The sequence below is a fragment of the Ixodes scapularis genome, unplaced genomic scaffold (assembly GCF_016920785.2).
Source record: "Ixodes scapularis isolate PalLabHiFi unplaced genomic scaffold, ASM1692078v2 PGA_scaffold12__126_contigs__length_90152505, whole genome shotgun sequence".
In the NCBI taxonomy this organism is placed as follows: domain Eukaryota; kingdom Metazoa; phylum Arthropoda; class Arachnida; order Ixodida; family Ixodidae; genus Ixodes; species Ixodes scapularis.
Window position 1 is genome coordinate 75,091,203 of NW_024609838.1, and position 144,179 is coordinate 75,235,381.

The 144,179-nt window shown below is 47.7% G+C and overlaps 1 protein-coding gene and 1 long non-coding RNA gene across 2 annotated transcripts; one reads left to right on the plus strand and one right to left on the minus strand.

Moving 5' to 3' along the window:
- The first annotated feature begins 28,541 nt into the window (after nucleotides 1-28,541).
- LOC115324996 lies at nucleotides 28,542-34,454 on the plus strand. The gene is made up of 3 exons (XR_003919409.2): nucleotides 28,542-28,831; nucleotides 34,027-34,076; nucleotides 34,159-34,454. It is a non-coding gene; the product is annotated as an uncharacterized LOC115324996 (long non-coding RNA).
- A 1,470-nt stretch (nucleotides 34,455-35,924) lies between these two features.
- On the minus strand, nucleotides 35,925-103,047 carry LOC115324995. Its single transcript, XM_029985691.3, has 7 exons — nucleotides 102,722-103,047; nucleotides 58,232-58,371; nucleotides 54,169-54,512; nucleotides 48,442-48,582; nucleotides 47,470-47,616; nucleotides 46,014-46,116; nucleotides 35,925-36,136 (listed from the first exon to the last, which is right to left on the minus strand). Exons 2-7 carry the CDS (start codon nucleotides 58,354-58,356, stop codon nucleotides 36,001-36,003), a joined length of 996 nt encoding a protein of 331 aa, XP_029841551.2. The 5' UTR covers nucleotides 58,357-58,371; nucleotides 102,722-103,047; the 3' UTR covers nucleotides 35,925-36,000.
- Nucleotides 103,048-144,179: the final 41,132 nt, after the last annotated feature.

Genomic DNA, 144,179 nt, shown 5'->3' on the forward strand with positions numbered 1-144,179 from the left:
GTGCCGTACGACGTGAGAAATTTGGTCTCCCGATCATGTCTGCCACTGTGTCGGCACGGCTGACATATTCTACACTGCCGCTTTGCGCTCTGCGTTTGTTTTCGTACCACTAACGCCTACATGTGTCAGCGCCGATGGGACAAACCCACACTCGCAGGTATGCAGTGCCGATTTTGTTGGAGGAATGCCTTCCAAAGAAGTTTCGTCCCCATCGTACGTGTCGATGATATTTCCGGACAAGTATGGCACGCAATCTGTACTTCACGAAGAAAGATTCAAAAGGTATAAAAAGTGGCAAATATAAATCTAAAGAAAACAACAATGAAACTCGGAATCACTGGAGAATCGACGTTTGAGTATGGAAGTTTATGTGGTGTGCTTTCTTTCTTGACCAGCCTCCTTTTGGATGTGGAAACGCTGACACCCCGAGTTCTGTAGACAACATTTTTTTTCTCGGCTTCTTTTTTCTCCACTGGTCCCTTCCTACCTGTCAAGTGTGCACCTCCCACGATGAGTGGTATTATCTGACAGCCTTTGACGGTCAAAGCCAGTTCCCATTTAAATTACGCCGCCCAAACTAAATTTCCACCTGGTTTCGCTATGCCAACTCTTTTTGTTATAATAAGTGTTGTGCCAAGTGACGGTCATGTCAAAGTACCTGTGCGCCGAAAATCAGCACCTCGCACAACAGGTTATTACACAACAGCTGACCGCAAAAGCCTTTGGCGGCCAAACCGTGTGTTGGCCGACAACTTTGTTTTCTCGGCTTTGGGACCACCTTTCGTAAAGTTGTTTCAATTGGAAGTAGAGTCCACTAGTCCCTTCCTACCTCTAAAGTCTCCACCTCCCCCGACCAGTGGTATTCTCTTGACAGCCTTTTCATGATCAAAACCGGTTTTCATTGAGTTACGCCGCCCAAACCAAATTTTCACCTGGTTTCCCTACGCCACCTGTTTTTTTTTTTTGTATAATAAGTGCTGTGTCATGTTACTGTCAAGTCCAAGCACCTGTGTGCCCAAATCTGCACTTTGCACAGCCCGCGATAACACAACATTTTGGGTCCAATATTGGATACCCCGTATACAGCTTTATTTCTTTATTCGTTAGAAACATAACTTTCACACCTGCTGAGCTTAAAGAAACTTGGCTCTCTTCGTGCACAAACTTAGTGAACCTCTCACTCGCCTCCAAATATCATCGTTCCAGCAGTCCTAAATTTACAGCGACGAGCGAAATAAATTTCCCACTCAGAGCAATTAAGGTGGCGGCCGTCTTGTTTTTCGGAAAATTACTCCAACTCCTTTTTCGGCCGCCACTAGAGAAATTACCCCTAATTACGACTCGAACTCAATATGTAGGAAGTGGAGAACAGCTAAATGCCCTTCTGCCCCAGCACTCATGCAACGTCACCCTCAACTTATCGGCTCAAAAAGCAAAAGTCTCGTCCGTGCGCGCTTCCGCCGCCACAGCTTGGCATGCGAAAAGGCGCCGCAGGCTGCTGGACGCGCCTCACAGTCGAACGCCAGCTCCTCCGCTAGCGGCGCTGCGCGCGTTTTTCAAAGCGCCCCCTATAGTTCCCGCACGGAGTGTATAGGTCATTAACGTGCACCCCGCAGTAGGGATACACAACCGCAGGCCGGTACGATGCTCATCCAGATCGAAACGGGCAAAGGTGGGGATTGAACCCAGGTTCCCTGATTGATTTGTACAAAACGTAAACATCGCAGGAGCTTCCTCGCTAAAAGTTTGTGATCATGCGGCTACCTAGGGCAAAAACAAATTTTCCAAGGCCCAAAATGCGACGCATAAATTTCGCATCGATTTCTCAGACACTCCAACGTTCAAATAAAGCTAAGAGAATGCGAAAATTGCATGCTAAATGTCTTATCGATCCTCAAACACATCCGGAAACCCGAGCACCGCTAAGGCGATATTACTGATGCTGTCGCACAGGTGCTAATATCCAGAGCGATCTTGCACAGAAAGGGTATAAAGCATCGTTCTTTCAGGTCTTCACGTTATACCTACGTCAGAAAGCACGAAGAAGCCCTAAATCGTCGGCAAGCTGCGGCACATCACGACTCCGCGCACCGAACAAACTCGCATCCACCAGCTCTGGGCGCTGCCATCTTACCGATGACATCACGGCTCTTAAGAGGTCACGTGACGAATCGTCACTCGGTTGCTACGGAAACCGAGCCAGCTCAGCTCGTTGCTATGGTACCGTGTGTGACCAATCGCGGTGAGAGGCGGCCCAGGGAAAAGCGTGGCGCTACTCTGGCAGCTACGCTGCCATATCGAGTGGCTCTAGCCCAGGTTAGTCCGAGAGTTTATCCGCTGGGTACCAGGGTTCGTCGCCTTGATACTCTAGATCCCTACAGAGGGCTGCGGGTCCAAGTTATGGTGGAGTCGGCTTGCATCTGCGGTTCACGGCTGAGGACTGCAGCTTTCTCGGGGCACCGTTGAATCCGTCTGCATCTGCGAGTCACGGCCGAGGTATGCAGCGCTCTCGGGGCACTGTCGAATCCGTCTCCTGCTCGAGCCCCATCTCCTCTAACTTCTTCTTTTCTTTCTCTTCACTTTTTACCGCCTAACCCTGGCACCCCTTTTCTTCTCTCTTTCACCGGGTAACGTGAGAGTGTATGTATATTTATATATGTATTGCTTCGTTTCTTTTATGAAAGAGATTTTCTTCAGGGAGGGGATTAAATGTCATCGAGTTTTGAAGTAAAGTGCGTCGCGTTACGGATGTTCGCTCATTCCCCTAGCCCTCGGGGAGCCGCGGAGCATCCACGACCGGCATAGAAAACATCCGTCTTCCCGTCACAGTGAACACCCCTCCTTTCAGGGAAAGGTTTTGGTCAGCAGCATTGATGGCCGTAATCCTTACTGCCCTTTCTTCGATAATCTCGTGAGGTCACAAACACGTCCATTAAAAGAAACACTCCTCCGGCTCCACTAAACGCGACTCCGTCATACGAATGTCCGCTGCGATTTTCATCACCGCCTCCTCATTCTCCCAACCTTTCCTCCTTGCTGATCTGTGACGTACTCGATTTTCTCCGCAAATAAAGGTCTGTCGTGCAAATGCACCGTGAAGGACGGCCCAAGCAAAGGCCGGATACAGTGTTGCCAGATGGTCTCACCAAAAACCGCCAAATGGCTGGAAGGTATAGCCCAAATATAGCCAAAACCACAACAAATGCATAGCCAAAATAGACAACACGAGAAACAAGAATGTTTAAGCTTTTTATTGAAAGTATTTCACACCCATACAAAACACGGTAAATGTTCTGTCTCAACCCTCAGATGCGTCACATTTTGTGTATATCATGTCGCTTCTCAGAATGGATGCTTAGGCTACTTGGGTATTCATCACGTAGAAAATAGCGCAAAAATAAACTCACTCACACAGAAAATACACGCACACCAGAAAAGAGAGCGCGACGAGAGTGACCTTCTTTCCGGTGTGCGTGTACATTCAGTGTGAGTGAGTTTAACTTTGCGCTATTTACTACAAGATACATTTAGAGCCACTCTATATGGCAGCGTAGCTGCCAGAGTAGCGACACGACGCAAAATTATCTAGATACACGACGTCAGAAGCGCCTATAGTGATCTCCATTTTGGGCCTGGGAGGTTTCTATGGTAACCGTACTGCTAGCGACGCCGGGCGGCAACCTTTATCTAGTTGATATCTCCATTCGTTAATTGAAAAGTGGTAAAAGACCTAAAAGGCGCTTTGCATGGCGGTACGGCACCGGCCTCTGAAGAAGCGGTGTCTGTTTCTTCTGTGAAATTAGACGATTTGCAGCGTGCACGGACAAGGCGAGTGGATGGCGGCGGCTTCGTGGGACGAACGTACCGTCCTTGCTACGAAGCGCACATGAAGGCACTATAGTCCTTGCACTTTCGGACTTCGCTCCTATGGAACAAAATCCGATTTCGCCGCTCACGACAGGACGATTGCCTTGGGACATGACTGCTGCTCGACTGCCCCATAGTAAGAGAATGTATGCTTAGCACCATACTTCTTCAAAACCCAACCATTCATTCAAGATGAGATTATCTCACGAACTGGCGGGGACCGACGTCGACGACAGTATCACCCTCGTTTCGGGGCGATGAACAGTCGACGGGGTTAATCCAAGAAGGACAGCACGGTGGTCTACAGAGGATTGTTAACGCCATCAAAAGAGACGGACGTCGGATATGAGGTGTTCTTGCCGACAAGCCAAGTGGTCGTTCGGAAGTTTACCGGCATGCAAAATGTCAATATTTTTATCTGGTGTAGCACGCATACCCGTGTTAAGGGCCACCCACACTAGCGAGAAAACGCGCCCGGCGCGCCGATAAATCGGTTAAGCGGCAAGATAAAGGGCGTGTCTCTGCACGCGCTCGTGGCGCTGACTGTGCTTCGGCGACATTTTGTTACTTGCCGCGATCGGCGTGCCACGCGCGTTTTCTCGCTAGTGTGGGCGGCCCTTTAAAGGGGCCATGAAATGATTCTTTAACTTCTTCTTCCTTAGCTTTAATCCTCAACTCAAAAGAGAACAGTGGAATCACGCGGTCGTGACATGCTAGGGCACCGGCGGGATGACTCCAAGCTTCCACTATGCTTTTTAAGCACACCATAGAACTTGTCATTCGCAAGTGCACTCATGTGCACACAGTTTTCGTGTCAAAGGCATGAGCTGCGGTAGGCTGGCGTCATTTTGGCTTTTGTAGGCATTGTAAAGAGGATATTTGGAACCATACACAGATGATGATAGCATCATGGCACACGGATATTAATGAGTACAAAACGGGCCCAGCTACAGAAAATAAATATTACACTCGTGGAAAATAATTGTCTGTAACTTGTTAATTACAAAGACGAACACACCTCTGAGCATATAAAATTAATCGTGTGTGTTGATGCATTCTTATAGAGCAGGTCATTTCATATACGTCATTTGAGCAAACGCCTGCTTGTCACTTGAAAAAAAAAAAAAAAAAAAAACAGTGCGATCAAATGTAAGCTATTGCAACGAAAGGACGTTTGTCAAAGTCTTCAGAACTGTCAATTCATAAAATCTTCGATTAGTACAAAAGGTTAAAGGTCGCAGGCGCTTCCTCGCTTAAAGGTGCTGTGATTATTCGGTGACCCAGGGCTGAAACAACTTCCCCTAGGCCCTACACACGACGTAAACCTTTCGTTACGATTCACAGAAATTCCAACATTCAAAGGAAGCTAGAAAATGTGAAATTGTTATCCTGAAAGCTATATCGTAATATCGTTGATTAGTACAAGACGTAAAGATCGCAGGAGCTTCCTCGCTAAACGTTTGTGATTACGCGGTTACCTGGGGCTGAAGCAACTTCCCCAAGGTCCAACATGCGACGCATACAATTCGCATTGATCCTCAGACATTCCAACGTTCAAACAAGGCTAGGAGTATGTGAAAATTGCATGCAAAATGTCTTATCGATCCTCGAACACATCCAGGAATACGAGCACCACTACGACGATATGACTGATGCTGTCGCACAGGTGCTAATATCCAGAGCGATCTTGCACAGAAAAGGTATAAAGTCACATTCTTTCAGATCTTCACGTTATACCTGCGTCAGAGAGCACGAAGAAGTCCGAAATCGTCGGCAAGCTGCGGCACATTACGACTACCGCGCACCGAACAAACTCGTATCCACCAGCTCTGGGCGCTGCCATCTTACCGGTGACATCACGGCTCTTTGCGAGGTCACGTGACGAGTAGTCACCCGGTTGCTAAGGAAACCGAGCCAGCTCAGCTCGTTGCTATGGTACCGCGTGTGACCAATCACGGTGAGAGGCGGCACAGGGAAAAGCGTGGCGCTACTCTGGCAGCTACGCTGCCATATCGAGTGGCTCTAGATACATTATGCCACTTGTCAATTTTTCGAAAAAAAAAGGAGCTTTGGAACGATGAAAATACGTACAACAGAGAGCTTCCTTCGAAGGTTTTCAAAAGTAAGTACAAAACACACAAAGACAGCTTTATTGTGAAGCCCGGGAGATATCGTCGCACAGTAAAATAACAGAATAGAAAAGCAGAAAAGTCGGAATACTGGGCGTTTCAAATCAGAACCTTGAATATCTAAGGTCCTTACCAATACGCCACCCGCCTCTTTTTCTTTGTGTAGATTATTGAGTGTCCCTCATTCCGATTCAGTCTATTTCTAGTTGTGTTGTCCTTTGTTTGAGTGTGCGATGACTGGAAGTTAGTGAATCGTTCAACGCTGAAGCCGCGGACTTCTAAATTTTACGAACTTAGGTGCCGAAGAATTTTGGCAATGAGCACCAAAGCAGCTTCTGAAGAGTTCAGTTTACGTCCTGGTAGAACGCGTGCAACCGGACCTGTGGTAACAGTGCAATCTATTTGTGTGGTTTCTTTTACAGGTTCCCCCGCAGGGGCACCTGTAAAAGCAGGCGTTTGGTGAGTGGCGTCACTGCGGACCCTGAGCCGTGCAGGTTCGCCCGCCCACGTCTGGCTGTGCGTGGCTTTCCCGTGTGCGGGGAAAAAAGCATCGTGGTGGTTGAGCCGAGCCCGGGGTAGGTTAGGACCCTTCGGGGCCCCCCGGGTGAGGCAATTCCCCACTTTGGCCCCCACTTCCCGTAGACGGGTGTCCTGGCTTGGTCCGACCAGGATGATTCAGTCAGTCATCACTTTTACTATCACCTCCCTTCTTTCACCCCTTGCCTTCAGCTTCTTTTAAATCTCCTCATTTCTCTTCTTTCCTTTTTCAACTCCTTTGGCGGCAAGGGCGGTACAGATTCATCTGGCATCACCCTGCGCTCGAGGAGGAGGAGGAAAGAAGGGAGAGGGGGTTTGGAAAGAAGGAAAGAAGAAAGGAAAAGAGAATTAGAGAGGAGGGGTTGTGGACGAAACTGGGGGAGGACCAACACCTCTTAGAAGACAATGCCGTAGTGCTCTTCCCGTGCCGTCGCAAAGGAAGGCCATCGACCGCTGATTTCTTAGAATTTGGAATTTGGGTTGTTTTGGTATTTTATTTCCTAACATGGGGGGGGGGGGGGGATTATGTTTTTTCTTTTTTGTTCGAGACTGGGTCAATCCTGGGTAAAAAGTTGTTTTCCAAACTTATTTAAAAGGGGCTATCCTATTCGCCTTAGAAATCGACTTGTAGCGCTGAGCCAAGGATATTAAAAATATTAACCTCTTTAATTATCTGTAACAATTCGCGACCAGCATTTAGTCGAGCATCCAGAAACAAAGTTTCGAAATCGGCTAGAACGGCCTAAGCACGTGAAAAGAAGATATCGCATTCCAAATCGTCTGCTTCTTCAAAACAAAGTGCCCACAAAAAATCGGCGGAGGACCTCCCCAACCCCAATTCCCTCTTTTATTTTTCACAACAAACTTTCAGAGGGCTTTTCTCTAGTTTCCTTCTCACCCCTCCTCCTCCTCTCTCTCTTTATAACCCTCCTCTCCTTCCTTCTTTTCTCCTCTCCGATCCTCCACTCTCTCTCCTTCTTTCCTTCTCCTCCTGTAGCGCAGTGCGACGCCAGATGAATTTTTACCGGCAAGGGTGGCGACAGACTCCTTGTCCAGAGCCACACTTGGTTATATATAGTACCTGGGCAGTACTAATAGCGTAACGACTCCAGCAAAGCCATTTTTTGTGGTGCGTTACTTATTCCTTCGTTGCGCTCCGCGGTAGGCGGCACACCACAGGTTCTGAACACTTTCCGCCGCTTATGGCGGCCCCTCCTCCTAAACCCAGCTCACGGCAGCCATCGAAAAAACCCTGCCTTGAGCACAACACCATAGAAAAAGATCCTCCTGTGAAAACATTCACCATGTTCTCTGTTGTTCATTCTTTAGATGAACAAAGACCCGTTGCAAACATATCTCATTTTGTTCTGTCAAAGTTCCTGGAACATCTTATCGGGTTCTCTTATAAGGCCAAGAAATTCTGGAGACCTCGTCCAGGTGGATACAAAACTCCATAGCAAAGCATTACGCAAGCTCACAAGCATCGTCGATGTGAAAGTGTCGGTGAGTCCTCACCGCTCGCTCAACACCATCCGAAGAGTCCTCTCCAAGGACGACCTTCTGGAAACGAATGAAGAACTCCTTGAATGACTTAATGGGACGATGAAGGCGATTTTAATTAATTTTAATGGTGCTTTTAGGCTTCTTGGGAACCTGGCACGCTGCCCAGTTTTTGTAGACATTTGTGACGCATATTTCTGTGCCTACAAAAGGATTGAAGAAACCGAGACTGCACTATCTTCATTCTCATTTCTGGGCCTCCAAAAACGGAGGTGACGTAGGGAGTGACGTCAAGTGTGAAATGTCGTTATCGGAAGCATTTAGGAGATCGAGACTAGTTACCGCGGTGGGTTATAGCACCGCGGTGTCGCGATCCTCTCGTCGGATCTGTCAACATGGGGGGCTAAGCTCGCCTCCGGCGGGAATCTCTCCGATGCCACGTCACGAGGGAGGGGAGGAGCTTCTTTTGACTCCGCCCCGGCGAGTTTCCCACTCCCCCTTTTACATTTCCGACCCCCTCGGCGGCGGCGAGTTCCCCAGCGTAGCTCCGATTTTTCCCTACGCTCCGCAGTGAAGGGTTTTTATTTTATTTAAATCGGGGGATCGGTGGCCGGCTGGGCTAGCGCACACCAGCTCGGAGCACGTCGAGCGAAAGGTCCGTTGCAGAACCCAGGATGCTGGGTTCAGTCGCCACCCCGGCCCGTTTCGATGTTGATGAGCATCGTACCGGCGTGCAGTCGTGTAACACTACTGCGGGATGGACGTTAAAGGCGAGATGCAACAATTTTTGTACTTTGCGCAAATACCGGTTAAAACGGATCCCTAACGTTAATGACCTATGAAACACGCGTTCGTTTTTGACCCCACGCAATAGAAGTCCCAGAAAAAAATTAAAGAAAAACTGGCAGCGTTCACCCCCTCAACTCGCAGCCAGAACAAGCGGCCACGTGATCTGGAGCCGATTATATGCCGCCAGTGTTGATCATAGCCACGCGCTGGGGTTGGCAAAGCGCAGGACACGCGCTGAGTTCCTGACATCGTTATGGCTCGGCTGTGGTCGTCGTTGCAGCGATTGGACACGGGTCACTACCCGAATGCTTCTCGAGCTAGCAATTGTCACGAGCCCAAGTCGAGTGCCCACGCAATGCTCGGGTCCAATCTATGAACCGCATTCAAATATCGTCACTTGGGTGTACTGCGATCCCCGAGTTACGTCATTAAATTTTGCAAAGGAGAGATTGAATGAAAATGATCGCTTTTGTCCTTGAAATTACACCGCTACAAAGGAGTTTCTTGGCCAGTGGCGTTGCGTGTGAGTATCCTTGAGTCCCAGGTGTGCCAGTAAGCTCGTGTAGAGAGAAAAACATTCTAATTGAATATCGTTGCACAGCTCCTTTAAAGACCCCAGGCTAGCGGTTGTACGGCACTGCATGGCTACATTTCTCATCTACAGCTGGGAGAATCTTCCCCGTTGAGGCAGACCAAGTTTTAGGCACTATCAACATTCATACAGCCCAATTTTTTTTTAATTTAAATCGTAAATGACAAATAAGAATAAGTAACAGCAGGGATGCTAATTATACAAACATTGCTTGGATGTGGGCTAGTTGACTAGACATTGTGATGGTTTGCTGCGCCACGTAGATGCAAGAAAAACGCTCTTGATAAAGATATGCACTAAGGCACAGCATAGACGAAAAACAACATACAGGAATGGCGCAGACTAACAGCTGTGTAATTTCTTTCTCATCTTTCTCCCCCCACACCGCCACACAGCCACAATATTTTTTTTTCTTTCAGAATAGGGTGCGCGTGGAGCGAAAGCTCGCGCTGCAGAACCCAGGATCGTGGATTCACCCCCACCCCTGCCCTTTTCGATGTTGATGAGCATCGTACCGGCATGCGGTCGTGTATCACTACTACGTGGTGCACGTTAAAGACCCCAGGCTAGCAGTTACTGCACTGGCTAAATTGCTTATCTACAGTAGGTGACAATGTCGCAATGTTCTGGCATGTTCTCCTGTTGTATAAACAACTAACGGCCAATTTGTTTGTCAAAATACGGTGTGCAAGAAGAAAGACGAGAAAGAAATTACACAGTTGTTACTCTGCGCCATTCATGTATATTTCTTTTCTTCTATCATCTGTTTTAGTTTGAATTTTATCAAGTGCGTTTATCTTGCATCTACTCGCACAGCAACCCATCAAAATAATTGTAAAAGCCTGTAGGTAATGGTAAATTGCCTTCCTGGTTGCAGATTGCCGTAAAAACACATTTGTTTCTAGGATTCACTTTGTAGAATGTGGATGTAGGATTCACGACGGGGACGACGGTCCATTCACGGCTCCATCACCTCAAGCCCGGTTCGCCACGCAGTTCATCGCACAGCCACCTTACCGCGTCTTTCGAGAGGCGATAGTGTTCTTGAAAATGAACGTCGTCTATGTCAAACACATTGGCGTGGTTTAAATACCTATGCCGACGGCAAAACACGAACGAAAACGCTGCCATTTTGGACGCTTCCCCCTGATCTCGCGCCCAACTCGCCCAAACTCGCCTAGGTCGGAGCCGGCGAGCTTTTCCCATCCGCGGCGGCTTCTGCCACGTCACAATGACGTCACCGCATCTCGCCGCGAGTTCCGAATATGCAACTCTCCGACCGCCTCAAATCCTCCGTTTAACGTCACGATCTAGGGAGTGTCCGCGCGTGTCGTCATGCACGGCGCCAACCAATCGCGGCGTTCGGCGAGTTTGGCGGAGAACTCGCCTCGATCTCGCCGCGCCTAATGACTTTAGCCGCGCCGAGCTTAGCCCCCCAGCTCTCCGTGAATTGGCGTGAAACCTTAGCACCGTCTGAACTCTTTGCCGTGGATTAGTGCGCCTGCCCCCCTCCTCCTGACCGAACTACATTGGTCCAGTTAAGAGGGACCGGTCCCCTCTTAATATGAAGGGACACGCGTGAATCTTTTTGTCTGTCTTTCCTGTTCAGAGGGACTAACGAAACGGTTTCCTTGGTCTCTCTTAATATGTTGTTGTCCCTCTAGATGTTGCTATTTTATTTTTCAATTTCCCTCTTAAAAAGGGCTGTCCCCCTGAAAGCATTGTTGTCCCCTCTAAAATCAGAGGGACAGCGTTTTTTATGAGGGACCGGTTTTAGAGTGCAGGCACTGCTGTGTCTTGTAAAGGTGTTCGTGAACAGCTTTACGAATGTTCACCGACGACTCCACATGTGCAAGTGTCAACCAACGATCATCTTATATTCACCTTTGTTTGTGTCTTTTTGCATCACCAATATCGCTAAAGTCGTGCTGTTTATCCTGGAAGTGGTTGTGAACGAAGACGCGACCGGTCACTCGCGTCTCCCTGTGTTTCGCGGAAAGAGGACATACCCTATTCCATTTCAGATTTGAATGTTTTAGAGAACTGTTTATGCGACTACGGTACAATAGATCGACTTGCTGATAGTGTCACGGGTGGTGACCAAAAACAATAAATAAACAAGAAGAAGTAAACGTTTAATGTGGCGAACTTGTGCCAAAAATAAAAGGGTACAAAACGTAATAACAGAGCGTCGCGGGCGTCGAAGTCGGCGGGACAGCAGAGTCGAACGCTGGGGCGAGACTGAATGCAGATCGCCACGCCTTATGTACACGTGTGGACTTCTGGAATAATCGGCGTAGAAGGTTCGGCATGTAGAACATTCCGACCTCGAACAAGTAACATGGTTCTCGAATTTACCAGAACATTACTTTACAGAGTCAACAAAAATGTGCCTCCGCGGCCAGGAATCGACCCCTTGCTTTCAGTGCGGAAAGCAAGCGCGATAACCGTTAGGCCACGCGCGCGCTGCCTACTTGGCAAGCTGCGCGCGCGGCATTACTCCCCCACTTTAAAAAAGTGCATCGTCCCGATGCAACCCAAAAACAAAACAAAGCAAATAAAAAGTAGGGTAAACTAAAGAGTCATTTGGAACACATAAGGTCCACAGTCCTATCGAGCGTAGTACGGCATCAGTCGCACGACGTGGACGACTTCCGGTCGTGGAGGGCGGCGTAAGGAAGTCCGTGTTCCGTCGGGCATCACCTCGTAGTTCAGATCCCCGAGTCGTTGTTGTTGTTGTTGTTGTTTGCGGGTTTTATGGCGCAAGAGCAACGATGGCCATACTGCGCCAAACTAGGTAAATTAAATTCAACTAGAAACGGTGTACCAAAAAGGTATTTCCACTATAGTTTGTGTAAAATTGCTATATGTTCTAGAAAAGCTAAGAAACGGTCAATTGATATTAGAGGTTGCTCCCCTAGGAAAAGGGTAGGATGGAAAGGGATACTGTACGTGAAAAGCTCAGGAAAGAAGAACTTGTGTTGTTGTAGAAGACCAGGGCAAAGAAACATATGTAGAACGGACAAAGTGTCTCCACAGTGGTCGCACTCCGGTGGTTCCTCACCAACAAGTAGGTATCGATGGGTGAGGAAGGTGTGCCCGATCCTCAACCGGCACAGAAGAACCTCACGGAAACGACTCCGATTATAGGAGCTTTCCCAGGCACCGATGCTTGGCTTGATGATATGAAGTTTGTTGTTATCAGCCAAATCCCACTCAGACTGCCACAGTTTTAGAAGTGCAAGCCGTATGGACCTTGTTAGGTCTTGGTATGGAATGCATGCGTGTGATGGTAAGAGGTTACGCGAGGAGGCGGCCAGTCTATCTGCAGCCTCGTTGCCTGCAATGCCCACATGGCTCGGGATCCAACAAAACCTAATATCCTTCCCATCTCCGAGGCCCAGTTGAATTTTAGAACGTACCAGTTGAGTTAGCTTGTTGTTGGTTGGATTGAGTGAACATGCTGCAGTAACAACGCTCCGGGAGTCTACAAAAAGAACTGCTTTCATCACTTTGCTCCGGATAATATAGTCAAGTGCTGAGAGCACGCCATATAGCTCGGCAGTAAAAATGCTAGCGATATTATTTAGCCGTGTCACATGTGTAAACGAGTTTGAATGAACAGATGAGCCTACATACGTTGAGGACTTGGCTCCATCAGTGTAAAAATGGTGATAAGTCTTGTACTTTTCTTGCAGTGCAAGAAATTCTTGTTGAAAAGCAAGTGGCGAGACATTATGTTTATTAAATTTTGTGAAGTACCAATCACAAGCTATAGGCTTGATATCCCGTGGGGCAGTGTGACTTGCACTTTCTATGAGGTAGACATTTTCACGAGGCAGGCCAAGGGATAGACGCAGGTTCTCAAAACGAAGACTCAAGGGTCGAACAACAGTTGGCTTATGGTCAAAGGTGCGACAAAATCTGGACTCTCGGATATAAGTGTGAGCTGGATGACTAGAATCCGACAAAACTTTGTAAACATAGACTAGACTAAGGAGTTGCCGCCTTTTCTCGAGTGACATTTCATTAGAGTCAACATACAAGCTTGGGATAGGGGATGTTCGAAAAGCACCACTTGCTTGACGCAACCCAAGATGGTGCACTGGATCAAGCATCTTCAATGCAGACGGTCGAGCAGATGTGTACGCAACAGCACCATAATCAAGACGTGATCTTACGAGAGAGGAATAGAGACGAAGAAGACACCTTTTATCAGAGCCCCAAGACTTGTGAGAGAAAACTTTTAGGATATTCATAGCCTGCATACACTTTTGCTTCAGCCACTTGAGGTGAGATACAAAGCTAAGTTTACGGTCGAAAATCAGTCCCAGGAACTTATGCTCTGGTCTTACTACAATGCTATTTCCATTTAAACTGAGAATCGGATCTAACCAAAGCCCACGCCGCAGAGAAAAGGGGACACAGATTGTTTTTTCTGAAGAGAACTTAAAACCATTTTCGTTTGCCCATTTAGTCATTTTATTTATGGTTAGCTGCAACTGTCTTTCGCAGCTAGACATATTACAAGATGCCACAGAAATTTGAATATCATCCACATATAGGGAGTACGACACGGAAGAAGGTATGACCTGACAGAGAGAATTAATTTTTACAGCAAAAAGAGTAACACTCAGGACTCCACCCTGAGGAACCCCGTTCTCCTGAACAAACAAGTCGGAAAGTGTTGTCCCTAGCCGTACACGAAAAGAGCGATCACATAAAAAGTTTTAATGCAGTAAAGCAATCTGCCGCGTACTGCATACATAAAAAGGTCACGCAGGATGCCATGTCGCCAAGTGGTATCATAAACTTTCTCCAAGTCGAAAAATACCGATACGCAATGCTGCCTGTTCACAAATGCCTCCCGTACAAAAGTCTCCAGCCGAACCAAGTAGTCGGTCGTGGAGCGTCCAGGTCGGCAGCCGCACTGATTTGCAACCAAAATATCATTTTGTTCAAGGAAGTAAACAAGACGCTTGTTGATTAACCTTTCATATGTTTTTCCCAGGCAGCTCGTCAATGCTATCGGCCTGTAACTTGACGGGAGGGAAGGGTCTTTTCCAGGCTTCAATAACGGGATCACTTCTGCCTGTTTCCATTCAGTAGGGAAGTATGAATCTTTCCATAAACCATTAAAATAAATTAGGAGAGCTGAGAGTGATTCCTTTGATAAATGTCGAATCATGTCGTAATGTATGCGATCAGGACCTGGGGAAGAGTGCTTCCGGACATTCAGAGCCATTTGGAGTTCCACCATTGTGAACGGTTGATTATAGGGTGCGGAGGTTCCTCCTGCCAAGCTGATTTTTGTTCTCTCTACATCAGACTTAAACTTCAAAAACGCCGAAGAGTAGTGCGAGGAGTTTGAAACGGCTGCGAAATGTGCACCTAACAGATTGGCCTGGTCGTGCAATGAGGATGCAGATGGAAAGAGAGGAACTGTGAAACAGCGGTATCTGCCTTCGACCTTGTGAAGTCGGTCCCACACTTCCTTTGCTGGGACATAGCTACTAATAGAGGACAAATATCCTCTCCAAGACTTCCGCTTGGCCTGCTTCCTTGTTAGAGACGTATCCTCGACTGTTCCTTTTTCTTCTACTTTGAAACTTCCTCTTTTCCTGCCTCAGTCTCAGGCTAACATCAGAATGGTTAATTTCCACCAGCTCGCCTGCGCACTCACTACAATATCATTGTCCAACGAGCTTGAGCCCTATTTCGCTGTGACTCTATTAAGTTCACAAATGTTGGATACCTGCGAAATATGCTCCAAGCCTTATCCTGTTTCTTCTTGGTGGTGGAACAATCGTCATTCCACCATGGTTTACATTTTTTGGCTATTTTACAGGAAGTCTGAGGGATGGAATGAAAAGCGGCATTGATTATCTGTTCTGTAACGTATGTCGTTGCTTCTTCATGTGTTAAGGACTGGAACATGTGAGGTTTCAGGTCCGAGTTTAGGCTAAAAAGACTCCAATCAGCTTTTTCCAGTTTCCAACAAGGGGTACGTTTCATAAGGCTTGGTACAGAAACCAAACTCTCCAGGACGACTGGAAAGTGGTCACTTCCGAAGGGATTATTTAAAACTTTCCACGTAAATGAAGAAAACAATGAGGGGGATGAGAAAGAAAGATCGATAGATGTAAATGAATTGTGAGCTGCACTAAAAAAGGTTGGATCTCTCTTATTCATAAGGCACAGCCCAGAAGTTAATAAAAACCGCTCAAGAACCCCACCACGTGATTCTTGACGGGCGCTACCCCACAAGGGGTGATGAGCGTTAAAATCGCCTAAAAGTAAAAAAGGGTGAGGAAGCTGTGTAACAAGTCTTTGGAGATCATGAAGATGCAGCGGAATGTTTGGTGGAATATAAATAGAGACAACAGTGATAAGGCGGTCTAAAAGAAGGCGCACAGCCACAGCCTCAAGTGGCGTATTGAGAGGAACCTGAGAGCAGGCAACCCCATTCTGGACAACCACCGCCACTCCACCGGATGAATTAGATGCGAGGCGATCTTTTCTAAAAACTTGATAGCGACGCAATACTGACTTATGATGATCGCTTAGATGAGTCTCTTGTAAGGAGAGTGCAATAGGACGTAGCTCATCCATAAAAAAATTAACATCATCAATATTACGTAAAAGACCGCGGCAGTTCCACTGCATAAAGTGAAAGTTGGTCATTCCTCTAAAAAGAAGTTAAAAAGTTGCTAATTTAAAAAGTAAAACAAGGTAAGAGTATGTAAAAAGCAGTAAATCTGCCGCATATGGCAACAAAAAACAACATCACTTTGGAGGGATCACAGGTTTTTTTGTTTTTGTGTTTATTTTTAGAAGTCTGCCACTCCATGTCGTCTTGCTCAGACGCATGAGTGGAGACTTCTGTATCCTCATCCATGGCCTCTGCTTCTTGAGGTGAGGCCTTTGCTGCAGGTTTGGGCAGGCTCGGAGAATGGGGCGTCATGCCCCGTCCACGACCAGGCCCGGCCAAATGGGCGGAGGAGGTGCTAGGCGGGGAATCGCCCAAGTGCACCCGTTCCTGCCGCTTAGGTGCTGCTGCAGGAGCAGCACGAGAGCCGTGCCGCTCCTTCGATGATGATCTTTCCAGGGAGTGTGGGCGGGAGCGTCCACCCTTCTCCCTGGAAGGAGATCGCGGAGGAGGGACGGTTGCCGTAGCCGCCGGCCCATCCTGAGCTTGGGAAGCAACCTGCATACCCTCTACGTGAGAGGGCTGAGGCTGTTTTCCCGCGGGAGCGCGAGTGTTTGCGCTCTGGCTGGGAGGATCCGTAGACTGCCCAGCCGAGATAGCATGCCCCGGAAGCTGAATTTTCAGCTGGGGCGTAGGGGACTGCCATGGCTTCCCATAGTCCAGAAAGGACGTTTGGGTCGCCACTGCTACCATCAGTGGTGCAGGTCCCCGCTGCACCACCTGCGAATAGCTGCCCTTGCGCAAGAATGCGAGGCGGCGGCGTGCCTCTGGGTACGAGAGATTTTCTTTGACTTTAAGAGTGAGTACTTCCTTTTCTTCTTTCCACGTTCTGCATGATCGAGAGTATGCGGGGTGGGGATCATTGCAGTTTGCACAGTGTGGGTCGTTGGTGCAGGACTCTGCGGGGTGGTCAGACTTGGCACATTTCGCACACGTGGCTTTTCCACGGCAGTGCTGGGAGCCATGACCAAACCTCTGGCATTTGAAACATCTTCGAGGATTAGGCACATACGGCCTAACCCTGCAGTGAAGATAGCCAGCCCTAACAGCATCCGGGAGTGTGGTGGAAGCAAAAGTTAGAACTATGTGTTTAGTTTTTCGCTCTTGACCGTCCCGACGCATGGAGATGCGCCTCGCAGCTCCAACTCCTTGTTCAGAGAGCCCTTCAAGTATCTCAGTGTCAGAGGCCTCAATCAGGTCATCTTCGGAGATAACGACCTGAATAGTATTAAGTGTACGATGGGGTGAAACAGTAACTTTATGATCAGACACAGAATCCAAAGCAAGGAGTGCTGTACTCTGCTGTCTGGATTCAATTTCTACGAGAAAGTCACCTGAGGGCATCTTTTTGGCTTTGAAGTTCTTTCCGACCACACTTTCTAGCACTTTCGCAACAAGAAAGGGGGACATCTTGGAGAGTGGTGTATCGTCTTCAGAGTGAATAACCAAAAATTTGGGGAATGTAGGGGGAGATGAGGTCGTTTCTTTCAGAGGGACTTCGGTGCGGACCCTTTTCAGGGCCCGATCAGAGGGAGGTTTAGCTTTGGAACCCATGAGAGATGGGAGGAGATTCAGTGCCCGGGTGCACCGCCCACCACGGAGCCCAACAAGGGGGTAGGTAATGTGCCATAGCAAGAAAGGCTTGGCAGACACAATTACTCTACCAGTGCTGCCCGGGCACTATAACCGAGTGTGGATGCAGGGACAGGACCTGTTTCCACTCAAGGTTAGCCCTTGCCGCCTAAGAAGGTGAAAAAGGAAGGAAGAGAGTAGAAGAAAAGAGAAAGAGGTGGAAGGAAAAGTGAAAGACGGAAGAAGAGGGTAGAAGAGGCGACTGACTGAATCATCCTGGTCGGGCCAAGCCAGGACACCCGTCTACGAGAAGCAGGGGTCGAAGCGGTGTATTGCCTCGCCCGGGGGGCCCCGAAGGGTCCAAACATACCCCGGGCTCAGCTCAACCACCAGGGTCCCCTTTTCCCCGGACACGGGTACGCCACGCACAGCCAGACGTGGGTGGGCGAACCCACATGGCTCGGGGTTCGTAGTGACGCCACTCACCAAGCACCTACCAAAGTAGGTGCCCCCTGCGTGCGGGTATGGTGGCCCACGTAGCTGGGGTCCGTGGTGACGCAACTCACCAAGCACCTAGCACCTAAGGTGCAGGCACCCCCCGCGGGGCTCGGGGTCCGTGGAGACGCCACTCTCCAAACACCTGCTTTCACAGGTGCCCCCTGCGGGGCAGATCCCCGAGTCGACGAAGCACTTCGTAGGGTCCAAAGTAGCGCTTCAGGAGTTTCTCGCTGAGACCACGGCGGCGGATCGGTGTCCACACCCACACCCTCGCTCCGGGCTGGAAGTCGACGTCCCGACGCCGACGGTTGTAGCGGCCAGTGTCGACACGTTGTTGAGCCTTAATCCGGAGTCTGGCGAGCTGACGGACTTCTGCCTTTTGGGCAACCACCTGGGCGTCGTCGCTTGCGTCGACTGCCGGTTCGTGGGGTAACATAGCGTCCAGCATTGTCGTTACCTTGCGCCCATGCACCAGTTGAAAGGGTGTCACTCCGGTGGTCTCTTGCACGGCCGTGTTATAGGCAAATGTGACGTACGGCAACACCTCGTCCCATGTCTTGTGCTCCACGTCGACGTACATGGAGATCATGTCGGCGATGGTCTTGTTGAGTCTCTCCGTTAGCCCGTTGGTCTGCGGGTGGTACGCCGTGGTGCGACGATGGCTGGTGTGGCTGAGACGAAGGACTTCTTGCGTCAGCTGGGCCATGAATGGTGATTCACGGTCTGAGATCAGTACTTCGGGAGCGCCGTGCCGGAGGACGATGGACTCGATGAAAAACTTCGCGACTTCAACAGCCGTGCCTGATGGAAGGGCTTTTGTCTCGGCGTACCGCGTGAGATAATCGGTTGCGACGATGATCCATCGGTTTCTTTGTGTCGACGGTGGGAAAGGTCCGAGTAAATCCATACCGATTTGCTGGAATGGGGCAGATGGCGGCGAAATAGGCTGAAGAAGTCCTGCCGGTCTCGTCGGTGGCTCCTTCCGTCGTTGACACTCGTGGCAAGATCGGGTGTAGTGGTGCACTGTCTTCGCAAGCTTGGGCTAGTAGTACTTTTCGCGTATCCTGGCAAGAGTCCTGCTGTAACCAAGGTGTCCCGCCGTCGGGTCATCGTGGCAGGCTTGAAAAATTTCTTTTTGAAGACTGGGAGGTACCACCAACAGCCACGCCGTGCTGTTGTTGCTGAAGTTCTCCTTGTAGAGCACACCTTGTCGGATGGAGAAGGTTGGCAGTGTTCGTACAAAACCGCGCGGAACGGCGCTTCCTTGTCCCTCCGGTGCTCGATGAGTGCTCGCAGCTCAGGGTCGTCTCGCTGGAGTCCTGCCATGTCGCTGACATCCAGAGCGCCGGGGAAACACTCATCGTCGTCATCTTTGGTGCAGGAAGGACCGGCCTCGACTGGGGCCCTCGACAGGCGGTCGGCACCATTGTGCTTCCGGCCGGACTTGTACACCACGGTCACGTCGAACTCCTGCAGTCGTAGGCTCCACCGAGCGAGGCGCCCGGAGGGGTCCTTCAGATTCGCCAGCCAGCAGAGCGAGTGGTGGTCTGTGACCACGCGAAAATGTCTTCCGTACAAATATGGGCGAAACTTTGTTATTGCCCAGACGACAGCGAGGCACTCCTTTTCAGTCGTTGAATATTTCGTCTCCGCGTTAGACAGCGTCCGACTTGCGTATGCGATCTGTACCGTCCGGCACTTGGACTAGTTACGCACCCAGTCCGGTGATACTGGCGTCGGTGTGGATCTCGGTTTCACCAAACTGGTCGAAATGGCCAAGAATCGGGGGCGTCTGGAGTCTTCGTTTGAGCTCATCAAATGACCTTTGGTGTTCTTCTGTCCACTCGAACTTTACGGCGTCCTTCGTGAGGTGTGTCAGCGGTGCGGATAGTTTGGCGAAGTCTCGAACAAAGCGCCTGTAATAGGCACAGAGTCCGAGAAATCTTCTTACTGCCTTTTTGTCAGACGGCGGCGCAAATGCAGCTACAGCGCGGGTCTTCTTGGGGTCAGGTAGAACACCTTTGTTGTTCACGACGTGGCCGAGGAACTTTAGTTCCCCATAGGCGAACCGACACTTTGTTGGCTTGAGTGACAGGCCGGCGGTCTTGATGGCTTGAAGCACGGCTTGAAGTCGTCTGAGGTGTTCGTCGAAATCTCGTGAGAATACTACGACATCGTCGAGGTAGACGAGGCAGCTCTGCCATTTCAGACCTGCCAGCACGGTGTCCATGACGCGCTGGAAGGTGGCTGGTGCTGTACAAAGTCCGAGCGGCATCACTTTGAATTCGTACAGTTCATCGGGAGTGACGAAGGCAGTTTTCTCCCGGTCACGTTCGTCGACTTCAATCTGCCAGTAACCACTCTTCAGGTCCATCGACAAAAAATATCGCGAGTGGCGCAGTCGGTCTAACGTATCGTCGATGCGGGGGAGAGGGTAGACGTCCTTCCTCGTCACAGCGTTCAGTCGACGATAGTCCCCACAGAACCGCAGGGTCCCATCCTTCTTCTTTACAAGGACGACTGGGGCCGCCCATGGACTTCTCGAGGGTTCAATGATGTCGTCGTCGAGCATCTCCTGGACTTGATCTTGAATCACTTTCCTTGCCTTTAAGGAGACTCGATACGGCGACTGGTGGACAGGGAGTGCGTCGTCCTCATTAATAATCCGATGTTTCGCCATTGGTGCTTGGCGAACTTTCGATGTCATGGCAAAACAGTCACTGTATTCGGCGAGGAGGTCAACCAGTTGCCGGCGCTTCGGAGCTGGGAGCTCGGGGTCGATGTCGAGCGGCGGCGGCGTCGTGCTCTTCTGCTGTGGCGACGAGGTTTCCTCGGAGATTGTGGTGACCACGGCTGGCGCCTGAAGCTCCTCGATGTGGCCCACGGTGGTACCCTTCGTTAGGTGCTGCGGCTCCTCTCGAAAGTTCATCACAAGAACAGTTGTACGTCTTTCTTGGAGATCCGTCACGCCTCTTGCGACACCAATTCCTTTTTCGAGGAGCAGTTGGACGCCGCCTTCCAGAAGAGCTTCACCGTGCATGGCTGCGTCGGTTATAACGGTGACGAAAACACTCGACCGCGGCGGTAGGTTCACATGGTCGGCGATAACTCGGATCGCGGTTGACGTCGTGTTGATCTCCACCGGCGGTACGACGGGCTTTCGAAGCGTCAACTGGTTTGCAGCGAGGTCGATGACGGCGCCATACTCGCAGAGAAAGTCCATTCCGAGGATAACGTCCCTCGAACAGTCTTGCAGAACGACGAACTTCACAGGGCACGTCTCACCGTGGATCTCGACGCGAGCAGTGCACCTCCCGACTGGTGTGATGAGGTGCCCTCCGGCGGTTCGTATTTGAGGTCCATCCCACGGCGTCGTGACTTTTCGAAGGCGGCGGGAGAGCCTCCCACTCAAGACTGAGTAGTCTGCTCCGGTGTCCACGAGTGCCGATGCGTCGTGGCCGTCGATGATGACGTTTAGGTTGTTGGACACCGTTTCAGGAGCGTCGTTTCGGTCTCCGGAAGCGTTCGAGTGGGGGCCCTCCGACGTTCGTGGAGGATCTTGGCGTCGGTCGTCTTCGGCAACTCCACCTCCAGGGGTTGCCGCGCCTAGTTTCCCCGTCGTGGAGCGAGGGGCCACAGGCTTTCACGTCGGGGTCGGTGCATCGGCGAAGCTGGACGTCGTGGTGAAGGCGACCGGAACTCTCGGCGGGACGCAGGCTCGGGGGACTGAGGTCGTTGCAGATATTCGTCGATCTCCCGAGGGCGTTCACCATACCGGAGGCGTAGGTCGTTTGGGTGGAATCTACGCAGCCCGAGTCGTCGGTATGGGCATCGGCGGTAAACATGGTCAGCTTCCCCGCAGTGGTAACCCAACGGGCGTCGGTCGGCCGTCCTCCAGACGTCTGTCTTCCTCGACGCACGTCGGTCTGGGCGAACGTGCGCCTGATCTTCCTGTCGTCGGGGATACTGCGGCGTTGGGGCGTCTCTTCGGGGTGGCGCCGTGTCTTGGCGGGGAGCTTTCAGCGGTCGTCGGGCTATGACAGCGTAGCTCAACGTCGGTCCCTCCGGTGCCACCGTGGTGACGGGAACTTCTGGTTGGAGCGCCCGTTGTACTTCCTTGCGCACAGTCTCGTCAATGGAGAGTGTCGCTGGACGACTTGCGGCTGGCAGCAACTGGCGGAGTTCCTCCCGGACGACCTCCCGGATAATTTCGCGGATGTCCGTACCAGGAGCGTTCTCGCCGCCAAGCAGCGCGGTTGCAGCGACACTTGGATGTCGCTGGTAGTGGGAAGCGCGCGCTTGGAGGGCGCGCTCGATGTTTGTCGCCTCGGTGACAAAGTCTTCGACGGCGCCCGGCGGGTTGCGCACGAGGCCTCCAAAGATGTCGTCTCTCACTCCGCGCATGAGGACCCGCAGCTTCTTGTCGTCTGTGGCTCGTGGGTCGGCACGGGCGCTCAGGCGAAGGGCACCTTCTACGAAGCTTGTGACGCTTTCGTCGGGGCCCTGCGTTCGAATTCGGAGGAGATCTTCTGCCTTCTCCCGTCGGTGTAGGGTGGCGAACGTCCGCTGCAACTCGGCCACACAGATGTCCCACGACGTAAGCGAAGCCTCGTGATTCTCGAACCAATGCCTCGCAGTACCCTCCAGCGAAAAGTAGAGGTTCTGGAGGCACTGCTCCGCAGTCCATCCGTTGTGGCGCGCCACACGCTTGTAGTGCTTGATCCTGTTTTCGACATCCTCGTGGATCTCGCCGTGGGAGTCGGGGTACGGGGAGCGGCGGGCAGGTAGACGACGGCAGGAGCGGCGGGGGTCGGCGACTGGTTGGCTATCGTCGGCTTCGTTGGCTGCTTGGTCCTGGGCGGCAGAAGACGGAATTCCGGGTGTAGGCCTTGGGTGCGACGACTGAACCGGATTTCGGTAGTGCATTCGTTGGTTCTTCGTGGGCTTGGCGTCGGACTTACACTGCGGGCCCTCGGAGGGGTATGCGGCAGGGGCATGCGTTACCCCGCACCTCCACCAAAATGTCACGGGTGGTGACCAAAAACAATAAATAAACAAGAAGAAATAAACGTTTAATGTGGCGAACTTGTGCCAAAAATAAAAGGGTACAAAACGTAATAACAGAGCGTCGTGGGCGTCGAAGTCGGCGGGACAGCAGAGTGGAACGCTGGGGCGAGACTGAATGCAGATCGCCACGCGGAGCCCCTTATGTACACGTGTGGGCTTCTGGAATAATCGGCGTAGAAGGCTCAGCGTGTAGAACATTCCGACCTCGAACAAGCAACATGGTTCTCGAATTTACCAGAAGATTACTTTACAGCGTCAACGAAAATGTGCCTCCGCGGCCAGGAATCCAACCCTGGCTTTCAGTGTGGAAAGCAAGCGCGATAACCGTTAGGCCACTTTTTTTTTTTTTTGCCGACTTGGCTTTTTTATTATTTATGTAAAACAAGGGTTATTTACATGGTTAAAATACACTTGGGCAAAGACAGCGCACGATGTGGCCATTTAAACAACACTGGTTCATGGTACCCAGTCACATTCATACAGTGGCTTCGAAGTTCCGCACTTATCTCCTCCGATTTCGAGGCGTTTCTGGCATTTTAAAGCGCGCTTCCAATTCAGCCCAGCCAGCCATTTCGGGGTTTCCCACCTCAGCAATGAGGCTACTCGCAATCATGAAGCCTTCTTCAATGTGATGCCATGCTGGTTTTCCTTCTTCGAGAACCGGGAGGTGATCTGTGCGGGACCTCCATATTGCGTGCAGTCCAAGCAGTGCCAATACCTCCAAACATTTGCTGTCAGGGCCTGTGCCAAACTCAAGGAGCTTCCCGCTGCGCCAATCCATGTACAATTCAACCTGTAATCTACAGCGTAGTTACGCCCAGAATAACTCTGCGTTCGGGCAAAAGAGAAAAACATGCTGTAGAGTTTCCGGCGTGGGATACAGCACACAGTTCAAATTCCACGGAACAAAGAAGCCTTTCTTTTCCTGCCACGTCTTCACTGGCAGGACTTCGGTGTGAAAAGAAATAAAGAAGTCGATTGCGGCTTTGCGAACGGGGTAGCTGCGGAGGCGCTTGAAAACCGTGGATTCTACATCAGTTCCAAGGAAGGAGCGATAGAGCGGCGGTGGAAAGACCGTGTCGACTGTATCCCAATACAGGGTTTTTCTTTTCACCTTGCTAAGTTACTGCCGAGAAAAACGTGCTTCAAAAAATGTGATGGCAGCAGCGATTTCTTTATAAAACCTCAGTATAGCCGCTGACGTAGCTCCTTCCTGGGTTACAACGAGCCATGGTGCTAACAGCCGGCCGCCAAGTTTAACTAATGACTGCACAATAACAGAGTTCCTCTGGTCGCGGAAAAATAAAAACCTCTGAACTTTGAGTTTAATTTCTAGGTTTGCAACACCAAACCCTCCTTTCGCTTGGTCAACAAAAATGTTAGTGCGCCTCATCTGCTCAAAGCTGGAATTCCAAATGAAGGTTGCGCAAAAGCGGTGCATTTTATGGATTTCGCTGGCGTGACATGGCACAAGTTGAGCTGCATACCATACAGCGGAGAAAAATACTGAGTTGCATACGAAGGCACGATTTAGAATGGAAAGGTTCCGACCACGCCAGTCTTGCACTTTTGCCCTCACACTGTTGAGGTGAATGCCCCCTTTACCACTACTAAGCGAATAGGGGTCCAAGCTGACACCAAGATAATTCGTAAGAGTAGAGCTACAATCAATATTAATAAATCGCTGTGGTTTCACGTCCCAGTTTCCGAGCCATGCGCCTGTAGACTTAGCGTGGTTCATTTGGGCACCGGATACTTGGCAGAAATCAGCAAAGTGCTGCGCCGCAAGAATAATTTCTAATCTGCTGGCGGCAACAACAGTGACATCATCGGCATCTGCTAGTATCTTTGTGGCATTCCTGGCAAGGGGGACGCCCTGAATCCTGGTGTCGCTTATAATTCTTTACAGACAGGCTCCAAATACAGCGAGAACAGTATAGCCGAGAGGGGGCAGCCTTGCCTGACCGAGCCCTGAACTGAGATTTTTTCTGTTACGCTCCCATTAACCAATAATCGTGTCGATATATCTTTGTAACATAGTTTAATATATTTCGCGATTCTTTTGCCAACACCACACGCTTCCAGCAGATTGAATAGAAAGGCATGTGATACCCGGTCGAAAGCTTTACTGAGGTCAATCGGCAGCACTGCTGCGGAGAGTCCTGTTGCGTCAGCTCTTTCGGAAAGAATCCGGAGCGTGTGAACGTTAGAGGTAATAGATCTCCCCTTGAACCCGTAGGTCTGATGGTCGCCCACTACGAACTTAAGGCCCATCTCCAATCGTTTTGCCAGTATCCTGGCCAGCAGCATATAATCCGTCGTTAGAAGGCTGATAGGCCTTAATCTATCTGTTGTTAAGGCGCTAGAGCCCGAGCTTTTTTTTTGGAATTAGCACAGTGAGTGCCTGTCGCATAGAGGGTGGTAGTAGGTCCCTTCAGAGATTGTCAGCAAAGACGTAACCTAATACGGGAACAAGAACGTCGGCGAACTTTTTATAGAACGCTGATCCTAAACCATCTACTCCAGGGGATTTCCGTGATGGTAGTTCTTTTATTGCTTTAGCAATCTCAGATTTAGTGATTGTTTTGTTTCTGCGTTTTTGAATACTTATAGGAATTTTGGGGAGCGCATTTACCCATTCATCTAGCGCCCTGTTGATCCCTTCGTCTTTGCTGGTGAATAGTTCTCGGAACTCTCTCACGAGTTCCTCTTCGATACTTTTCTGTTCTGTTAAACTTGGTCACCGGCCTGAAGGGAGTCTATTTTGTTGTGCTGAGCTCGCATTCTTTCCTTTGTTATAAAATTTTTACAGGGGTCTTCTTCTTTTTCTAACGCTCTGAGCCTGCTGCGAGCCATTGCTCCTCTGTATTCACTCTCCATGAGACCAAGCAATTGCGCCTTGCAGGCACGGATATCATCGGTGAAAACGCCCGGCGTTTTGTTTTCTTCGGCGATTAAAGTTTGCAAGGCTTGTAATAATGCATTCTTTGTTTCCCGCGCCTTTCTGGCCTTTGCTTTGCTGTGGTAATAACAGAGTAGCTTAATCTTTTCTTTAATTTCTTCCCATGTTAGAGCATCAACATCCCCCTTCTGTGCTACTTCCGATATAGTGTTTTTTATCTGAGAACAGAGGGCCTCGTCGTCGAGGAGACTCTCATTAAGCTTCCAAGAGCTATAGCAGAATGGTTTTCTTGTGGTTTTGTTCACCTTCCCTACCCGCAGCGCAACCATTGCGTGGTCAGAGAAGGCCACCGGAGACACCTGGTACGCGGTGACTGCCCTGATGAGTTCGCTCGACATATAAACGCGATCTAGCCGGGCGTGGCAGCAGCCTTGCCAATGAGTGTAACTAGGACGTGATCCCTGAGACGCTTCGATCGCATCCACGAGGTCAAATTCTCGCAGTAGTTTATCAAGTTCTGACCGGCTGGAGTCTGATTGCAAATTGCGTGAGCAATCCTGCGTGTTTAAAACACAGTTAAAATCTCCTGCGATAATCGTCTTTACAGGACTGTCAAGATACTTCCGGAGATTCGTAAAGAAAGCCTTGCGGTCGGCCGCGTCGCAGGGGGCGTGTATTGATATTATTTTAACCGGCTCCTGATACCTAATCACTTCTGCCAAGCAAACCCGGCCGTTCCTATCTGTTTCCCATTCATGGTAGATCACAAATCCTCTGTTTTTTCTTATCAAAATTCCGCTGCCGCCACTATGCCCGGCCGCCCTCGAGTGAAAGGAATGATAATATCTTTCGAAAAAAAGATTCATGTCATTCACATGTGTCTCGGAAGAAAGTTTGGTTTCCTGAAGACAAATTATATCGACGTTTTCTTTCAAAAGCAAATTTAGAAGCCACTGTTTTCTTGTTCTAGAAATTAAACTGACCAAATTAAACGTGGCGATCTTAAGTTGCTTCATTTTGAGGGGCGTAATGTGAGGAGATAAATTGCGGAAAAATGAATAAAAAAAAAGATCACCGCTTTGTATATGCTTCTTAGCGTCTCGGATTTTCGGCGGCGTCACTGTCTACGCTGGGCCTTGTCGCCGGCGGTCTTCAGGTGGGATACGAGGCATTGGGTTGAAGCGTCCTTTCTTGGTCAAACCACCGTTCCACTTTTGTTCTACGTTATGTGGCCTCTCCGGAGAAGGGCTGAGAGAGAACTGGTCGAGGGTTTGCAAGGCTGGGAAGTCGTCAGTCAGAGGTGCGTCGTCGGTGTCGATCTCAGTTTCTTCTTGACGCTCCTTGCTCAGCGGAGTGTCGGAGGTCTCTGCGGCTTGTTCAGTCAATTTGACAGGTGTTCCAACTGGTACACAGAGGATACCTGTCCCTTGAGCTTTGGGTTCTGGCTCAGCGTTGGACTCGGGGGGACCGGTAGCAGAACTTGACGTTCCGGAATTCTCCTGTTTTGTTCGTTGGTGGAGCGGGCGATGGTTGCTGAGATTCGCTCCGTGCCGAATCCTCTGCTTCCTCCTCGTCCATCTCGAGGTCTTGCACATCATCCGTTGAACGATCCCCGGTGACGGTGGCGTACGTACGCACGCAGTCTTCAGGTGCATGCCCAACCCTGCGGCACTGCTGACACCAGGGTGCCCTGCAATCCTTCCGGATGTGTCCTCTCGATTTGCACCGCAAACAGGGGTGCGCGTCCGGGAACCACGACCAGGACACCTCCGCCGTAGACTTTGAGCTGGTGAGGCAGGCTATCAATGGTGACGCCCTGCTTCAGGCTAAGTCGCACCATCCTCGTGGACGACTGTATGCCCTGAAAGCCTTCCGTCCTCCAGGTTTCGCGAGTGACCTCCTGAACCTTCCCGTACCGCTCAAAACCTCGGAAGAGAGCCTCGTCCGGAACGTGGAATGGCACCCAGTGCACTTTTAACCGGACTTCAGAGTTGTCCGGGTCAAGCACTAAGCACTTCTTCTCTTTCACAAAGAGTTCTCGTGCTTCCACTAACCTCTGTTTGGCTCTTGCGGTGTGAAGTGTCAGCATCCACAGGTGGTTCATTTGGTAGGCGCCAATCGCCGCTATCTCCTTCATCACGCCAAGGCGTTCCAGTTCGGCCCTGAAGTGGTCTACCCGGTAAGGGCGACCGGTCACGTCGCAATGAAGAAAGACGGTGTTCACAGCAAAAATTCCTGCTGGCAGGGGTGGGAGAACAACACGATAATCGTCCGTCGAAGAAAGAACAGATAAACCGCGGCCCGAGTTGGCCTTTATCACTGCTCCGTGGGAGCCAGCCATTCTGCGTCCAAGCGGTCCGAACGCCAGATGCAGAATGATAACCGTTAGGCCACGCGCGCGCTGCCTACTTGGCCAGCTGCGCGCGCGGCATAGTGCATGTTGTGACGCTGATCTAGACCAGGTGTTTCCAAAACCCGGCCCGCGGGCACGATCCGGCCCTCAGAAGTCTTCCGACCGTCCCGTGGCTGGCCGCGGTTCTTCCAGTGAAGCCCGGCCCGCGGCCCCCTTCCAGCAGAACCGCTGCTTCCGGTGCAAAATGAAGTGCATGTAAAGAAAACGCGCTCTAAATGCGAAAAAGCAGATACCAGAAGACGAGAGAAACTGCATGGTAAGGCGGTTTTTTTTTTTTTCATTTTACTTTAAGATTGTCATCGCCAGCGTCGCCACCGTTCGTAGCCCTCTTTTACAAGTCTCTGTAAATGTGGTAAAATATTTTTTTGCATTCTCATGCACATTCGGCTGTCTCTATCGTCACAACTATAGCATATCGTCAACAGTAGTTTTGTCAGTTTCATTGGTGTTATGAACAGGCCAATGTGCCATATTTCTCATGCGCCTTGATTTATGCCTGGTGAATTTTCTTGGTCACAATATTTGTGCAAGATCCTAATTAAATATATATTAAATTTTAAATTGAAGTATTGCAATGTAGATATTGCAATGTAGATCTTAGGGTATTGTTTTAATACTTACTCAAAGAAACATATTTGTGTTCAAATGGTTCAACAGGCTTGTTTCTTTAGTTTTTCCTATTCTAAAATATTTTATTTCCGGACCTCGAGACTGCGACAGATCTCTCATCCAGCCCCTTAGTCAAGAAGTTCGGAGACCCCTGATCTAGTCCATACCTCCGATCGTGCTATGACCAATATCGCTGTCGTCTGCTTGCAACGCCCCGCTAGCCGTACTTGGAGGCTCTCGGGAAAGGAGACTCAACAGCACTGAAGTATTACGGCAAGGCGACCCTTGTCTTCAAACAGCGGCCTATGTTAATGATCGGGAGTTGAAACTTCCGCGGCATGGTGCACCGGCCTTGTCGAGGTTCCCAAGGACGCGGGAGGCTATCAGCTGCACGTCGATTTAACCAAGCTGAACCAGGTCGTCCTCAAAAAGCAGCATTTGATGCCGACCGTCGGCCAGTATTCGGGCTGCTGGGAAGCGCTACCGTCTTCTCGAAACTGGGCGCAATATATATGTTTCACAAGGTACGCCTCTCCGAAAGCTGCCAGGAGCACATAACGTTCATTACACCCTTTGGGCGATCCTATTATCGCTGCCTGCCCTTGGGAATTACGTCGGTCCTAGAGGTGTCCCAGCATCCAATGTAACTGATCCTCCAGGGAATTGAAGGATTCCTCAATATCGTAGACGACATCCTGGCGTATGGAAGAGCCCGGTCTAAGCTCGAGAGCAGACCATGTTTCTCTCGAGAGACTGCAGCAAGCGGGCGTTAAGCTGAATGCCTCCAAGTGCCGCTTCGGGGTGTCGTCCGTCAAGTTTATTGGCGTGATGTTGAGCACCAATAGCATAGCATCACACCCGGACAAGGTCCCCGCCATCACGAGTATGCAATTTCCGACAGACGCTCCAGGCGTGCGGCGCCCCCTGGGAATGCTAAACCACATCGGGCATTTCTTTCTGAGCCTGTCCGCCACCGCTTCGCCTATCAGGCTCGTACTGAACAGGGACACGGTCTGAACCTGGGGGACTGGTCAAGCTTCAGCATTCGACTCGCTGAAGAAGATGGTGGCATCTAGCTCCTGTGTGGCTCGGTAGAACACAGAGTATCCTACAACCGTTTCTGCAGGCAGCAAATCGTACGGCCTGGGCGCCGTCTTACTGCAAGAGCAACATCTAGTGAGTGACGAGCAATCGCCTTTGTGTCACGGTCACTGATTATTGCCGAAGAGCGGTACAGAGAAATCATGAAGGATGCGTTAGGAGTTCCGTAGTCCATCCAGAGGTTCAAAAAGCTTCTCCACGATCTGAGCTTTGTTGTCCAAACTAACCACCAGCCACTGGTCAGGTTGCTGGGTTCCGCCGATCTTGACCTCACGCCTCGTCGCGTTCAGCGGTATAGCTAGCATCCGGCTGCTCGCCGCCGATATCGCGCTAGATCTACTTCGCCCTATGTCCGCCGCTGCCTGAAGCGACCAACGGGCGGCGCGAGATACGAGCCAGTCAAGACGTAGATTATAGTAGCCTACATAATGTAGAACAAGCTCTAATTTCCGACTGTATTCGAAGTTCCAACCACGTTAGAATTTATCTACAGGGTGCGGTGGCGTGGCTGTATGGGTCAGCACATTCGCACACCTCACAAAATTCGAATTCCAGACGTACGTGCGTGAAACTGCAAACACGAACGCCGTTTTGCAAAAACAAATATGTCTATTTTTTAGGGCTGAAATCAAAGCTGGTGAAATTTAAACGAAAATAGAGCTAAAATGGCAACTTTTCATTTCCCAAGTCCTACATCTGCCTGCTCTTCGTCTGCACACTGGTTTGCAAACTCGCTCCCAGGAGGTGTGGAGAACGCAAAAACACCCAGAACCCCATAGGAGAGGCTGGTGACGAGCAGGATAACCGCGATAAATAATTATTGTAATAACGCAATTAATGATTATGCAGTTTCAGTCCACATTTAAAAACGTACAAACTTTCCCGTATGATAAAAAAAAATTCTAAAGTCGACGAATGTTTGTTTTACTTAGTCGTCTGCTATCTGTTCGCGGATCTGTGCTGGGCGCAGAACGGATGCGTCGGGAGAAATTAAAGTTTTATAAAAGTAAGAAAATGCCCCCCCCCCCCCCCCTTGCAAAAAAAAAAAAGCCACATGTTTTTGGTTTTGTTTTTTAGATATACTGTGCACCGGTATATCTACTGTAATGCTCGAGGTGTAGTGCTCGAGGTCCAAATCAGATGCCGAAGTTTCAGCACTAACCCTTATCGTAATAAAAGCTACATGTTTTCTTTTTGTTTTGTTTTTTTGCTTCAAAGATATACTGTGCATAGGCGAACACTGATTCTACACCCAAATGTAGTGCTCAAGGTCCAAATCAGATGCCAAAGTTTCAGCACTAACCCTTATCGTAATAAAAGCTACATGTTTTCTTTTTGTTTTGTTTTTTGTTTTTTTGCTTCAAAGATATACTGTGCATAGGCGAACACTGATTCTACACCCAAATGTAGTGCTCAAGGTCCAAATCAGATGCCAAAGTTTCAGCACTAACCCTTATCGTAATAAAAGCTACATGTTTTCTTTCTGTTTTGTTTTTTTGCTTCAAAGATATACTGTGCATAGGCGAACACTGATTCTACACCCAAATGTAGTGCTCAAGGTCCAAATCAGATGCCGAAGTTTCAGCACTAACCCTTATCGTAATAAAAGCTACATGTTTTCTTTTTGTTTTGTTTTTTTGCTTCAAAGATATACTGTGCATAGGCGAACACTGATTCTACACCCAAATGTAGTGCTCAAGGTCCAAATCAGATGCCGAAGTTTCAGCACTAACCCTTATCGTAATAAAAGCTACATGTTTTCTTTTTGTTTTGTTTTTTTGCTTCAAAGATATACTGTGCATAGGCGAACACTGATTCTACACCCAAATGTAGTGCTCAAGGTCCAAATCAAATGCCAAAGTTTCAGCACTAACCATTACCTTAATAAAAGTTAGAAGTGATTTTTTAAAAGTTTCTACCGGGAAAATGGTGGCAGTGCGAGCACTCGAATACATGGAGCTTTATGGTGCCAGTTATCGGAGACGGGCGAAAATGGGCCCCATGTACCCCTTCAAAGATTCAGAAAAGAGTTTATAACTTTTGCATAAGATAAGGGCTAGTGCTTAAACTTCGGCATCTGATTCAGACATTTAGCGCTAAATTTTGGTTGAGAATCAGTGTTTGGCGATGCATAGTTTATTTTTGCGAAAAACTGTTTTGTGCTTTGTTTCGTTACTTTTTTAAAGGGCGGGGGGTGGGAGGGGGGGGGGGGGGTTTGAGCAAAAAGAATTGTGTCTTTCCGCCCCAGGCGAAAAACACCATGCATTGCAGAAAGCTTAAACAGCGTGAGAACCTGATAGTGGTCGGGAAAGAAAGCGGAAGTTTGAGAACATGACGTTACCTGGATCAAAAGACAATTGAGAAAAGCAAAAAGATTTTGTAAGCCGACGTCCACCTAAGCTTAACATCACCAAAACAAGTAACACTAAGGTCCTGTAGCATCTATTTAGGTAAAAAAAATCTTGTCAGCAAAAAAGAAAAGAATATTCTCTTTCTTGTTGACAGTGTTTCCCACTGATTTAAATCCCACAAGCGTACACAATGTAAGTCCTTGTTTTGACGATACTAGGCTTAAGTAGACATCGACTCAAAAATAAAATTCGTTTTTCAAAATCCTTATTTTCTTTAATTCAGGTAACGTTACGTTTTCGAGCTTTCGCGTCAATTTATCCCAAACGGTAGCGTCACATTCACACAGAGTTCGAGCATTCTGCGATGTATAGTTCCTTTACCCGGGCAGAAAATCACGGACCTCTTTTCTCGGAAACTTCCTTATTCTGCTCCCTAGTGGCAATGTTGGGAGCTACAGGCCTATACTTCTGTTTTATAAGCTGCATATTCACTAGATTCTGACAAAGTTGCGCCAAACTCTCCATATGGCCACTTTTATGGCTCATGATGTGAACCGTTTCTCCTTGACTTCTCCACTCCTGGTAAGCCGATTCGAAATCGGGGTGACAGGTTCTTCATAAAGACATTTCCTGCATACTGAGATTTTGTTATTCACACACCATAGAAAGAAGAGCATTTTTCTGCCTTGAAGGAGATTATCATTATATGACATCAGTCTATAAGCATGATTGATAAATTCCATGCATACGCAGTGTCAAAGGTGCTTATATTGGCGAGGAATGCTTTCACTACACTGGCGCTTTCCAGCGATCTTGGCGTGACTGGTTCAGTTCAACCCTTTTGAAACATCGAAGATTGGAAAAGACCGAAATGTCGAAAGCCATGGCAAAATGACCGATTAGTCAATCGCCTTGCGAGGTTTTGGTCGTCTGTATGTTAATCTATGCTTGTGACCTGCAATCAGTCAGGGAAGGCGATGACGACACCCTCCCGGCATCCAACACCGATGTTTTTGTGGCGCCCTCTTAGGGTTTCCATCCGTGACATCGCGACAAAAATTGGCCTCGCCGTGGTGTCACGAGTTCTGACGCTGGCTACTTATCATCAGATGCGACAAGTAAGATGGCGTGTTTCAAAGGCATATAAGAAGCTAGGGGCCATCGCGTTTTCAAACCAGCACTATAGAAGTTGACATTCTGACAATGCTCTTATGCCCGTGATTTGGACAATTGTGAAAAGCCTAAATGTACCGAAATATATTTTAGGCTGTATTTTTCGTATCACTTACTTTCAACGTTCGATGTATCTCGCTGCATTTTCAAGAAATCATAACCCTCTAAGCAAAAATAAAGCTAACGTTTTTCACTTTTTTTCTTTTTTTCTGAAAAGGATAGAAGAAGCTGGGAAGGAGAAGCGAATGCTTCGTTGTGCACACCAAGGTTCGTTTTGGGCGTCTTGTTTTGGGTCATACGAGAGAGCCTTCTCTGTTCACGTCATACGTGAGAGCCTTCTCTGTTCCAGGTCACGAATGTTTTCCAGGACTTCAATGTCGACTATCCTCGTAGATCCTAAAAGTTTAAGACGCTGCCGGCAACTGCAAACTAAAGTCTCTCGGTAAAATTCACGCTTTCAAGTACCGCCAACCATTGTTGTGGAAAAGCCCAAGACACGCGCCAGGAGCGGGTGCTGTGCCGCCATTCGCTTCCAAGAGCAGCCCATTTCAGTGCTGCGCCGCCATCTGCTTCCAAGGGCCGCTCGAGGCACGGGCCTCGTGCATTGGCGCATTTGAGGTTATTTGCAAGACAAACGCTAATACATCAAGGAACCTTAGTTCAAGCAAAAATAAAAAATACAGCCTAAACTTGGTCTTCCTCGACGGGCGACTCTTCTATCAGCTGTAGATGAGCATTTTAGCCAGAGCAGCACGACTGTTAGCCTGGAGTCTTTAACAAGCACCATGCAGTAGTGACACACGACCGCTCGCCGTATACGATGTTCATCCAGATCAAAACAGGCTGGGGCGTTGATTGAATTAGTCCGGATAGATAAGGCCAGCACCGGTTCATTCCTCCCTGACGCAGCAAGATCACTGTTGAAAAAGCATTCATAATGAACTCTCGAGGTTATTTATGAGGACACTAAACTGCTTTAGAGGTTCATGCAGTTTTGCCTAAAATTCAGAAAGGTAAAAAAAAAAAAAAGCTCGAGGTACACCTAAGCATTTCTTATGAGTTGTAAATGCGAAAGCATTAATGTTTGACGATGTGGATGCTAGAGGCAGCTCCATGTTTGTCAGCGGCGAGACAAGCAGAATCACCGCCGACGATGTCGATCATAGAGGCGACGGCATGTTGGTCGGCGGCGAGACGAGCCGTAGCCTCCGAGCGCGCGCCAACGTGTCCGTTTTAACCGGCGCGGTGCCCGTAGTGACATGGGGCTGCGGTGGTTAGTTTTATCGGCGCGCTGGCGGCACGGACACTTAGCGCTATCTGGCGGTGGTCGTTGAAACTGACGCTCGCAGCGGCCAATGGGAGCCTCGTCGCCGCGCGCCATCCGATGAGACCTTTGAGATCAGGGAAACTACGTGCCGTTTTCGCGCTTCAAACTGATGACGTCACCTCGCTTCATAACCCCCCCCCCCCCCGCAGTTAATGCTTTCGCATTAAAATGGAACCAAAAGAACTCCAGCGTTCAGTCTTATCAGTCCTTTCGCTAGGAGCCTGCTAAAGTCAAGTTACACTGCAACACGTGCTGGAGTTTGCAGCATTATAACTGTTAATGCGAAGGAATTAAATGACTCATGGAAAGATCCGGCGTCTAGCAGCGAAAAACGGCACCCAAATTCCCATAAGCTGAGTAGGCCGTGCCTCAAAAATGGAACACCAAGTAAAAAGAGAAAAAAAAAAAGCACAGCAACACAGATCTGCCTCGTCATGGAAGCCGGCGGGTGCGCTCAAGGTCAAAATGAAGGCGCTTCAGAAATAGAACACAAAGAAGAGCACAGCAACGCGTTGCTTCGTCAGGGAAGCCGTTCTGAAGCCGGTAGGGCTCGCCGCGCCTGCGCCGTGGGGGAGCCTGATGTCACCGCCAGAGCGCCAGAGCGACCAAAACGTGCAGGATCAGAATGTACAGCGCGCACCGCCTCTGGACGCAGCCTCGCAGCGTGAATGAAAGGCCACAGCAGTCCACTGATGACGGCGGAATGGTGAATGAAGACAAGACAAAAAGCTTTTATCACAACGATACACTCGCATCCCAACAAGATCTATTTATCTTTGTTTTCAACGTGTCCTTAAATAATATCATATATTTTTTTCTCTCAACTTTACATCGGCGGGACGGCATCTTGAGCGTGAGTCACAGCTAAGATGTGGAGGCACTTTGATGGTCCGGATGATCGGGAAGTCGCACTTGGATGTGGTCACCGCCGTCATTCCCGTCGTCTTCCGAGACTGCGGAGTCGTCGGTCACGCTCAACAGGTTGCCCCTCCTGTAATTCCTAGATACACAAAGGTTCCCAAATCATCCCTAGGTACAAATATAAACCTTCGTTAAATGGTAAGACGCGCAGTCATGCCTAAAACAGTTGACAGAAACTGATGCATCAATGAGAAATTTTGCTCGTTGTCGCTCGCACACCCTCGTACCTTTCTCGATTTCATATCTTCTCGCATCAATTCCTGTCCTTACAAAGCAAGGCAATTCTGTTCTTTAGAGATTAACGCCAGAGCCGTATATACAGACAGTATGGCAATTCGTTGGGAAGTATAGGACGCAAATGAGGAGGCGCCATTGGCCGAAAGCGTGCTGGGCGTGTTCCAGGGCGTCTTCACAAATTCGAATGTGGCTATAATCAGAAGCCGGAAATAATACGTTGGTGGTGGTTGCGAAAAACAAACTTAATAAGTGCGTCGGAGTAACTCTCGGGGACTGAAAATATGGTGCACGTGATGTTTCAATCGCAGTCATCCAAAATCATGTGGAAGACTGCGACTAGCGGAACGATCGACATAATCCGTACGCCAAGGGCCGAGGGCCGCGAATCTGCCACCTGAGCGGCCACACTCTGTCCGAGCAAAACAGAGCTCGAGCGGTAGTTCGTTTGTTGCGCCTTTCTGCGTGATCTATGATTAAAAGTGTTTCTCATTACCACCGCTGGGGATTTTTTTCCGCTTCTGGTTGGCCAAGAGAGCATGTCAAGCCCTCCTTTTTCGTCTGGTGCACGCCCTGGCTCTGCCCGTGCCTCCCATTGACCAAACTCTCTGTATACACGGCTCTCCGTAACGCTAGCGGAGTCACGCAACACTTTTTATACTCCGTTTCGCATCAGGTCCGACCGTATGCCAACTCTACAGTCCGAAAGAAACAATCAAGTAGTGCCAGAAGCGAGTCGTCTTCACGGCGCTCGACACCTTTGCACGTTCGCCGTCAGATCTAAAGGAATCACGCTCTGGATCACGGCGCCTTCAGTGTGCGCGGTGAGTTTAATTGTTCACAGCTAACTCCCAAAGACAATAAGCGCCATTCAGTTGCCCTTTTAGCGCGGCTTGATTTCTCTCCACTGGGGCGTAATACCTGCTGGTCTTGAAACGCAGTATAGACAGCAAAGCTTTAGTATACTCGATTTTCGACGTCACCTGCCAAAGGCGATTGTGTGGCGCAGATTGAACGTCAGTGCTGCGTCCGCGCTCAACAGGCAACACGTGATCAATCAGTGAAGACACAAATCGCAGCCAAACGCCGCACTGGTATTCAACCTTAGTTCTTGGCCCGGTAGGTGGCGTTGAAAAATCCAGCGTCTTTGTTATCTCGGAAGTGGTTTCCTCCGCTTTTCAGCCCTCCTCCCTTTCGCTATGTTGAATATACCTGAGACTGGGGTAGAAAAGAACATAAAAGTCGAAGAAACAAAGGGACAGGACGACGTCTCTGTTTCTTCGACTTTTATGTTCTTTTCTACCCCACTCTCAGGTATATTCAACATGGTTAACATCCACCAGCTCGCCTGCACCCTTACTATTTTATCCCTTTCGCTACTTTGACAGGTTGGGAGAAAGCACGAAGGGGATGTTTGTCTTTGCGGAACGCAGCGACTGCTCACGTCTGCCTGGAGCAATAGAACCCCATTCGAAAGTCACGTGTCTATTCTTTTAGAAGGTCTTAATCACTACACAATGGTGGAACAACTGGCATCACGGAAGATGCATGTCACTCTATAAGGCAGCAAACGTTGGAGCGCGGCCAACGCTAGGAGCCGACGAGTCATTCAAACAGCGTCAACGCGCAACGTCACTGCGCTCGTCGACTTCTTTCTGTGGGCGTGTGCTTGTCTCCTGATTCAACCAGATGCATAAAGTGTGCCGTGACGTTACGGTTTTAGTCCGCCATTCTTTAGTAACTCTAGAGCTGCCAAAGGAGGGCAGTCTTTCGAAAGGGGTCTATAGGGTTTTAGTATTACTTATAGGAACAAAAGCAAGCCCTGTACGTTAGCGTTACGTGCTCCACGCTGGGCATGCGCGTCGTCGCCGTGCGCCAATTCAAGGCCGCTTCTTCGGCTCCGCCCACGCGCAGTGTGAAACGACACTTAACGTCTAAGAAAAAGCTCATGCTTGTGTTCACTCGTATACGCAATACTAAATCCCGACAATCAATTATGTGTTGAACAACACACTGTCAAGGGCGGACTAAAGGGAGAGGGGGTTTAAAGGCAACATTTTATTGAGAAAACGACATACACGTACTGTTTTGTTTTGTTTTAGGAAGAAATATACAGTTCTCGGTGAGATGGAAATATTAGGTTAAGAAAATAGATCTCGGCAACGGTTTGTCCATGACGGCACAACCGTCTGTGAGGTCGCACCTCCCTTGAACCCCGTTCCTCAGACCTGACCCATTGGTCTGCCCCTGTACTGTCTTAACCAATATTATACCTAATCCACGGAGCGTCGATGCCCCGCGATCGATATGCGTGGAAGCCTATTTCAAATTCCCCGCTGATCTCCAGCGCTCGCTGCATCTTCTCATATGTGGATTGAAGACTATCGTTTTGGTTTCTGTGTTTCTCTTTCTCCTTCCTCGTGGCAGCGATTTTTGAGCCGAACGTAAAACCGACGGCGCGTCCTCGTTGTTGTTACGGGTCCGGCTACGGGACGTTTTCAACTTCACAAGCAACGGATTCCTCGCGAATCCTCCATTGCTTTTTCGCACTCGAATAGTAACGTCGGTTTGATGATGGAGCCAGTTAATCATGTGGCCACATTAAAGAACTGTTTAGCCCAATGGCACCTTAGTCACGGGGAATAACTTGATTTTTGGTGCCTCAAACCTCTTCAGCTAAAAGTCTAGCTTTTGCAGATATACTTTTGTCAAGATGAGGAACGTTTTGTATATTTCAGGTATTCTTTCTGCTATTTTCTTTCGAGATATATTCATATCTATCCGGTAGGAACCATATTTTTAGAAAATTAATTATGTTTTAGAAATTAAAGGGAAACTGAAGCGGTACTTTATTTGAGAAAGAACACTTCAATGGCCTTCATTTTATCTCCAGGATCAGGAATATTGAGATTATTTTTCAATTCAGAGCATGCAGACTTCAGAAATTAATTTTTAAAGTACCGCCGAAGCCCCTCCTACCCGGGGCGTGACGTCACACTAGGAGTTTTCAGAATCTCTGCTCTCGCGCATCTTCAGCGCCTGTCAAAGCTATGCACGCGCACTCTTGCTATTTTCAAAAAGGTCAGAAAGAGACGTCACGACTGTCGTCAGTGCGAGAAAATATACCTGCAAAGCTTGCAATTGCACACGCTGCCCACACGAGCGACACGCGCTTGGCGGCCCAAAGATCCTAGTATGACGTCACGACTGGTCGGAGGTTTTTCGCGTTTAGTTGCATCTTTAGAGGAAGCGAATGTGATATTCAGATTCACGGGATAAAAATAAGTCCAGAATTCACCTCTAACTCGTTTTTTTCAAGAAGTGTTTCAGCTTCCCTTTAACTCGACGTTCGAATTGAGATATCTGCTTTGACGTTTGCATCATTCAAAATACCCGTTTATTTAGCTTAATTTCTACTCATGAAATTATATTGTAAACCAAATAGCAGAGTTGTCCAATACGCAGCTCGTCCCAAAACTTCGTAGCGCTATGCGTAGCGCACGTTCGTCGACTTCTTTTGCAGCGGTTACAGTGATGTCAGAAAGACGCCGAGCTCTGAGTGGCTCTGATTGAAGGATGGTGGGTAGACGTCAAAGCAAGCTGCCTTCAGTTCTACCCACTATTCTTCAATCAGAGCCAATCGCACCTCGGCATTCTGACGTCACGACAACCACAGCAAACGAAGCAGAAGATCTTGCGCTCCGCATAGTAGAAACTCTTTGAGCGACCACGCGCGGTTCTAATGTCAACAAGGGGACAGCACCGCTGAGAGCCTGTCAACCAAAATGTGTTAGCGAAATTTCGAACCCACAGTGAACGAGCCACCGACAGATCGCGGTGACCTGCCGTCGCACAGTCTTCAGCCGTGTACAGTGAGTCAACTGATCAAACTTCCTTTCTGCAGCAAACTAAAAAAAAAAATATAACTCTTCATTCATTCTTCTTGCCTCAAAATTAATCCTCAATAACGCTAGAAATGTCAATATTCGGCGCAGCATGCAACGCCATCAATTAGAGGCACTGCAAACCCACCCGCTCAATTGCCTGGTGCTTTTTCGTTTGCAAAAATACCGAGAGAAGAAACACAAGAAAGACTGAAATTAATTGACCTATTTAGTTAAGAAAATTATTGTAATCCGTTGTATTTTCCTTTTTATTCACAGAAAAAATGCGGTAATTCAGAACACCAACAAATATCGCATCTTTTCTTTTTGCGTGTAGATGAGCTTTGCCGACATAATACTGTCACCTGCACTAAACAAACGCAGGGCCTGGCAGCCTTCAGTTGCTCAAAGCTTTTCTTCACCTGGATTTTTTTTAGATTTTTTTTTTGCTTTATTTTTGTTAATCTTGCTCGCCCACAACAAAGAAGGAAGTACATTGATATAAAGAAACGGACTCTCGGTGCAAGCAATAATAGGCAAATTTCCACTGTCAAAATGTTTACTTCTGACAAACAAAACAAAGACTGTCGAAATGCACTCGAGTTGGTATAGCGGATATGTGAGCGCCAGTTCTTTTTGTCCCGTCACTCCTTCGCTTTCGAAGACGCAGAGAGGACGACACCAAACAATGGCACGCATTCCAGAAGATAATCAACAATGCCCTCTTCGGTTATAGTGACTACGACCGTGCATATAATGTCACAACAGGAGTGGACGCTCCGTCTTCCGCTGAGATGAAGTTGAAAGCGGAAATCGACTGAATAAGATCACAGTAACTGGCATATTGCTCCATATATATTAGAATACTTCATTTTTATTTAAATTTCATTATTTATTTAATGTTGGGTTGTTTTTCGGCTATTCTTCTAATAGTTCCAGGTTGCCCACATCCCTGTCAAACTTTTCGTGCGTCAGCTTAGACCGTCCAAGGGAGTTTGTTTTGACAGGCGGCGCCATACGGTGCTCAGCTTCCGCAAGAATGGGAAGTTAGTTTCGTCATTTGTGCCGTTGAAGTCGTTGTACTTGAGATGCGTAATGCACAACGACACGAACAAACGAACGCCTTCTTCATTCTATAGTGTGCGTTTACAACATTAGAACTCGTTGGTGTCTTATCCTAACGTGTAAAACAACAAAGTACAAAAGCCTGAAATCCTTGCTACCTGTATGTTTGATGGTAGCCATGAGGTTACCCGCACGTGGTAACCATGAGGTTTGGTGATAAAATGCCGTATTTTGTACCCATTTTATCTACTTCCTGGGCAGCAATCACTTTATACACGACACGTAATATCGAGTTTCTGTAATCTATTTGTTTTGTGTAGCGCTCAGTCAAAACGGCGTTTGAGTGAGAGAGCTTACCATGACGTTCTGTCGTGCGGAAGAACTCAGTAATGTGGGTACATCCTTTCCTTTAATTTAAAGAAGATAAGATAACGTTCTGACTCAAATAGGACGTCCTTTTGGCCCTTGATATTGTTATTCGGTGAAGAGTTCGAGAGCGTTATTCGCACATTTGCCGATTTGCTATTCGCTATTTTACCGATGCTTACTGTGAATTGGTTAATCAATTCAAAGTGCATTGCGTAATTTAATATAGAAGCCGAAACATTGGGACACTAAAGTATGCATATGTATCAAAGTCATGCGTAAAATACGCAGTTCGAGTACCACAAAACATGTGAGCAACACTTCTGGAAACATATGTGTATTGTGGATAATTTGTAACGCGGTTTTTAAGCACACGGCGAACTCCCGATCTGCGGTCTTATGCTTCGTTAAGTCAAAAAGCTTCGCACCAACTTAATTTTCTCGTATCGTTGTCTTTAATTTTTTAGACATGATGCGATTCGCCAACTTGGAAGTCACCGAATTTTAAGTTGCTTCTGCTTCTGTTCAAAACAAATAAGTGTTTACATATTTTAAACCAATCATATCACGGTGTCGTAAACTCTCCAAATTGAGAAAAGACTCCCAAAACGGTTGGTTATAAAAATATATCATTCACGAATAGAAGTTATTGACCATTTCCGTCCAGATCTCGAAATGTATTTTAGTAACAATATTAAGAAACGTGAAATGAAATATGAAATGTGAAACGTGAAATGAAATATGAAACCATCAAATTGTGCTTGACTACTTTTTCGAAAGTGTTAATATGTTTATTGAGAATATAAATAAAATAACTAAAAGGAAAACAAGCTTCTAGCAAATATTCACCGACAATAAAATAATAAAGTGAATGAAGTTAACCTTACCTCAAACACATTTCCCGAGTTGCCCCCAAATAAAACATTTTGTATACATATGGAAATAATAAAGTCAGGGCAGACACGATCTGATCTAATGAACATTAATCACAGTAATTTGCACCCTGAGACAAAAGTCAACTCGAGACCGTGTTGCGTAAGTGCCTTCAGGGTATGCCCGGAGTATTATGTCCACTATACCCAAGCAACAGCGCAGTGTTACCCCAGACAAATCAGTCACTACGTTTTCAATACGTAAGGGGACGCACGCCGTCAAACAAGCCAGCGCTGCATTTGGAAGTTAGCGAAGAGAAATGGGGGCAGGAGAGGCAGACGACGCACCGGCGACTACCCATCGTTGCCGGTGGAGGCGCTGACTTTCGCCCAACTGCAGCGCCTCCTGAACATCTGCTAAGGTCCTATTGGCATATTATTTTATTTTTTTGCTTACCCTAGGACGTAACGTTAAAGTAACACCGAAAATGTAACGGATTACGTTTTGGACGTAACGCTCACCTACGCTTATGGAAGAGTAATTGTAGCAGTAAATGGTTACAATTTAGCAGTGGAAAATTGAAAATGTAATTCTTGACTTCTTTAGTAACGTGTACAACTTGTACACCTTACTTGTAATCGCGATTTTTTGGTAACTTCAAACTTTGGCCGGAGTTTTTGTGACAATAGCGTACTTACTACTGAGAAAGTCTCCTAAGCGTTTTCCCAGTAGAGAAAGGTAACAGAATATAGCAAAAGAACAGGCATTTTTCCCATGGTCCGGAAAGAGTTAAGAATATAGCACATAACTTGATTACAAATTGATGAAACATCACTCAATAAACAAAAACAGATATTAGCCCCAAGAGCGAACACAAGCGTCACTGCGGTCGCCGCGCCCTGATTGGGTGAGGTGTACCGTGACGTCAGGGGGAGGACTCCGCTCCGCGATCTCGCATCGGCTTGCTTCCAGCACCGGTTTCCTGGTTTGCCGTTGCGAGCCGCAAGCTCTTCGAGGAGCTGGACTTCGTTTACCCGGTGTACATGACGTTTAGTTAGGCCGATATTGACGTGCTTCAGTACATTTTATAAGCCTGCTTGACCCCTTTACCTTTGAAATTGGATTACAAATCCCGAAAGCTATTGTCGAAGGCAATTCCGCCGATCAACCTCCCCTTCCGTCCACACGACACAAGGCAATCTTGCGAGGGGTCGTAGAAGCGGTGGCGTAAGCGTTTCAGACGCTGGATTTTTGTTCCTTGCATGTTCATGACTTTGGACGATATTACATCCCGCTTTCAAGACATTTGAAATGGCATTTATATCATGGGCCTTTGGGGGTGTCGGCAAATTAGTTCGCGACGCCGACTCTATGCTGCCACTCTGCATGCGGTGGTTCGCAGATGTTTTAAAGGACCTGCGTCTGATGATCTTTGAAGTGCTCGTGGAACAGGGTTGTTCTACATAAATGTAGCTTCTTTCTGAATTAATTATATAGTTTATACACGTATGCAGGCATACTTCTTAGAAGATGCAGAATTACTGGAAATTAGTTTGCATGGTAGCAGCAAAAACGGCCGAATCGCCCCCAGTTGCCTGTATGATATATATTGAACTGCCCAAAATATGCACAGCAATAGTGCCGTAATTCGGAATTTTTATACTTTTTCCTGGCATTCTTTATTCCAGCCTTGGGTATTCGGAAAATACACCGTTTAGTCTGAATTGTCATTTCCAATTAAAAGAGACACTGCTGCAGGTCCCCAAAAGCCTTCCTCAGCCTCCAAACTCCCTGCAGCTGGACTCTCTGACAACAGAGGAAAACAGGAGTAAAAGCAAGCATTCGCACGTCTGTCTAGTGGTACATGCAGCACCAGTAGCAGAAAATGTAGGACCTGTGAAGAGCGACAGTCTACGTGACAAAAGCTTCTGGTATTTTAGTTTCAGGATATTTCGATTTAAGTCAAATCTCAATTTTAGGGCTTAAGGGACTAATAACGAGCTAGACACCTTCGCTTACATTTGTTGTACATTTCTTGAGGGATGATATAAACAAGAGTACAGATACAACCAGTGGAGCCCATTGAAATACCATCCGAATCCAGCAAAGGTGAAATGCGAGCAATGTATATAATGAATGTTGCTTGTTTTTTTTTTACTTTGCGCCTGCAGTTGGGCTGTCTTACTTGTGACTCTCTACCCATGGCCCAGACTGTATTTAGCATGTTGCTTGAGCAGCATGCAGCTTTTCTGCTTCGGCGATCTTGTTTAAAAACAGAAGTACAAAAAAAGAGTATACATAATTGGCCAATTTATTCAGACCATCAGCAGCATTTATTGTGCGAGATGTAAATCTATAGTGATGCTCCGGCAATTATGGCCATATTTCTTTATTTTCATATACCAGCTGTGATTCATGCGTTGCCTGCCCTTTCAACCATGCTTAAAATGTTGGAAGAAGTTTCGCCTGTAGCTACAGGCCATACCTCAATAAAGGCACTTATAATAATTTACACTTCCTAAGAAAAACACGCAAAAAAAACTAAATCGAAACTAGCGCGCCGACAGCTAGCGTCGTCACAGTCTCCACAAGGCGAGCGGGGCGAGTCGGGGAAAAATTCTCTCCTCGCCGTGACGTCACCCCGGTTCACCGTAAGGGGGCGCCACGCGAACTTCTCGGGGCTAATAGGCAGTAGGCAGGACGAGCGATGTTTACTGCCTAGCTCAGTCCTTGTTTATTTCGCGTTACTTCACCAATCTGTAAAAATTAAACTCGCCTGCATCGACACTGATTTATGCAGCTTGACTCTAAAGTCCGGAGGCCTGATTCACGAAGCGTAATTATTTCAAGTTTCTCGCCAGTTATGGTGGAATGTTACGACGTCTCCAGCATTGCATTACGCACTTTTTGCGATATAATCAACATGGCCGACAAAATTGCTCGCTTACGTCGTCCCGACGACGTAAGCGAGCAATGTTAGCAATAAGTGAGCAATCGCTCTCCGCGCGCGTACCGACTTCAAGCAGCAAGACAAAAGAAATAACTACTCGGTACTGAACGCCGCGGAGGTGCACGCTGGAACCCCGAATACCCGGAAAAAAGCTACGAGCGACCGCCAAGGGTTCGCTCGTAACGCTAGGCCTAGCAGGGCACCGGACGCAACGTTGCTCTGACGTGCCTGGCAAAGATCGTCTGCCCACGACCGCCTGACTTGCTGAATAGAATATGCCCGCGCGACCTTAATGTATAAATAATTTGAACCCTGACCTCTCTTTCGTAATAAGAAAGCAAGTCTCTTGCCCTCGTCGTCCCATTGTTTTCAGAGGTAGTGGTGGTGAACTAGCTTGGTGAAAAGGGACACACTTATCTGCTTTTCGTTGACGGCTCCCTTTCGGTTTTTTTTTTTTTTTTTTTGGTTTCCCCTGATTTTGGTAAAACTAAGTAAAACCTTAAAATGTGTTGTCTATCAGCATACACCGAGAACGCAAAACTGCAGTTAAAATAATTTTTTAACCAGCATTCCCATTTACGTACCTTTTCCTCAATATGAGCGCTGTAACCTTGGCAGCAACCAGTATTGCAGCGATGACGGCCGCCGAAGCGACAACCCAAATGAGCCAAGACACCAACCGGAACTCTGGCAAAATAAGAATATATCTGTTCAACTTTAAAATACAATACATCTTTTAAACGAGCGATAAACCTGTCATCTAAAGTCGAGATTGGGCTTTTTTTTTTTTTTTTTCAATGAACAGCGATTAACGTCCGAGCTCACGAGGCAGCATATCTAAACAGAAACGTATCCTTTACGAAGTAAGCACAGAATTTTGATATTTTTGGAAAGAATCGGATATCTCTTTCCATCTTTCCAAAATGCGACAACTGCGTTATCTTTCTCATATTTTCCAAATGGCCAAATAAGTGAGCGCTATAAGATAGGGACGCGAAAAATACGCCCTAACCACTCAATATCCACTGCAGAGAATTGTTAGAAAATACACGATTGTAGCTGTCCACCCAGTATTTCGTGACTACTATAGTTCAGACGTTTGAGGGCTTGCTATGAAATGCAATTCTTCGAAAAGAAGTATTAAACGTGAATTTTTGGCTGAAAACAAAAACAAAAATGCATTTTTGCTTGGAAAGGTATTGTGCGGTGCAAAGTTCAGACACTACGGATTGTTCGCGCCTGGTGCCAAATCCGCGCATAAAAAATGCCCCTGCACTGTATAGCCTAATAAATGACTGCTTAATTAACTCAGAAAGAAGCTTGTATTATACAGTAAATATTATCAATATATTATGTTATTAACAAAATCTGGCAGGTCCCGTCATGGTGAATACTCTTAAACAATTCCTTCTCTTGTGCGCATCACGTAAACTTTTGAGTTTTAAGCATGCAAGTCCGCGAACTGTGGTCCGTAAAATACGGTACACAAAAAGGCAATATGTTAGACAGCTTTATCATCAGAAGCTCGGAAGCTCATTGCGAGAGGGACGTTGCATCGGCACTCGTGACTCAGTCTGGATTATTAAGTATCACTACCGCGCGACGCACGTTAAAAACCCCGAGCTAGAAATACTTCTGCACTGGCCAAATTTCCTATACAGACTCCCACTGGGGCCGCACTTTCCGCTGTCAAAAAACACAACGCACACGCAAATTTACCTAAAAGTTATTTAACTTTGTTCCCTGTCTTTCTTTGTCTCCTATTGATTTTTTTTTTTTTTTTCGAAAGCGTTTTTTTGTTTTTGCTTCAAAAGGTTTTAGAATAGGGCCCCCGACGCCCCGAGTCCTTCCGAGCATCTTGGGGCGTCGCACTGCGCAAGGGCAGAAGTTCTGCGCACGCGTATTGCAGCGCCCCAAGCTGCTCAACACACTCAGAACGTCGGGTCCCCCTAACTCTCGTTTGTCAAATAAAGACTCATCGTGACGCATTTTCGCTTAGCGTAGTTTCCTACAAGAAACCACACCATAAACTGCACTCACTGTCTTGAGCACATGAACCGGCTCGCCATACAGTGCCCAGTGCGCACAAGCATTGACCAGGCTTGTTGCATTCGGCACGGGCCTTGGAACATGGTATGGAAGAGTTACATGGTTCGCCCTGGCCTTGTCCCCTCCGCAGAGTGTTTTCTGAAACGTTTAAAACAACAGAGGACAAACTGGTATAAGCCACATAATTTGCGTTGAAGTAGCCACAATGTGCGAGTTAATTACCATCTCGACAGCAAACATCTAGGGTTCCTAGAGTAAGAGCGTCTAACTGCTCAATCGCAATCGGGTGATCAAAGCACAATTAAAGTGTCTGTGCCACGAATTTTTGACATTTACGCGAACACCGCTTGGAATAAATCCCTTACATTTATGACACATAAAACACGCGTCAGTTTTTATTCAAACGCTATGGTAGTCGCAGAAGTAAAAAAAATATAGTAAGAAGTGTTTGCCCCTTCATCTAGCAGCCAGAACATGCAGCCACGTAATCTGAAATCGATTATATGCCGCCAGTCTATATCATTGCTACTTGCTGGGTTTGGCGAAGCAGGGAACAGATTCCGAGTTACAGACACTGTTAGGGTTCAGCTATGATCGTCATTGCAGCGTTCGAACACGAGCCACTACCCGAATGCTTGTCGAACTATTGATAATCACTGGCACAAATCGAGTGCCCGGGCAATGCTCGGGTCCAATCCTTGCTTGGAGAAGAGCTTGTTGGTTCATGTGATCAATGAAGAAAAAATAAACAATTAACACTGGGACAACACAAACATCTTTCTGAAAGATGTGGTTGTGTTGTCCCAGTGTTAATTGCTCATTCTTTCTCCAATCCTTGAGCCGCATTATAATATCGTCACTCCGAGGACTATGCCAACACTGACCACAACCAGCAAATTTTTGGTTTAATGTTTACATCAACACACGAACATACGTCATGTACGAGACAGTGAATTCACTCACCAGGTACGCACACTGCTGGGTCTCGTGGGCTGGTGGAGTAGCCAGGCCTGCACTGACACCTCAGGGTACTGACGTTGCACAGCTTCTGGGCTCCCAGGCAACTGCGCCCCTCAAGGCAAGTCTCTATGGTCACGTTCATGGCTGCATTTATTGCGAAATAAAATAAACCTGAGCATATGTATTTGCCTCCGCTGTCGGTCAATGCACGGGGGGTTAAAGCTAGACAAGCTGCAGTTTAGCAGCTTTATGCATCGGTGCTCGCCATCAATGACATAAAGTAAACTTACAAATATAATAAAATAATCAAAGATTACACAAGTCGAGCCCGTTAGGCCATGGCCCGCTTCACGTGGCGCGATCTCTGCCCGATCGAAGTGCAATTTTCGCCGTTCCGCTAATGGAACATAGCTCGTGCGGCTAAACAAATCAATGGACGGCGGTTCAAATGGATGCTGTGTTCACGGGTGTTTGGCCCCACAAGACTGAAAATCGCAGCACTTTTTGGTGGACAGTCGCCTCATGTGAAACGACCTTTATTTTTTAACAGCAATCCAACATTTATTCACGAGTGAAACAAAACATCACATAATACAAATCCCATTATGAGAAACGCATTCACAGGTCAGTGAAAGCGCCATTCGTATCCCAATGTGTTTTCACTATGTCGTGTTTCAGTGTGTGTGTTTTTTCCACTTACGTTAATGCGCTTTTTGTTTATTTGAAGAACCGATTACTCAGACACACCTATGACGGCAGACATTATGACCAGGAACCACTTTCTCTGGCATTTTCAAAGAAAGAATAGCACGTGCACAGCTTTATTCAGCACTCAAAACCACCTTGATGGCTCCGAGGCAGCGGTGGCGGATTCGAATCCCGGCCGAGGTGCCCGCAATCTGGTGGGGGCTTTTTGCGGAGAAAATGCCACGTAAGCTAAATTTTGTTTGCACGTCAAAAGATTCTCAAATGGTCCTAACTAATCATCAGTCCTCCGCTGGGGCGTGTCAGGTGCCCTTCGTTATTTTGGCACGTAAAACTACCAAATTTGTTGTTACTGTTGCGTTCGGCACCAATGGTGCGCGAAGGCCACACAAGTCTATTTTTAATGTCAAAAGTCGAAACCGCTACAAGCAAGTGAAAAAAAATGGAAAAAAAACAAACACGTTTCCGTGCTTTCTTGGGGGCACAGAACAGCTCACATTTTAATCAACTTATATTTTTCGCAATTACACCTATGCTTATAAAGTTGTCTTTCAAGTTTGTTATGTAAACTACTTCGATTGCATTTTGGAGTGCAATGGTAATTCGAACAAAAAATGCAAACGATGGCACAGGAACAGCCACAGTTCCCGTGCTTATGCTATACACCATCTCAACTATGTTACATCACGCCACGGTGGTGCGCATTGGGTGTACTTCCGGTCTCGGAGTGTGGGCAGAGATAGCTATGCGAAATGGCATTCCCGTGTTGTTTTGGAAGAAACCAGACTAAAACCTTCCGTCACATCAAAACACCGAGAACTGGGATATATCAAAAAAGCCGGGAAGGTGTGAGAATCAGTTTTTGTGTATTTTCTGCCTGCAATCGGTTCGTTTCAGAACGTGGATAAGTGCCGTGAAAGTGAAAAACCGGACACCGTCAAACCACGCTTGCTTCTGCGCGAAGCACTTTGGGTGCAATTCATGGATATTCGCGGTCGCCATATTTATTTGTTTGTTCCAACAAGAACGCCGAAAAACCGTCAAGTTGTCTGGATCACCCGCAGACAACGCTTCGTGAGGCGTCACGTTCAAACGACCGTCGGATCGTTTAAACAGTCGTCTGCCCGTTCAAATTCGTCTATTTCTGCAAATTATCGTCTGCTCGTTCAAACGACTGCGGCCCGTAGGCAGGTTAACCCGATAATTGCGATAAGTAGTAAGTGTAATCGTCAAAAGACATTTAACTTTGAGGGTTGTTTGGGGAAAGTAGGCTCGGTGTACACAGTAGATATAAGCAGATCTTGATTATTTTTGCCAATGGCCATAACCGGCTTGTTATGCCCGGCTCTCTCTGACCAATTCTCCATGGGATTTTCAGCCTCGACGTCGAGCATTGCAGCTACAGTTCATGCGTTTGCAGCCCAAGCGACGTCGCGACTGAAAATAGCGAGCAGAACATCAATTAATATCATGTGAATCAGGATTTAGCGTCCATTGTGCGGAGTTTAGGCGGAATCAATCACCGCACCTCACATTATTCACCAAAGTTTTGCGGTCTAAGATCCTCGTTAATTTCGCTCACACCACAAAAGTAGTAAGAGATTGCTAGGAAGACCTACAATCAACAATTACAACTCGAAAAAAAAACGCGGGTACGCACACTGAACCCGACATCACAATCCAAAGGTTTGTTGATACGCGACGCGGCGCTTCTTGCCCAGACTCCATCGCGCATGCGTGGCGACGGCGGCGTGCCGCTAGGAGCAATCCGGTTTGTTTATAAACATGAGTTGATATATATGGGCGAAAAAGTAAGTTTAAAGAGAGGGGAAACGGGAAATCTTATCCGGAACATCTTTTGTGTGTCCCATATGTCGTTTTCACCCCCTTAAACAAGAATCCAAACCCCGACCCGCGGGCCAATCCGGTCCGCGGAGGTCTTAGGATGGCCGCGGTATTTCCAGTGACGTTTGGAGCTCGGACCGCCGCTACCAACGCAAAAATACAAGCGCCGTAAAAAAGCTGGCGCCGCGACACGCACCAAAAGCGCAAGCGAATATAAAAGAAGGAACGAGAGAAAACTTGTGCTGTGCGAATATTCGAATTTTCGAATATTAGTTTCGAATATTACGCTATTCGATATTCGCTTCGGATTAGCTCTGGTATTCATATATTTAAAGCGGTTTACCACGGAGGGTTAGCCCTGTTGTGTGCGCTTCTTACCGAGCACTGGTGCACTGCGGAGAAGCAACACCTGCGGAGCTCTCTTCCGGCGGCGTTGCTGCTGCTCTGTCATGCACAGATGCTCCGTAAGAAGCACGGTACACGGAGCTAACCCTCCACGATCAACACTTCGAAAAGTACAAATATTGCTGCCGCGTTTAAAAGGAAAGCCCACTTTGAAAGCTGGATGTCGCACGCGCGCGCGTGGAGTGTATAAAAACACGAAAATATTGTCAACGTTGATATCTACACGACAGTAAAATTTTCAAAAATTAGGCTGCGGCTAATATGCTAGAGTATTGACGTTTTCCACAAAGACACCGCCATCTGGAATGTCGTCACTTCTAGGCAAAAACATTGTTTGGCCGTCGCCACGACAATAGAAAACATTGAGGATGTTAGCGTAACCGTCACGCATTTTCGTTTTCCTGCACCTCTCCTTTTTAACTATTTGCAGAATGAAAAGTTCCATACTCCTTCGTCGCCCATACCGGATATATCTTCCAGATTGCTGGGGACGAGAGTAAACGAAAAAGGTATACGTGTTAGCCAGTGATGACCTGACAACCTATGTTCACCATTCACGATTGTCTTTTTTTTATTTTCTCATGTCGGTCTAATAAAAAAATATTACGATACAGCCAGAAGATTTATAAATCCCCTCGATTAGGTATAGCTGGGCGTCTCCATAGGTTAATTGTATTTCAAATGCATATTTCACTTGCCTTTCCCGTGCAGGCAATGGACTTTCTGAGGTCGCAGTCCATAAATATGGGTGGATTAGAATTAGCTTAGATATGGACAAGTAAACGCTGGGAAACAAACTTTACGAGTTAAAATGGAATTTCGTTTAGACAAGGTGCAGTAGTAAAAAGACGAAAAATATTCGATATTCGATTCGTAAACATTCAGCTAAAACACTTTTCGCTTTCAATTTGCATTCGAACTCAAAACCCAGGATTCGCACATGCCTAGAAAACGCTTTCAAAGCGCAGGTTCTCTAGGGATATTATTTGTTGTACATTGTTTTCACCAGAATTACAATTCGAAGTTCCCTGTTTTATGTACGCGGTACAACAAAAATGTTCCTTCAAGTTCTCGGCAATATTCTGCACATTGATATTATCTACCACTTACATTAAGCTTCTGTTTTGTGGGAATATTCCAAAGTTCCCATGTGTTTAGATTTATGTCTCGTGGGTGCTTTGGGTAACAATTATTGTGGTAATGTCCTTAATAGTAAAGTATTGCACTTAAAAATAAAGTACATGTCCATTTTACATTTTATTTTGAATTTTTGCTATCGTTTAAATTTGTGCATTTCAATGCTTATTTAGGCTTATTTAGTAGTTCCTTGTTCATATTGGCTTCTCTAATTTCAGGCTCTTGAGGCTGCACCGGTCATCAGTCCGATCCCTTATCCAACACGTTTGGAGACCCTTGCCCTATAAGGTTAACTAGTAACTAAAACTGTAAAAAAAAAAAAAAGTGGCTTCTTTTTTTTACCCAGCCATGGCTTCGACAGCGCTGCCCGCAACTAGTGAGATAGCGTATAATCACGTGTATTCCTTCGTTGTGCTGATTAGCTTACTGGGACCATGGCGTGTGACAAGTTATGGCGAAACGGAGTACAGTAATTTGACCATCAAAATCACACCCAAGGAAACTTTCTCCGCGCTTCAGAACGACACAATCTCCAAAACCTAAGCATATCGTTGCAAAAAGGGGTGTCTCCACTTCTTGTTCAACCTGTGGGTCGACGTTGCCTTAAAACGTCTGGCAAAATTCGGCTGTTTACCAGTGTTGCCAGATTTTTCTACGCAAAACTTTCAAGTCACAGAACAAACAATTTATATGGCACTTTAATTTTAATAAAATGATTACCAATGTTTCCGCAGTACGAAAGTTAATTGTTTAGTCATATTTCTTACCCCTCGTACGCCAGGAGGAGTCAGCACGCTCTAAATTTCCCCGTATACGCGTAAGAGCAGAAACTCAGTCACACAACAGCGTCTCCTACGTCAAGGTGCGCTATTGGCAACGTCACCACATTACCTCAGTTGTGGAACTCTTGCTGAAGGGCCCCGTACCCCCCTCCACTCACTTCAGTCCATCTCATCGTTTGAAGCGCCATCTAGGTTTTCGTTTGATAACTATGTGTTCCATAACGTACGACGGAGCGCCATCTAGTCTCTGAGCTTCGAAACGTACGTGTTCCATAGTTACCATAACAACCGTCCGGCGCCTGAAACGACGGGAGGCGAGTAGTGGTGAGTCAGGGGGGCACTGCTCGTGCAAGCAGCGTCTATGAGCAGTTCCGTAATTTAGCTAATCAAATAACGTTGGCAATTAGGGTACTGTGGCAATGATGTCCGCAAGCCTTTTCTTTTAGGTGGTATTGGTTTAGCATCAAATTCCGCCATGCATCAAAAGGGGGTCAGAAGCGGCCACAAGTGGCGTTACAAAAACCGAAGTGTCACGCTGCTTGGTGTCGCGACCCTGGCGGTTGGTCGTAGAAGTTCCGGAAAATAACACGACAGAACACGAGTTTCGCTGTCGGCGCTGTGTCATGACTCCTGGCTGCTTAAACTTTCAAGAACTGCCAAAATTGAGAGTGAACAGCAGCAGAACAGGCGTCAGCCACACCCTCCTCCGCTGCTGCTGTGCCACCACCAACGACGCGGCAGGCAACAGCGTGACACTTCTGTGACGTCAGTAGGCGTAAATCGAGGGACCACTTCTGAGGACACGGTAAAGGAACCGGTTGGCGGCTTACGTACGACGGGCATTCAACGTGCTTACGTTTTACGATAAGACGGCTGCTCCGAGAAAGGCTTCCATGGTGATCGCTGAACTCGCAGCCGTACACCCCCGCGTCGTCGGGTGACACGCGATGGAGACGCAGCTGGCTCCGGGTGAGCGTTTTCAACACCCCACCGGGCGGCGACTTGAGGGGCTCGTGGCGGGTGACCACCGATAAATCGCCAGCGATTCCCGTTGCTTCATCTCCGTGTGGCCCTGGTGCCACTTGGAGCAGGGTACCGTTGTGAGTCCACGACACGTTCATGGCCTTGGAACTGACTGCCGAACAGATGAACGTGGCCGGCTGTCCCTGGTCCACGAAGTTGACTTCGGAGACCTGCTGTCTGCCGCGAGAAAGAAAGGCAGTGGTTGGAGGTACTTAAGGAAACCATAATTGCCCGTTGACACACTTGCGACATCTTAGGACCGTGTGCCTTGAAAGAACATAAAATGTCTTACGACGAGAGAACACATTCGTGCCACCTTTCGGGTAGCGGTGGTACACTTAACGGTCCCATTTTTTTCTCTTATTCTTTTTTTTTCTTTAAAAGCTTTTGTTAATGTTACAAATGACCATTTCTCATAGTCGGTACGTAGATTTCACCTCCCAAATGCCGCAAGACCTTTGCTCTAGTGAAATGCAATTTCAAGGTCACCGCATAGGTGGAGCTTGCGTACCAGTGTGTTCTGTCGTCACAAGAAAATTTAAGAAGGTTTAAGGCGTTCGGTTTTAAGAAGTCGGAAGTGTGTGAACAAGACTTCACACGGTTTTGTAATCTTGCATACAACCCCGCTGAAAAAAATAATGTGCACTGTTTTGTATGGCCCCTCGCAGGAGCACGCGGACAATGCAGGATACTCTTATCTCCTCAATGTCGCCTGGCGTCGTCAGGCAAAGGTGTTACCTGCGTGCATATAAAAAAAGGAAAACTGTCAGATCGGGCGGTCCATCCGGCGAAAAGTAAATCCGGTTGCTGCACCTTTTTTACTATACAACGTTCGTACTGGTATAGGCCTTTAGCGACCATGAGTAGAAGTCTGAAATAATAAATAAAAACGTGCTCTCCTGCCGCAATACACGCACTATTTGGTGGTAGTACTGCCGGCTGACTCCACTGCTATTGAAGTAGTAGGACACAAATACGCTAGTTGATCATTTACCGAAATAAAACAGAGCGTTGTAGGCTGATTTTGGAATAGCCATAAATATTCTAAGAACGCGAACCACTTCATAACGTCAGCCACGAGCAAGAGTTCGATGCTCGGTACAGCGCGCCGGTACAGCCCGAAACTTGAGAATGGCAACCTCTCGGTTTGTCGTTTGCTAGCGGAGTCGGGCACGTGCCCTCTCTCTCTCGTTTTACCCCGCCAAAACCGCTGAATTTCCCGGGTGCATGGAGAGGGCGCTGCGCTCGAACGAAATGGCGCCGCCCTGAGAGCATTAAATGGAATGGTCTATATGAGCGTCATCATAACGATCAGTCGGTTAATTATGTGAAATTTGTTAATTAGCTTTTTAATTAGTGAACATCAGCATAGGGTTCCATTTATAAACTTGCTGAGCGCAAATCTAAGCCACTAAAACAATCATTTTTAGAGACTTTCAAAGCGTGGGAAGCGCAGTAGTGCACTAAAGGCACCACTCGTGCTACATGCATGGTTGGGGCTATGAAATGAGAAGGAAAAATCGCGCGGCCGCCTATTCCACCGCTAGCCCTGTACGTGCTCCACGTGTGGTAACTTTAGCGCTCTACTGCGCTCCTCACGCGCTCGAAGTCTTTCCGAAAATTACCGATTTAGTAGTTTTCGGTGATGCTCAGCAAGTTCCTAATTGGAGCAATACGTCTATTTTCACTCATTAGAATGTTAATTAACAAGTGTTACCTAAATAGCCGACTCAGTGTTATGATTAGCCCCTATGCTATGTCTCTCTGGTCGTATAACTCGCCTCACAAACCGCATAGGTGTAGCTTTCAGGACTGTTTCTTTTTTTTTTTTTTTTTTCTAATTTGTATCACTTTTACAAGAAAGACTCTGTATATATTCAAAGCAGAAAAACGGTAAAAAAAAGTCTGACCGGTGGACACTGCTACCCCCAGATGGCACAACATAAAGCAAATGTATTATCTTCTTTGAAAGGAACACTCTCAATCAGGTTCAGCGGATCTGAGCGTATGTCTGACTAGCTGCATCAGCCAGATGGTTTCTTTACCGTTTCCCTCCCTGTGCATACAAAAAAAAAGATATATTTAGGCTTAACACTCTTGCCCGAAACCGACACATAAAAATTGAACAAGATATATCCGCCATCAAAGATACGTTTGTAAAGAGTTTCAATGCACTCCATTCGTTTGTTTGTTTATGCACCTTTTTTACACGCAAATAGCGCTCAGTAACACCCTGTAGGCACTGCACAACGACGAAAGAAATGACGCAGCGGAAGATGCAAATCATTAGACACGATGGCGAGCGTCAGAGCGTAGCCAACGCTAGGAGTCAACGAGCAACTCAAACAGCGTGGAAAGTATAGCGTCACCACATTTAACGCTGTCTGCGGATGTTGTTGCCTCTAAATCCAACCAGGGGTTAGAGAACGGAGGTTCAAATTCAGTGGCAGAGTGTCACTTTAGCATCATGACTGAATGAACGTCAAAGTGTTGTAGTTTTTAACTCTAACCATGAAGTCAATTACTGTCGCAGTGCGATTTGATTAGAACCACTATTCGCGCATCCACATATCCAACGAACTGCAGAAAGTGCGCCATGACGCTACGGTTTTAGTCCGCTTTTTTGTGCGTTCACCTGCGAAAACAGACCTTAAAATGGACAAGGGCACCCCAGCTAACTTAAGGAAACAAAGGATTCTTCGCTACGTGATAATTTTTTATTACAATAACATTGCAACCTTCATGTTCATCAAACGCCTATTGTCTCTAGCGTACCTTTGTTATTGTTTGATTTATATTTCTCTACTGTCGAGGCAACTACATTGGAAAGCAGGGCTAACCCGTAGAATCGCATTACGTCACCACCAGTCGCCTGGCATTGCTTTCACTTTACATAAAACTGAAAAAGTTACGCCTGCTTGTCTAAGGTAGAGGAAGAATATATGAGCAAGAACAAAAAAGCTTTTTATTCGTGGCGAGGTTTTCACCCTCTTTCATCAAAACTACTGATTGAAAGCAACAACTGGTACCTGCATTATGCCGATGCACGTGGAGGACTTATTCTTAGCACAATATTGCCAAAGTATAAAAATGGGCTTACGTCTTATCAATTTAATTGTAAACGTAGAAAGATGTTTGAACAGCAGTAGAGGCTTTATTACACGACGTTTCGGGAAGAGACTTCCCTTCTTCAACGTTTCGGGAAGAGACGACGTTTCGGGAATAGACTTTCCTTCACTTGAAGAATGGAAGTCTCTTCCCGAAACGTCGTGTAATAAAGCCTCTACTGCTGTTCAAACATCTTTCTACGTTTACGACTTTCTTGGTGAAGGCTTTGTTGATTAATACAGTCAATCAAATTGTGTTAAAATAAACATAAAACCATTGAATTGGACAAAAAATTAAAGGTGTAGAAATCGTTACACCCCATTTTCAAAAAGCAAGACACACGAAAAAGAAACTGCAACACAATATCGTGAAATATTTGCGATATCTGTAGGATACAATTTTCGTACAAACCTGAACAGGAGCTTTACAGCAAAGCAAACATGAAGAAATTCGAAGCAACAAAGCGGCAATGCGGGGCCTCTTGGTTTCCAACATTTTTTTCCCGCAGGAAGCCGTTAATTCCATTCCTAATTGACATTGAGTTGTGCGTCCCAGTGGTAACCAACAGCGCAGTTATGGCATACAAAGTTGAACTGGAGAGCACTTATTAATTCGAACCATTATCAGCAAACCTATACCTGCAAGCAGGGAATGTATACTGACGAGCTGGTTAGGAAACAATCTAAGCCCTTAGACATGGAGAAATAAAATAACGGACAAGTACATCTGAGCGTCTTCGTATCGACTTGCATTGCATCTGTAGTTCATACGAAGTTTGGTGAGCTTACCTGTCTTTGTTAAGTTCATCTCCGTAGCTACGACGTCCACCGGGATTGTCTGCTGACGCTGGCGTCAAAGAATATCCGGTCAACAGAAAACAGCAAATAACAATCAGCCTTGTCGCTGCGTCCATTTTGTGGCCCAGATGCTAAAAAAATGTAAAGACAAATAAGCGTCACCCTACAAAAGCCAATCACGCACGCTTCTATCACCGCCACTGTCAAGCTAAAAACGTTGTTTTCATTCCTACCGTACTCCATGAGGAGATTATGAGGTAGTACCAGATTCAATCATCTTAAAGAACAACAGTATGAATACATAAACTGAAGGTCGCATGGTTACGCAGTATGCACGGCAATCAAGTGTTTTAAGATGCCTCTTTGGCAAGCAGGAGCACGGAAATCAAAAGGCAAGATAAAGATCATGCAGGCAACGCGCGATGATCGGGTGCCCAGGCGCGCGCCGCCACTGCTCGGAGGAAAACGGAAGCACGGGGACGAATCGGGAGTGCAAACCAATGCACGGGGGGTGCAACCAGCAGATGAACTTGCACGCCGTACATCGAGCAGGAAACGGGTTAAGGCTGGTTCTCAAGCCCCATTTTCTTACGTTACGTAATGTTCCAAAAGCTTACGTCTGCTTAAGCTAAAAGTCACCGGGACATCCACGCTCCATGTTAAGCGCGGCTACCAGTCCAGGGAGAATGCCTAGCAGGCGACATTCGATACAAGGACAGGATATTTCGGTGACTTATGTGTAAAATAAGAAAACGCAAAGAAACGGCGCTGCGTGAACCGGCCATTAATCGCGTTTTTTTCTTTACGTTGTGTTGACTGCACAAAACACAAAGAACCATACCCAGGCATGTTGGTTTCCCAACCCCCCCCCCCCCACCCCCCCGCAAAGCGCATACTGCTACTACTACCCAGGCATCTGGTGGTAAAAGAAAGTACCCAATCTCAACATTCCCTTTCAGATGCCCCGCACAAAATGCCCCGCACGAAACGCCCTCTTTTTGCCCCGTCTTCACAAGTCCCAGTTTCAGATGCCCGTGACTCAACTCCTATCGACAGCCGCCGTGTACGGGTGGGTCAGGCGGCTTACCATTTCTTATAATGACCCGCCGCAGAGTGTCGTCGCGAAGAGGCTTGAACGGGTGGGCGGGGTAGGTTAGCACGCGCCCAATAAATGATACATGCGCAACGTAGTGACCGGCCCCTATTGCACCGCCCCCGCTGCACCGAATAACGCCGGACAAAGCACGCAACAGGAATGTGAGACGGCTAGTGAGGACGGGGCTTTTGGCACGCAGGAGATATGAAACGGAGTCATCGAGCGCGGGGATCTCGAGATGCGGGGCTAATGACACGGAACTTTTGCGACAGGGATTCTGCACGCGCGGCAATAGTGCTACATTGATCCAACACCTAACAACGCCGAAATCATCAATTGTCTTTACGTCATCTAAACAGGAAAACGCTATGCAGCGATTACGCAGGGCTGCTCTGTTTGAGACGTTCGGCTCAAAATCCTTTTCAATCAGTTAGGACAGCAGTCTCAGCCAAACGTAGATCCTGCACTCGTGTCCAAACCGTGCCACGCGTTTGCCACTTTAGGTGACGTAATAAATACAGTCATTCTGCCCAGTTCTCTAACAGGTGTTGGATGTTGCCCCGAGCCATCCGGGCACTCGCACTTCCACGCTCAGTTGTCCATTAACGAGGCAACGTAGCACAGACAGTCCGAAAAGCTCCGTGTTCCTGGCTCAATGTTAAAACACGCTCACTATGTTTAGTGTGACCTGTGGGGCCTGAAACGAGTCTCCGACTGGTGTGTTTTCCGAGATGTCAACAAATGACATCACGACGGCCGAAGTGTCATGCTATGCATGTCGCGATCCTGGTGTTTGGGAGTAGAAGTTCTGGAAAAACAATCACCAGGGAACTACGAATGACGAAAATAATCCCTGGGTAAGGGGAACAAAAGGGACAAAGGAGAAACCAGAGACGAACGAACGACAAGGACACAACATCTTTGCATTTAATTGCATTATAATCACACCAGGGAACTCGAGTGTCGCTTTCACCGCAGCGTCCACACTCCGGTTGCCTAAGCTTCCGTGGACTGTCAAGATGGAGAGCCACCTGCAGCAGAACAGGCGTCTGCCAGATAAACTACGGCTGCTGCTGTCCCACCGCTAGAACCGCGGGCGGCGACAGGGGGAGACTTTTGTGACATCATCAAGCGGAAATCGAGGGACCACTTTTTTGGACGCGGTAGACACACAAGTCAGAGACGCCTCTCAGGCACCGTAGTCGTGCAAAAAAAACAAAAAACTAGAAAAGCCGTTTACTCAAGAACTCGTGAAATTCAATCCTCGACACCAAAGAAACACTTCACGAAATTTCTTTCAAGTTCCACATGATTTTAGACATGAGACAAACGAACAGACTACATACGCAAACGTCTCAAATTCAGCTTTTCGTTCGTTCGTATCTGGTTTATAACCATGTCTAACGTTATCCAGCTAGCCTGTTTAATAACATTGCCTTCTCTCAAATATCTGGAATTTGTCGTCTTCTCTCTTTCCAAGCAATATTGACAAGGGCGGTATCGTAACATTTCTCACAAGCATCTAGTCTCAGAGGCCCTGTGCTCATGTCAATACATAAATGCTTATATTACGGTGCAAAACGAGACCTTGCTAAGCGAGACCTAAGCGACAAGGATATGGCGTACCTTTCGCTATCACTAAATGTTTCCTATCACAGTGTATTATGTTCCGTTCTATAGTCCATAGAGGCAAATTTAGATTGAAAACAAAAATTTTCTGTAAATATTACGCACCTGGTGCCTAGTACACCGGGAAAAGGTATCATGCGTAGCACACCTTCACAAATATCTGCTTTACTAACTCAAAGGAGGCCTAAACTTTCAATAGATATAATTTCTGGACAATATTCTGAAGAATACGCTGTAAATAAATTCTATTTATTAAGTAAATATCGTCCGCGCTTGTTTTTGCTCCCGTTCCCCTTCTCCCCCCCCCCCCTCCCCAGCTGTATGAATGATCAACAGGATGTGGCTAGCATTAATTCACCTCGCTACTCCATGTTACCGTTACGTTTGTCTGGAGATTTTAACATTTCAAATAGAGTATGTAATTGTGAATCTTACAGTGTGCACCCCTTTTTTAATAAAGTATATCCGACGCTTTTTTATGTTTTTTCTTCAAAGAACTTGTGAAACAAATAACGAGGACAACGTACTATTTACCCTTGACCTCGCACCAATCTCTGACATTGATCCTACCTCAGGCGCTGGATATGTACCTTGCTTGAAAAATGATTCTCTGATTGTATTCCACATAACATTTCGCGACCATAAACCATAAAAAGAAAAACTATGCAAAGCTACCGAAATGAGCATTTGAAAACAATTATCAATAACCTGACCAAAACCCTTAATACATTTGCAATTAGCTTTGATAATCGTAGAATATACATTAAGTGAATCCTTTTCACGGCTAGTCAATGAAAAAGTTATTAAATGCACTCCTACTCGCACTGTCATTTCTAGCCGTAATGTCCCAAGGCCACGGTGCAGCACTCTCAATAGGTCGCTATTAAAAAAGAAAAGAAGTATGTTTATAGGTAACGAAAACTCGCTTCGACTGACGCTCGCCAAGCCTCTTACAAATTTACTTCGATTATGAATAAGAATGTTTTCAAAATAAAGCCTTTACTCATTGCTACGACTACTTCGTAATGTTTGAGCACGGTGGCCCCGAGACAAAGCGCCGGCCTACGGATCCCCAGGTGGCGGGTTCGAGTCCCGGCCGAGGCTTATAGCGGAGGCGTCGTGTAACCGAGCTTTCGGTTGCACGTTAAAAAATCCCCAGGTGGTCGAAATTAATTCTTAGTCCGCCGCTGGGGCGTGCCAGTTGCCCGCCGTTGATTTGGCACGTAAAACCCCCAAATTTGACTTTAATGTCTAAGCAAATTGTTCAGTCTGGAAGTGTAAAAAAGAATTTGATCAGTCTTCTTCCGCTGCTCTATGTATGCTTTGCTACTAACAACATTAATTTTACGAAAAAAAAACTTTTTTCGCACGAAGCCCATTTTAATTTCAAACGAAGCGCAATTCTTTAGCACATTTTATTAGCCAACTTTGTGGTTCGAAAGTGTTTGATAATGTTTGTACCAGGCAATCACTGTATAAGTAGCATGAACTTATATCTGGTCCCCAAACTTCTTTCGTGGTTGTTTTTTGTTGTTGTTGTTTTTGTATTTTAGAGGAGGAGGGGGAATAGTCGTTGACAGATAATTTTTTAGCCGCCCTATACGAACGGAACGTTCCGAAAAGCGGTATCAACTCCGGTCTACAGCAAGGGTCTCTGCTAGGTGTTCTACTTTTTTGCTACTTGCAGTAACAACTGACTTTCTTGCGTTCCTTCTCACATTAACTTGTTGGCTGATGACTACATCGTTTTCCGGGAAATTAACTGCGACAATAATACAACTACTCTTCAATAAACCATATGCAAAAGGAAACGCTATCTAGTGCGCTCATGATCAATTATAAAATTTCCTCCATATTTGAAGGTCCCTGCACCGATAGTTTCTTACTTAGAAACAATGGTCCCGGCAGAGTGGGAGTCTTAGAAATGAAATACGATCACCTGCTGCAAGCCCAGTACGAACCCTTCAGAGAACGTCTTCGATAAAGACCGCGTTCACTAAACTGGGTGGCCCAGATCACTGCTTAGAGGCCGACGTACACTTCGCGCTTTCCAGTTTTGCCCGTCTCCTTCTTTCCCATATCGTGTCCACTTTTTACCTTGCCCCAACTTGGCGCCCCTCGCAGCTTAGGAGAGGAGAGCGCTAAGAGGATTATTTTCCCTGCAGAAAGCCGTAGTTGTTCGTCGGCGTTTAAGTTACGAGTCTTGCGGCCTCGATGCTGACAGTTCCCTTTCCAGAATTTCGCGGCCGCCTTTCTTTTCCTTTTTAAACCGAAACTAGACAACAACCCGTTGAGTGCACAAATAAATTGTTTTATTATCATGAAAACCAAGTCAAATGCAGAAACGCCTTGTCCAGAACTGGACGATGTAACAAAAACAATATCGCGGTTCCAAAAGGTATGATGATGATAGTTTGCAATAATTTTGAATTTGTCCTTTTCGACCTATGCGCTACATTAAACGCTGTCTCTGCATGAGGCAAAGTATGGTGTTCAGAGCAAATGAACAAATGTAAATATATTTCCGACTAAACTAATTATTCGCTGAACGTTCTAATACCTATAGCGTATAAACAACGTACTTTATTATAAAATTTTCTCCATTCAAATTATTTTTTTCACTCACATCGCTCAAATAGTATACCTTATCAATAACACACGGTAAGTTTGGATAGATACTGTTCGGAAAAATGAAGAAGTGGGCCCCGGGCGGCAGCGCGTAGGCAGTTCTCACTCGGATCTGCATCGAACGGTCACCGTCGACGCACTATCATAGTCGAAGTTCATTCACTGTTCTAAACCCACTTATCCATCCAGAGCCTTACAAGTCTGCGCGGGGTAGGAAACCGCTGACCTTCACCAAACTCTGAGGCTCTGTATGGACGAATGGGTTTATTACTGCTAATGAAGTTCGGCTATGAAAAGCCCCACTTCTTACAATAGGTTTGTCGGTGTTTTTCTGCTTGCTTTTTTTTTTTTTTTGTGAGTGTGTGTGTGTGCAAAATATAATATTAGGGTATCACAAAAAAAAGTATTACGAGCATGAAGCCGACTGCCGGGCTTCGTCCCACACAAGCCACTGTGGCTTTGACGGGTCTCAGACTAAGTGTCGTGTGAAAAAACTACTAAACATGTAATATTCTACGCAACTTCTCAAAATCACCTCTGACCCAATACATTATACTGTACAAGGTTCTAGTTTTTAAATGCTTTCGCATTTAAAAACCACACTTTAGTTTAGCTCGCTGCTGATATCCGTTTCATAGGCTTTGAAACAACACATGCTGGTGTCGGTGACACACAAAGTGCTTGTAGGTGCACTTTTCTTGTTTTGTGCAGCCAAAAAGCGGGCGTCTTTTGGTTTTCTTAAATCACCTCACTTTAGTCAAATTAATGGTACAGTTGCGTTTATGCCTTAAGCAACAGTGGACCTAGAATCAACTTTTCATCTTGCTTCGTAATGTGTTCAATAAATATAAATCGTTAGAAGGTAATACATTTATTTTGAAAACATAAAAAATGTGTCATCAAATTTCACGAAAGATCTCGTGCAGTTTGTTCCAAACATGCAAGGTTACGAAGCTGCCTAACAAACTTTGACTTTGCAACAAGTATTTTCAAAGAAAAAAGTTAAAAAAATTATGGAATTATAAAAATGAAACAATGTTTTTGTTCTGTTCATTATTGAATTTCAGCGCATTTACCGTTTATTGGTAATATTTATATTCAGTTTCACGATCTTCACCTCAATTGTGAACTTTCTAGAATCCACTTTATTAATTTCACTTACAAGCTCCCGCCAACCTTAAAAACATATATGTCAGGTTTATATTGAATAATTATAAGAAAACTGAGAGCTTGGGCTCAAATAATTAATCCTTTACCTACCAAAAATCAACCACTTATCAGTAAACTCTATCGTCTGTCTCCTTTACAAGTTTTTGCTACCACCTGCGCGACTAACTTGCAGTACCGTCCGAGTCCGGTTCGTTTCTTGGCAAGAGCACGTTCATGAGGTCATTCATTTTGTTGTATGCCTTCTTTTACTCATTTCAACCTCTGCATCTGAAGAAAGAAATGCCGTCCTGCACCAGCGGAAACCGCCGATCACAACCGAAATTGACTTTTACAACATTGTAGATCTATTACCTATTCTTTCTCTCTCTTTTTTTTTTAGTGTACTACTATTATTTGCACTAAGTTATTTTATATACCTAGTGTTACCACCCGCCTCTCTAACGTCTTAGGCAGTGAGGGTAAAAGGAATAAAACAAAAGTGGCAGCACAAAATATCACAGTTCAACTTACCAACAACTTCAGAGTTACGTACGAATTTTAAAAAAAGTATTCAGTTTTTTTTCTGTGCTATTTTTGTTATCTTCGGGAGGTTTAAGTGAAGTTCGCCAAAACTTCTGCATTCAACCCTGTCTCTCATTGGGAGTAGGAGTACAATTTCGATGGAAGAGCATTGCTTCATAAGAACTCGTTCTTCCAAGGAGCAGTCAAACTGCGCCCTCTAAAAGCTGGTTCACAAACGTGTGTTTGGTTGCAACCGAGTATGTTGTGCAGCCCTATAAGTACTCCCTGCCGATTACTTATAACGAGAAAACATTATGGCACGCTAGCTCGACTTGTGAAGTCGCCCTGGTACTACATTTAACTAGAGAAGGTTTTGTGGCATGGGTGAGATCAAATCTAGAGAGGTCCACTCTCAAAGGGAAATCCGGAATGCGTGAGCGGCGATGCACGCAGCGCCACCCGCAGAAGTATAGTCAAGGTTCAGTGAGGTACCACAGGCGGTGACGTGCTGCGCGTCGACAGCCACGGCACGGATTTTGCGAGCACTGCCTACACCGAGATTCCGCGAGCTCTTGAAGCCTGGGATGCGCGGAGCGCCGGCCACGCGTTCCGGTTTTAAGAGTGGGTCGCTCTTTGCGTACTCTATTTTTGAAATGGTCGTTTACGCGACCGTCAGAATATTCTAAAGCTTATGATGCGCAAAAAAGCACGAAATATACACAAATCGCAAGTGCTCCAGGACTACCCGATAGATGGCGCCAGTGTATTTTCTCGGTAGTAAGGCTTACTTTCTCCTAGAGCATTAGCCCCGAGCGGGACCGATTGGAGCGCTGTGATGCCTCGATGGTGACGTGAGCAAGAATCATGTAACGAAGTCATGTATTTTCTCCACATTGCCCAATTGCTTTGGCAAAGTTGATTTTTAATGTGCAGATGCTAAACCTGCTCGCAAAGTTTTTTTTTCAATAATGCAAAACGTGCGTGCGCCGAAACCTAATAAATTTAAATACGCCATGCGAAACAATCGAAAGTATTGTGTATGTTACCACGGGATTCTACGATGGCTTCATTGTCGCCAACACCGCTCGGATGCTTCGCCGTGGAAATGAACAAACATACTTCGACACGCTGTTCGCGCGCTTTTCGACTTAAAGCAGAAAGAGAAAATACTCGCAGTCGAAATTACACTTCTCGGTGAAGGCCGCTCAATCCACGGATTTCAGAAGCAACCACAACGATGCCACCGACCTCAGCGGCCGTAGCCGGACTCAACAAGCAAGGTCTCTACTCTATTTCACCTGATGTTGTACCGCAGAAAAGGCTACAGGCCCGAGTTCATTGTTCTAGGGCACATCCCGGAAGCACAAGCACTCGTGCACCAAGTGCAGCTGCCAATGCTATGAGCTCGAGCTTCTAACCTTCGCTGCGGTACAGTGCTTCGCTGCCCACAACGGCTGACTCGTTAAACAAAAATTTTTCCCCCAATCTATTTTAAAAAAGGGGAGTTTTTCTGCCTAAATATCTTGAACCTTAACCGAAACTTTTCGGTTATAAGGTGAGTCTAATGCCTTCGTCGTCTTGTCAAAAAGAAGGAGCTAGCTGGACCTAAAGACTGGTTCACAATGCCCCATTTTCTCACGTCAAGTTACGTTACGTATAAGTCACCGAAATATTCGTGTCTCGAATGTCGCGTGTCAAGCTTCCTTCTTGAACTGGTAGCCTCGCTTAAGGTGCAACCCCACCCCCGGTTAGTATGATTCTGAACCAACAGATGGCGGTGGGATCGCCTTCCAGGCCTGTACATCAATGCGAGAAATCGTGTGTGGTGGCGCTTCGATACAGTTGGATATTCTTCTATATCCAGAATTTGACATCCCTGGTCCCTTGCTTGGTTTTCTCTGCACGAGCTTTCTTTGGAACGCGCACGGCTGCGCCAGTTCTCGTGCAAGGGGGCCAGTTGCCACGCTCCGAGCTCACGTCTCCAGCAAATGTAGGCAGAACAAAACGCGAAAATCGTCCTGAGCCAATTGGCGAGACACTTGCAAAACAAAACTACCGACGCGTTGAAAAATATAAGACTGCGTGTGCGCCGTTATCGGAGATTTCAGAGGCCAATGACACATATTACAATGTGATCAGATTTATACTGATACGAATGAAGGTGACGAGAGGACGAACAGTGAACTGAAAAATAAAGGTTTAATCGGCGAACTTGTTCCGAACAAAAAAAAAGTGAAAGCCGTTTACAACTTCCTGTAACGCCGAATTGGAGCGCAGCTCTTGAGGAGGAGGAGTGGAGGGTATATTCCTCCTCCTCCCTCGTGATCATGCCTGCCAGTCCTCCTCCCCTCCTGCTGCTCCTCCCTCTCCTTTACCACCTCCTCGTCCTTCAAGCTCCTCCCCTCCCCTCGCCTCCGCCTCCTTGTCTCTGGGGGGGAGGGGAGGGGAGGGGGTAGTCACGTGACCCTCCCGAGGCCACGTGACCCCCCGCTGAAGTCATGTGACCCCCTCCCCCCGAGGTCACGTGACCCCCCGGACCATACTAGACAATGAGGGGAGGAGGAGGAGGGGGAGGAGGAGGAGGGGAGAGGTCCGGGGGGTCACATGACTTCGAGGGGACGGGATCACATGACCTTGGGCGGGTCGTCACGTGACTTCGGCGGGGGAGGGGAGTCACCCCCCGGGGTCACGTGACCTTGGCGGGGGAGGAGGGGGAGGAGGAGGAGCGGAGGGGGAGGAGGAGCAGGGGGAGGGGCGACGCCGACGCCGACGCCAACGCCGACGCCGACGCCGCACAGGCTGGAAACGGGTCATGTGACCCCCTCCCCCCGAGGTCACGTGACCCGCCCGGACCATACTACACAATGAGGGGAGGAAGAGGAGAAGGAGGGGGAGGAGGAGGAGGGGAGGAGGAGGTGGAGGAGGAGGAGAGGGAGGGGCGCGGTTACGCCGACGGCGACGCCGACGGCGACGCCAACGGCGACGCCAACGGCGACGCCGACGCCGCTCAAGCTGGAAACGGGCCCCTAAGAGCTGCGCTCTAAAAAGTAAACAAAGAGCGTCGAGGCAGCAGAAAAGCAGGCGGCGATTCGGCAGCGTAACAAAGAGCGAGAGCGAGACTGACTCGACAAGGTCGCTGGCAGCTGCTAATCTAGAGTGCGTCACGTCACCACCTCGAAAGTTCGGCAAAGAAGGTTCGAGCGTCGCGCGTTCGGGGCGAGGATGAACTGGCACTTTCGAGTACAAGAAAACAGGGCGAAAGTTACGTCTGGTGCAAGAATGAACGGGAATCTTTCAGAAGTCCGTGACCGAGCGTTGCTTTCTCGGCTCTCCGGGCGGCAATATGACGGGCCGGCCCTTTTATCGTGCATGTGTTTGGATCTTTGTAGATTTCCAGCAAAACGTGATGACGTCATAGTCTGGTTTCCAAAATTCTAGCTTGAGGAATTAACTACCTAAAAGAAAAGACTATTTTTTGGGCGGTCAAGTGTCTCATTTAGGTAGCTGGGTGTTTATTTTGACCCAAACCACGAGACTGAAAAACACAAAAAATAACACTCAGGTTTAGATGTTGAGTTTGGTAAACCCAAAGTAGGACTGGTGCGGGGTCATAATAAAAAATGCCGAGGTTAAAAGTAAACTCACAGCAATAAAGAATAATTATTAATTTTAATACGAATTCGGTGATAAATGCAATGACTGACCAGGCAAAGATTCTGGGTCTGTTGATAGCTTTTGCTCATTGTTTAAGCAACTTGCAGGGTGTCACAAAAGAAAAAATACAGGGTTTCTTTTTACCGCAAGAATAAACTAGGCATTGCCGAACGCTCATTCTCCGCCTATAGGTAGCGCTAGAGGTACAACCAGATGTCAAAGTTTCAGTCCAATACGATACCTTCTTCAAAAATTATAAGTGATTTTCTGAAAAGTTCAATGGGAAAATAGCGGCCGACGGAGTTTTTGAATACATGGGGCTCTATGGGCACCAGAAACGAAAAACAGGCAAAAATGGGTTTCATTTTTCCCATTGGAATTTTCAGAAAATCACTTATAACTTTTGAATAAGGTGTCATTCGGGATGAAACTTTGGCATCTCGTTGTGACCTAGCGCTACCTTTGGGCGGAAAATTAGCGTTAGGCAATGCGTAGTTTATTTTTGCGGTAAAAAAACGACAACCCTGTAAATTGTGTTTGGGACATCCTGTGCCAGTCTTAATTTGGTGATTCATGCGCGCAATTAGTGGTGTGCAAAAATGAAAACGATGCAAACGGGTAGGCTTAGACGTTGTATAAAAAATAGTTTAAGCACGCACATGGTACGCTGATTAAGAATGAAACAGCCCTACGTTTTACACTAGCGTTGAGCGTGTCGAAAGTTAAGGGTGCATCAAAAGCTAAAGCTTGTACACATATACTGCTCAGGTCATTGTGTTTTAATGCTCATAGTAATTTATTACCCTCAGATGTGGTGTAACTTGTCTCCTGATTGGTTACAACAGAAAGAAGGAAACATTCTAACTCTGGGTTGGTAGAAAAACTCCACCTGCTGACGGCCACCAATCATCTCGGCGCCGATTATGAGTATTCACTGCATTCCAACGGTCGCGTGCTTAGAACGAGTTTTTCCCACGTGATTTCATAAGATCGCAATTGTTCTTGACATAAAACAATGTTTAGTTAGGCAAGCGGTCATATGTGAAGCTTAGAATATTTTCTATTGGCTGTGTCACACGTAGCAAGTTGCATAAGTTCTTTTTTTTTCTTTTTTCTTTTTTTTAGAATTCCCGAAAAAGAATGCTCTTGGGTTACCTTGGTCTCTAACAATTCATGTAGCACACAAAAGAACACGAACTGAATCGCTGTGGGAAACGAAAACAATAATGATAAAGAAGCGCGTAATCACGCGAGAACTGAGGGCATTGCACATATACAGAAGGTAAGCTTTGTTTCACTAAATACATTAGCAATAAAGTATTTGGTTTTATCCTGCGAGCGAAGCGGAACATACACGTGCGAGCATACTGTCTTGAACTACACTTCCAGTGAACAAGCGCACCATCCAAAGCACCGAGCTCGCTTTTATAGCGTTTGGTGCGCTCAACGATCTCCCACTGGAACAAGCGCGCCATGCAAAGCACCGAGCTCACTTTTATAGCGTTTGGGGCACTCAAACCTTTGAAACCACAATTATAATCAATTCTTTTATTTCAATTATTTTTATTAAGTGCGCCTATGCGTTTTTTTTTTTTTTTTTTTTTTTACGTTTACGTGCCATTTTCTTAGTTATATAATAATTTTCCAGAAGACTGACAACTATGGTCTGTTTCATTATAAGTAAGAGCCACATAATCAAAGATGTAGACTGTGGGGGCCCGCTCTGCCGCCGCCTGATTGCTACCAGACTCTGGCGGCCGAGGGCGGCTCAAGGGCGAGCCGTCGGCACCCTCGGTAGCCGATCGAGGCTGATAGTGGCCGGCTGGTGGCGGCGGCGGACGTCCTCGGGCCCCCTTCAAAGGAGCCCGACCCCCAAGGGCCTGGACGGCGTGGATGGCCTATTGGAAAAACGTACAAGAAACAAACCTGCTGCTTGTACAGTTCTGGTATGACACCACCGTAATTTCTTTGTGTTACGCATGCAGCTAGTTTGGTTTGGCGTTCTGCATAACTGGAGATACCGGCACCGCTATGGCTCCGGGTCTGTCTATACTGGCAGCCACTTTGCTTGCCGATATGATTCGGTGTGGCTGGTATGATTTTGCGTCCGATGACGTAGGCGACAGCCGTCGTTCCAAAAAAACGCTTATACCACGGGACCACCGGTATAACCAAATCATACATGCAGAAAGACGACCGCCATCTTCCAACAAAAACGTCCGTCGTTCACCACCGCTATCGTTACATACACCATACATGTCGAAAAAGAACATAAGCCACGTTTACACGAATGCGACTTAGTCGTATTGAATCCAGTTGCCGCATTCAATATGCGGTCATGTAAACGGCATAATGCGCAAAGCGCGTCGCATTTTGGAACGGGGAGGATTATCGGAAGGCGCTCGCTGCGGGAGCGAGTGAACAGCTGAGAACATGGCGGCGGCCAACCTCGTCGGCGGCGCGGAGAGCGGTCCCGCAATTTTTTTCCCGAGAACGCAAGCTTTTATTGCGATCATAAGTAAGCAGAATATAGCGGAGCTGCTCGGTGAGGGCGGCCCCGTCCAAACCTTTGCGAAGTACGACTTGCGCGTCCGAAGGGGTCACAAAGGCTTCGGTGCAAGCACGAATGACACCGAGAGCTCCGAGCACTGTAGAGCACTGCATGGTAGCGCAGAACGAGCAGCTCCTACCTCGGTGCAGTTCCTGGCTCCGCAAGAGCCTCTCGGACTCGGGGTCCGGTTGGTCTGGTCGCGATCGGCGAGGTCTAGCGCGGCGAAACGCGGAGGCTTCCTCAAAGCGTGCACACACACGTCGCCTCTCGTTCAGAGTGAACCGGCGGCCCGGCCTGGAGTCCTAAACGCCTTCCGTCTCCCAACTTCTTCCACAGCACCGAAGACAGCGGGCACGATCTTTACGTTCACTGAATGCGTCGAAAGGCCTCCACGTGCGATGCACCGGAAAACGTGGTGCGGCTGGTGCCGGAACGGAACTGCATAACTTCGAGCTTTGAGTCAACGTGCACGGCAACAAACCGATCGTGACACCAAGCCGCGGATACCTCATCGCCGGTCGACAGCGGCAAACGGCCCGTTGCTCGTATCGTGGGCCGTGACTCGTACTCGGCCAACTTGGCGTCTTTTCGTGGCCCCTCGCGTCGTCGCAACCAGCCACAAACCCGACAAACCCACCAGCCCGAAACCGTAGCGACCGTAGCCTGCGTTGGAGAAAAGCGAAACCGAAACTTAAAGCTTCCGCCCAGTGGCTTCCGCTGCCGCGGGTTTTCTAGCTTCGCGGCTTCCACTTCCGGTCGTCGCGGAGATGGCGAAGATAGAGCGGAGTAGGGGTTCGTTGGCTCGTTTACGGTTACGGGACAGATGTTTTGCGGTCCGTTTCTACTGCGTCTCTGGCTCTCAACTGGACGGCACCTCTCATAGTTCAACCAGGCGTGGTCAGCCTGCGTCAGGCCGGCTCGACTCGTCCGATCGCCGGACCGCAGGCGACTTCCAAGTACGGCCGTTAGGCCTAGGATCCGTGAAACGGTAAGCGAATCTCGTCCCGTTTTCGTTCTACTTTTAAATTACGTTAGGTGCGCTACAGTATAAGCATGCGTGCCAAGTGTTCGTGACAATTTTGAACTAAAATAATTGTGCTTCTTTGCGGTCATTTGCCGAAAATGTAAATCGAGCAATGAACGAGGAGCCATGCTTGAAAACGGTGTATGTACATACGATGTTAACTCCTACCTGGGCGGCTAAGAAAAAAAAAGACTGGTTACGGTTGGATGCGAGGCTGGTCCCAATGCAATGGTAAGCACTTAGAGCTCCTTTCTGAACGGCATGTTAGCAATATAGCGATCAACGAGACGAGCGACGGCGAGAAGCTACGAGAGCCGGCGCCGAGCGCCGAAGATTTCTCACTCTCGCTGCTTGCGCCGCTCGGTTCTTGGGCTTCTAGAAAACGTCGCTCATCGCCTCGGTCGCTCGCACCAATCGCTTTCATAATGTGTGTCTCGTCGCGCGGCTGACTGCCGTGTTTATTCAATATAAATCGACCTTTTTTTTTTCTTCTTCTTCTTCTTCTTCTTTTTCTTTTCGGAAATTGTGACTAAAGAATTTCGACACCTACATTCGCGACCAAATTTTGCGACCCTACCGGAGGCATGAAGCTATCGAGTCACCGAGCCGGCGTTGCCGTAGAGCCGCGCCGCTTCTTGTTTCAAAAAGCTTTTGGTTGCCGAAATGGCTCGCCGCCCGCGGTGGCCGGTCGGGCGTCGGATTTCGACATCGCGCCTCTAGCGTTCACCTTGCTGGGCAACGGCTAAGGAGAGGAACGCGATGCGCCATGCACTTTACCCTCCATCCTCGCAAACGCGCACAAAAAAAAAAAAAGATGTTATTTTTGTTAGTTGCTTGAGGCGGCTCGGCTCGCGTGTTGCTCATGGCGACACGGCGGCTTTGCTTGCGTCTTTGTAGTTTGTCTTCCGTCGCTTCGCACCTTTTTTCGTTTCTTGTCGTCATTTTACAACGGTGTCAGTGAAGTGTTGCTGCGAATTTGCGAGGATGTCTACCCAGCTGACGAAGCTTGGGACGATGATAACATGTCCAGAAGTTCTGACGGTGATGAAGTGTTTGGCATCGCCCCGTGATTTAGCTGAGAGATGCAAATAAAGGTTTTTTTCTTTCTTTTGCCCAAAATTTCCCCTGTTCTTAAAAATAAAAAAAAAGATCGACCTATATTTCAATTCTTTTTTTTTTTTTTCTGGGTGGATCCAATAAATAGGGTTCGACCTATTTTCGAGTAAATACGGTAACTTTAATTTTTATTTTGGGTTACGTCGGACGCAACTCGAATGCTTGACAGTTACGTTGGGCGTAACTTTAATTTTTATTTCGGGTTCCGTCGGACGTAACGTTAGACACTCCGTTACACTTAAGGAAAATAGGGGCTGCTGGTTCATCATATAAAGTTATAAACCAACCATTTGTGTTTAATTAAAATGCATCACTGACCTCAAAAAAAAAAATTACTGCTATCCTAGAGTTTATGCTATAGGAATGTAGCGCTTCAGATAAATTTGTTAATTTTTACTTTTAGTCCCTGCCCCCTCCAGATACAACATCTGGCCTAAAGCAGTGTTCCGGATCTCCTTCCAAGACCTCAGGCGGGTCGTCATTCAATCCATGAGTCGGCGGCGTCTCATGGGCATGTTGCTGGTGCTTACTGGATGGTGCTACCGAGGGAAAAGTGGTCGTGCTTGGGAAAGGCAAGTATGGCCGCCGTAATTATAGATATTGTTTTTACCTTTGCTCGAATCCACTTTTAAGAAATGCACAGTTCGCATGTGTGCATCTCTCAATGTTTCCACAGTCGGCTGTTTTTTTTTTTGTTTTTTTTTTAGTGCTCTAACTCTGTCAGCGCTAGTTTCTCTAGATCATGCAAATGGGATGCAACACTAAACCACATATGCTCTCGCAACAAACAGTGCTGTGCAGAAGCACAGTGGAATTTACTCTAGCTTTATAATGCAGCACAAAATGGTTGACTCCAAGTATAGCTACTTTTGTGACTCCGTTTAACCAAAAGCTCTGCCGAAACAAGCTTGCCGCCTTATAGGTAGTGCAAAAGAACCTCGCGTGCCTAACCTGGAGAAGGGCATTTTTTTTCATAGGTCAATTTTTCCTTAAACCAATACCTTCAGCCTCCTTGAAATGTTAACATTATGTAACACACGGAAGAACAGTAAACTCTTTAATGTTGGCGAACCTTTAATTTTCGCGGCCTTTAATTTTGCAGAATTCAATGGCTGCGATTATGTCCTCTGTGACCGATTCGAGAAGAAATAGGGGCCACGAAGATAAGGGGGTTTTACTGTACATCGGAGGAAAGAGGAAGTCACTTATGTTTGTATGCAGGAGTAAAACCAACAACAACAATCATGGTGTCGACACTTTGTAAGCCTATCTGTGTCTATTGAATGATATCAATTTTGTTTTAGTTCGTTAAACATTGTTGCCTGTACATTGTGGGATGTCGTCTTCAACACGAGCAGTGGTTTTCTTCTCAAGCAGGCAGCATGGACGCGTGCCGCAGCACAACATAGTTCATTTGCAGGTGGTACCGCAGGTTGAAGGATGGTTGGCACAATATGGGGGAATCACAATTCAATGTTCTACCTCGGGCGTAGACAAGATTTGCTTATTCTAAATCATTGTCTAAAAATCTGGGATTTGCGATGAATGTACCCGCATGGTTGGAAGGGCCAGACAAGCCTTGTGAGCGCTTCATTTTCTAGCGTCTCAGTCCTGAACCCACTCACGCACCACATGTGTAGATGTTCCGATAGGTGGGAGCACTTATTTGGAAAATGGTGAATGGTAACTGTTATCGTTATCAGACTTCTGTATTATGGTCAAAGTTGGACTGCATATTTGCAATACTCTTTCTCACTTAAAAATATGTCATACTAAAATATGTAGAATAGCCGATGACAAAAAGAGAATGGCTGGGCGTCCTCCAGCATGTGCTTGTGCTTTTCACCCCACTTTGGACAGATGTGCTTGCTCCAGACTCATGAGGCGCTGAAACGTCATCGAAGGTAGCAGACGGGCTGGTGGTGGAACAACGGAGACTTCTCCCTGCCTTTCTCATGCTGTCAGTGAGCGTGTACCTCTATACTCTAACTTAGCTTAACCTGCACAGAGCTGAGGAGAATAGGCTTGGCGAGTGCCCTTACTGCATATGCTGAGGTAGAATAGCCGAGGTACAGCTGGGGCACTTTCTGAATCAAGAACGTTGTGTATCTTACCTTCAAAAACACATCATTTTGGGGGTGCAAAAGGAATTGTAAGGCATATCTTTGTTTGTATTGTCCTATTACGCATCGCAGGCACGTAGCCAGGGGGAAGCTTATGGGGCCCGCCCCCCCCCCCCCCCCCCCGATATCTTCCATTTTGCATGGGTCCTCCTCTCCCCCCTCCCCCTCATACAGCGTTTTGTCATGAGGGGGCCCCCCCTGAAACAAAATCCTGGCTACGTGCCTGACGCATCGACTCCAACTTAATGCGGAGTCAACCCACCCTGTTGATAAATTTAATGCCTGCCAGGTAATTTGTTTTGCATTCAGTTAATATATCAGTATTCAGTTAGGTATCCCAAGTCATTAGTCGTTGAGATGCAGTCTCTCTGCAAGTCAGTCATGTTTAACATTCATAAAACTGCTTGTCAAATAATGGCACTGTCGAGGACATGTACTCGGCTCGAGCGATCGCTGTGCACAAGCTGGTCGTGTGGTTACAGGCAGCAAACATCCCGGTTGGAACGTCCTACCTCGCAATGTAGCTGAAGACTAGGTCAGGGCCCCACTCACAAACGTCTATACTTTGCATCTCTTTTAAGCTGGACCAGTTTTGACACTACAAGCCATTGCAGCAAAAACAGTGTGAGACATGATTATAAGCTCGACGTACCATGGCATCCAACTAGAAGGTCACATGGCTTGCAGCTTCTGCCGTGGTTAACTTTAAACTGAGATAGTTCGGAATAATGCTCCCGGTTTTTAGTGTTGCCCGGCACGGTTAACAATTTGGTGATATAGTGCTGCATTGAAAAATCTGCATTCGTGACTGTATCACCTTATGAATGCATACTAGCTATTAAACTCTCCATTCTGCAGAGAAATGAAATGCACTTTGCTTCCAAGTGCAGCTACTTCTGAAACTTCATGGTATGAAGCACCTTATGGCTGCAAGCTCTGACCGATCTTGTTCTCTGGTCTTCGCAGGCCCATTGCAGGGAGTCACTCCGAGAGCCTCACCAGAGGTCCCTGCCCGTGGTCGTTCTAAATTTTTTGTTGTAGGTATGCATCCTTTCTGTCTTTCCCTTAATTGTACTCGGGCGTTTTCTTTTCATTGTCGCAGATTTGCCTCAAAATTGGTTCAGCACAAAAATGGATGCTGTACAACTGTATCTCGCATATTTTGTTCAAGATAACTTTTCTTTGCGAAAGTTAGATTTTTTTTTTATGAAGGTTAGTCTTTTTTTGTTTTTATTCACAAATTTATTTGAGTTTCCATGGGCAACAACGTTATGGCAAGGGCAAGGACAAGTTCACTGCTCTAACTTGTTCTCAACTGATTGCAAGAAATTTTGTTAATGTCGTGAAACCTCTTTCCAGCACTTGCTTTGCAGCATGGAAACAAATTATACATGGGACATACTTTTCTTTAGACTGCTTGTTCATTCTGCAGGTCTGCTTTCTATAGATGTCGTGCTACTGGAGAGCAGGTGAATTCGATTGTTGGTTTTGCCATTGCTTTTTTTTTTAGCCGTTGTCTGTTTTGACTAGTTAGCTGAAAATAATGATCTAGTACCCTTTAGTCAGTAAAATAGATAGTGTGTGCCGCTGTTAGTGTCAAGTAGAGATGCACGCTTTTTAGGCATTTTGCGCAGAGTGGTACCCACTTTTATTGGTTAGCCTCTTGGTGCGCCAACTAAACTCTTTCTATCCAGACACCTGCCCTTTGCTTTTATTTGGCAGGCTTTGGCAATAAAATAATACAGTGTTATTCCTCGGTGGCTTAAAAACCTAAAGAAAGAAGTTTCTTCATGTTTAAACGCAAAGTTTTATAAAGGCAAAAATCAATTAAGCCAGTAGCAGACGACACATAGCCTCAGCAGTGCTTCGCGCCAACAGCGTTGCGTCAAAATAGTGGTCGTCTCCTTTTTGCTGCCTTCTCTCTCCCTCCATCGGCGCTCTCCTCCCTTTCCTCCTCTCCGGCACCTTTGTCACCACACCCACTGGTTAAACTCTCCCACTATACGGCTCTGCATTGCAGTAGTAGTTTTTTTTTATAGTCTTCAGAGTTAAATGTGAATATTTGACAGAAATCTCCCTGGTTGGGATGAAAGAGGGTTAAATGAATGCATTTGATCATTCGCCTTAATTCGGTACCCATCATTTCAAGGCCTGTGTGGCCTTGTCCTGGGGTGTGTTTATGACTGTGGCTGTGAAGGAGCAGTTTTTTAATAGGTGCACATACAAAGTATAAAAACAAAAAGATCTATGTGCTGATCACGAAAGAATATGCTAGCCATTCTAATGTAGCTCTGCCAAGTACTTGATTGTGATTTGTTTTTATTTCCAGCTACTTGGTTGCCTCAAGATCTGGAGATCCTAGTGGCCACAAGCTTGGACTCAATCTTCTTCTGTGGTCCGGCCAGGACCATGGGGGAGGTAATCCCAGCAACAAGAGCATCACAGTATCTCCCTGCCTGTGTCTTTCGATTAGCATCACGACAAGGGAGTCCTCATGCCACCAAGTGTTAGGTATGCTACTCGAAATAAGCATTCTTACCTATTCTTGAAGTGAAACAGCAAAAGCACTACTAAGCCTAAAATGCAAAAAACATTCAAATCTCGGGTTGGTTTGAGTTCCAATTACAAAAAGGCGTCTGCAGACATGATTCACATGTGAACTTAAAGCCCACGGATGTAGGTTCGATGGAGTCGCAGAAATAACTTCCCGCAGATGGCTTCGCTAGTGCCATACCCAAACAAATTCTTAAAATAATCATTGTGTTACGTTGGTGTCATTAATCTTATGTACCTACCCCACCCAGCAGTCGGGAGATGTGAAATATAAAAAAAATGGGAACTTGCACATTGTCAGCTCTGCAAAGATAATATATTGAACCAAGCATAGCACGTTCAACTTAAGAAAGCAATTCAGTGCAGGCCTAGTTTTAAGCTTCACATATTTGTTATTGCCCTTCATAATGAAGTAAAAACTGCTTAAGTTGTGGCCCACTACAGGCTTTCTATTAGTGTTAAAAAGTGTTATGGCAGTTTAAACAGCTCGCTCCAAATATTTTCTTGAAATGCATAGGTTTATTATTATATGGATGTTTGCAGACAGTCATGGTGAGACCAATCTTTAGTGCCAAGTGTTCCACTTATTGAGAGTTGGTTGAGTCTGTAAATATTGTAGGTCGCAAATTAAATTTTTATGGTATGCAATGGGCACAATCATCCGTAATGACTAGCTCTACCTAGGGGAACTTTATACGTTTACTACGTCAAGATGGTTTCACAAAACTAAGTATTTAGTTTATTCAACTCCTGCACTAACCTTATCTCTAGAAACTTTTTATATTCTTTTTGCGATGCTGAGTTAGGATTCTGGAAGTAGTTTTTCTAGAACTACGCTAGACATTTCGAGTTCATAATTTTTCTCGCAAAGAATTCAAGAGAGCCAAACCCTGTAATATACGGATGGAACTCGCAGAATGATACGACTGGCAGTTTGAAACATTCGGCACTGTAACAGTAACAATGACATGTCACTTATGTAATGCTCATTATCGCAGATCAAACTGCTTTTTCCGTCTACACTCATTTTCAGTAGACTCATCCAGCGAACTCCCACCTGAGACTGCAGCGCTGGGTTCTGCAAAGTAATTTGAATGAATAATGATGCAACAGGTTTCTTTGAGCGTGCGTCTAACACATATTCTTTATATTGAATCTGCTAAGTGTATTCGTGACCATGTCCATAATTGTATCCACATTCCAGCTTATTTTTTTTTTTTACATTTGAGTTTTCCTCAGTACTTTTCTCAACATCTGTGCTTGTTGAACCATACTCAAGTCCATACATCTTGTCTTTCGCTATTACATTAATATATAAAACTGTTGATGCCGAGTGAGAATTCAAGGTACCGAATCTGTCGTGCGAGCTAAATAAGAACCAATAAAAAGCTATACAAAGGAAATTTTGTTAAAGGAGGCTGTATGGGCATTAGAATAGCACATGCCATGCTAAAAAAAAAAATACAAATTCTTGTTAGGTATGCAAGGATGACAGTGTTGTGCTGTTTCTGATGTGTCACAAAAAACAAAAAAAATCAGTGCCATACAGTGTTCCTTATGGAAGTACAAACTGTTGAATTCGAAGCCCAGAAGTTTTATTCAAGAATGTTCCTCAATACAAATGTATTTTGAGATCTGAGCCACTGACTGATACATGACTGTGTGGCAAACATTCATTTTCATGTGCATTATAGTTTACCAGGTCTAATCTGCATTGATTTATTGCATTCATGCTGAAACTGGGAGGGGTTCTCTGGGTATGAATAAAGAGATAAACATTTCTTGATATCAAAACATATGAGAACGGACAAAAGGAAGGATCTGAGAACGGTATCTTAGATTCTCCTTTTTCTTTCAGTATATCTAATGTTCACTTTATTTCACCTGATGCATTTAGTTTTTAGCGCAGCTGTTAGCACCCGTTTCCGCGTTTCGCGGCGTCGCTGTCGGCGTAACCGCCCAACTAAACTTGGCAGGAAATTGAATTAATGTTGTGGTCATGTGACGTTAATATTTCCGCTAAGTCTAGCTGAGAAACTGAGTGTTTTTATGGATGACGTGACACGGTCATGCGACGTCATTTTCCCCGCTACTTTTAGCGGAAAAACTGCATTTGTGTTGAGGTCATGTGACATCAATTTCCGCGCTAAATTTATTGGGAAACTTAACTCGCTAAATTTAGTGGGGAAATTTCCCCCTAAATGGGAGGGAGCAGAAGAGGAGGAGGGGAGGGGAAGGAGGGGCATACCCTCCCATCTTCCTCTTCGAGAGCTGTACTGTATTTTCTCATTACAGAGAATTGTAAACGTCTCATATTTCATCTCATGTTTTTTCAACTTTTATATTGCAGGTGCGCTTGCAGCACAAATCTGGGTTGTGCTGATCCTCTACGCACAAGTTAGGAACTCCTGAGTGACATGAGTGGGAGTTTGGTCTGACAGCTCAAGGGACACCATTGTTCAGTATTGAATTTTTAATTATCTTCTTTTGAGCAAAGTTAAGCGTTGCTGCATGCAGTTCTTCTAAAAATAAATACCTGCAACCAAATTTACCAGGTCACGACATTTTGCCTCTGCTCTTAGTGCTCCTGGTGAGCCTCGGATGAGAGCTTACTGGTGTGCAAACATCATAATTGTTTGAAACCACTCACTGATGTAGAGACTTATTGACATCCAGCATTCCAATGAAACGCTGGATATCCACAAGTCTTTCTTGAGCAATGCAAGCGGGAAAGGAACCATACAATCATATTGTATTGGGGGACATTCTAGAGAGTGTTTTTTTGTATATTTTACAGATTTTTTTAAAAAAAGCCGTAAAAGCTACATTTACGCAGTCTGTACACGTGAATTATATGGCCAGGGCGGCATAGTATAAAAGGCTAATTTGTAATGATCAGTCGGCTTATTACAGAGATGTGCCAGACTTCTTTCAGAAAACTAGATGGAGGTTCATCCTCGCGTGGTTTTATCCCGCGAATCTGAATATCCCGTTCGTTTTCCACAAAGATATAACTGAACGTGAGAAAACACAAAAAAACATCCTACCAATAGTGACATCGTAAGAAGACCTTTCAGCCGCCAAGTGTATGTCGCTTAAGGGCCGCGCGTCCAGTCGCAAGTTTTCTAGGTATATTTTCCCGCATTGGCACCAGTCGTGACACATTTTTCTGCTCCTTTAAAAAATAGCATGTGCGTGCATAGCTTTCATAGGCACTGAAGATGCGTGAACAAAGATTTTGAAAGCTGCTCTTGTGACGTCGCTCTCTAGGGAAGTGCTTTCAAAGCGCTTTAAAAATGACTCTATGCAGCCTCGATTAATTAAATTAGCAAATAATTTTGATATTTGAGATTCTGGAGGTCAAATGAAGAAGATTTAAAAGTGTTTTCTCAAATACAAAACCGCTTCAGCCTCTCTCTAAGTATAGTATGTTCCTAAAATTTTTAATCAGTGAAAATAGACCCATGGTTCCAATTAGAAACTTCTAAGCATCATCAAAACACACTAAATCAATTTTCTTTGTGAAGATATAAGACAAGAGCAGCATTTTATGGTGTTCTAAAAGAATGGTCAATTTGGACGCGTTTCCAGACTTCGGTTTCTTACCAGAGCGCATCTTTGCACCTACGGTCCTGCTGCCCGGTGGCCGCAGTGCGAAGCCGCCCCCTCGCCTCCCTCGTAGGATGGAGGGAAGCAAGGCGCACGTGTGTTGCGCGTCTAAGCCCCTGGGGAACAGGACCGGGGGCGCAAAGATGAGCTCTGATGAGAAACTGAAACCTAGAAACTCGTCCAAATAAAGCATTTTTACAGAACGCGTAAAATGCTACCCCTGCATTATATCCTTCTAAAAAGAGTTGATTTTGTGGTTTTCAGTGACTCAGCAAGTTTCCAATAGAAACGATAGTTTCATTTTCACTAATTAAAAAGTTAATTAACAAATTGTATTTAATTATCTGACTGATCGTTACGACTAGGTCCCTATACTACGTACGCCTGGCCATATAACTCTCCTGCACAAATCGCATTAATTTAGCTTTCACGGCCTTTCTAAACATATATGTAAAGCTTAAAAATAAATTGCCGTGTACAACAGTGAAAAGAAGAAACCACCACGTTGGAGCCATATGGCTCCAACATGCCGGTATCGCCTTTTCGCTGGTATAGGATGTTCCATATTACGTTATCCATGTATGGTTCCGTCCGCCTACAAGGTTCCGCCACAATACACTACGCCGGTATAGGATGTCCCATAATACGACACGCTTGTATGGTTCCGCCTACCTGTATCGTTCCGCCGTAATCCACTATACTGGAGCTGCCTTTTCGCTTGTATAGGATGTCCCATATTACGGTTACGCTTGTATGAGCCTTTTCCATCATCTTTCCATCATCGATATTTTCCAACAGGGGGGGAGCCGGGAGAACACCCAGGTCGGGAGGAAGGCACCCGTCGGCCTGGCGCCGGGAAAAGGGGGTGCGAGGGAAGGACCGGCGGGGGCTCGGGGGGTCGATGGGAGGACGCGGGGGTGGTGCGACGGACGTGAAAGTGGACGGACGTTTGGGTACCGTGAGGTGCGACCGCCGGAGAACTCAACAATGTGAGTGATTAAATGTTTATATGGAAAGTGGTGTTGTGTCACTCGGGGGTGGGGAAGCTGGACGGGGATAACCCCATACACTGGCGCCCAACGTGGGGCACGATTAATTGTCTTTGTCCGGTTCCTCTTCCCGAGTCACCACTCTACTTGTGTTTAATTTTGGAGCGGGGACCAATTTGCCAAGGGTTCTGATTAGGCAGAGAGCTTTGACTTAAGTCGAGATGCCGAAGTCCAGGCGCGAGGGAAACGGAAGTTCAAACGGCGCGAACCAGCCGAGCAGACGGGAACCCGCAGCCGCCGTTCCCCCTGAGGCTAACCCCGCAGGTGCGACTGCGTCGCTGGTTGAGAGTCCGACCATCGCGCAACCGCAGGCGCCTTCGGGTGCGGCTGAGCTCATGGAGCAAATGACAGCTCTGTTCGCTACACTTACGCGGCAGTTAGCTGCGGCGCAGAGCCCGACTGCTCCCGCGCCGGTGACTCTTCCGCGTCCGCGGCTTACGATGGAGCTGCCCACGTATTCGGGTTACGCGGATGAGAGTTCTGTTCATGACTTCCTGTTGCGCCTGGGCACCTACCAAACGGCCGTTGGCGCGTCGGATGACACCGTCATCCGGCAGATCCTGCCAATCGCCCTTGTCGGGGATGCCGCCCGTTGGTGGAGGCTTCAGGAGCCTCCCTCATCGATGGCCGCGTTCCATGAGCGCTTCCGAAGCGAGTTTCTGCCGCCGGACTATGGGAGGCGCGTCCTCGAGGAATTAAACACGCGCACGCAGCATCCTGACGAGAGCCTTTTGGAGTACGTGCGCGCACTTCAAGAACTTTATTTGAGAGCAGACCCCGCGGCGAGTCACGCGGACCAAGTTTCGCGCGTAATCCGCCAGTGCCACCCATCCTTCAAGCCGTACCTTCGTGGGCGCAGCTTCGACACCCAGGAGGCTCTGGCTCGAGAGGCGCGCGTCGTTCAGGCGGACTTGCTTGCTGAGCTCCGCTAAGCGCCGCCGCCTGGGCCGGAGGAATCGCTTGAGCCTATAGCTGCGCCTGGGCGGGGTCCCAAAGCCCGACCCCCCGCGTCGAGGCAGCGTCGGTGTCCGCGGTTGTTAGGCGCGAGGCGCGAGAAGTCGTTTCAGCTCGCGCGCTAGACCCCTTCTCGTACGAGCAGAGACGCCGCGCCGGCCGCGAGAATCGGCCTTCGAGTTCGGTCGGGGCCGGCGCGGCCGGGGCGCGTGGTGTCGCGAGGCGGGGAGATAACGCGCCCCGTTTCGGTCGAGATGAAAGGGACGGGCGTCGCCAGAGTCCGGGCCGCCGACCCCTGCGTTGTTTCCGGTGTGACCAGCTTGGCCACATCATACGTAACTGTCCGCAGCTCGAGCGCGACGGTCAGCGCCAGGGAAACGCCCGGGGCCAGCGGCGTTAACCGGATCATCCAGGTTCCCGCCGCTGGCCAGTGGCGAAAGGGAGGGGCGACGCGGTACCATGGGGAAGCCCCACGAAGACGTGTCGCCGACATGTCCCACTGATGTCGCGGACGCGTTTGCCCCACTGGCATGTAGAGCCCAGACGGGACTCTCTGCCTCTGGACCTTACATGACGATTAACATTGCTGGGAGGGAGTTCTCAGCATTGATAGATACCGGAGCTACCCTTTGTCTGATCGGTGACGACGTGTACGAAGCATGCCGCGAGAGGAGGAGGAGTTTAAGACCGGTCGACATCTGCATGCGTTTGGCAACGGGCATGACGAGGGCTGAGGGGGCTCTGCGCCTTCAGGTCGAGTTTGACGGTCGACGTAAGAGGCAACGTTTTGTGTACCTTCGGGGTCTCACATCTCCGGTCATAGTGGGGCGAGATTTCCTTTCTCGGGAAGGCATCATCGTTGACCTGCGGAACAATGGGTACCGTTACGACCCGTCTACTCCGCTGATACCTTTCGCCGACCCACCGCCCTGTGTTCCTTGCGCTCCACGTACGACGGCTCTCGCTGGGTGTCCCAAGCTCTAGCCAGAGGCGCTCGTCACGCAGGTTGGAGCGGCGGAATTGGAGGCCGTGCTCGCGTCTTTCGACGGCCCGACCGAGCAGAAGCATGCACTCGCGGACGTTTTGCGCCCCTTTTTGGCGACATTCACCGAACGGCCGGGCATGACTAACGTCCTTCAGCACCGGATCGACACCGGCGAAGCTAAGCCCTGGGGTTAAAATCCCCGGCCGCTTAGCGTTCACAAAAGAAACCTCCTAGACGCCGCCCTCGGCGAGATGATTGACACGGGCGCGGTCAGGAGATTGAAAAGTCCTTGGGCTTTCCCGGTAGTTCTAGCTCCAAAGAAGGACGGGACAGCCAGGCTTTGCGTTGACTACCGCCAACTCAATTCTCTGACAACGAGGGATGCGTATCCGTTTCCGTCGATCGAATCCATCATGTATTCCTTGGGGAACGCCCGAGTGTTGTGGGCACCCTGGCGGCTCCCAAGCCAAGTTGCCCGACTGCGAGGCTCAAGCCGAACTTTTCCCGCGTGGCGGCGACGTCACGCCAGCCACGCGCACATCGGATGCGCCGCCTTGATAAGGCAGATCAGAGGCGGCGCACAGGGAGTCGCTGCCTGGACTCAGGCGCCGCTGGTAACCATGTTAATCGTCTCGTCCATGTCCCATTAAATGTAGCTTCTTGTTGTTGAAACCGTTGGCTCCGTGTTATTCCTCCGGGTCGGGTATGCAGCAAGGCAAACCGACCACAATGGCGCCCAACCGTGGTATGCTACCCACTCGCAGGAATTTCACGGGGCTTGGTTTCTTCTTTCGGTAAGCCTTTTTCATATTCCCCGTGTTTCCTATCGTTGTTTCGTGCTTCCGTCACGTCTACGTTTGTTGTATTGGCGTGTTTGTGACCGTGTCTTTGTGAACGCGGCAATCGTTTTGCGCGCTTGTGTTGGGTTTTTGGGGGCGTTTCTTTTTCTGTGCTTGCAGGAATGCTCACGCGGGAGCAGGAAGCCGCGATGGCCGCAGCAGCACAAATGAACCTGCTCACGAAGGTCACGGAGATGTGCGACTCCGTGATGCAGCGCCTGGCCCACACGCCTGGCCAGCAGGAAACCCCACCGCGAGAGCCCAGACCACACTTGACTGTTCCGGTCTACATGGGGTACGACGACGTCAAGTCCGTGACAGACTTCCTGGGCGAGCTGCAGACGTACCACCTTGCCTCCGGTGCCTCGGAAGCCTTCATCGTGGAGCGGATTGTCCCGCTGGCGTTGCAAGCCAGCGCCAGGTGCTGGTTGGGGTCACAGGCCCCCTTCACCAGCCTGGCGGACTTCCAGACAAGGCTCCGAGAAGAGTTCCTGCCTGCAGGCTACGCGACGCAGATTCTCCGCGAGCTCGAGGCAAGGACGCAGCACCCGGATGAAAGTCTGGTCCGGTACGTTCGGGTCATGCAAGAGCTCTTCAAGAGGGCGGACCCGAAGTCACCGGAGTCGGACAGAGTAGCTCGGGTCAGAAGACAGTGTCACCCCAGGTACCACGTCTACCTGATCAACCGCACCTTTGAGACCCTTGAAGAGCTAGCCCGGGGCGCCCGCCTCATCGAGGAAGCTCTTCATGCCGAGCGGAACTACGTGCCGCCGCCACCAGCCAAGTACGCGCTCGAGCCGGCATGCGCATGGCGGGGCCCCGAGGCCTCCACGCAAGTGGACTGTCCGAACGAGACCTCCCTTCCCCACCACGTCAACCAGGAGAGTTGGCGTGGCATGCATGGTGATATCCCGTGCGGGATAAGCGTATGTTCGCCTAACTCTCCCCGAGAGGTCCCCGGAGGTCACAGCGAGGCCCGTGAGGGTTTCGGGCGGGGGTCGCCACGACAGGTGGGAGGTCGTTGGCCGTGCCCTATCGCAAGCTGGGGCCCAACGGAGATCACCACCCAAGCGAACCATCTTCATCAGTCTGCTCCTGCAAGTGCTGGCGAAAACTGGCATGGTGCGGTCGCAAACCCGCAGCCCAGCAGCATTGACCCCCGCCGCAACGGAACAAGCCCTCCTGACAACAGCCAGTCGCAAGCCTGGTGGAGGCCCTCCCATAGTGGTTCCTTATCCGATCACTGGAGGCGGTCCGACGGGCACCTCGGTGCCGGTGGCCTAAGCAGGCAACTGTCGTCGGACTGCTGCTACGAGTGCGAGCAGCCCGGCCATCACCGAAAGCAGTGTCCAAGACTTCTGGACACTACAAACAAGAGGTGGCACGAGACGGCGGCAAAGGGCCGGAACCAAAACAACCAGGGAAACTACTACGGCCGGCGACGCTGAAACCAGACAGCCACTCGCCGACGGCCGGTGCAGTCCCTGGGAGCGGTCAGGCCGCGGCACAGATTCCATCGGTATGTCGAATCCAGCCCGAGCCTAACATCATTGAACCGCGCATGACAATATCACTGCTCGATTTTCCCATTGCCGCACTTTTGGATTCTGGGGCCGCTATCTCGCTCATAGGGGATTTCGTTTTCGAACTCTGCAAAGCAAAAAAGATAAGCCTCCGGGAGTGCGAAACCCGTTTGCAGCTAGCTTCTGGTACAGCGATAACAGCTGGAGGAGCCGTGAGGCTGCAGATTCGGTTTAATGGAAAAAAGCGACGTCAGCGATTTCTTTATATGCCAGGACTTGTGGTACCTGTGATCTTGGGCCGAGATTTCATTACAGGCGAAAGCATGACACTCGACTTTTCTGGTGGTGGATACCGGCTGGGACAACAACCGGAGCTGACTCCGTTTACCAAAAGGGAGGACTGCATCCCTAACTCGACCACTGCAGCCCACTTCACCACGGTGCCAGACGTCTTGCCTGCCGGCGTTCGAGAATCGTTGCGAAAGTGCCCTGCAAGCAGCCAGCAGAAGCAGGAGCTGCAAGCCGTCCTGGAGTCTTTCTCACCGATGTTCACGGAAACACCTGGAAAGACTGACATTCTGCTGCACCGTATTGAAACCGGTGACGCGCCGCCTCGGAGGTGCAACCCTCGACCGATCAGCGTCCACAAAAGGGCACTCCTTGATGCGGCGCTCGAGGAAATGATCGACACCGGTTCAGTACGTGAGTCGAAGAGCCCCTGGGCATTCCCCGTTGTTCTCGCCCCGAAAAAAGACGGAACAGCCAGACTCTGTGTGGATTACAGGCGGCTTAACGATGTGTCCGTACGAGACAGCTACCCTTTCCCCAGCATTTCCTCCGTGATGTACGCGCTCGGTAACGCGACCGTGTTTACAACGCTGGATTGCAGTCGCGGGTTCCTTCAGATAGAGATTCACCCATCAGACGTTCCAAAAACGGCTTTCATCTGCCACAGAGGGTTGTTCGAGTTCACCCGACTGCCGTTTGGCTTGTCTAACTCTCCAGCCAGTTTTCAACGCCTGATGGATGTTGTACTTGGGAACTCGAAGTACGAATTTGCCATGGCATACATGGATGACGTGGTTGTTTTCTCGAGAACTATCGAAGAGCATGTCGAGCACCTTCGCATTGTACTTGAGCGAATGCGTAATGCTGGGCTCACGATTCATCCCGGAAAGGTTCAGTTAGCCGCGCCCAAGATTAACCTCCTTGGATTCGTTGTGGATAACGGCACGCTTCGCCCCAACGAAGATAAGTTGCGCGCGCTAACGGAATACCCAAGCCCACATGACGTAAAGAGCCTACAAAGATACCTCGGAATGATTGCGTTCTACAGGGATTTCATTCCACACTGTTCCGAGATATCGCAACCGCTCAATCACCTCCTAAAAAAAGGCGTCAAGTGGTGTTGGGCCGAACAACAACAATGCGCATTCGCAGCCCTTTCAAAAGCCGTGACTGACAACGCTTGTTTACAGCTCCCAGACTTGAACAAGCCGTTCGTTCTGCAGACAGATGCAAGCGACTGTGGCCTGGGTGCTGTATTGCTGCAGGAGTATGGCGGTGTGCTTCGGCCAGTCGCTTTCACGAGCCACACGCTAACTTCAGCCGAGCGCAACTACAGTGTCGCAGAACGTGAATGTCTCGCCATTATTCATGCTTTGAAGCGCTTCGATATGTACCTAGATGGCGCAACGTTCCAGATTCAATCTGATCACTTAGCGCTATCATGGCTAAGGGGACTTAAGAATCCAGCTGGACGTCTTGCTCGTTGGGCGCTTACGCTACAACAGTACGACTACTCCATTGTGTACCGCCCGGGGTCAACTAACAAAGTTGCTGATGCGCTTTCTCGTGCTCCACTTCCCGAGGAACACTCGCAGGATACCCATGGCTTGGTGACCGTCGCGGCCACGACACGCGGATCCCCAGATTCACGGTGGGGTACATTGGTGAGCCGCGAGGAGCTTCGCAAGGCGCAGCTGGATGACGGACTCTGCCAACGCGTGTCCGCTTGGCTGGCAGCAAGAGGTCCAGTCGACCGCCCAAGTGACGAGGAGTTCGACTCCTACTTGATGAGCGACGACGGCCTCCTGCTGCGCTACATCCCCCAGGCCGACGACGATCCGGATGGCTCGGCATTCCGGACCGTGATACCCCGCAAGCTACGTAAGCTTTTCATCCGATACATGCATGACTCTGCCTTGGCAGGACACAGCAGTGGGAGCAAGACCTACGAAAAGTTATCCCAAATTGCTACCTGGCCAGGCATGAGGCAGGATGTGCTCCGATACGCTCGTAGCTGCTCGGTGTGCCAGAAGGCAAAACCACGTGGTGGCCAGCCCCCCGGTCTCATGCAACCAATCGCGAGTCAGAGCCCTTGGCAGATTTGTTGCTGTGACGTCATGGGCCCCTTCCCACGTAGTACCCGGGGCAATCAGTACTTGTTCGTGGTAACCGACCACTTCACGAAGTGGGTTGAGTTATTTCCATTGCGGAAGCTAGATTCGCAAAAAATCTGGGAGTGTCTACTCGAAACATTCGCTAGGTTTGGCTTTCCTGCACAGCTTGTAAGCGATAATGCCTCCTATTTCACGAGTAAGGTGTTTGTGGACGCATGCGCGGTACTGGGAATCAAACACAAAAGAACTTCCCCGTACCACCCGCAAGCAAACATCACGGAAAGGGTAAATCGAAACCTTAAGATGATGCTAGTGGCCTACACAGAGCGCCACAAGGACTGGGACGCGAAACTGCCCGAGCTGGCATTCGCGACCCGTACAACCACTAATCGGTCAACGGGTCTCACTCCTGCCCAATTAAATTTCGGCAAGGAGCTCGCATTCCCGCTTTCTAACAGCCTCCTTTCTACAGAGTCTGGAGGAAGGCCTCGCCCCTACGTGAAGTTCGCAGAGGACCTGCGAAAGCGCTTCTCCGATAACCTTCGAGAGGCCAGAGAAAATCTCGACGTCGCCCGGGTACAGCAGGCTGAACAGTACAACCGGGGGCGACGTGACTTGCAGTTCGAGGTGGGAGATTTTGTACTCCGGCGTACTCACCCACTGAGTGACGCCGCTAGAGGCTTCGCAGCCTCCCTCGCCAACAGGTGGGAAGGTCCGTTTCGCGTGCGTGAAAAGTGCTCGCCACTCACTTACAAACTAGTTAACTGTGAGTCTAGTGAAGAAACCGGACCTGTTCATGTCACCGACCTTAAACGATTTTTCCAAGCAGAAGACGAAGATTCCTCGCAGGACCGGAACGACACTGACGCCAGTCCCGTTCCGGAAACCCCCTTGTCTCCACCAAGGCGGCGGTATAACCTGCGACGTCGGTGACACCAAAGAGAGAGGAACTTTTTTTTTGACTCCTTGGCCTCTTTCGCATTTTGGGGGTAGTTTTCTACTTCCACGGATCTGCCCCTTTTTCAAGAGAGGGGGGAGAAGATTGTGTGCCCACCTCAGATCCGTTATTTCAAACTTTCTGGAAGGGGTCCGAAAATAACGTCAGGCTCAGCCCTCAACTGAGTCCCATGTCGTCTGCTTCCATGTTTTCTACGAAGCTGACTCATGGACAAAACCGTCGCCACACCCGCCATCTGAACGACACGGCGGCCGGTCTCATCGTGGACCGCGGCCACCCTCTACAGGACCACGGGCAAAGCAGCCACCTGGTGGAGCCCTGATCCCGAACAAGCGACAAGCTGGAGCTGACCGAGCCGCCGCGCTCGTCAGCAGCCGCCGCGCTCGTCCAGCAGGCGCCGGCCGGACTTAAACGTCAGTCCGCCCAACAGCGCCATCCACCCCCTGACGCCCACAACGTCTCCGTCATCGACATGCCGGACGAAGCTTGAGGGGGGGGGAAGTGTGGGCACCCTGGCGGCTCCCAAGCCAAGTTGCCCGACTGCGAGGCTCAAGCCGAACTTTTCCCGCGTGGCGGCGACGTCACGCCAGCCACGCGCACATCGGATGCGCCGCCTTGATAAGGCAGATCAGAGGCGGCGCACAGGGAGTCGCTGCCTGGACTCAGGCGCCGCTGGTAACCATGTTAATCGTCTCGTCCATGTCCCATTAAATGTAGCTTCTTGTTGTTGAAACCGTTGGCTCCGTGTTATTCCTCCGGGTCGGGTATGCAGCAAGGCAAACCGACCACAGTGTTTACAACACTAGACTGCAGCAGGGGGTTTTTGCAGATTCAGATCGCTCCTGCCGATGTCGAGAAGACTGCTTTCACTTGCCATCGCGGGTTATTTGAGTTTACTCGCCTTCCCTTCAGACTGTCTAGCTCGCCGGCAAGTTTCCAGCGACTTATGGACATCGTTTTGGGAGACGCCAGGTTTAATTTCGCAATGGCCTACATGGATGATGTTGTGGTCTTCTCCAAGTCATTCAGCGAACATCTCGTTCACCTGAGGATCATCCTCGGACGAATGAGGGATGCGGGGTTGACGATTAACCCGAAGAAGGTACAGCTCGCTTCTCCGAAAATCGATCTCCTTGGGTTTGTGGTCGACGAGGGAACCTTGAAACCGAACGACGAGAAGTTAAGGGCCATCCTTGATTTCCCTCGGCCGCAGGAGGTGAAAAGCCTCCAAAGGTTTCTAGGAATGATTGGGTTTTATCGCCATTTTATTCCCAACTGTGCCGAGCTAGCCCGCCCGCTTAACCAGCTGCTGCGCAAAGGCTCGAAGTACGTCTGGCAACGAGAACAAGAGGTGTCATTCATCTCTCTCACTCGCGCGATCGCGGCGACTGCCAGTTTGCGACTGCCGGACTTAAACTTGCCGTTTGTGGTGCAAACAGACGCCAGCGATTACGGCGTGGGAGCGGTCTTGTTGCAAGAGCACGACGGCCAATTAAGGCCCGTCGCCTTTGCGAGCCGCACACTCACGCCAGCGGAACGCAACTACAGCACCACCGAGCGAGAGGGAGTGGCAATTATGTATGCCCTGCATAAGTTCGATCTCTACCTGGATGGCGCTCTCTTTACCATCCAAACTGATCACAACGCTCTCGCCTGGATTCAGAGGCTGAAGCAACCAGCCGGCAGACTGGCCCGCTGGGTGCTCACTCTGCAGCGCTACGCCTACAAGATAGAGTATCGCAGAGGCACTGCGAACCAGGTCGCGGACGCATTGTCGCGCGCACCCATGGAGACTGACCCGGGGGAACTGCCCCGGGCAACCCTCCACCCACGACAGCAAGCTTGCGGGAATGCAGAGGAAAGGGGCGAGAAGGAGAGAGCGCCCGGTCACGCGCCGGAAGCTGGTTCCAGGGGAGCCATCCACGCGGAGAGAAAGACTCGCGGCAATGCGAGCGGTGGCGGAAAAGGTGATACCCCGCCTTGTGCGGCTGTGTGTGATGCCACCAATGAACAGATGAACGCTTGGGGTACTGTTGTGAGCAGGGAAGAGCTGTTGGAAGCCCAGAAAACAGATGGTTTCTGTCAGCGAGTGTCGGAAAAGCTAGCGGATAACGCAGCAGACGCTGGAAACGCTGGCACGGGACAGCGGGTGTCAGAAACGCTGGAGGGCAACTCAGCGGACACCGGAAACGCGGGCGCGAGGGACGATAGAGAGATCGATTCCTATCTGTTGGGTGAAAACAACTTGTTGCTCAGGTACATCCCCGAGATGGACGAACACGAGGGAGACCCATCCCCCTTCAAAATCGTCGTTCCGCGGAAGCTGCGGCGGAAACTGATGAGGTATTTTCATGACTCGGCCCTGGCAGGCCACGGGAGCGGCAAGAAGACTTACGAAAAGTTGTGTCGTGTCGTGACCTGGCCGGGAATGAGGAGGGAGGTACTTCGATATGCCCGCAGCTGTCCAGCGTGCCAAGTGGCGAAGCCCAGGGGAGGGAAGCCCCCCGGCCTGATGCAACCTGTCATCAGCAAGCGCCCTTGGGAGACGGTCGCGTGTGACATCATCGGACCACTGCCCCGAAGTCCACGCGGAAACCAGTATCTACTCGTCGTCACGGACCATTTCTCGAAGTGGGTCGAGCTTTTCCCACTCAGAAAGCTAGTGTCTGCAAGAATCTGGGAAAGACTGTTGGATACGTTTTGTCGCTACGGTTTCCCTGCTTCTCTGATCACAGATAACGCGTCGGTGTTCACAAGTAAGGTCTTTGTGGACTCGTGCCGGTCACTCAATATCCAGCACAAACGAACAACGCCTTACCACCCACAGGCGAACATCACCGAGCGGGTGAACCGGAACCTGAAGGCGATGCTGGTGACACTCACCGGTAAGCATACGGATTGGGACGCGAACATATCCGAGCTCGGTTTTGCAACCCGAACGACGGTAAATCGATCGACTGGACTGACACCCGCGTACCTGAACTTGGGAAAGGAGCTGACGTATCCCTTGGAAAATGGATTCCGAGAGTGTGGGCAGGCTGACCCCCGCCCCATCTCTCGCTACGCATCGGAACTCCGTGGCCGACTCGGGGACGCCCTCCGCACGGCCAGGGGGAACCTCGACGCTGCCCGGCTGGAGCAGGCCGCCCAGTACGACAAAACGCACCGCCACCTGGTTTACGCCGTTGGGGATCTGGTCCTTAGGCGAGCACACCCTCTCAGCAACGCGGCGCAAGGTTTTGCGGCGTCGCTGGCACACAGGTGGGAAGGGCCGTACCGGGTCGCGGCACGACTGTCACGTTTGACCTACCGACTTGCTCGCCTAGACACGGGCGAAGTGTCCGGCTCGGTGCACGTGGGCGACTTAAAGACCTACTGCCTCCGCGATCCTGACGATACTGACGGGGAGGCAGGCGGGACAAGCAACGCTGGGGAAAATCCCCGGAGATACAATCTCAGGGCCAAAAGGCACTAGTGTATCGCATCCATTAACCACCTCTTTTTCCCACACAGAATGTCTGCCAACGGCGGTGCACGGGACCGACCCCGCCGCGGCGAACGCCGAACTCGGACCTGGACGACGGAGCGGGTTTACTACCCCCGCTCGAGGTCCAGGTCTGGTCGCGGGTCCCGGAGCCGGGGGGGCGACAATGGGACGCCCGAGGACTTCAGGCGCGTCCGGTCGGGCAGGGGAGGGCGCTCGAGCTCCCACTCCACGCAACCGCCTCCGGCTGGGCCTAAACCCCTGGAGCAGGCCAAGAAGAAGACGCGGTCGGCTGCTACATGGACGGTGGTCTCCGGGAGGGAGGCAGTCGGTTACGCGTCCCACGCAAGGTGGAGGGACCAGTACCGCCCCTCCCGCGGGGTCAACCCGTCCGAGGTGAGGCCACCTTTCCGGGGATTGACCCTGGCGGACCGGGACGACGAGCCGCCGGCCGTCTACACGGCAGAGGAGGAGGCGGCCCTCTGTCCGGTCTGCCACGTCTTGGTGGTGTGCCAGGAGGCCCACGCCGGGGGCAAGCTCCACACGGAGAGGGACCAGCGGAAGAAAGACGCAGCGGCTGCGGCTGCTGCCACCGAGGAGGACATCGAGGCGGCCCTCAAGCTGCTGCGGAGGGAGCGGCCGGGGCTCCTGACTCCGGCCCCAGATTTGGTCCCCGCTGCCGCGCCGATCCCGCGGGCCCTGGAGCTTCCGCCGCTGAGGCAGTCCGAGCCAGTCCGGCCTGCCGAGTTCATCGGCCCCTCCCCGACGGACTCATCTGCCACCGGGCCCGGAGAGCCTATCACTCGGACCCTGCCGTCGCCGTCCTTGATGGACGTTGACCTGGACTCTTTCTTGGCGGCGTCGGGGTCTGAGGATTGAGGGGGGGGTGGTGTGGGGGCCCGCTCTGCCGCCGCCTGATTGCTACCAGACGCTGGCGGCCGAGGGCGGCTCAAGGGCGAGCCGTCGGCACCCTCGGTAGCCGATCGAGGCTGATAGTGGCCGGCTGGTGGCGGCGGCGGACGTCCTCGGGCCCCCTTCAAAGGAGCCCGACCCCCAAGGGCCTGGACGGCGTGGATGGGGAGCCGGGAGAACACCCAGGTCGGGAGGAAGGCACCCGTCGGCCTGGCGCCGCGAAAAGGGGGTGCGAGGGAAGGACCGGCGGGGGCTCGGGGGGTCGGTGGGAGGACGCGGGGGTGGTGCGACGGACGTGAAAGTGGACGGACGTTTGGATACCGTGAGGTGCGACCGCCGGAGAACTCAACAATGTGAGTGATTAAATGTTTATATGGAAAGTGGTGTTGTGTCACTCGGGGGTAGGGAAGCTGGACGGGGATAACCCCATAAGACAAAAAAATAAAAAAGAACGTGAACACACATCAAAAATGCGATGTAACGGCGCATTCAAAATTAGTCGTTAGTTTTTTAGAGAGCAGCAATTTCGTAGGACGACATTGTTACCCGATGAAGGTTATAAAAAGTGTAGTGCAACTGTTAGCTCGGGGTCTTTAAGTGCATTACGCAGTATATGTGATGCACGATCGCACGCCGGTAGGATGCAGATGGGCGACTGAACCCAGGGTGCGTGCTAAAGCCCCTTGATAAAGGCGTTTTTTACAAGTACCGCCAACCATTATTGTGAAAACGCGCAAGACACGTGAAACGAGCGGGCGCTCCGCCGCCATTCGCTTTCAAGGGCCAGTCATTATATACCCGTGCCACACGGGCAACTCGAACTCCATTTACAACGAATGACATTTGAAGGCATAGAAAGCATATACTAAATCTAGAGGAAAAGGTCCGCCATTTTCCCATACATTCTGGCTGCCGCAAGCGGCGGACCATGCAGGCAGACCCTCGGAGTCCCAAACACGGTTACATCATCAGAGCAGTTTCGTGACCTTCAACAATCCACGAACTTACCGGTGGAAAGATACTCGCGTTCCTTTCGAAGCTTTCTTTTTGCATAGCGCGCAGATGTACGGCCTCGCGTTAACGCTAAACTAAACCATATACCCGGCTTCGCTGGTGGGGCGCGGCTGGGCGCGGTTGAGGAATACGAAACTGCGCAACCACCAAATTTCCGAGATTTCGACAGAAGGGAAGTTAATGCAGCGTAATGACTTTATTGCTTTTTATAAGCGTTAGAATAGCTCAGAATTTAGTTTACAACGTTAAATTATCACTGTTTATATTGCTGAGAGTTTACACTCTTCGCGTTTACCGCGTTTACCATGGCAACGTTGCTTTCTTTCTCTCGTGTTCTGTCGCTCTCTTTCGCGATCGTTCACTCGGGACCCAGGATGTCGGCGCACGGGATTTGCCACTCCTCCTCACCCACCTTTACCCCCCTGTTTGAAGGATCGGACAATCAGCGCGCGACACTCCGAGCGTGGGGCGTTCCACGAGCGACAGATCGCGAGCCGATTCGTATGAGACCCTTTCCGGAATTTAGTGCCATCTGGCGACTCAAATGGCAGTTTATCTTTTACTATACTAATGGCGGCAATGAACCTGTGGTCTGCAGTATTTAATAGGGCTCCGTCATTTAAAGGTCAACGGTAAACGAGAATGTGCACTTCACGACAATTATTTTTCAATCTCTTTTAGTGTCGATGGCGAAACAAATGCAGCCAGTCGGAACGAAGCGCCAACCCACATAGACGCCTTGATAAAGTTCTATACATCAAGTGGCTTTGAAGCCGAGTGAGCGCTACTAACAGATTGACTGGGACCGGGATAGAAATGAACGCTTACGCAGCTCTTGCGTCCAATTGCTACTTCACGCCGCGCTAACATTTGGAATGTATAGGGCTTCGAATGATCTGCTTAGGAGCATCTTCAACTTCTTCCTTCATCAGTAAACAGAAGGCCGCCATTAGTATAGCACATATGCCGTTTTCAGATGATGATGATAATGACCAAAGTGGCCAGACTGAATTCCGGAAAGGGTCTATTGTAAATGACATTCGAGTTGCCCGTGTGGCACGCGTGCCACACGGGCAACTCGAATGTATTAGTGCTGCGTCGCCATTTGTGTCGAAGGGCCGGTCGAGACACGGGCCTCGTGCACTGGCACCTTTGAGGTTATTTGAAAGACCAACGCAAATACATCGAGGGGATTCAGTCCCTACACGCTCTGCAGCGGGAGCTCCGTGCTTTGAACGGAGCTCGCACTCGAGCATTTCTCCACATGCTCTGATCTGCGGTGCCACAACACACTCGGCCAAATATCCCCCACCGCACTTGATTTATCCTGTGAGCTAGACCAAATGAGCTAAACTTAGAGTACCGGCAATTTTTCCCCCGATATTGTTTTGGGCGCCGCCATGTTGGTGGTTAGTAACAAATCAAATGCAACTACCGGTAGTCATGATTCAAAAGTGCGACTTCCTCAGCAATAGTTTCGGTGTCAGGAAGCTCACGTAATGTTGCTTTGCTTTGTCGCCAACTGTTTAAACATTTGTCCAGGACGGAAAAGCGTTTCCTGTGATTTCAGATAAAGCTTCAGATAACTGACAACCATCATTTTAAGCAGCCATATCTGTATGAAGCGTAGCTTATTTAGTGGGTCTAGTTTAGCCCGCCCGCATAGGCACAGAAAGAGAACGAACAGCTTACATAGAAAGGGGGACGGACAACGAAGACTTCCAACTAGCAACAACATTTATTGACCCGAAGTTTGCATATATAGGTGAAGGAGGGGAGGGTGAAAGACGCTACACTGGAAAGTGGGAAAGCGAAGGGAGAGGGTGTAGAGCCAGGGAAGTAAAGGACTTTCTATGTATCTTCCTCGTGTCTAATTACCGTTACCAACACGCTTGTTTTGTACTTAGAACAGCTTAACTTCGCGCTCTTGGCGCTGCTTCAGTGGCTTCATCAGCCCGTAGCATTGGATGCGCTCCGAACTAAGGTAAAGCAAAGAAGATATTCAGATCTTAGGGTTTCACAAGCCAAACCAACAAAAAGCTATTCACACGCCCAAATTAAAAAAGAAATTATTGCGGGTTTATTTTGGCTAACCGTAGATTTTTTGACGTGCAACCGAAATCTCAGATTGGCCTCCGTCGGATTGCGAGCACCTCGGCCGATATTTGAACCCGACAAATATAGATTCATGGGCCAGCGCGTTGGCTGAGAGGAACTGAGACGTTTTAATGTCATTGCCACTTAAGAGCCACCGAGGTGGTTTTTGAAACAAAATATAGTCGAACCATTCCGACAAGCATAGCTTGATATCGTAAATGATTTATGCAAGTGATAAAAACATTAAAATGTTTTCGCATACGTGGCCGAATCTGAAATGGCAGAATGCATTTCATGGCGCCCATTTCATTTGGATCGCGTCGGGCATGTGTACCGACGCACAGTAGAACGCGCGCAAAAATAGCTGTGGTGCACCCGCAGCCTCGCGCTTGTTGTTCTCACATCTCTTGCTCGCTCACTGCGGGCATCCAGGCATCTGACACCCTGACATCTGGCGCTTTTTCTGTCTTTCACGTGGCGTTCCAAGCGGCACACGACGGAAAATGCACATCAAGCTGCTCTTGAACACGTGTCACCATCTGTACTTTATATTAAGAAACTACAATTTGCCGTAACTGAATGGGAAAAGTTTGAGGTCTTATAACATTCTTAACGTGTAATATATCAATATGGAAGTTCTGGAAAATGTAATATCGAAGAATGCTTCATAATTTAATGTCTCGTTATTTTGATTAGTTGACGTGATTCCGTTTTGATAGCGTCATAAAATATTACAATTTTAAACTTTATTTTTGATTTTAAAATATACGTTGTCTGTACAGTTCGTTGCTTACTTTTCTTATTTTATTACATCTAACCGAACGCTCACGTAAATATCCTGGACGATGGGACGTTAGAACTCGAGAAATAATTTTTTCAATATTGGAGACTGTGCTCTATTAAAAGCCAAATAATTAACTAACAACTAAAAATAATCGTAATATCAAGACATTAAAGCATTGTTGAAAAACTGCTCTTTAATTTGACACTAACTTTATAATTGTAAGATACATAGAAAGAAAGTTATAAGCCGTCGGAAAAGCACCAAAACGTCATGCACGGTGGGGTTGCACCTTAATATAAGGCGCAGAGGTCCCGGTGATTTCAACGTAATATTTCGTAACGTAACGCAACGTAAGAAAATGGCGCAGTGGGAACGGGCCTTAAGACTTGTCTTTTCTATCGCAAGAGAGTCAGCCGGACCAGTGACACGGGCCATGTCTTCGACCGACAAGGTTCTCACCCTGCTCTGTTACAAGCTCGAACGCAAGCTGGGAGGCTTCCAAGGCCCCCTTTCGTAACGACCCTCGCCCGGCCAACACTAACTAGCGTTTCATCAGAACTTTTGAAACATATACTCCCAGCTCCACCATCATTAATCCCCATAACTGGATTGTTTTTATTTACCCTTATCAACATGGATTTCTCAAAAAATCGTTCTTGCGAAACCAACTTGCCGGATTTACTCACGACTTGCATCTTAACGTGAATAACAATAACTATCAAATATTGCCATATTCCTAGATTTTTATAAGGCCTTCGATGAAGTACCACATAATCGCATTCTTTTTAAGTTTTCGGTTCTTGGCCTTGACACGCCAGCCATCATCTCCTTAATTCAAGATTTGCTCACTTCTCTAGTGGAGTTCACAATAGCTAATAACCATAAATCACCCTTTTCAATCGTAACTTCAGCTGTATTCCAGGGCGCAGGACTTTCCTCACTTTTATTTTTTATATACATAAAAGACCTTCTGCAGGTCATCGGCTCAAAACTCGGCCTGTTCGCCAACGACTGCGTGATTTACCATCCCGTATCAAAACCTCGCCGATCACGTAACTCTACAGAGTAACCTAACCCGAATTCGTGCTTGTTGCGATAAATGCTTATGCCTCTTAACCGCGAGAAAATCAAGCATATCTTTCACACGGGAAAATTCTTTATTCATACTTTCTAGGGTGCGTTATAATCGACATTACATTATTATATAAGAATGTTGCTTTTCATTTGGTTGTCTCACTCCCATGGAATCAGCATATCCACATTGTTAGAACTAAAGCATCTCGCACCCTCGGGTACGCCACCTGAAATCAGCATCCTCTCGTCTAAGAAAACTGGCCTACGTAACGTTTCTCCGCCCAAAACTAGAATATGCCTCATCTATCTGGCATCCTTCACAAGCCTACCTCAGACATAACCATGAACCAAACCAAAAACCGTGCAACTATATTCATTGCATCAGCGTATTCCTAAAGCATCAGTTTAACAAAACTAAAACAGACCTAGAGCTTCCATTACTATCTGATCGCAGATTAAGTTCTCGAATGTTTCTCATGCATAAGTTTTATCACAAAAAAAAGAAAAAAAAAAGTTCATATGACATCCTTCTTTTACCTCCAGATAGGCTATCATCTTGCCTCTATCGAAGTCGCTCCTTTAAACGTAAAAGAGGCAAAACATTAGCCTTTAACACCTCATTTTTTCACAGGCTATGACCTCCGGGAACTCTCTGAGGAAGTAGTGCTTAATTTAAAACCATCCTGTTTCCGCCAGTCTGTCCCCTTACATCTCTGCTAACCACCACTGTCCTGCATGATAGCCACTGTGTGCGGTTTCTATTACTAGTCGAATTTTGTTTTATTTTGCATTTTTATATCTCGGCGTGATGTATTATCGTCACTCACATACCCCTTATATAATGGCCTATCGGGCCCTTAAGGAGAAATAAAGAAAATAAATGTATACTTCAGTGCGAGATTTGCATTTCACAAGAGCAGAGCGAAACATTTTTCGCCCTAAACCCGACGCTCCGCAAGGTTTTTCCCCGCAAGAACAGTAAAATTTGATACACGTGGACCTTTCTTCGCCAAAGAGTAGCGGCGGCGAAAGCAAAAGGAAGGCGATACTGCCGTTAACTATTCTACATTAACCCGACCACCGCAAGCAGATCTTGGACTCTCCGCTTTCTTTCGTGCGAGAGACCAATCTCTCATAGTACATTGAGTCACCCATCTTTTTATCCATTCCATTTCCCTCCCAACTCCCGCTCGGATGATTTGGTCAAGAGAACAGGCGCTTATCCCTTTTTTTTATGTAAGAAAAAAACGGTCCATTAACATTAAAGCTTACCTTACTGGTATAATTTATTTCTTTGTTTATTGTCCTAATCTGAGACTATTGAAATAAACGCTTTGGCAGGTGGAGCACGCCGCCGCCCCAATGAAGATGTTCAGTCACATTCATATATTCATCCATGCGTCCATACATCAAACCGACATAATAAAACACAGGGGAGCACAAGGTCCCACAGCGCACTCTGTTATAACCGAACGCATGAGTATGAACCAGGCTTAACATTTGGCATTAGTAACAACGGAACCTAGGCTCGTTTCAATCTTCAAGAAACCCCATGCGGAGTGGCATGTGGAATGCTCTTCTGTGCATATCTGAACCTAATTTTCTGAAGCATCTCCTCTCCTACACTTCCTAGATCGTTCCCAAAGATATACAAGGTCACATTTTACCTCTTTCTATTTGGAGAGTAAAAGTTTCTACTTCGGATGTGAAAAACCTAGAGACTGAAGAAAAATAAAAAAGAGACAACACATTCTGTGTGGAGTGATGTGTGAGGCACGACGTCGTGCACCTCAAGTGAAAATGGCTATACGCACGACGCGGGAAGCACATGCCATTTAGTAAATTCAATGGTGGAATTTAGCTCCCTGTCGTCCTGTGACGCTTCGGCGACAACGTATTTGATTTTTAGAGCGATAGTTGTGAAAGAAAATACGTTGCCTAAACCGCCCAAATGCTTCAGAAAAAAATAAAGGAACACCTGTCCACTGTGTGTGAAGCCGACGCGTAGCCACAAAACTACGCAAGAACTTTTTTTTTTTTTTTTTTTTGCGCGGAGCTACGTGAAAGGTTTCGGCAGCTTTGTTTTGACAGTCCATCTCATATACGGTAGTATTTTATTTTTCACTATGGTAGCTGCTAAAATGTAGCGCGTGATTCGCTGCCATGCTTTTACCCAAGCCCCCCCCCCCTTCTCTCTCTCTCTCTCTCTCTCTCTCCCATAAACCAAGGGAGAAGCAAAAAGTTTCGTGTCGTGCGAATAGCCATTTCCGGTCGCGATGCACGACGTCGTGCGTATAGCACTACTCTTCCGAGTGTGGTGTTCCCTTTTTTCTGATTTCGTCAATCTCGAGGTTTTTCCAAGGATGAATTGTCACCTGCTCGCCTGTCTGGGTATTTTATCAGCAAAACATTCGACGTTAAGCTGCATCCTCAACGTTCGATCGTAGCATCACTTTAACTACGACATCGATATCTAACGATAATTGAACTTAAATATTGCAACATCTTACAAAGGTGTGCACGCAGAAGTGGAAAACCACGCATTCCTTCCGGATCAAAGCAACTTACAAATTAAAAGGGCTCTATTGCGAAATTGCCTTTTTCGAAACCCGAAACGGGTCCGACTTTCGACCCTGCTTTTCCAAGGACAGATACGACAGTCTCCCTCGAACGGGTCGACTGACAACCCCTCTAGAGGTGTCAGTTGACCCAGTCAGTCAGTCTGTCAGACGTTAAAGAGACAAGGGCTTACCGTTTACAGCTGCAATAAAGACGCCGACGCATACGACCACGATAATCCGTGCAGCTGATGCGGCGTGCAGACTGCAGGCGAACGGCCTAAAAACCGGACGTCGCAGGGAACGCGTAGAAGCCGCAAACGACGAGCGCACAAAAGTTAACACGAGCGCTGCCATCCAGAGCACGCCGGAAAGGCACGCCGAATGCCCTCTGTCTTGCTGGAGAAATCTTCCGGAGACATTTCCCGGCGTCACCGGTGTTCCCGACCAACGCGTACGGACGCGGTGCGTGGGAGGGGCCGCTCTTATCGCTTATCCTGCCCTTATCTTCGACCCTGCGGCTGTTGTCAACCTGTCACGTGGTGCGCGGCGGCGGATAGCGTATCGGCGGAATCGATGCTCACAAACAGAAGCAACCCCCTTTACGGAAGTACAAGGAAAAAAAAGAAAGAATTGTGTTGCTTTTATACTTATACAGCCTGAATGGTGCTACGCGTCACCCAGCTGTAGATAAGAAATTTAGCCAGTGCAGTACAACCGCTAACCTGGGTTTTTTAACGTGCATCACGCACTATACTTCGTTTCAGCTTCGGTCCGAGCGCGGCCGATGTTATGAGCAGGAGGGCCAATCAAACAGCGAAAGAGGGTCAACGTCATGGCGTGCTCTCTGCGTTAGGACTAGCCGGCAGATGAGTGCGCACAGAGAGACGGCGAATACCGGCTATTTTTTATCAACTGCAGAGAGCACGCCATGACGTTGTGCCTTTTTCGCCGTTTGATTTGCCCTTCGGCTCATAACATCGGCAGCGCTCGGACCGAAGCTGAAACGAAGTATAGTGATTTCACGAACGCGTGCCGGTACGAACCAAATTCAGACCGAAACGGGCGGGGGGCCGGGGATCGAAGCCAGGAAGTTCTGCAGCGCAAGCTTTCGCTGCACGCTCCGAGGAAAATAAAAGGAAGGCCAGAGACTGGTTGCGTGCAAATGTCGCTTCGAATCAAATACAACAGTGTCATCCTTGCGCTTCGTTTCACCGCAAGTCAGAGCGCGGTCCGAGGCCAGCCATCGCTGACGCTACAATCCACCGGAGACGGTCAAGCCGCAACAAAACTGCATCGTCACGGCGCTCTTTCTTTTTTTTTTCTTTTTTTTTTTTTTGCGCGTTTGTTTTTGACCGACTCAACTTTAAAGGAATCACGCCCAGTGATTGGGTGAGTCGGTCACTGTGCGTGATTGGCTGCCTCGCATCGTAGGGTTGCGGTCGGATATAAGTAGAAATCGAGGAGACAGAAATAAACATAAAGAAAGGCATGGCGCAAGGTCGCGGCGTTGTTCCCTATTCGTTTCGTCGACGCACACTCGCAGAAAGATGGTTTTGACGTTGCAGTTTTCGCCGTTTCTCTATTTATTCGCCCCACTAGACGTCCACCGTTCAAGCCCTTATTCCCCGGGCAAAAAACGCCGAGGGCTGGAGGCATGCGCGCCGTCTCGTCTTTCGCCGAAGACAGCGCATACTAGGAACACATTCCGCAGCCCGGTAGACGAAGATGGCGGCGCGCAGACAGCGATTATTGGAGTAATCCATAAGATAGATCCCTGCAAAAATCGCCTCGCGCACACTACCATCTTTGTCTGCTGAGCTGTGGAACGCCTTCTGAGCATGCGCAGTTGCTCTGATGTGCGGTAGATCAGACGCTGCGCATGCGTGCACAGCTCAGTGACTAAGCATTTTTCGCGCCGAGGGTAAGCCAGCGAATTGGCAAACGTGAAACATGATTAAAAATCGCGCACAAAAAGACAAAGACAAAAAAAGTAGGAGCACAGAAAAATCCCGCTTGTCCGTGTTCTGTGCTCCTTCCTCTTTTGTGCTTGTCTCATTGTGCGTGATTTTACATCATGGCTATAAAGCAGCGTCTGCTCTGTTTACATGACGCCGCCATGCTACAAAATAAGCGGGCACCGTAACATGACACAGTAAGGCTGCGTCCCTTGCGAAACTTTTTTTTTTAATTTTTGCACATATTGTAGTGCGAGAACGTTGGAAATGCATAGCCACGAAGCTCCAAGAACGCCGATGCCAAGACTGCTGTAAAAAGCCAAAATCTGGTTTTACGCGCAGCCCTTTCTTCTTTTCAGAAAAGCCTGCGTTTAAGATTATTATGTCCCATTTGTATCGCTGGGGGCTAGGTTTATTTTCCCAATTATGACACTTCAGCTATTTCGATGTTCAATATCCTATGGCTACCATTTATGTTAAGCCATTGTCTGAAATCCCAGGAACCTGTTTTCCGTCCTCGAGAAATATTTGAACAGTCCGGTGCAGAGCAAAATACCGTCGCCTGAGCTTCCTGCAGGTACCGCGTCCAAAGCTGCACGAAGTCACACGTTTGAATCGTAACGATCGCCAATAACCCTTTCCAAAGTCGGCGCCAAGACCTGTCCGCCACTGCTTGCTCACATACCCTGAGCGTAGATTGGACGCGAGGGTAACGTCAAATACCATTGACTACCAATACTGGAAACTGGAGCCAAAATACATGGGGCTGTCGGGAGACACAGAAGTGCTGCCATCTCTTGGTGTGGGCTGGTAAACTATGAGCTCGAAATTAAAAGGATAACAGTCATTCACTACACTATTTCTTCTCTTCACACTATCAGGAATTGTGAATATATGGCAAACCGGTGTGCCGATTTCGATTGAGCAAGAGCTGATACACGATATTTCTAATAATGAGGTGCGCTTCATATTAGCAGTAAGTATTTAGATTATATGGACCTATGTATTACACCTGGTACAAATGACCTACTGGCAATTAGTGACTTTCTAGTAAATTGACAGTTTATGGACCACTCTAAAAGCTATGGCTGTTACTAGCTGCAGTGACTGGCTCTTTGCAGTTAGAAATAAAACACAGCAATTCAGATATGTAATGGCTCTATGGGTCATTATTTTAAATTATATGAGATTCACTTCCACTGAGGCTGGAAATGCTACACGACGTAGTAATTACAGCCAGTAAATGCTACACTGGCTGTTTAACGACGAAGAGTCAGTGTTTATAAGGAAGTAAAAATAGTGTCCGGTTCAGTATTACCTGTCGTTTTGGGGGCCTTGTTAGCCTCTAATGACTGCAATGACTATTGGATTGTACTTCTGAGTTATTTGGACGAGTATAAACTAGATTGCCATCCAAGGGCTATTATAATGGCTCTGGGCCAATATCCTATGCTATTTCGGGGCCTATAGACCAAGCAGCTGTGTGTGTGTCACGTTCAACCGAGACGGACCCAGAAATCAGAGGACCCGGACGAACAGGTTACGAAATTTCACCGTATGTACATGTATTTACATAAATCAACAAAAGCGAAAGGCATCAGAAACCGTACGGTACTGTTTTGTCTTAGTCCCCTAGACCCAAGTCTCCACCCCTAGCACTCACAACCTTGAAGTGTCCCTGCTCTGGTGCGCTCTCAGGTCTCTTTCCTTGGGGAAGAACATCATCTTGCCGCTCTGACGGCGGACGCCTCGTTGGTTGGTCTCGGTAGATTCCCGGGAGCGGGCCTCGGGTGGGCTTCCTCCGGAGCGTAGCCGAAGTCGCCCCGTTGGTTAACGGTGGACTCCCGGGAGCGGGCCACGGGTGGACTTCCTCCGGAGCATAGCCGAAGTCGCCGTGCTGTTCGCCGGACCAGCGCTGTCTCGTTCCTCTTGATGCTCGTTCCACACCTCTTCTTTTCTTCCTTTTTCCCCACACCACGCATCGGTCTCCTTCTCGTCTTCTTCTCTTTCCTCCTCCGGTTCACGATCGTGACAGTGTGATAGACTTTAATGACCATCAGTGACTATTTCGTGATATTCGTAATGTTCTGTCTCAGCTTGGATTTGAATGACTATTATTGGATATTTGACTTTATTTCCTAATTATATGGCGGATTTCGGTTCCAAATGACTTTTAATGACAATCAATTAATATTTGTAACTATTTTGAGTTATTTGATTGCGCGCGGACTGAGTTGGCTTTCAATGGCTAATTTTGGCTTCTTGATCAAAATTTGACATGACATATGCAGTTCAAATGACCTACTGGTACTTACTTTTAATGACTTTTGACCACTATTTTGAGTTATTTGATTGTGTGAAGAGTGAGTTGGCTTTATATGGCTATTATTGGCTATGTGATCATGTTTATAAATTATATGGCAGATTTGGGGTCCAAATGACTTCCGACTTATTTGTTGTGTGCAGACTGAGTTGGCTTCCAATGGCTACCATTTTCTATACATTCATATTTATGAATATATTTGAGATTTAGGGTCCAAATGACTTCAAGTGATTGTCCATGATTATCAGTCCCTATTTTGAGTTATTTCATTGTGTGAAGACTGAGTTGACTTTATATGGCTATTATTGGCTATATGATTATATTTATAAATTATATGGCAGATTCGGAGTTCAAATGACTTATAGTGACTATTAGTGACTATTGGTCACACTTTTGAGTTATTTGTGTGCGGGCTGAGTTGGCTTCCAATGACTATTATTGGCTATACAATAATATTTTTTTTATTTATATAGCAGATTCGTGGTTCAAATGACTTCTAGTGGCTATTAATGGCTATTAGTCACTATTTCGACTTACCTGATTGTGTGCAGACTGATTTGGCTTCATATGGCTATTATTGGCTATATTATCATGTTTATAAATTATATGGCGGATTTGGGGTCCAAATGACTTCTAGTGACTATCAATGATGATCAGTCGCTATTTCGACTTTTATGATTTTATGCAGCCTGAGTTGGCTTACAATGGCTATTATTGGCTATAAGCATCTGTTATTGACCTGGTTGGCTCGAATTGCCAAAAAATGGCTATTAGTGCTTATTGGTCGCAATATTCTGCTATTCTATACCAATGAATGAAAATGACTTCAAGTGGCTATCGCTAGCCATAGCATATCATCTTAACAATACCACCTTAAATCGCTTCAGAATGAACATTAGTGACAATTAGTGACATAATATTCATGATGTTTTGAATATGAATGGATTCAAGTGTCTACTATTAGTGGCTATGGGCAGTTCTTGGCCAAATCGGCTTGAAATGGCTATACATGTCTATCAGCGACTATTATTGGCAATTTATCCAACTGGAGTGTGTATAGGTTTGAATGACAATTTAGTTCCAAATTAGTTTTTTTGTGGAGAACTTGATCAAATGATTTACTAAAACCAAAAATAACACCTGTCTATCATTTACACGGAACATGCTCAGATTTCTTGCTCAACCGACAACCTCTTTGCTCCGACTTATGACAAAATTAACTAAGACTGTCTGTATGCCATCATATTTTGTCATAGACTTGTGGCCCAAACGCAAAGGTAGCTGCGCTGTAAGTAAATCCGAACTCTCGCTCTTCACAGCATCGCTCACGCGATTGTGTCTCTCAAATTGCAGTGAATCTCTCGAAATTCACTCACTTGTCATTTTCACATGCCGATGGGCACGATGAAGTTCATGCTTCGTTCTGGATTTTAGCTGCGACTGCGCGCCTTCTCGACCGTGTCACGATCATTGATTTTTCAAATGCTGCGACTGTGCGCCTTCGACCGCGAATTCGGTGCGTGTGCGACAAAGGGTCATCAAAGACAAAAAGATCGCGCTCGAGGTGGAGCATGTTTTCTGCTTCATAATCTTCGGTGGCATTTCAGAAGTGAAGACTGCGCGTGCACCACTTTGATGGGCGCTCAAGATGTGCGAGCGCACGTGCGCCCAAAGCTTTGACTCACCATAGCCACGGAAACTTGCCCGCAAGTGATTGAAGTTACGCTTATCACGTAGCCTCACGGTGCTGAAGCTGCGCACTGCTGCAAGAGCACGTGTCTCTTTTTTTTGTCTCACCCGGAAGCTACGCCGCTCTTGACAACCGTAGCATTTGCACACATTTCATATACTGAGTGAGCCAGTGCCGTCATACAAGGGCAAACCGACCTCGCACTGTGTAGACACTCGCGTCTACTCTGCTACAGTCCGTTGCAACTCAAGAAGGTAGGGCGAGAGTAAGACGTGTCGGAAAAGAGGAAGCAGATGGAATGCTAGAGTAGAGAGGGGGAAACCTCCTTCTCTATTCAGCGTTCCGTCTGCTTCCTCCTCCCCAGCCGGTCTTACCCTCGCCCTAGCTTCTTGAGTTGCAACGGACTAAAGTTGCTCGCAGTCCGTCGTTTGCCTCGTGTGCACACTGAGCGCCATTTTTAGCACGAATACAACATACCCGCCATTTCGTATATTCTTTCAAAAGCGCATTCACAAATGCTAATTCTTACCACTCATTTCAGTCACACAAACGAGCACTTTTGGCCGCCCTAATGTTTGATTACAGTCATTCAGTTAAAACAAATGGCAAGCGGTTGTCCGCGCTAAAAGAGCCGTGCTATGTTCTCGGGTCGGGTCACATCTGCGGAGCCTTTATTCGAGCAAAACTGCGAAATCGCGAGACGGCCTGAAACCTTCGACGGATACTTATGTAGTATTCGACACAAAACAGGAAAATGGCGTACTAAAACGAACGCTGGAACAATTAATGTAATCCGCGCCTCGTTCTCGTTAAATGGTCGTTATTAAAGAACGTTATTTACGGTGAGGGGTTTAGCTATCGCCACCTGGTGGAATTTTTTCACAACCCAGATTAAGAATACTTCAACTTCTTCTGCTAATGCAAGAACGCGCAATGCCAAGCTTCTAGGCACTATGCATTAAAACATAACTGCGTGAGTAGCATGTCCACTACCCATAGCGAGGAAAGCAAAAGCGCCCCTGGGAGGCTTCTCATATCGAATAGGCACGAATCCTTATGGCGGATTAAATCGACTGACTACAGAAACTGATTTGTTGCTAAATATTAAACTCGTTGGCAGTTATAAGTTTGCTAGCTAAGCTAGGCGAGCGTGTCTAAGATTACAGTATTTCAATATTCCTGAATAATTTAGAATTTCCCGGCTATGTTTGCGCCTAAAATGTGGCGTGCTTGTGCGTCTTTTTTTTTGTGATTTATTTTGAATGCGTTCTTTCTTCTCAATATGCAAGCCAAGCTGGATGATCTTGTCAAAGATCACAGCATTTCAATGTACTGGAATTTTACTCGACAGCGTAAGAAGAAGTGGTGCTTTTTAGAACGCTTGTTTCGACACGAAAGCGGCTTCCACGCTGCTTGTTTCCGGGAGAGCGATCCAAGGCTCAACACTAATCTCCTTCCCTTGAGCCAGGCCCATTGTGGTGATTTTAAAGGTTACTGAAGTCAAAAAATAAAGTCAAAGAGGGAAAGGAGCTACATCCCGGAATGGGAAAGAAAGAAACATTATCTTCTGTTTCTCTCTAAGATGTAAAGTAACGCACGTCCCAAGCCATCTTGGCCGATCCAGTGCTCCGGGAGTGACACGTGACTTCACGCTTCGCGCGTCGCACCGCACAACCGAAAGGGCACGTGACACCCTCTCAGCTATGGATTGGCTGTGGTGGGTCGTAACGTCCGTTGCGGTCCATCTTAAGATGAAACAGGGTATAGCTCGGAGGCGAAGAACCCCTCTCGACTTGGAGCAAGGAAGTTACACCGTAGAAGCTGTTTAAGGACGAGTCCATATTTACCGTAGAGGGCGAGAGTCCCTCGTGCGGAGCGGTGGATTACCAACTGAGACGGGTTCTTCGAGGGACATGTTTGCGATACGTCCGTGAAAGCTGACATATGCACTTGTCGCAGGTTTGTGCATTTATTTTGCTGATACAGTCTTTGTGACGTATAAGTATTCGCCTAAAATATTCCATCAAACTCTGTTCTTTCTCAATACCGTGATAATATCAATAAGATTCGCTAGCAACTTATACCAGTGTGGAACGAATAGACAATTTGCTGCGACGTTTTAAGTTTTCTACCGCTGTCATTTGTTGACGTTACCATCTGTTGGATATGAGACTTGTTTGGTTTCAGCTGGCGAGTATGCTTTCGTCAGCCAAAACCAAGCGTTCGCGCTGGCGACATACGCGACCGCATTTGCTTTGCCTAGAAAAATTCATACATTAAAGGAGCACACAAAAACTAGTTTGAACTGTTCTTCAAAAAATCGATAGCACAGATAGTGTACATTATTTTTGTTTTTAGAAAAGTAAGAGTAGGATTTAGGCAAGCAAAACATGTGCAGACTGATTTCGCGGCACTTGTATTCCTCACGAATCTCTACAATGCAAAAAAACGGCACAGGCGGCTGATCCTCTCATATAATAAAGTTTTTTTTTATGGAATTTAGCGCATTACACGCGTAAAATTTTAAGAACTTACGCCTGTGCTCAATCTAACGGAGGCTCACTGTGGAGAAGGCGCCCTCTAACAATACCTCCTGGAAAAGAAAACCTATACTCCGTTTCAAACATAGCGTGCAACGTAGTCAAAGCTAGCGCGCCGGTTTGCACAGCCGACCGCGACTACGTTCGCTCCACAAAATAGTGCGGCCCCTGAAAAAAAAAAAAAGTCGAAAAGTGTACATCTTTGTGGCTAGTAACTAATAGTGGCGTTATGATTTCGAGGGAACACCGATTCTTTTTCAATAAAAAGGAAAAGATAATGTAAACTACTTCAAATTATTTTCCGTTTTCGTTCGTGCGGCACTCGCACTCGCTTCGGGTTTTCGGGTTGTGCGGCTGTCCCTGCCTCGCCGGTTTCGTGAAGATGGCGTCTTACGCGGGAAGTTTTCTTTTCCTGCTCGGACATTTTCGAAGATTCGTTGTGTGAAGATCTCGCAAAAGTGCAAGCAGGTGATCGCCAACGTGTACGCGAGTTCAAGAACGTGTTTCCCGGAGACGTCGGTCCGTGAAGTCCTGGAGACGGTCAGTAACGACACCGGAGTGTCTGGCAAGGTGGCGTCCCCGAAGCGAAGACCTCGCAACGTGAAAGTTCCGAGCACGCGGACAGTGTTGTGAACTGCCACCTGTTATTTCTGGTGTTGAAATCGGCCTTATGGCTTCAAAGTGAAACAAGCCTCAAGAAGGAACTGTGTCGGTGATGAATCGTGCCTACGGCTCCGTCTGCTTGCGGGACCTTACAGCAGGCGGTGCCCGTGATTGCATTCGGAAGCGTCTGGGTTCTTCTGCCTGCGGGACCGTAACCTTGGTCGGCTCCGTCTGCCTGAGGCACCTTAACCTTGGTCGGCTAAGTAAACGACGCACATGCCCGTGCCTGTATTCCGAGGCCCCTGCTTTCCTCGAAAAGGAAACAACACTCGATCCTGATCTCGAGTGCCGTGTGTTGTGTAAGCGTCTATTGTGAATCACTCCCGCTTCATGGGGGCGCCGGCACCAGAGCACCGAGATACTGCCGTCTGGATGACTTCTTCCATACACCGGCGAGTATTCTGACTCTGAAGGAAACTTCCATGAAGTCACATCACGTGAGGGAATGCGAAGCCGTCTGAACATTGGCAGTGCGGTCCCCTAATCACAATATTCGTTATATATAAAGGACCGTCCACCACACTCTCAAGGTACTCTCTGATTTTCACGCTACCATGTAAATAAACGGCTTTAAATAGAGACGCCCTGGATCTCGACCGTTCTTCCGTTTTGAATAGGCCGGCGCAAGTTCGAGCGGAACACCAGCCCCTAGTCTACCTTCTTATAAATAAAAATCAACAAGAAAAGAGGAATTGAAATATGCACTTTCGCAATACGCACAATCTTGCACAAAAAACCGGTCGAGGAAAAAAAACAAAAAAAAAACCTTTGCGCCCTAAGTGGATTCGAACCACCGCCACCGAGATGTCGGCATCGCCGGCATCGCCAGAGCAGCGCCTTGTACCGCTCGTCCACGAAATCTCGCGCAGTAACACAATTTTGTGTGTTTTTTCATGCGCACTACTTCAGTAGCTTTCCCAGCGTTGCACGCGATGTTTGAAACGGAGTTTAAGTGCTGAGTTTTCCTGCTTCTTTAACGAAAGCCACAGTAGGCCAGAGAATGGACATGACAACGGCGTCAGCGTTTGGCTAGGAGTTGCGTTATCACTAATTGGACACGAGTTTCAGCCGAACACTGACGCAGCACTCGTCTCCAATCTGTGGCCTACGTTCGGTGGCCCTCATTAGTGACGGCAGGAAAATTCAGCAATTAAGCCGCACTGCTTATACATCATACAAAAGAGAGTCTGCATACACGTTCGAATAGGAGTTATCGAGAGATCCGTGCTTCGAATGCTTCATGCAATGAGCTCAAGGTGAAACTTGGCACGCAGCATTCGAACCACGGATATTGCGGTGACTCTTGTTTGCAGACTGTATATTGTATGATGTATGAGCAGTATGACCCTCGCTTAAGACTTTCTATTTCTGAGACGCGTTGCCTCTAACCGAGCCTTCGGTTGCACGTAAAGAAAGATTCCCAGGTGTTCGAAATGCATCGCTAGTCTTTCGCCGCAACGCGCCAGGTGCCCTTCCTTGGTTTAGCACATAAACACACTAAACTTCAATTTGACCGCTCTGCTTTGCATCTGTTATCAGTATCCTCTAATTACTAATAGGCAGATATGTTAATCTTGCCTTTTTGTTTTTCGCGATAAAACATCACGTAAACACGTACCTGTTTACAAATCTACTCGCTTCCAATGTTCTAGGTTATTTGTGCTTTCTTTCAATCTCTAACGAATGACCACATACAGTCATGTCCCGTTAATTTGTACCCCCTAAATATAAATTGCATTGACGTCACATCAGCCGCCATTGCTCCGGACCACGCTCCGGTGCCCGTACCTTCTGCAGCATACGTTTGGCACCATCCAATGGCTTCTTCACGGCAAGCCTTGCCGAGGATAACCGATTCGATGGTGCAAAAATCTGTGCTGCCGAGGCTACGGGCACTGGAATGGTACACAGCAATGGAGGCTGCTACGGTGGCATGTGACGTCACGTGCAAGGCATACCATTTTCGGTGACAAACTGGGGAAATACGTGCATTTTTGTGTCGTTATAATGGAGAACTCACATTATGGACGATTTTTGGGGTGAACGGAGTTGTCCATATTAGCGAGACGTCACTGTATATGTTCTTGTTCAGATCGCATTCTTGTTGTTTTTTGCAGATTTTTGAAGGACCAAACAAAAAAAAAAATTAGGTAGCGTCAAATAATCACCGTTCATTAACATATAAGGGCCTTAAGAAAAAGAAACACTGAACAATGTGAGTCAGGTTGGTTGGAGCTTTTTTATCGATTAAATCCTGATAGTTTTCTAACACAACTCTGCATTGATTGCACGATATCTTCGCTAAAAGAAGCTAACGGCGTGCTATTTTCAAGAATAAAAAAAAGCCCAGAAAACATTGTGTTCCCCTTCTATTAAATCTTCGCTACAGTGCTTTTTTGACCGTTTTAAGTATGCGGCTGCATATCCGGAAGACTATGTTTTCAAACAGTTATTGTACCTCGTTTCGATTAAAAAGAAAAATCTGGAACAACACCCACACACCAAACACGTAGCTCTTCCGTTCTTCGATCGCATCTCCCACAATCTTAAATCAGTTGGCACCTGTTACGGTATCGGCACAGTGTTCAAGAATTATTAGAGAGTTTGAGGGGACCGTTTTTGGCGCATCTGCTATGGTACGAAGTGCGCATGCGCTTCCACAGAAGACTCACACATGCGCAATTCGTACCAAGGGGCCTATCGTACCGCATCGGATGTGCAAAAGCGGTTCCCTCAAACTCCCTATTTTAGGCTTAACAGATTGACGCCGCTAGTTTCCGCGCAGACTGTATGTACTAAACGGCACAGAGGAAGAGATATCAATTGTGTGTCGGGTGTGGTATACAAAATTCCTTTTGATTGTTGCCTCAGCTACATAGGGTAAACCAAGCGTTGCCTCAATGACCGTTTAACCGAACACGAACGTTATAACATTGTAAAACCCCAGACGTTGGAGAAAAGGAGAAGAAAAAAGAGGACAACACAGACACAAGTCTCAAACTCAGCTGAACATTTATTCCCCCAGCCTCGCTTATAAGGACAACAAACCACCATCCCTCGGCGCATGACGTCACACTGTCAAACACTCTCTCACCCACCCTTTCCACTCCCCCCTCCGCAGTTCGTAAACACGTTTACATGGATGCGACAGCAGCGCATCGGATCCAGCTAGCGAATCGGATCCACTTCAACCACTACGTTTACATGGATGCGGATCGACCTGTAGCGGCACCTCGTGTCGAAGGATCACAACGCAAATCTCGTGACCTTCAGATTGTTTCCGAGGCGTCCGGTTTGCCTAGCGGCATGCAAAGCAAAGCTCCCGTAATCCCTCGCTCGAGCACTCGATCCGATCCTCTAGCGTATACATGGAGAGTCTCGATTCGGATTGACCATCTCAAACCACCCCGTCCCAGCGGATCGGGTTGGATCCGATCCGATCCGATCCGAGTTGTTTACATGGACCGATTCAATTCGTTAACTGGATCCGATGCGCTGCAGTCGCATCCATGTAAACGTAGCCCATGTTAACGTAGCCACAGACTGAATCATTTTCCCCAAACTTCAAACTTGACGCCGACACCAGGCGGGAAGCAACAACCGCTCCACAGATCTCTGGACCAAACTAAGCCTATAATTTTAACCTTGAGGACGTCGGTGAAACGCGACAAAGCGTGTGACCTCCAGCGGGGGTACTTCATACCTCCCCCCACTCCTAATCCCCTCTCTCTTCCTAAAAAAAAAGAAAAAAAAAGTTTTACAACAAAAACATTTTTTGAGGAACCTTAAAAGAGATGCGTACAAACACATATTCTGGCTCACACAAACAAAACACACTCAAAGGCTTAGAAATCTCTTTGTTGCCTCGTTTATAAATGTTGACGGGTTACTAATACAGTTGGCTGTGCTGTTTATTTTAATAGTCTCGATAAGGATTCTTTTAGGTGCATCTCTCTCCCTCGCCAACATCGTTGTCTTATTCCACAGCGGCTTGCAATCGTCGCATTCACCTACGCGTTTCGCAATCTCCGAATTTTGCGAGTTAGATGCGACTGCCCTCTTGTGCTCAGCAATACGATCATTAATACACCGCTTTGTTTGGCCCACATACGCCCCTCCGCACTCGAGCGGAATACTGTACACGGCTTCTCCCTCAGACTCCACCTCTCCTGCCCTGTGTTTCTTTACACATCCCACAAAAATCCTTGTAAAAGGCGTCAACTTACTTAGCTTAAAATCAGATTGAAATACTACCGAAACACCGAAACGATATGCGAATTTTGAGAAACCGCATGGTTAAAAGGTACAACGACAAAATTCTCCAGGTGTTTTTTCTTTTGTTCCTTACCACTGATCCGATCTGTAAGCCCCAAACAAACTTTTGCAACCAGTTATGATGGGTACCCTGCCAACTTTAATCTTAACTGCTGGCTCATCAGCGCTGCTTGTAAACGATGCGCACAAGACTTTCTCAAGGCGTTGTGCAACACCGACATTACGACACCTCTTTTTACTGTTTTTGGGTGGCTGCTTGCAAAAGGCAACAACAGTTTCGGCTGGGCCTTCCCGTAATCCCAGCACAGGCCACCCTCTTGAAATAATCTAAGATCTAGAAACTGTAAGCAACCATTGCTTGGCCCTTCCATTGAAAACTTTAACTCAGGCATTGAGTCTCTTATACACGTTACAATTCTTACTTCCGAAAAGTCATCGAAAGTGCAAATCAAAATATCATCAACAAACCTTTTAACAATCGCGGTTCCTCTCGGCATCCCACTTAAAAACTTCTCAACCTCTCGATCGAGAGTCCTCAAATAAATTTCGGACAAAACCGGAGCAATCGCCGAACCGATGTACACACCCTCTTATTGCACGTACTCACGTCCCTCATACCCCACCGTGGTCGAACTCAAGTACCTTTTCAACATTTCAACGAAACCTCCCACGTCAATGCCTGTCGCTGACTGAAATCTAACTAAGTTCTCCTCTAACCATTCCCTTACGCTAAGAAGCAGTTTGACTGGTTTAATGAGTAGTACAGGTCCTTTATGTCTAACGAACACATTTTACATGGCCTGCCATGAAAGCCATTTTACACCTCTACCAACTCATCCGAATTCTTCTGTACCAATGGGTTTACTAATTCCACGGCTGTCAAACATTTTTGCAAAAACTTAGCCAATGCACCTTGCCAAGTTCCCAATTCATTCACGACGATCCTTAGTGGAAAGCCTACCTTGTGATCCTTTAGGAAAAACTTCACTGAAAGCGAACTCTGGGCCCTCTCTCCGAGAAACTTCATTATGTCAAAAATTCGCAGTCTTTCAGTATACTCATTACTTCTTTTTTCAAGTTTTTCATGTTCAGTTGATTGATTTTGAATAAACCATCAAACGCCTCTTGCACCTTTGATTGAAACACTGCTCTCGGCAATACCCCTATTGGAATTGCAAACATCCTTCTGATTCAAAACATTAATCGGGCCAGTACACCCCCCCATTTGGGTCAAACATCTATCTGTGTAAAAAGTTCCATCGAATTAGAACATCCATTGGAATTTATAATCTGCCGAGTCAAAAAGCTCATCAAGTAAATTTTTGTCGGCTCGAGACTGGAAATTTTGCCAAGATGTAGTTTCGGGGATACACTTGATAAACCACCTTTGTCGGTGTCCTGGATGTAGGGTCCCTCGTTTTCGTGTTTTATATGTGTCACTTTGTATATTTGGACGTCCGTGGTCAAAATTAGCGTTGTAAAGCGGCGTATTATTTCCTCTCCGTGATGTCAGTTTCGGGGAGTGTTGCCATCTGTGTGTTCGAAGCGCCAAAGGCTTGCAAGGGTTTTACCCGTTTCGCTGTTAGTGACATCCGACTTAACCTTTGCTCGGAGGGGAATTTTCTAAAATCCCTCGAACACTTGTTGAACCCGTTGATCCCAATCTTGAAAACATTGAAAACGAGAAGCGACAGGGTGATAGCACGATCTTGGTGACAGGGGAGTGTAAGAAGATGTGGGTACATCGCTTTAGAAAGTCTGCGACTTTGAAAATAATTGAAACAACGCGCGTACCGAAACGGAAGTTCGGGGAACAAGAGTTTGCCGACTTGATTGATTTGTGACGGTTTTGTTCAAGTCCGAACTGGATCAAGGTTTCCTGGTTCAAAGATGACTAACTTCAACGACTGCAAATAATTGCCGGCAGGTTTTTGTTCCCGGATAGACTCCAGTCAAGAGGTGTTCCCGTCAGCAACAACTTGCTACGCTCAGCGTTGAGAGCAGCATTTGGTCAAGGTATTTCGATTTCCTATATCTTTCAGTAAAGCCATTTTGAATCGAAGTGCTAATTCCTGAGAAGACTGGCTTATGGAGCAAAACTTCGAAACACCAGGATTTGTGCCGTCCTGTCATTGTTCGAAGTGGCCGGTAATCCAGTTTAAAAGCAACAAGTGGGACAACGTTGTTTTTTTAGTTTTCCTACAAGGCTATGAATCCGAAAAATCCGGACATCGTGTACTATAGATCCGTTGCCTGTTTCAACCTCAAGAGTGCGCTTGAACGGGATGAGAAGACCCCGATTGCCCATATGACATTGTGGAATGGAGTCGTGATCACTGACCCCAACGATCAAACTACGCACCATAGCTGAAGGTCAGGAAATGCGCTGCTTGTTGGGAAAATGCTCGCGAAGAGGTATATGCTGGTTGTACGAACGCAAATTCGTGAAAAGAAAAAAAGATCCCGACATGCCTTTGACGACGCTGTCTTTTCTGTCGACGAGAGGTTCGGAGATCATTTTTCTGAAATTCGAGATGCAATCAAGTCTAAATTTAGCACCCATTACGGCTATGCTTCTAAACGAGACCGTTATCAAGGAACAGGCACTTCAATGCCATCAGAGGCAACAGCTTGGACGCTATCCTCCCAGAACTTTAAACAACCAAGGGTGGGCATCGCTTTCTTCAGTTTGAAGACAAGACGGAAGCACGGAGAATACTGGTCTCCTTTGCCGAGAATTACATGGACACGCTCTGTGACGCTCAGTACGTGTTGGGCGATGGTAACTACAAATACGACTTCATGGAATTTCATAACCGTGGACAGTTTTATACACTTCACGCTGTCGTCAAGGGGGGTAGCCCAACCAGTTGTGTACGCGCTTATGCAGTCGTGCGACACCCGTGCCCACGAGACCTTCCTCAAGGTGGTCAAGGATGTCATGGAGCGGAAGTCTGTCAATGTCGGAACGCGCTCCACTACTGCCACGTGGTTATTCGATATTTAGTTGGCGGCCACACAAGGAACAAAGCAGGTCTTTGGCACGACAGCAGCAACACCACGTGTGAGTCAGCGTTTTTATCATACTAAATGGTCCAATCCGTCCGTCCGTTTTGTTCAACTCTACAGTATTTTAGAATACTTTTCTGATCATTTTCTTAATAAGTTTGAAGACAATTCTTATAACATTTTAGTTCCTACCACATTTTTATTTATTTGCGCACTAGATAGCAAGTTATCTGAATTTTCTTTTTCGCGGGTGTTAGTAACTAAGAATGATGAAAAAAATAACGTGTTTTTTTTTCTTTTTACGAGGGGTATTATCGTTTTTCTGAGAATGGATCTTTAGACTGTAAGCTGATGTAGAATCACTTTCACCCGAGCGGCCACAACCGTTCTCTATAAAATGATAAAAAATACATCCGCCTTTTTGGGAAGACCTCAAAGTACCACCTCACTGAAAAATAGTGGTCACTGTTTTACTTAGATTGTCAAAGTAATCTACATCATTCGAAGTAACAGCCACCTCAGCTTGCTGTCATAACTTTTTTTTTTCTTTCTTGTCAACTTGTAAAATTGCTGTCATAACCGTTTAACAGCTTATTTTTACGTTTGATCTAAGTTTTACTTCCGAATCTACCTGCATTGATTAAACCTTCACTATGATGCTTAACTGACATGGGAAGTAAGGCTTATAGTATAAATAATGTTATATTTGTTACAGGTGCGTGGTTGTGCGTTCCATTTCGCCAAGGCCCTCAGCACCAAACACGACGAACTAGGCCTGCGGTCCAGTTGCAGACAGCGGTGACGTCGCCAGGTGGATTGAAAAGGTGCGACCTCTCCTTTTTGTACCTGACGACTTCCCTGAGGCCTTCTCTGGGGACCTGCTTGCTGCTCGGCAACAGGTTTCGCCACTGGACAGGGCTCGGTTGGAGCAGTTTGCCAAGTATTTTGATAGTTTCTGGCTTTCCAACGCTGTTGTGAACATTTAGGGACATTTTGAAAGCGGCGACCCACGCACGACCAACATGGTCGAAAGTTGGCACAATGAGCTACAGAGCCGGCTGACAAGTCACCATCCAGACTGGGCTGAGTTCATTCAGTCCCTCCAAGTGATCTAGCACCCTTCGCAAAATTGAATCCAGGCACTGCTTTTGGATGATCTTGCAGTGGCATCTGCACCAGGGGTTGTTTTCAGGCTACTTGTCATCTGCAGTCCCAACTCCCAACATTTCAGGATGTTCTTAACTATCTGGACAGAATTACAATCCTTAGAGTTCTTCCGTAGAAGGAACTGAACAGCACGCATGGGCCAGTTTCCTTGAATATTGAGTTTTAAGTTTAGTATCAGAGTGTATACAATAAGACTGCTTGAATGCCTCACGATGTCTGTCTTACTCAACCAAATGACTTTATGTGAACGATATGCACTACGTTGTGTCTGGTAGTAGTAATCCGGACAAAAATAAGTGTATAGACACTTATACAGAGTAAAAATACGTAAAAGTTATAATACATTAAAAAACAAAAGTGTCAAATTTGTTTCAATAGTGCTTCCGTAATTTAAAAAATACTATTTATATATAATTGAGCAAATCCACGTAGAGTCAGTGTTGCCGCACTTCCACTTCGGTTTTTCCCTCGCCTAGCGGCGAAAATTCCCTTTTTTTCCCACAACACTATTTTAGTGACAGAAGTCGTTTTTAAGATACGCATGACGCCAAGTATATTTAAATGCACCAACACCTCCCCTATGTTTTTGTTATGCAGAAGTTTGCATTGCATAAATTGCAAAATATAGTTGGCATTCGGCAAACTGGTCTCGCCTCTCCTTCTTTTCCGCACTATACATTGGTTGAATGAACCAGGGGAACTAAATAAAGGCAAGCGGGCCATTAAATAAACTAAACTAAAATCGCCTGCTCGTTTTCGTGATGTGAAAGGGACCCCATTCACTGTGCAATTCATAATCTATTGCACTGACAGAGGATTAGTGTGCGTAGCTAGCAGTTAGAAAAGCGCGCGAACCTGCAGTACTGTACCGGCAGGCTTACAGCACGCACATGATGTAAGTCGTGATGAATTAGGTTGGCTCTTCAAAACAGCAAACTGCTTTGCTGGCTAGTGCCACTTCCTTTCTCTAGTTCGATGTAGATAAGAAAATGACAAAATTTTGGTTTAGTTTCGTTTTAAAAAAAATATTTCCCACGTTTTATAGGTGTGTAAATTCTGGTTTCCCTTTTTCCCTAGCTTTCATGCTTTCTCCCACAATATGCGAAATTTCCCACGATTCGGCAACACTGCGTAGAGTGCTTTGTCCGAGAGTGAAATTAACTTTAAAAAAACAGGAAATAAATCTACGATTCTCCCGGAAGAAGTTATTGTTCACGGCGAACATCTGGGACAAAGGTGTCTTGAAACAATTAAGAGGCTTAACGCAAAAATGGAAGCAGTTGACTGGCGAGGTGAAATTAATTTCCCTGAAGGGCGTCCGTTGCATAATTCACCGACAACAGTATTTCAGTCTATTGAGCTAATTCGCAGACTCGGAGCCACCCCGATGTAAGAAAAAAAAAACTGTACTCCTTCAAATTAATGCGGCGAAGCAAAATGCTTTTAAAACAGAGCCATTCTGTCTTAAAAAATGTTTCACCATCACAAGCTTGAGGGTGCTCTAACTTTTCGTGTGAATAACAATATCGCGCTTTTCATTTGGATGGTTTTTGTCACGTTGATTTTGAATGAATTGCTATAATTTTTTACCTCCAGTTGCCTGCAAAAAATAGTTTTTCTTTCCGAAACCCTTAGGAATACATTGACTTACACCAAGCTTAAATAAGAAATGACTGTCAGACTGTTTTTTTGTGTTTTTTGTTTTCAAAAGCCGATCTAAACATTTGGCGTTTTTATATGGATTCAAACGCCTTGTTCGTTGACTGCGGGTCACCTAGCTGTAGCACCTAGAGTAGCGTGTCCTACCTGACTTTAATACCAAGCGCAACACAAAAACTGTTTTATTTTACGCTTCATTTACCTATAAGAGAGACAGAGGGTTACTGACTAGCGTACACCCCCTAATACAATGATAAAACAAAAAAAGAATTATTTCGGTCCGTTTACATGCACCTGACGATATTATTTTTTAATATTTTGTTTAGTTTTTTTTTTTTTTTTTTTTTTGATAAATACTACAGACAACGAGTGGTTCAAGCTGGGATCGAGGAAAACAAGGGTAATGATCTTACAAAACAGAAAATAAGAAAAGGTAATAACAGTGGTAGAGGAAAATTTAAGAAATCGGAATCGCAGAATACATATAAACACGCAGGTTTACTGAATATCGCAAATAAATGACAAGGTCTCAGTGAGATAATAAAATCGTAAAGGCAGTCCACTGCTCGAATAATAATAAGGAAATAAGAACATACCCTATCCACTTCCGTCAAATGGCGAATTCAATTTTGTCCCTTATAATTGATTTAGTTTTACCTAGGAGCTTATGCAAACGGTCCTTGCATGTTATATCGTGAAAAGTCGTCTACACAACAGATCTCTTCTTTCAATCAAAAAAAGATAGAACATTCAACTCGTCAAATATTCCATGGCATCCATCCGAGTCAAAACATCCATTGAGTCAGAACATTCATCCGAGTCTAGACATCCATCGAGTCAACACATCCATCTAGTCAGAACATCCATCCGAGTCAAAACATCCATGGAGTCAAAACATCCATCAAGTCAGAACATCTATCCGAGTCAAAACATCCATGGAGTCAAAACATCCATCAAGTCAGAACATTTATCCGAGTCAAAACATCCATCGAGTCAGAACATACATCGAGACAAAACATCCACAAATGAATATTTTGACTCGATGAATGTTTTGACGCGTTGGATGTTCTGCCTCGGGGGGACTCAGGGGGCCTCGGTAATATTTCGCTGCAACCGTTTGTCCATAGCGAAAATCATCTGCAAGGAGCACACCATTGCAGCCACCAAAACCGCTAATCATCACCTTCTTTTATGACTGTGTCGCTTTCATCACTTTCGGCGGTGTTGAATCGGTGTGCTTCCACTGTTCGCTTTGCTGCTTCGTCATGGGGTCGTTTCAGTATTTTCAACACTCATCCACGGTGGTCCGACGATCAAGGAAGTCGTCAGCGTAGGTTTGGCAAAGCTGCAACATTTTCGTCGCAGATTCCTATCGGCGTTGTTTTTGTATGGCCGCTGGGTTCCGAAGACCCAGCGGTCTCGGTGGCTTTCGCACCTTGTAGTTACTTTTTCGGTGATGTGTGCAACAGGGCCGAGACACCAGTGGTGTAAAAAAACGTAGAAACTTCATATTATTACCCGCGAAGTAAACCGCAATTCGCGCTTCAAGTTAGTACCAGTCTATTTTTGGCCAATGGTAATTTACCCAAATTAGAACACGCAGTTGACCAACCTATTTAAACAATGCCTTTTCGAGGTCATCTTTCCGACCAATACAGGGTCTCATTTATTGGGGGGATTAAATGTTTTCTTTTACAGCGGAGCTGTTAAGGGCTAGGTTCCCCAGAATAGTGTCCGTGTATGTTGGCACAAACCCACCTGGACAGCTACCACCATCTATAAGCGACGGCGGCAAGCACACAACCAGTACGGTCCGCCGTCGCTCGTAGATGGCGGCAACCTTTCCAACTATAGTAGAAGAATGGATAGTTGGGCGCGTTGGTGGAGATTCATTGTAGGAAACAGCGCGAAAAACAAACGACGACGGCGAAGAAGCACACTGTTTAACGAGTACAGCTCCGCTGGTCGGCCTTCTTTTTTGTTTTTGTTTATGCTTATTAAAAAGTCAATTTTTGGGAGATGCAGTCACCGGCTGGATCTATATATTAGTCACAAGCAGTTCAATAAATATCAAAGCAAAATGCAGACATTCATTGTGCTTACAATCGCTGCAAACTAGTAACGGGAGTATATGAATTGGTTTCAGCAGCCGTAAACGTGCGATTGAGTTTATAGTGCTTTAAATATACGTGTGAAAAGAGTTTTTGTATAGTCGATAAAGCTACGTAAGCCTATTGCCGTGCGCACAGCTGGCCAAGCATGCAGCACGCCCGTGGACTCACGCCCTTGGCCTCACGGTCGTCGTGCTTGCCTCCGACGCGAAAAGCCGAGGTTCGATGCCTTGCCCCGGATACACCTTTTGGTTGTTTCTGTAATGTCGTGTTCTGGTAAATTCGAGAACCCTGTTGCTTATTCGAGGTTAGAATGTTCTACGCGCCGAACATTCTTTGCCGATTGTTCCAGAAGCCCACGCGTCTACATAAGGGGCTCCACGAGGCGAGCCGTAGTCAGTCTTGCCCCAGCGCTCGATCGTGCTGTTTCGACGACATCGACGGTTGCGACGCTAACCTTCATTTATATATATTTTTGGCACAAGTTCGCCCCTTTAAACGTTTAGTTTCCTCAGTTATTCGCCACATTATAATTTGTCATTCGTGACAATATGTGCAGAAATATCCGAAGCCTCCAAAGTCGGCTAACTTATGCCGAAAAACAGTACAGTCTGAGGTCGTAAAGGCCAGCACATTTAGCACGCGTTTCAAAATTCGAATTCAAATCATGCGTGTACCTAAAAACAGGACATACTAACGCCGTTTCGAATAATAGTTTTATCTATATTGGTTTTAGAACTCAACTCAGTAGTGGTAAAATATTAAAAATAGTGCAAAAACGACGGCCGCTCACTTCCTGTTGTATACCACATGCTAGTTGTCTCCACACTGGTTTGTCAGTTTGCTCTCAGGTAGTCATCGTTTGTATATTCCGTTATAATTCTTACTTATCGCGATTATCCCGCTCGTGGCCAACCTCTATATGACGTTTTCTGTGTTTTGGCGTTCAGCTAGCCGTCCGGGAGCGGCCTTGCAAACCAGTGACCAGACGACGAACAGGCTGCTATATGACAGAATATGCCACAAGCCGTGAATATACACGGTCGCAGTTTTTCCTTTATTTTAAATATTGCAACCCCCTCTGCGTTAAGCCCTAAAAAAATTTAAATCTTTTTTTTTTTTTTTTTTGCGAATCGATGTTTGCGTGCCCAGTTTCAGGTATATGTATACCTTCTGAATTCGAATCTTACGTGGCTTGCCAAATACGCTGGTCCTTACGGCCGCCGTTATTGCTGCGTATGTACAAACAAAATTATAAAAAAAAATATATTTACGCAGTAACCTGTAGTTCCGCGACTTACGTATACAAAGAACACATGATCATATATAGACATATATATATACAAAGAGTATACGATCATCGTATGACGTCACGAGTGCAATACGCATTCCGCTTCTCGCTGGCCGATTTTGAAGCGGGAGGCAGGCAGAGAGCTCGTGTTCACGTCATTTCCTTTCCGCACCCCTTCGAAACCTACCTGTCTCGCCTATGCGGGGAGCAACTAAGGGAGAGGACAAGGTGAGAACGCGCGGGGACACTGGAGCGCCGAGCTCTGGATGAAATGGTTACTGGGTAGAGGCAAAGTTAGCTGTGTTTGTCTTTACTCACTGTTCGAACGCGTTCGAACGCCCAACGCTGGCCTCTGGCACTCGCGTTCGAAAAGTGGCTAAAGACAAAGAAAACTGGCTTTGCATCTAGCCAGTAATCGTTCTGTAGCGGCTGGTAACCCAAACCGACGTGAAGGCGACGGCGCTGGAGCGAACCACCGGCGGGCGACAGAACGAGCTCGAGTTCCACCACAGAACGATCCCGGATCTCAAAGGTGACAAACACCCATCTATCTGCCTGTCACGAAAAATTCACAAGGTCTCTTATGTTATCCCAAGACAACATGAAAACGAAAGCCCAAGCCCCGATGCACTAATGACACAGACACGTGATTTTTTTCGTTGAGTCATCCCTCTTAATCTGCTGACTCATCCTTCTTAATCTGCTGAGTCATCTTTCTCAATGTGCTGAGTCATTCTTCTCCATGTGCTGAGTCATAATCTTAATTCGCTTAGCCATTCACTGAGTGGTCACGTAAACGTTTTGGTACCTTTGGTGTCGCCGACGTGTTTTCGCTCAAGGACTTCGAAGGTCGACTGAACGATGAGACATATAAGGCCTTCGTCTTATTAATAAAGGATTCCACAATTCCAACGTAGTTCGGCGCTCTGGAATCCACGCGCACTCTCATCTCCTACATTCCCTCAGTTTTCGTCCAATAAGAGACAGCTTTAAAAACGGGGAGCTTATATTATATTCAGGCTCGGTGATCTTTTTTTTTCTTATCTGCTAATGTGACAACCTGCAGAGTGATGATAAAATACTCGGGAGTCGTGCATTTCTCCCAGTGACCAGAGATTAGCTCGCCTGCCTACTTGCTTTAACAGAAATTATTATCTTCACTTACCCCGATGTTGCACAACCAGGAAACGTCGTCACTTCTGCCGTCTACGTGGCGCTCTCACGCAGATATTTTGGTCGTTGTACTCGCTTGATATACCGCTACTCGACCAGAAAACTCGCACAGTCAAACGAACCAACCACGTACACTTCCGACGTGTCGTCTCTGACACATTCGATAAGGCGCAGCGCGAGCGATATACATCGGTCGATGTGAAACGTTGGTCCCGAAATAGGAACGCGGGTCACTAATGTCGCATTCCTCTTTCCCCTGCCGTGCCGTGTTTTGGTTTCGCGTTGCTACAGCGTATTGATTGTTATTCCGGTAGGTTGCGAGCGTGCGCGCCAACTGCGTACCTGGCCGTATACGCTTCGTAAAGTATTGTGTTTTGAAACCTAACAGCTGCTGTTCGTGCTGACGGTGCTTTCTAGCGAAACCAGCTCTGTGCAATTGCATTGTTTGAATGTATACGTGTGTGTGTTTTTCCCAAACTGGAGACAGTCGTGTGTTAAGCTATAGTGGCCCACGTTTGTTATCAAAGTGTTCTTGAGTGGCAGGCGTAAAAACAAATAGACGTACAGATTAGCCAAATGACTAAGTGCAATAAAATGTTTCAGAAGGGTGCTGTGCACTCGTCATACTCAGATTTCGGAAATGTAAATTTTAAAAAAGTCAATGAACGAAAAACGTAGTATTCGTTAAAACAGGCAAACTGAAAAACCTTGACCTTTTTCTTATTATTCTAGCGAAGGCGAGCTGGGGTAAGGACTTTCCTTTTTTTTTAATTATCTGAAACTGGGTGGAAAACGACAAGAAGTCAAAATTTTATTTAATTTCATTTCATTTCACTACCTTCCGGGACTTTTTAGGAATGCATTACATAAGAAGATGTCAAATTCGATATTCTATAATAAAAAAATACTGCAACGAAAAAAAAAATGTCAGGAAATATCATTATATGCACATTAAACATTTAAGATATCCTATCCGAAAAACATTTGTAATTACTGCTAGTTAGCAAGCTTGAAGGCAGAATATTCCAATCTGATATGCATTAAAGATGGGTAAGCCTTTAAATTTGTTGGTTTTGCAAAACATGGGTTCCACTTCGCAGGAGTGATCGAGGCGAGAGAAATGTGGTGGGCCGGTGAAATAAAGGTTAAGGGGGCACTACGGGTGGTTGTGCACGAAAGAGATCCGGCCTATTTTCCTTCGGGTGTCGAGAGTTTTAGGGATATGGGGAGCTTTAAAGAAGTGATGCTAGTCCAAGTGTAGTTACGAGCGATATGACGAGTAGCATGAGTTTTAACAGCTTTCATTTGGCTAATTAAATAGCTTTGATGAGGTTTCCGTGTCATTGAAGCATACTACAACTAGTTCTGACTAATGTAATGTAAGCTAAACGTTTTACGTAGGAGTTCCCCAGAAAATTTGCTTCCTTAAAAAATTCGTAATGTTTTGTTCGCTTTAGAACAGATGAAGTTGACGTGACTCACATGATAAATCTTCAGAGGTGAACACCCTTAAATATTTTAATGTGTTCACCCGCTCAATATTGCCAGATGAAATAGAATATCAACAACTAATTTATTTGATTTTGCGATCATGAGATTGTTATTATCTTAAATTTATCCGGGTTGATGGTCGTGAGCCGTGACAGACACCAAGTTGTTAATGCTTCTAGATCGTGTTGCAAGGTTGTGCGGTCGTCAATGAAAAAAGAAACGATAAATTTAAAAAGCACCAACACGCTCAAATAGTGCAAGTTCACAAGGTCATCCGCATAAAATCGTACTAGAGAGGATAACGAAGAGGCAATATCATTTAAATAAGTTAGGAAAATTAGCGAACCTAGAACAGAACCATGAGGGACGCCAGAGATGACATTCAGAGGAGTGGAGGTGGCATTATTGACGATCACATATTGAGTACGATGTGACAGGAAAGCATGAATCCAGTAGACAACGTTACTGTTGAATATTTAGATATGGGAGTTTGAATATTAATTTGTTATGAGGGACGCGGTCGAAGCATTTTGAAAAGTCTATGAAGATTGCATCTGTTTGTTTGGAAGAATGAAGACAAGTATGAAGATCATTAGTAAGTTCAAAGGTGGTAAGTTGCATAATATAAGAAAGGTTCCTACGAAAACCGTGATGATTCGAGAACAACAGGTTGTTGCTATACAGATGTGACAATGTGTTGCTAAAAACAATATGCTTTAAATGTTTACAGGAAACATTAATCAATGATATAGGCCTTTAATTATTTCATTTAAGTTTCCCCAATTGTAAATGGGGACATATTTCGCATTATCCAGTCAGACGGCAGTTGGGAGAGTTTAAGATATTGCTCAAAAACTAGGAATAAAGTTTCGGCGGCCGTATCTTTGGTCAATTAGCATCTTTATATTGACAACATTCTGAAGGTTGCCAAAAATCCACCATTCACTTTTCGTTCTCCATCCAGTCTTAGGTTTTTTAAGAAAACGTTTATTTTTTTTTTGTGTGTGTTTTTTAATTAAAAAAATTGTCTGGTGGATTGTACTGAAGTTTGCATTTGGGTCAGTTGGTACACAGTCAAAAATAAAAACTGCTACACCCACGACCACGTCTTTAGGAAAACCGGCTAAAACCAATCTATTCACCTGAATAAAAAAAACTGTTCGAAGTTCCATGGTGACCGGATATCATTAAAGATGCTCTTAGGCAAGACTTCGCGATTCCACGCTTAACAACCTCATAATGTGTAAATTCAAAGTTGAGGAGAGCCTCCCGACTCGTGGTAGTTCCATTGCACATCCTGTCACACAAGATCCTGTCGCCGGTAAATGCAACGTCCCCGGTATCCTTGGCCCCTTCCAATCAGGGATGGGCAGTATTTCAAATACAAGTATTTTAAATACCTATTTAAACGTACGTTTAAATACGTATTTCAAATACTTCGTGTATTTTGAATTTCTATTTAATTATAATTGGGTAATGTATTTTACGTATGTATTTAAATACTAAAACGTGGGTATTTCAAATACAATTGTAATTAAATACAATTTTGTAGGCGAAAATACATCCCTCAAATATATTGTCACTGTCCAGAGCGGAAAGAAAACTACGTTCTGCACCGAAAGCAGTGTCTCTCAATCAAGCAGAAACGTTTAGTGACTTTGTGATTACGGTGCTAGTCCAGGACAAGAATAGTGACGTAATCGACGTTCACAGGCAGGCTAATTAAGTGCCTGTGACAACTTGTGATGCTTTCCAGCCTGATTTCCGTCCATATTTTTGCCTGGAACATTCTAAATGCGCGGGTCGTCAGATTTTCGCAACTGGTACGAGTTGCAACAATAAAAAATTCTCTAGCTAGTGCTGCGCGTCTTGGTCGTCTCGGTTCTTTGTTGGTCTATACCAAAATGTAATCGACAAAAAAAGCCGCTTGAAGCTTTGTACTTTTTCACCAATTACGTCCAAGCTGATTACAATTTTTTTGTGATTATATTTTTATTACGTTACTAGAGCCTCGCACACTAACTCCCGAGTCTGCGATGCAAAATTAAATTGAGATACCCAGAAAGCTGTTGCAGGTGCCCTGAAGTCGCTGACGCAAATTTTGAGGAATGTATTTGGAAAAGTATTTGGAGGAGACCAAATACATTTGGTTGTATTTGTATCTTGTACTTAAATGCTTTTTGGGAAATGTAATTAGATTTGTAATTAAATACATTTTTGACGAAGTATTTTGTATTTGTATTTCGATACATATTTGCATGTATTTTGCCCATCCCTGCTTCCAATTTATCACGTTTGTGCCCTTCTATGGACCGCGTAAGAGATGGGGTGTGGTTTATATAGCACAGACGGGAAGATGTATAAATATCCAAGTTAGAGAACACGCGCTATCTTTATGGTCTCCACATTTAGTACATCTCGTGTCCACCGTAAGGCACGTGGATGTTCGCCTCAGATTGAAAGCATTCCTATTTTGGCAAAACATTATCAGCGAACAGCAAGAGATCCTTTACTTTTACGACATTATGAAGCACGGTCCGGAGAAATCTGTCAGTGTCAAGTCTGTGACAATTTTCAGTAGAGAGTGTCAGTTCATCGAGGGTCTTCGCCCGTTTGTTTGAGGGAACATATCCGCGCTATCCATGGGGGTGGCTTTACCTGGTATAATCCTGGGTTTGTACTCTTATCTTTCTTCTTTATTTTGTTGAGCTCTGGTGCAGTTAAGAAAAAAAAAAAAAAGAGAGTCGAAAGTCAGCGCTGTGTCCGTGTCCTTCTTCCCCTTGTCCCTGTGTCTTTCGCGCTGTTTCGCTTTTTATCTGTCTAATGGGCGTCGCTGCTCACAAGAACCCCAAATGCTCGCGTCTGCTAGATCTGTAGGGGAGTACTCGTCTCAAAATGGCTTTCACGTTATTGTTCTATGTGGCGCTGCTGCCTGTGGGTAGCAGTGCCAACCAGACAGTCCCGTGTTCCTCCCTGTGCATAAGAGCAACAGAATTTTTGGGCACAACTTTGTTTTTCAGAACCTTAACACTCATGAAATATGGGTATGATAAATGCACGACCTAAAGACAACTTTCGTAAAAGATTGAGTTGGTCTCCGTTCTTTGGCTAATCCCTGCGGTTTTTTTTCTTTTTTTTTTTTTTACGTTTGCAATAGAGCGCTTGGAAACAACTTGTGAATCTCGGTGCTTTGTTCAACGCTGAGCCGATGGGGGATTTCGCAAGCACAACTGCTGCTCGGATGATTTTGTGTATTGTCCACCAATATCGAAAATAAACTGAATGAGAGGTCGATTTATCCCTGGGGCTGTTCGCTCATCTCGCGGTCGCGGCCGCGGCTCCGGCCACGAGGAATTTTTATGTCACGCGACCAGCTCCATGGGGACAAGGAAGTACCTAGCGTCCCTGCCTAACGGCAGTGAAATCCCTGTCGCTTCAAGCACAAAAGTTTAATTTCGCTTGCAGAAACTGACCGCAGAGGCTCTCAATTGGAGTTCAATAGACCGATGCCACCAAGCGAACTGCGCAGGCGCGCGCATTCCGGAAGTGGTGCCGCCGCCATGCTAGTTGTAGTCATCCCTTCCTGGCTTCCCTGCTACATACGGCTGCGCGTACGTACATCATCATAGATTATCATTTGGCACGCCCCGGTATCCCCTTGATTCTCTTGCATGTTTTTACTTCATAAGATTGTGTTGTTTGTGATGCCTTACTTTCCTCAGCAAGTGGAGAAAAGCAGTTTCAGCCGTCTTATCGCTTTAAATCGCTTTGTTGTCTGCTTCGTCGTCGTCTGCTTCTTCGTTTTCGTGAACGCGTGAGCTGACTGCGGTTCACGGGGTAATCCCGCTGCGACCGCGGAAAAAAACAAAACAAAACAAAAAAAACTAGTCGAGCATTCCGAGTCCTCGGACGTCTAAATTACCTTGCAAACAAGTGAACATCTAGTGCAATAGCAAAGAACAAGAAAATTTGAGGGACCATCGGCTCGGTGAAGCACCACGGAACAGCCTCAAATGTGATGAAAAACTGAGCTTGGTGGTGCTGAGTCTTGTGCATAACGTTTAATCAGCCATCAAGTAAGAGGAGTTAAATAGACTTTCTCGGTCAGGGATAGTTTTCTAAAAGTTGTTTCATTCTGGTTGACAGCCTGTGCGACAGAGTACAGATGTACAGCGGGAGAAGCCTGCACACAAAGAACTGATCTACAGAAAGGCCATGCCTGACGAGCCGTAATAATTGGCATCTATCAAAAAAAAAAAAAAAAAAAAGCAACCATGCCAGATACCTGAAAGCTTGGGGTGGAGATGATTTTTCGTGCACAGTTTCTATTCAGTTTAATTTTGTTTGCGCAAGATCCGAGCGCTAACAGTCGCCCGACGGGGGAAGCTTTTTTCTGCGGTCTCGACTGGTGCTAGTGCAGAATGAACCAGTAACACCAGCCTAATAGTCCGCCACAAAATGGATGAGGTTCGTTTGTTACATTTTTGGCGGTAAGTACGTGTTGCACTTCTAAATTGCATTATGTAATCTTTTCGCGTTGGTATGGAAAAAAAAAATGAAAGCTGCTTCCGAAAAAAAGTTGTTTTGTATCAAATGGTGCATATCGGGAATCGCTGCTCTTTTTTAGTGATTGTCCTGATCTTTTGAAGCACAGTTGTGCTTGAAATATGTCGTCGCAATAACACTTATAACCACCAGAATACACCAAGTAAGAAGTGTTTTAAAAACGGCCTCCGTAAAGCAGTGCGGAGGTCCTATTTGAGACAGATCAATGAATAGGCCACTACGGAGCAAATGTTCAGAGAGATTCCAGCTTACGGAACACTTCGGCACGCTCTATGTCTCGTGCCCTGTAATCTTACATATTTTAGCTGACGTACAATAATTGGATATAAATTATGAAGCAAATCGCGAAAGAAATTGTAAAACGCTATTTTTCCTGCCGCTCTGTCCGGCTCTGCCGCTCTGTCCGGGAAGACATAATATCCGAGGCCTTTTTGCCTGGTGCTGTTATTATAGCTCCGTGGCGTACATCATGTGAAGCCAACGATTGAAAACCATGAGTAAACACCTGGCTAAAAGCCTCGTGCTAACCCGGAAATTTCCAAACGCCCGGCGTACAATGCGCGCCGACGTGGCCGGAAAACTGGGGAGAACTACAGGTACCAGAATGCACCGCGGCAGCGGTGGCGTCGCGCAACTCCTCGTGAGATCGGTCTATTAATCGCCCTTTTACACTTGTAGGGGTCGGTGCTACTGCTCACCCGCAAGAAGGACCAACGAGGCAGATCTCATAAACACACCTTTACTGTCTGGCGGCAGCCAACCGACTGCCAAGCCCCGAGAGTCGACCGTGGCTCGCGCGCACGTTGCTGGCCGGGCGCGGAGCGCGAGTTCTTTTGCGCGGTGACGGGCCGCAAAGCCCACAAACTCTCCCCCCCCCCCTCCCCCCTTCTCTGTCCTCTGACTCCGTGGCTGTCCTCTCTGGTTGTTGGTGGTAGAGGAGGAGGGGGTTGTGACGGTGCAGGCGGCCGGATGCGGTTCGTGGCGGCCGCCTTCGGATTGGTGATGCGATTGTTGCAGTTGCCAATGAAGTCCCGATCTGCATCTTGATGTCGGAGAAGTGTGCGTTGTTTAGGTGACGCACTGCTCTCTGCTTGGCCAGGTGGTCCTCCATCTGCACCATGACACAGCCGTTCTTGTTCTTCAGAACGTGATCTTGACGACGTTGCTGTACAGGCAGGGCAGGTTGAAAAGCTTCAGAGTGTTCATCGTCTCAGAGTTAAACACCATCACCAGAAACCCCTGATGTTGATCCGCCGCCTGAGGACGAGTGGACACGTCCGGGGCCGTAGCTGGTAAAGTTGGGCTCTGGTGGACCTTCGTAGCGATCCTGGTCTCCATTTTTGTGTCCCGTAGCCGTCGTTGTAGCCGCAGCCGGGGCTGCTGATCTTGCGGCGTAGCTAGGGCCGGTAGAGGGTCCTCGGCCGCCCACTGCGTTGCCGTAGTCCCCGAAACCACGTGGCTCATCGAAAAGGTTGAGAGAACCTCCGGCAACGGTTGAGGCGGTAGCGAGACGTGTCGAAGATTCGAAAAGAACGAAAGGAAAAAAAAAGAATCAACAGTTGTCTTCTGGAGAGGCTTCTACAAGAAAGCGTCAGTACGTTGGGCGCGGCAATAGACTGGCTAAATTTGCGAGCACACTGTCGGTGTATATCGCACAGAACTACGCGCACAATCTGTATGGTGCGGAAGCTAGTTCTCGTCAAAGCCTAATGCAACGCGCATTTTCTAAGTCTTCGTCTTCGTCTTCGTCACCAACATCAAAAAGAGTCCTCGCAGAATTAAGTTTATTTTTAATTATAACCCGGATCGGCATCACTCTCCACCTGCGAAAGAACTTCGTCATCCGATTCATAATACCGTTTGAGGTTGGTGACATGAACGGGTCCAGCGAGTCGTCCAGACTCACAATGAACAAGCGTGTACGTAAGGCGTGAGGCCTTGTTTCGCACTCGATACGGACCATCCCACCTGTTTGCCAGGGAAGCTGTGAAACCTCTGGAGGCGTCACTAAGTGGGTGTGTCCGCCGGAGTACAAGATCTCCAACTTCGAATTGCACGTCCCGGTGGCCACGATTGTACTGCTCAGCCTGCTGAAGCCGTGCGGCGTCCAAGCTCTCCCGGGCATCACGAACGATGTCCCTGAGTCTGCGTCGTAGGCTTCCTGCGAACTGACCGTATGAGCGAGCAGCGCCACGGTTGTTGGTCGTGCAAGTGTTTTCCAGCGGGAAAGTCAGCTCTTTTCCGAAATTAAGGCAAGCTGGCGTAAAACCTGTAGACCGGTTAACGGTTGTGCGAGTTGCGAACGCGAGCTCTGAGAGCTTTGCGTCCCAGTCAGGGTGACGTTCGGTGTGAGCTATTAACATCGATTTCAGGTTTCGGTTCACCCGCTCTGTGATGTTTGCCTGTGGGTGATAGGGAGACGTCCGCTTGTGTTGTATGCCCAATGCGGCACATGAGTCTCGGAACACTTTGCTGGCAAAGTAAGTAGCGTTGTCGCTAATCAATTTCGCCGGAAATCCGAAGCGTGTGAACGTCTCCATCAGACACGACCAGATTCTTTTGGACGTCAGCGACCGTAATGCAAATAGCTCCACCCACTTGCTAAAATGATCCGTGACAACCAACAGGTACTGGTTGCCACGCGGACTGCGTGGGAAAGGGCCCATGACGTCGACAGCGACGCATTCCCATGGGGACCGACTCACGACTGGCTGCATGAGACCAGGGGGCTGACCACCGCGCGGTTTGGCTTTTTGACAAACCGGGCATGAACGAGCGTACCTCAGCACGTCCTGACGAATTCCTGGCCAAGTTGCAGTACGGCTTAACTTTTCAAAAGTCTTGCAGCCACTACTGTGACCAGCCAAAGCAGAGTCATGGTAGTATCTAATGAAGGACGTGCGAAGTCGGCGAGGTATCACGGCTCGAAATGGAGTGTCTGTGGAGCCACCCTCCTCGTCGTCGATCTGAGGTATGTACCGGAGAAGCAGACCGTCTTCGGCCAGCAAGTACGAGTCAAAACCCATGTCAGCGTCTCTGTTGCCACGTCGGTCACGTGAAGATAACCACTCAGAGACCCTGCGACAAAGTCCATCGTTCTGCTGTCCAGCACGAAGCTCATCTCGGCTAATCAAAATACCCCAGCGCGAGCCAGCATCTATCGCAGCCACAACATTGGCATCCTCAGGCACGTGCTCTTCGCCGAGCGGAGCGCGCGACAAAGCGTCTGCAACTTTGTTTTGGGAGCCTGGCTTGTGCACAATGGTATAGTCATATTTCTGAGGCGTAAGTGCCCAGCGTGCTAATCGTCCTGCCGGATTTTCCAGCCGCTGAAGCCAAGACAAGGCGGCATTATCCGACTGGATCACAAAGCGCGCGCCATCAAGATACATGTTGAATTTCTGCAGGGCGAATATGATGGCTAGGCACTCAAGCTCGCAAACGTTGTAATTCCGCTGAGCTGCTGTCAACGTATGGCTAGCAAACGCTACGGGTCGTAAGACACCATCAAAGTCTTGAAGCAGCACAGCGCCTAAACCGTAGCCGCTCGCATCGGTTTGCAGCACAAACGGACGGTTGAGGTCTGGGAGCTTCAACGATGCTGTCTCAGCAATAGCTCTGGACAGTTGAAGGAAAGCATTTTGCTGTGCCTCCGTCCAACGCCATTTGACGCCTTTGCGCAGCAGTTCGTTCAGAGGCCGCGTTATCTCTGCACAGTGGGGAATAAACTGGCGGTAAAATCCAACCATGCCAAGAAATCTCTGCAAACTCTTTGCATCATGGGGGGGAGGAAACTCAGTTATGGCCCTCAGCTTGTCCTCATTAGGGCGAAGCGATCCATCGTCGATTACAAAACCGAGCAGGTTAATCTTAGATGTTGCCAGTTGCATTTTTCCCGGGTGAACTGTCAAACCAGCATTCTGCATGCGTTCGAGAATAGTCCGAAGGTGCACAAGATGTTCTTCAAACGTGCGTGAAAAGACTACTACGTCATCCATATATGCCATGGCGTAGTTGTGCCGTGCGTCTCCAAGCACAATGTCCATAAGACGCTGGAATGTGGCAGGAGAGTTGCTCAAGCCAAAAGGCATGCGCACAAACTCGTACAACCCTCTGTAGCATGTGAATGCTGTTTTCTCAATGTCAGCGGGCTCGACCTCTATCTGGAGGAAACCGCGACTGCAGTCAAGAGTCGTGAAAAAACTCGCGTTTCCCAAGTTGTACATGATCGACTCAATCGAGGGGTACGGGTAGGCGTCACGAACGGTTACCGCATTCAGGCGCCGGTAGTCGACGCAAAGCCGGGCCGTTCCATCCTTCTTGGGGGCAAGGACGATCGGGAAGGCCCAAGGGCTCTGTGACTCACGTACTGCACCCGTGTCGATCATCTCTTGGAGCGCCTTGTCCAGCAGGGCTCGCTTGTGTACGCTGATTGGTCGAGGGTTGCAGCGTAGAGGCCGTGTATTCCCGGTGTCAATTGAGTGCTTTAAGACACCGGTTCTGCCGGGGTTCTCCGTGAACATCGTTGAAAATTCCTCAAGGAGTCTTTGGAGACGCCGCTTTTGCTGGTCCGTAGCAGGACACTTCTGCAAAGAATCGCTTACCGCACATGGGAGTCGCAAAGCAGGCGTTCTAACGCCAACGTTATCGACACTGACGATACAATCCTCTCGTCTGGTAAATGGAATCAGTTGCGCGTCACTACCCAACCGGTAGCCTTTGTTCGGAAAGTCCAGAACCAGGTTCTCCCGAAAATGAAATCTCGCCCCAAAATAATCGGTACCGTGAGACCAGGTAAGCAAACGAAACGCTGACGGCGTTTTTTCTCGTTAAACCCGATCTGTAACCTCACGGCTTGACTCGCAAGCATTTCTGGTCCTGACGCTAGCTGTAAGCGCACGTTAGTCTCGCGCAAGTTAGCTTTCTGCTCTTTGCAGCGTTCAATCAGGTAGTCCCCAATAAGCGACGACTCGCACCGGTATCAATCAGCGCTGCCACAGCTACTCCGAGCACTGTAACTGTCATACGAGGCTCAATTAGCTCAAGGTCAGGCTGAATTCGACATACCGATGGAAGTTTTGCCGAGTTGTCCATGGTCATCGCGGCCGGCAGGCGTTCAGGGGTCAACGCCACCGGCCGTACTCGTTTCCCGAGGCTGCATTGCTGTTGCGCAGTAGGTCGGGGCAGTCACGCCGGAAGTGGCCATGGCGACCGCAGCCGAAGCACCGCACCGAGTTGCGCCGGTCAGGGCCGTGCGTCTGGCTTGCCTGCGCTTGTCGTTGCGGCCCTTCTTGGTGTCCCTCGTTGGACCAGCGATCGGCGCCCCGGTTGGCATTGCGGGGGAAGGACCTTAAACGGCTTTCACCCTGCCGTAGTCTCGATCCAGCCGGCCGGGCACGTAGCCGGGGGTCCGAACCATCGAGTGGTCTCCCGCGCTCCCATTGCCCGAAGGCGTAGGAGTCCAGCGCACGGGGGGGACAGACCGCGCCATCCAGGGTTTGGCGCTGAGTCGGACCTCTTCTGGGCCCGGGAGCTCGCCAGGCACAGGACGGCTCAAGAGCTTCTTCAGGCGGTGGCGGAGGCCGATACTGCAGCTCGGCCAGGAGCGTCTCTTGTATGCCGTGAGGGTCCCGGGCCAGTTGCTCCAGGGTGGAATACGTGCGGCCATGCAGGTAGGGCCGGAATCTTGGGTGGCTCTGCTGCATCACCCGAGCAACCCTGTCCGACTCCGACGTCGTTGGGCAGGCTCTTTCATAGAGCTCCTGCATCACCCGTACATATTCGACGAGGGTCTCGTCCGGGTGCTGGGTCCGGCGCTCCAGTTCTCGCTGGACTCGAGACTGGTACCCAGGTGGAAGAAACTCATCTTGAAACTGTTGTGTTCGGCTATTTCTCTTTCACTTCTTCTTCTATGTATTGCCCTACCTATCTCACTTTAAGAATCCTATCCTCTTTCTTTTCTTCTTTTCTATGACATAAAAGCAGTTCATCACGAGGCACCGGACGAGATGGTCGTTCTTTCATAGCGGTACGCTTGCTGCTGAATTCTACATTATGGCGACGAGGATGGGATTCTTAAAGTGAGATAGGTAGGGCAATACATAGAAGAAGAAGTGAAAGAGAAATAGCCGAACACAACAGTTTCAAGATGAGTTCCTGCCCCGCAAGAAACCTTTATTGCTACAACTGTGGTCGCAGGGGTCACCTTGGCCGCGTATGCAGAAGCATACGTCGGGACTACCAGCGATCGCGATACAAGCAAGTGGAGCAGGTGCTCTCAGATTATGATGACTACGACGACGACGATGATTCTGAGATCGTATGCCACATAACAGAGTCATCAACTAAAAAAGTCTTGATTACCGCCAAAGTCTTTGGAACGCCAATACAGTTCCTGCTCGACACCGGGTCATCCGTCTCAATAATGGACAAAGCCACGTTCATGCAATGGTTTGCGCGAGATGCACTCGTCATACCACCACCGGTGACGCTACTGAATTATTCGCGCCAGCCCATTAATATCATGGGAGCCTTCAAGGCAATGGTGGTATTCAAGCAGCGTCGCTCGCAAGTACTATCCTACATTGCAGACCAAGGCACATCATTGTTAGGCATGGACGCCGTCGTGGCACTCGACATCAAAATGAGCGGAGCAACGCGGACTTGTTTCTATACTGCGACCAGTGACACCGGTGAGGCTTCTACAAGTGCGGCAGAACAACCGTCAACGTCGTCACAATTACCTACATTGTCAGCCAAGTCGACGGTAGCAAATTCAGTCGCGACCTCTCAGCTGCACGACTCGTCAGCTGCACTGGAGGAACAGTGGACTGAACGTCTTCTGCCACCAGCAAAGGCAAGTCGGACTCTACCAACTGCCTTAGCGAAGCCTGTGTCTTCCATTCCTAGACTTCCATCATCTCTGACACACTTCGATCATCTTTTCACTCCAGGACTAGGCCGAGTCAAGGGAGTCACCTGTAAGATAAAGGTCCGTTCCTCTGTCACTCCTGTTAAACATCGTATGAGACGTATTCCTCAAGCTGCTCGACAACAAGTTTCTGACGAGATTAAACGTCTTGAGGAAGCTGGAGTAATCGAACGCATTAATGCCTCAGAATGGGTGTCACCGATAGTAGTCGTCCAGAAGAAGGACGGCAGTATCCGCATGTGTGTTGACCTTCGTGAAGCGAACAAAGCGGTCGTAATCGACAGCTACCCGCTTCCACACATTGAAGAGTTGCTCAACGCCCTACATGGAGCGCAGCGTTTTTCCAAATTAGATCTCGCTGCCGCATACCATCAAGTCCCATTACACCCGGATAGTCGGGATTTGACAGCGTTTATTACGCATGAAGGACTGTTTCGCTTTAAGCGAGTGTGTTTTGGATTAGCCTCAGCGCCAGCCACATTTCAGCAGATGATGGCGAAGATATTACAGGGCTGCAAAGGAGTGCTTTTCTACCTCGATGATGTGGTTGTCTACGGTAAGAACCAGCAGGAGCACCTGGAACGCCTGAAAGAAGTGCTCGTGCGCATATCTGAGGCTGGTATGAAACTCAACAACAAATGCGTGTTTGACGTAGGAGAAATTTCGTTCTTGGGGCACAAAGTTAGTGCTGCGGGGATTTCACCCCTTCAAAACAAAGTCGACGCTATTCGTGCGGCACCCATTCCCACGGACCTAAAGCAGTTGCGGTCATTCCTAGAAATGGTTGAATATTATTCACGCTTTATACCGCGCCTGGCTTCTGAAGTGGAACCGCTTCGAACGTACTTGAGGAAGGACACCCCGTTCATCTGGGACCAGGCAGCAGATCGAAGTTTCAATCGGGTGAAAACGCTGCTGTCCTCTGCAAGAACGTTAAAGATGTTTGACCCAGAGCTGCCTATCATCGTAGCTACGGATGCTTCAGCTTATGGAATTGGAGCAGTGTTGCAGCAGCTTCACGGACAAGACATTCACCCAATTGCTTTCGCATCACGAACGCTGACTGCCGCAGAAAGGAAGTACTCTTCGGGTGAACGAGAGGCCCTTGCGTGTCTGTGGGCCTGTGAAAAATGGCACACATATCTCTGGGGTCGCCAATTCACTCTGCGCACAGACCATCAAGCTCTCGTCGCTCTTTTGGCCACAAGAGGGACCGGACATCGCCCACTCCGGATCACTCGGTGGTCGACCCGGTTGCTGAACTATAACTTTCAAGTACAGTACCAGCGTGGCGCAGAGAATCAAGTAGCTGACGCTCTCTCCAGACTTCCGGTACCGGAAGATGAGGGAGGGACAGCATTTGACGAGCAGATTGTGTCTTTCACCGCTCTGAACGACGAATGCATATCAAAAGCTCAACTCCAACAGGAAACGGCGGATGACCCCCAGCTGACTGTAGTGATGTCTTATGTCATGTCGGAATGGCCACCATCTAGGGCGTTGTCTTCCGACGAAGCCATCTTCCACGCCACTAAAGAGACACTCTCTGTACACGACGGTCTCCTGCTGCGCGGGGAACAGTTCGTCGTTCCTACCAGTATGAGAAATGCTCTCATCGGCCGAGCACACGAGGGCCACCCTGGCATCGTCAGGACGCAGACTCGCGTTCGCGAACTATATTGGTGGCCCCGCATGAATGCGGAGGTGAAAATGGCAGTCCAAGCCTGCGGTGTTTGTAGCTCGGCTGACAAGAGTGCAAAGACATCGCCAACACCTTTGCAACCCGTTCCCTTGCCAGAGCGACCATGGTCAAAGCTCGGCATCGACATCGTTGGCCCATTTGAAGCTTCGCCACCAGCGTATCGGTACTGCATCACGCTCGTGGATTATTTTTCAAAGTGGCCTGAAGTCCATTTTTGCTCCAACGTCACGACAAGCACGGTGACCGGTTTCCTGAAGCTCGTCTTTTCTCGGGAAGGATACCCCGACACCATTGTGTCTGACAATGGACCTCAATTTTCTTCTGTAGAATTCGAGAGCTTCCTGGCTAAGCGAGGTATTAACCATCACCTGATCTCTGTGTATTATCCACAAGCGAACGGGCAAGTAGAACGATTTAATCGTACCTTCAAGTTGTTCTTACAGTGTGCTCCACTAGAGAAGCGTCCAATCCACTCTGCCGTTCTGGATTACTTGTGCGTGTATCGTTGTACGCCGCACGCAACGACAGAACTGTCTCCTGCGGTTCTGCTACATGGACGCAAGCCACGCAACCGGCTTCACATCATTGGCCTTTCTCCATCGCAGTTCTTGAAGAACCCATTTGAGGAGCTGCAGCGTCTGCGGTGCCGAGTGCAGCGGGGACAAGAGCACAGCAAGCGCTACACAGACAGACGGCGAGCTGCCAAAGTTCCGACATTCCAGGTCGGCGGATGGGTGCGCGTCAGGAAGCCAGGAAAGGTAAAGAAGGGAGACCAAGTTTTTGGTCCGGCAATGAAAATTGTGGAGCGTGTCGGTCGATGGACCTTCAAGCTTCAGGACGGTCGGATCTGGAACGCCTCCAAGCTTACAGCGGCAACGGCTCCACCTGGCCCAGATAACGTTGAGAAGTCGTCGCAAGCAACGACACAGTCTTTTGAGCGCCTTCGTACACAGGGAATTCTCAGAAAGACCTCTAGAAGCCAGCGTCCTCATCATGAGTGGCGGCCAAACAGATTAAAGCAGGCTACTCAGTGGCAGCAGCAGCAGCTAAGGCCACATACGCCTCCGCCTTTTCCACCTCCACGGGGACAAGATGAGGATGGAGACGAAGCGTGCCCAGGTAGTCCAACCGGTCCTTTTGACTCTCGACAGGTTGCCGTGACGGTGCCACCAAGTACACACCAAAGAGTGAGGTTGCCACCGGAAATTCCCGTTCCCTCAGTGGATGCTACAATTCCCCCAGTGCCAGTTTCCGTTCCCCCAGTGGAGGAGCTTCGGCGATCGACCCGAACTCGCCGACCACCGGTTCGGTTTAGAGATCTGAGTCTCTGACCCGCGGTGACAGACGTGACAGTTGACTATATTTGTCTTGGGGCGAAGAGAAGTTTACATATTTCTTTAATGCTTATTATCCGAAGTGCAATTTATTGCTGGAATTCTGTAAATAACTTGCCGTAGTTTTGTAAATAAGTTGCTGGAATTCTGTAAATAACTTGCCGTAGTTTCGTAAATAACTTGCTGGAATTCTGTAAAAAGAAACTTTCTGACAGTGTTATTTGAGATATTGTGTACGAGAGTATGAGTGTTGAGTGCGAATGCTTTAAAAATAGCCTAGGCTAAGAGTCTGATAATGAATGCTTAACTTGAATTTCTTTTGAATTATGATTTGTGCATCTTTGCTTTGTATGTATAATATCTATGACTGGTTTTGTTATGTGCATTTTGTATAGTCGTTTTTCTCCAAAAGGGGAGGGGGGAAAATGTTGTGTTCGGCTATTTCTCTTTCACTTCTTCTTCTATGTATTGCCCTACCTATCTCACTTTAAGAATCCTATCCTCTTTCTTTTCTTCTTTTCTATGACATAAAAGCAGTTCATCACGAGGCACCGGACGAGATGGTCGTTCTTTCATAGCGGTACGCTTGCTGCTGAATTCTACAGAAACTTCCGCCGAAAGTCTTCCCAGGTGAGGAAGGGGGCCACGATGCGCCACCAGCGGGCGGCGCTAGCCTGGAACGCCACGGGCAGCACCCGCGCAAGGACGTACTCGTCCGAGGCTCCCGTGGCGAGCTTATAGGCCGCCAGCTCGGCCAGGAAGTCGGCCACGGACTTCCGGTCGTCGTAGCCCGTGTACAACGGAACCGGCACTTGGGGTCGTGGCCCTTGCCCTTGGGGTCCGTGGTCAGCCAGGACCAGGCGTTGCGCGACCGTGTCGCACAGGTTGGCCACCCGAGCCATCAGGTCCATGGACGTCGGGTCAGGCCCTTCTCCGGTCTCGCCTTGGTCTGCTGCGGCTCTATGGCGGGTCTGCATCGCAGTAGCAACCGCAGAAAAACAGGCAAACAGGAAAAACAGAACAAAACAAAACACAAAAGAACGGAAAAACACGCAATGTACTACAATACGCAGACTATTCACAACGGCCAAGCCCCGATGGCAAAGATGGCGTCCGGTGGCCGAAGCCTAGTCGAACGACCACGTAGGCCTATCGGGGATGGCGAAAGCGAGAAAACCGGGCGAACACGCCTAAAACGGGCTAAAAGCCTGCGGTCCAACCCGCGGGCGAGCAGTAGGCCTCGCGTGGAGCGCCAAATAATGTAGGGTTCGGTGCTACTGCTCACCCGCAAGAAGGACCAACGAGGCAGATCTCATAAACACACCTTTACTGTCTGGCGGCAGCCAACCGACTGCCAAGCCCCGAGAGTCGACCGTGGCTCGCGCGCACGTTGCTGGCCGGGCGCGGAGCGCGAGTTCTTTTGCGCGGTGACGGGCCGCAAAGCCCACACACTTTAGGAGCGGCAGGTAAAGTTACCACCAGAGAAGGTAAATATAAGCCAAAATAAAAGAAAAATCACGCGAAAAAAAAGCAGTATATTTATATACCTGCGCAGCGACAGAGTTCCTAGTCTTCTGCTATAGTTGAAGGGTAAGGGAGCCGTGTCTTGTCGTCGCAGCGTGCAAGTACCGGGTTGAAATCGTGTAGCAAGGTTTTTTTTTTAAATAATATTCCCCTGTTTTACTTTTTCACTGTGATCCTTTTTACAAATTATCCAAATCATCCACTTGCACCACTGCGCCTTACACGGTTTCTATTGTTTGTTCAAC

Coding starts and splice junctions, on each gene's coding strand:
- LOC115324995 (XM_029985691.3), bottom strand. CDS start 58,356: ATGGACGCAGCGACAAGGCTGATTGTTATTTGCTGTTTTCTGTTGACC. Junction 47,617..48,441: donor CCCAGCAGTGTGCGTACCTG/GTGAGTGAATTC, acceptor TAAACGTTTCAG/AAAACACTCTGCGGAGGGGA. Junction 46,117..47,469: donor CGGTTCATGTGCTCAAGACA/GTGAGTGCAGTT, acceptor TTATTTTGCCAG/AGTTCCGGTTGGTGTCTTGG.